A 144,179-nucleotide genomic window follows, 5' to 3' on the forward strand; every position below is an offset into this window, starting at 1 on the left:
AGTCGCCTACACAGAGGAGTCAATAAGAATAAACTCGAACTACTCAGCAGAAACCATGCAGGCAAGAAGGCAATGGGATGACTTATATAAAGCATCGAAGCTTGGAAAAAAATTGCCAGCCAAGAATCATATATCCAGCAAAACTGTCTCTCAAATATGAAGGTGAAATTAGGACATGTCCAGATACACAGAAATTTAAGGAATTCTTAAAAACCCAACCAAAACTACAAGAAATAGTAAAAAGAGTCCTTTGGTTAGGAGATCAATAATATCAGGTAACAACCTGAGACCATAAGAGTGCACAGAGCAACCAGATGTCATCCCAGACAGGGAAATCACAAAAATAAATCAAGATTAAAAAAAATGTTCAAAACAGGGAAACAGGGATGTTATGTAAAAGTAGAAAACATTAAAACAATAAAGAGGGACTAACAATTGTAGCCATGGATCTTTCATATGGAGAGGAAGACAAGGTGATATAAAGAAAAAAAAGTTATTTTTAAACTTAGAAAAACAGGGGTAAATATTAAGGTAACCACAAAGGAGGCTAACAAACTTACTCAACAAAATAAAATACAAGAAAAAAATAGAGACTCAACAGAAACAAAATCAACAACAACAAATATGAGGAAAAGGCAATATATAAAGATGATCTACTCAACACAAAAAATTAAGTGGAAAAAAGAAACTGTCAACAACACACACACAAAAAAAGACATCAAAAGGACAGCACTAAAGTCATACCTATCCATAATTACACTGAATATAAATGGGCTAAATGCACAAATAAAGAGACAGAGAGTAGCAAAATGGATAAAAAAACATGATCTGTGTATGTGCTCCCTACAAGACACACCTTAGATTTAGAGACACAAACAAACTAAAACCTAAAGGATGGAAAAAATTCATCAGGCAAACAACAATCAAAATAGAACAGGAGCAGCAGTATTAATTTCCAAAAAAATAGACTTTAAAGTTAAATCCATCATAAATGACAAAGAAGGACAAAATATAATGATTAAAGGGACAATATACCAAGAGGATATAACCATATTAAATATGCACCCAATGATAGGGTTTCAAAATACATAAAACAAATTCTGACAGCATTGAAAAGTGAGATACACAGCTCCACAATAATAGTAGGAGACTTCAACACACCACTTTCAGTGAAGGACAGGACATCCAGTAAGAAGCTCAATAAAGACACGGAAGATCTAAATGCCACAATCAACCAACTTGATCTTATAGACATATACAGAATACTCCACCCAATAGCAGCCAAGTATACTTTCTTTTCTAGAATAGACCATGTATTAAGTAGTAAAGTAAGCCTTCACAGAATCCAAAACATTGAAATATTACAAAGCATCTTCTCTGACTGTAAGGGCATAAAAGTGGAAATTAATAACAAGAAAAGCAGAGAAAAGAAATTAAACACTTGGAAACTGAACAATATCTTGCTCAAAAACGACTGGGTCATAGAAGACATTAAGGATGGAATAAAGAAATTCACAGAATCCAATGAGAATGAAAATACTTCCTATCAGAACCTTTGGGACAAAGCGAAAGCAGTGCTCTGAGGTCAATTTATGTCAATAAGCACACACATACAAAAAGAAGAAAGGGCCAAAATCAGAGAATTATCCCTACAACTTGAACTAATAGAAAGAGAGCAACAAAAGAAACCCTCAGGCACCAGAAGAAACCAAATGAAAAAAATTAGAGCAGAATTAAATGAAATACACAACAGAAAAACAATTGAAAGAGTTAACAAGACCAAAAGCCAGTTCTTTGAAAAAATTAACAAAATTGATAAACCACTGGCCAAATTGACAAAATAAAAACAGGTGAGGAAGCAAATAACCTGAATAAGAAATGAGATGGGCGATACCACAACAGACCCAACTGAAATTAAAAGAATCATATCAGATTTCTAGGAAAAATTGTACTCTAACAAATTTGAAAACCTAGAAGAAATGGATGAATTCCTAGAAACACACTACCTACCTAAACTAACACAAACAGAGGTAGAACAACTAAATAGACCCATAACAAAAGAAGCGATTGAAAACGCCCAATAAAAAAAAAGCCCTGGTCCGGACGGCTTCACTGCAGAGCTCTACCAAACTTTCAGAGGAGAGTTAACACCACTACTAGTGAGGTATTTCAGAGCATAGAAAAGGACAGAATATTCCCAAACTCATTCCATGAAGCCCGTATATACCTGATGCCAAAACCAGGTAAAGACTCCACAAATAAAGAAAATTACAGACCTACATCCCTCATGAACTTAGATGCAAAAATCCTCAATAAAATTCTAGCCAATAGAATTCAACAACATATCAAAAAAATAATTCACCATGACCAAGTGGGATTCATACTAGGTATGCAGGGATGGTTCAACATTAGAAAAACAGTTAATGTAATCCATCACATAAATAAAACAGAAGAATCACATGATTTTATCAATTGATGCAGCAAAGGCATTTGACAAAGTTCAACACACATGCATGATAAAAGCTTTCAGCAAAATAGGAATAGAAGGGAAATTCCTCTACATAATGAAGGACATTTACACAAAGTCAACAGCCAACATCACCCTAAATGGAGAGAGTCTGAAAGCATTCCTCTTGAGATTGGGAACCAGATGGTGATGCCCTTTACCGTCGCACTTATTCAACATTGTGCTGGAGGTCCTAGCCAAAGCAATATGGCTAGATAAAGAAATAAAGGGCATCCAGATTGGTAAGGAATAAGTAAAAGTATCTCTAATTGCAGATGACATGATATTTTACACAGAAAACCCTAAATAATCCTCAAGAAAACTACTGAAACTAATAGAAGAGTTCAGCAGAGTATCAGGATACAAGATGAACATACAAAAATCAGTTGGATTCCTTTACACCAACAAAAAGAACATCAAGGAGAAAATCTCCAAATCAATACCATTTACAGTAGCCCTCAAGAAGGTAAAATACTTAGGAATAAATCCTACCAGAGGTGGAAAAGACTTATACAAAGAAATCTACAAGATGCTACTTACAGCAAGAAACCAAAACAGACCTACATAAATGGAAAAACATACCTTGCTCTGGGAGAGGAAGACTTAACATTGTAAAAATGTCTATTGTATCAAAAGTGATCTAGAGATACAATGCAATTCTAATTCAAATTCCAATGACATTTTTTAATGAGATGGAGAAACAAATCACCAACTTCATATGGAAGGGAAAAAGGTCCCGGATAAGTAAAGCTATACTGAAAAAGAAGAACAAAGTGGGAGGCCTCACTTTAGCTGATTTTAGAACCTATTATAGAGCCACAGTAGTCAAAACAGCCTGGTACTGGTACAACAACAGATACATAGAGCAATGGAATGGAATTGAGAATGCAGACATAAATCCATCCACATGTGAACAGCTCATATTTGACAAAGGCCCAAAGTCAACCAAATGGGGAAAAGATAGTCTTTTTAACAAATGGTGCTGGCATAACTGGATATCTATCTGCAAAAAAAATGAAACAAGACCCATACCTCACACCATCCACAAAAGTGAACTCAAAGTGGATCAAAGACCTAAATATAAAATCTAAAACCATAAAGATCATGGAAGAAAAAATAGGGAATACCCTATGAGCCCTAATACATGGCGTAAACCATGTACCAAACATTACTAATAATGCAGAAGAGAAACTAGATAACTGGGAGCTTCTAAAAATCAAACACCTATGCTCATCCCAAAACTTCACCAAAAGAGTAAAAAGATTACCCACAGACTGCGAAAAAGTTTTTAGCTATGACATTTCTGGTCAGTATCTGATCTCTAAAATCTACATGATACTGCAAAAACTCAACTACAAAAAGACATATAACCCAATTAAAAAACAGGCAAAGGATATGAACAGGCACTTCACTAAAGAAGACATTCAGGTAACTAACAGATACATGAGGAAATGCCCATGATCATTAGCCATTAACCCCGTGCCCTCGAGTAGATTCCAGGGTTTCCATTAGCCATTAGAGAAATGCAAATCAAAACCACAATGAGGTTCCATCTCTTTGGAACAAAAAAAAAAACCCTAACCTAGTGCCATTGCAAGGGTGGCATTAATCCAAAAAACACAAAATAATAAATGTTGGAGAGGCTGTGGAGAGACTGAAACAGTTATACACTGCTGGTGGGAATGTAAAATGGTACAACCACTTTGGAAATTGATTTGGCACTTCCTTAGAAATCTAGAAGTAGAACTGCCATACATTCCAGCAACCCCACTCCTTGGAATATAGCCTAGAGAATTAAGAGCCTTTACATGAACAGATATATGCACACCCATGTTCACTGCAGCATTGTTTACAATAACAAAAAGATGGAAGCAACTAAGGTGCCCATCAGCAGATGAATGGATGAATTATGGTATACTCACACAATGGAATACTGTGCATTGATAAAGAACAGTGATGAATCCGTGAACATTTCATAACGTGGAGGAATCTAGAAGGCATTATGCCGAGTGAAATTTGTCAGTCGCAAAAGGACAAATATTATATAAGACCACTATTATAATAACTGAAGAAATAGTTTAAACGGAGAAGAAAATATTCTTAAATGGTTACGAGAGGTGGGAGGGAGGGAGAAGGGTACTCACTAATTAGACAGTCGATAAGAATTATTTTAGGTGAAGGGAAAGACAACAAAATACAGGCAAAGTCAGCACAACTGGACTAAACTACAAGCAAAGACGTTCCCTCAATAAACTGAACAAGGCCAGCGTAGCAGGGGCAGGGGCTTCAGGGGACATCTAAGTCAATTGGCATAATAAAATCTACTAAGAAAACATTCTGCATTCCACTTTGGAGAGTGGCTTCTGGGGTCTTAAACACTAGCAAAGGACCATCTAAGATGCATCAGTTGATCTCAACCCACCTGGAGCAAAGAAGAAGGAAGAACATCAAAGACACAAGGTATTTATAAGCCCAGAAGACAGAAAGGACCACATAAACCAGAGAGTACATCAGCCTGAGACCAAAAGAACTAGATGGTGCCCGGCTACAACCGATGACTGCCCTGACAGGGAATACAACAGAGAACCCCTGAGGGAGCAGGAGAGCAGTGGGATGAAGACCTCAAATTCTCATAAAAAGGTGAGACTTAATGGTCTGACCGAGACTAGAAGGATCCCGGAGGTCATGATCCCCAGACCTTCTGTTAGCCCAAGACAGGAACCATTTCCAAAGCCAACTCTTCAGACAGGGATTGGACTGCACTATGGAATAGAAAATGATACTGGTGAACAGTGAGCTTATTGGCTCAAGTAGACACATAAGAGTATGTGGGAAGCTCCCGTCTGGAGGGGAGATGAGAAGGCAAAGAGGGTCAGAAGCTGGCCGAGTAGACACGAAAACAGAGAGTGGAGGGAAGGAGTGTACTGTGTCATTAGGAGGAGAGCAATTAGGAATATATGGCAAGGTGTTTATAAATTTTTGTATGAGAGACTGACTCGAATTGTAAATTTTCACTTAAAGCACAATAAAAATTAAAAGAAAATGAAAAAGCAAGAAGTTATTTGCAATAATATTGCCAACCAAGGGCTCATATAAAATGAATTCTTGTAAATCAATTTAAAAAAAAAAAAAAATGGCAAACTAACAGAAAAAATGGGCAAAGAACCCAAACAGACGCTTTACAGCAAAGGATATCCAAATGGCCAATATTACCAATTCACCCTTCTCCACCAACTGCTCTCTCTTCTTTATAATGTCCTAACACGAGATGAATATTCACAAACTCTAAGCAGTCCAGTTCTGAAAAGTGTCTCTTAATTTTAGCATTTTTTTTCTTGGCCCTAGACTGGTAGATGTCTTACCTATGTATAAAATTTTCCATGTAAAGAAGTCAGAGGCACTAACAAAATAATTTCTTTTTAATTTTCAGCATATTAAATTCACCTCCAAGTGCCAAAAAAACAGATACAGAACAAAACACAAAAAGTTTGTCTTCTTAATTCTTCTAGAATGAAAAGAAAGTAAAGGTTAACACGTCAGTAAATTTCCCTTCCACATTCTCATATTTTCTATCATAGTCTTCAATTAAATAACTTATTGGATCTGAATTTTTGGTTCTGGGGCCCAACACATTTCTGTGGAATCTTCTTAACACAGAATTCCTAAATTAAGTATTCCTGGAAAAAATGCTCCCCCCCACCTTGAAGTGTATATTTTAAGATGAATAAAGTATTTTGATTTTCGAACATTGCAAAGCCAAGTATGTAGAGATTAGTAGGTTCTTAAAAAATTAAAAGTATTTTAAGATGTACTTGGTTAACGGAGTAACTTGGGCTTGCCTCCCAACCTTGGCATTTGGCTCATTCTTCACAAACCACTGCTTTTAAATTATACACTGTTCATAATGGACACGGATATAATGGAAGGTCGGCCACAGCAGACAAAAACAGATTTCCCCAAACAACTTATTAAATCCAAAACATTCTTTTCTGTTTATGACAAACAGAAACTTTGGCTGCATATGACAGTTTTTTCAGTTTTTCCACATACTGATATTGGTTTTAAAAAATAAGAATATTTTAAGGGATAGCTCTAGCAATGGTAATGCAATATAATTTGATTTTGTACAGCATACTTAGAAACTGAATTACAGTGACTCTACTTTAATTTGTGGGGTACCAGAAAGCTATGTGCAACCTTTCAAATTAAACCAATAGACCAAATCCTGCCACAAGATCTTGGCTTCTCTCAGTACAGTGCAAACTCCCCAGCGCATGACCCCTCAGTGGGGCAGCACTGATAATGAGATGTGTCACATTCTAGCAATGGAGTACAATCATAAGAAAACCTACACTATGGTTGAATGATGGTGGTCTGCATCTTTGCCTGTGAATGTTTATGCTTCGTACCCAAAATGGCAGTATGCTATCCCAGAAATGTCACTGAGTGGAGTATAGGGAAAGCTAAGTACAAGAGCTGACACACCCATTAGCTAGCTATGAGACTGTACACATTTCTGTACTTTCTTGCCCCTGTTTTTATCATCTGTAGCAGTTGAGAGTATTATTGATAGAATTGTACGCCATCAAAAATTTGTGTTGGAATCCTAACACAGATATCTGTGAATGTAATTCTATTTTAGAATAGGATTTTCTTTGTTGTGTTAATGACATCAGATTAGTGTTGGGCTGTGTCCTAGACCTAATCACTTCAGAGATACAAAAAGAGCAGAATAGTCTCAGAAGCACAAACACAAACAAGAAGGTAGAAGCCACATGAAGATAGAAGATTGCCAAGGAATGCTGAGTGCGGTGTAGTGAATTATTTCATATGGCCCTTCTAGCCATAGTCTTTGTAATTCCCAACAAAGGATAGGGTAGGACTATGCAAATGAGGTGCTCATGGCCCACCAAAGGAATTGAATAGCTTACTAATAATGTAAATAAGGTACACAACGCCCTTGTATGAGTGGGACCATGCAAATAAAGTGTATGAAACTCTAATGAGTGGATTGGTCAGTTTTGCCATCCAGCTAGGTTTAAAGGGAGACATGGAGAGACAGGAAAGGAGCTCTAGCACTGAAGACAGGGAGAGATTGAGGCACAAGATTCCAGGAACCAGCTCGAGATTGCTGCGGTGGACTTCCCAGCCCACGGAGTGAGAAAGCTGAGTGCTTTGGGGCATGAGCACCTTACTGGTGGAGTAGGGGTGACTCTGGGCACTTTCTGCTGGAGCTGAAAGACCTTTGTAACACTTGCCTGAGCAGGGCAGAGACTGGACTTAGAAGCTGAGAGGCCAAGGGGCCATAAAGAGGTATGCCTCTGGCCATGGCAGAGGAGAGGCTGTCCTGATTGAATTATATCCTGAGTATTTCCAAATCTGAGTTGTAACCTATTATTTCCTTAATAAACCCCATAATGGTGAGTGTTGTCTGTGAGTTCTGTGCGGCTATTGCAACAAATTATTGAGCCTAGCATAGAAGTAGAGTGCCGTGGGAGGGACGGCTGGTGTTAGAATTGGTAATAAAGTTGGAGGTGGAGGCATGTCTGACCTCCACCTCATAGGTATCAGCCTTCGGCTGTTGATCTTAATTCTCCTCCCCCTGCGTGAAGTTAAAGGAGGTCAGACGCCACTGCCACGTCATTTTACACTGGGGCTAGAGAAGCTGGAAGAGGCAAGTTCTTCCCCCTGAGGCATCAGAGAAAGAACCTTCTCCTGTAGCCAGTGCCCTGAATTCAGGCTTCTAACCTCCTAAAACTATGAGAAAATAAATTCATGTTCCTTAAAGCCACCAACTTGATGGTATTTCTGTTGCAGCAGCACTAGATAGATAACTAGGACAGAGGGTAATAGTAGATATTGCCTAAGCTGCCTTCTAATGCTAAAATCCCAATGTTGAAAGTGATCAATAATTTCATGTGTCAATTACTATCTTTTCCTTAGAAGAATAAACTCATCCCTATAATAAAAATAATTTATTATACATTTTCTCTTCAAATGTGTGGTCAAGAATGTGCAGGGTCATGATTTTTATGGTTAAGAGGTTGAGGTTGCCTATATAATAGTAGTAACAAACATTATAAGCTAGGCATTGTGCTTAGCATTTTACCTATATGGACTCATATAGTCTTCAGAACCACCCTATGAAGTAGACACTATGACATCATTCTACGTATAAATAAACAAAAATATAGAGGGGTTAAATAACTTCCCAAGGGACAAAGAGCTGTTCAGTGACAGAGTCTGTATTCAAATTCACTGTGTCCCAGGAGCCTGCTTTTGTACCTACTATTTTTTTTTATACCGATCAGCCTGTTATAATAAAATTTCAAATTAAAAAGTAAACTCATCAAATATATATGTGCTCTATTTTTAGTAACTTGGGACCCTCCCAGTAACCCTGTGCCCACCTCACCCCCAGCCTCGTCTCTCTCCCTTGCTCCTCCACTCAACTGTAAGAGATTCAGCCCTTGGATCATTAAACTCTGGTGGGTATGCATTTGAATAAAGTTCCTGGATTCAGAAGACAGATGAAGATTTCAGGTAGATATATTGAAATAATAAATTTCCAAGAGAACTTAAAACCATGACTGTGGATAAACTTCACCATAAGGATCACACACATAAGAACAGAGGAGGACCAGGGCAGGAAACACCAACCAACAGCAAGTGGGTAAAAGGAGACTGTGGCGATGGTAGTATTCATCACCAGTATCTGTTTTCTCTCGGGCCCCTGGAAGAGGATTAGAGTGAGGCTTGGTCATGTGACGAGCTTTGGCCAATGAAATGTGATAGAAATGAAGTGGCAGAAGCTTGAAGAGACAGTTTGCACTTTGCCGTGTTCGCTTTTCCCTCTATCACTCTGACCATCATGCTTGAGAGAGGCCTCTCTGGTCCCTGGCTTCCAGAATGAGAATGAAGGCAACAGAATAAACACACAGCATAACTGAGAAATAAATCTTTGTTCTCTTAAGCCACTGAGATATTAATACATCGAGGAGAATAAGAAAGGGGGCCCAGAAAGGTAAATGCTGAGCCAGTGGAGTTGTGTCCAAAGTCTGCATTAGAGAGCACAGGGAGAAAAGTCAAGCATGTCAAACGCTAACAGAGAGGGACTTAGAGAAGACAATTGGAAATTCCTTTTGATCTTATCGAGAGCAGGAGCTAAAGCCAGACTGCAGTGGTTGGTGTTGATGTGAATGCAAGGAAATGAAAATAGTAATGTAGACAACTATTTGTAAAAACTTTGAGGGTGAGAAGATTGATCTGGTTATATAGGCACACTGAAGGAGGTTGAGTTGGTAACACTGGGGCAACTTGAGCGTGTACAGAAGGTACAAGTGGCACATGCTTAGGCTTAGGCAAGCCTCCTGTGAGCTGGGAGCTTATCATGACATAAAGTGACTGAGAGTACAAAGGCAGACATTTGTGTGGTGCACAATCATTGTTTCTAATATCCATATGCTTGCTACTGGTATGAAAACAAACAAAAAAACAAACCCACTGCCGTTGGGCTGATTCTGACTCATAGTCACCCTACAGGGCGGAGTAGAATTGCTCCGTAGGGTTTCCAAGGAGCAGCTGGTGTATTAGAACTGCCAACCTTTTGGTTGGCAGGCAAACTGTTAACTGCCATGTCACCAGGGCCCTATGCTACCAGTAGAGGTTACTAAACTTCTTTGAACTTGAGTTTGTTCATGCTGGGTACCCAAACCTCAACCAACACACACACACACTCACATATAAGCATCATATTTCTACAACCCCATTTTCTATTGAAAACATATTGATATATGCTTAATATTTTTCAAAAAAAACTACATATCTTGAAAATAATTTGTTCTTTAATAGAAGGTAATAGACAAGGAAAGAAAAATGCAAATCATATGAGACAAAGGCAACGATCAGTACTGAAAACCCTAAGCACACTCTAATATGCAAAAAAATATGTGAAGGGGATTAAATGGGTTACTTTTGTGAGTTCCCAAATGGAGAACTCAGATGAAACATGATGAAAAGTTTTTCTTCTTATAATAATTAGGCTAACAGTGTCACAAACATTATAGCATTAATCCCCCTAGTAAAATGCCTAAATTTTTTGCATACTTCTTCTATCTCCTAAGATTCTATGTATCTAGTTTTAAATGTATATGAAATTAAAGTAATTCTTGTTTGAGATGATCTTCTCAATTCTTGAAATACGTGGAAACAAAGGTCTTTTTTAAATTTGCCAAATGTGTATGGTACTAGGGAAGAAATTAACTGTGTTTGTCTTAACTATTGAGAACAGAAACTGATTCGTGCAATCTTTTGTTGCAAGGTCCCAAAATTATTGCTAAATTTTGACTTTAATAATAGGCTTCAACATAACTTAAATATTTTATACTCTACATACATCACGCAACCATAAGAATAATTTTAATGGGAAGGGACGTTGGAAACAACGGAGTCCCTTGCATACAAGGAGACTGAGGTCCAGGATGTGTAAATGACCTACTTGAAGGCATACGTCTTAGGAAAAATCTCAGTTATTAGTACTGAATGTGAAATAAATGAAAATAATAGTTCTAATACTACAATCTTTTTATTGGTCAATTATCTCATAAACGAAAAACAAACCTGTTGCCCTCGAGAGGATTCTGACTCACAGTGACCTATAGGACAGTATAAAACTGCCCTATAGGATTTCCAAGGAGCAGCTTCGAACAGCTGACCTTTCAGTTAGCAGGCTGAGCTCTTAATCACTGTGCCACCAGGGCTAATTTGTAACCCAGTTTTAGTTTACAATTACAGCTTTTTCAGTTCTATTCTTGCTTCATGTAGAAAAAGCTCCTGATGCTTAAGTGTGAATTAAGATTCACATTAATGAAGGTGCCTATTTTTTTCTATATTACCTCCTTTCTTCAGGCGCCAGTCTCCTGGATGCCATGGGACCCTGTGTGCATCTGATGCGTTGAAAAGTCTACTCTTGTCTCCCTTAAAATCCAAGAGATCTTTATTGACAGAGGATTATTTCAAGTAAGTAAACAGAGTATGAATTATGGAATACTAACAAAACACACATGAAACTAACCTTATCCACTAGGACACAAAGCAGGCAAAAGACAAACAGAGGGTGGGTGGGGTAGGCAGAAACCATGATAAGCAACTACCAAGCTGCCCGTGATGTTTCACGTCTTCAGACGCCAGCAGGAAATATTTATGTCTATATGCATCCGCCTGTTTACAGTTGCTGCATATAAAATTCAATTAATAAAATAGAATCAACATATTTGATCTGCTACATGCACTTTCAAAGATGGAAGCCTAATTTATGAAGACATAAATTGAAAACTTTTTTGTCTTAAACTTCACAAAGAGTAGCCAGTACAGGAATGGGAGGCCACAACATGGCCTTTGATCTACCAGACCATCCTCTGACAAGAAAAATCTCCAGATAGAAAGCATGGAAGGTGTGCGGGTCCTTTGTTACTCACAGTATTTCACACCGAATGAAACAAAACGCTAAGGCCTGTCCACTGCTCCAGTGTCCCTTGCAGAACTCCAATTAGCTCCGGTGCCCAGTGGCGGCCCAGCTAAAGAGTCTGTCTGTAGGCGCTCACCCATTACACACAGCTGGAAGTTGTATTGCTCTAAAACCACAAGCCACGGCTTTGATGGTTCAGGGGACCTTGGTCTTTTTAAACGTATAAACAACCTTTCTTTTCTAATCTGGGCCATTAGAGGCAAATGCTGTGAAAGCCTGTATTCTGAAATAACCAGGTTTGCTCAGAGTCATGACAGTTTTCAATCTTGCTGCCAGCAAGAGAATAGTGTGAAACTAAAAATAACATGGGTGCGGACTGTGCCTTGGGCACCTCCTGAGGCCTAAAGGGTTTCAGATTAATTTGAAACGGAGCGAAGGTGCATTTTCTCTCTGCTTTGGCCCTTTTGTGGGCATTGTAATCATGGGGAAAATTCATCTGTCTAACGAGCTCTAGGCACAAAAAGGAAAGGCACTGTGTTCAAGACTAAAACACTCATCAGGCAATTCTGTGGCTTTCCTTTTCTAAGTGATGGTAAGCATTGCTCTATTGATTCTTTGCTGTTTCTTACTTAAAAGTTCTTTCCTCTCTGCAAAGGGTTCATTTGCAATCAAGTACTATAATTAAAATAACTAACTAAGTGTGAATCATGTTTGCATGCTTTGGGAGGTGCTAACGTAATTAACGACAGTTTACAAGAATCATATTCTGTGTGACCTGTGACACAGACAGGTAGAGTGAATTAAGTCGTAATTTTCCAACTCATTTTATTGCTTTTGGGGGCAATCGATTGAACTAATAGTTAGATATTCAAAAAAGCCTTTGAGTGTTGTGAAAACACCTGAAGTTGAAGCTATTTCTTAACTCTCCTGTCACTTTGAACGACACCACTTTCTAAGATTTGCATCCACCAGAGTCCTGGCTTGGTGTATGTGGATAAATGAAAAATTTGCCACCCTATGTCCTTCTACCACCACTAGTCTGTTAGTGTGTCCTGCTGTGGTGGCTTGCATGTTACTATGATGTTGGAAGCTATGCCACCAGTATTTAAAATACCAGCAGGGTCAACATAGTAGATAGGTTTCAGCAGAGCTTCCAACCTAAGACTGGGAAGAAAGGCCTGGCAATCTATTTCTGAAAATTAGCCAGTGAAACCCTAGGATCACAGCAGAGTATTGTTTGATATAGTCCTAGAAGATGAAGCTCCTAGGTTAGAAGGAACTCAAAGTACAAAGTGGCTTCAACAATGGGATTGAACATACTGACCATCGTGAAGTTGGTACAGGGCCACACAACGCTTAGTTCTGTTATACATGAGGTCACCATGAGTCAGAGCCTACTTGATGGCCACTGACAACACGTCCTTCTAAAAAACAGAATGAAGCATAAACAAAATCTGACCTTTAGGCTACAAACGGGGAAAGACAAAGAACAAGAGTCTGTAAAAAAAAAAAGAAAGAAAGAAAGAAAACTGCTCCTTTGGGCTAAGTATGAGACTTCAATATCTTCTTCTTACCCATTTTCCAGGAAAAGAGGTAACTACTCAAAGCAGGAGGTAGTAGCCATTAGGTAAGGCCCAGTCCGCACAATTCAAATTGAGGTTTTTTCTGGCGAGATAATGGGCAACTGGTTTTATGATGGTCAGTATTTGTGAAAAGCCTCAGAATACACAACAATATCCATTTAGATTTGCCTTCTACTTCATAGGAAACCCTGGTGGCATAGTGGTTAAGTGCTACGGCTACTAACCAGGAGGTTGGCAGTTCAAATCCAGCAGGTGCTCCTTGGAAACTCTATGGGGCAGTTCTACTCTGTCCCATAGGGTTGTTATGAGTCGGAATCAACTTGACAGCACTGGGTTTGTTTGTTTTTTGTCTACTTCATATGCAATGAGAAAATTTTACATCTAGTGTCTCTCTTTTCTTTTTTTACCGTAGCATTATTTTTTCTTATAGTAACCCCTGCCAGCAGGAAGAATAAATTTTACTATCCTCTTTTGTGACAGAATTGATCATCTATACTCATCCAGTTTAGGCTGATTCTATATTAAGAAAGTATTTAACATTAGCTTATTCATTCCATTATTTCCATTTTTTCTTCCAAAAACTGGGTCAAAGTGTAAAAAACGTCGATAATATTAAAAATTAAAACTGAGAAATTTAAAAATTGTACTAATGCATTTAAGAATAAAGATAATAATTTGATCACATGTTAACATAACATCATATTTTTATGGAAAACAACTGTATTTTTTCAAACCAAAAAAAAAAATCATGAGGAGTGAATTGACATTTTTGCAAATTCCCTTAATGTCTGTCTTAATAGAAGACACCTGAGTTTTCATAACTGCTTCTGTATTCAATCTATTGCTTTATGTTGTTGTTTGAAGTTGTTTTTTGAAGTATGTGAACAAAATCTAGACTCAAATAGACAGGTAGTTGGGAGAAGGGAGAAGAATTTGAATGACTCTTAAAAAAATTTTACGGATATTCATCTTCGACATTGCACCAGAATTTGGCAAGTGGTAGTTTCTTAAATATAAATCGCAAAGTCTGATATGAAACCCGTTTATATGAACTTCTGTCCTCCGTTATATTAAAACCCATTGGTCTGTCTTACATTTTGCAGGGATCTTTTCACTCACGTATGTTTTTTGTAACGTCATGCATTTGTCATTTTCAAAACTTTTGTTTGCTAAGTTGGCACAGATTTTACAAATGTTGACATATTTCACTATTTAATATTGAAAATTATAGTTGTTAATATTGCCACTGACCTCAGCAGAATAGACGTCAAATATTGTGAAGCTGTAGAACTCACAGTGGCAGATACAAATTTCCCAGAATTCTGATTTTCTCTTTAAAGCCCCAGTTTTGGCATTGGCCACAGATACTGTCAGTTGTTTCTATTACATCTTGGAGTAACAGGCCCACTTCATTTTTTTCAAAAAGTGCCTGCCAAATACCCAAGATAAAATGACTATAGTTTGTCTGCCAATCATTCTTTCAAGTAAAATGGAGTTCTATAAGGAAAAAAAGAAAAAGGCCAGTTCAGTTCATAACTCAGTTACGTAAGTGCTCTTCCTGGGAAAGTCCCGCTATTTCTGGTAGACAGCAGGCGTGCTTTATGTGTCGTTTTCATTTGGCCACAGAATATTACAAAGATAAGCCCACAAGGGTTGAGATTGAAATAAGACTTATAATTTTTACTGCTTCATTAAGGACACTCTTAAGTGAAACTAGCCATTTTTCCCTCACTGTAAAAAAACAAACCAAACCCGTTGTCATCAAGTCCATTCCAACTCATAGTGACCCTATAGGACAGAGTAGAACTGCTCTGTAGAGTTTCCGAGGAGCACCTGGTGGATTTGAACTGCCGACCTTTTGGTTAGCAGGTATAGCTCTTAACCACTACAGCACCAAGGTTTCCTTCTTCACTATAGGGTCACTCATACTCATAGCTATGAGTCAGAATCGATGTACTAGTCCATTGATAGATGCCACTGCCCAATTTGATGCCAGGACCAGCAGTTTTACACACACACACACACAAACACCTACCATTCCTTTTGCACTACCATTGCAAATATCAACACAGAGAAAAAGGTAAATTATATTTTTTATATTATTGTGAAGATAGTTTGTACTTTGTGGAATCACTGAAAGGGCTCCACAGACCACACTTTGAGAACCACTGGTCTTCAAAATCAAAAGGTGTTGCATGACATAAGCATAATATACTCAAAAGAATTCAGAGTCATACCGCCTTGCATTTTAGTCCCAGCAGCATTTATATCTAGTTAGGTTATTGGGCATGTTTCTCCAATGCTCTGGGCTTTGTTATTTTGTTTGTAAAATGGGATCACAAATTTAACTGATACTGAAGATAGACACTGGTGGCCTAGTGGTTAAGTGCTACCAAAAGGTCAGCCGTTCTAATCTACCAGAAGCTGCTTGGAAACTGTGGGGCAGTTCTACTCTGTCCTGTAGGGTCGCTATGAGTTGGAATCAACTCTATGGCAACGGCTTTGGTTTTTTTGGTTAGGGGTAGATGAACTAGTGCCCAAGGTCCAAATCCTCTCTATCCCCTATTTTTGTAAATAAAGTTTTATTGGAATACAGCCACATTCATTCACTTTGTATTTTTTAACTTTCTATCTTTTTTTTTTTATCTTACCCTTTGTGACACAAGCAAAATCTTTTTATATGTTTTATTACTAGGATATCCCTAATGCTTAAAATAATGCTGCCATATTGTAGGTAACTACAAAAAATACTGAATGAATTAATAAATGAATGTGAAAAGTATTCATGTTATTAAAAGATTAAATAAATATTAGGTCCTTTATTATTATAACTTTTAGTTGAATGTCTCAGCCGTGGAGAAGTTTCAGTATACATTGGGCAGCTAGGAGCCCAAGAAACACACAAACCAAATTTTAAGTTCTAGTTTGTTTTGAACTAAAAGCGTCTATTATTATGTCACAGAACTTCTAAACCATGTCATCATATAATGGGTTGTCCATGAAAGAAGAGCTTAAGACAAAGGAGCAAAAAACAACCGTGATTTAATTCTATATTTTGGATATCACACCTGTTTTGTTTTCTGCATCTCCTAGTGCTGTGCTGGGCGTTTGAAATGGTTACATTTGTTAGGGTTTCTGAGAGAGTTTCCACAAAGGAAATGGGCATTCTATCCTTTCTTCTCAAAATATCCCAGTGTCATAGCTGAGCTCCCACTGCACACCCTGGATCCATTTACCTCAGACCTCCGAGGGCGACTTGTTGTGTGTGACTTCTCTCTCAACCAGCCATTAAACTTCAATAGATTTTTCCTTCCTTTTCTAATTACATGTTGCAGATTGGATTTCTCTGAAAAATTTTATGCACGTTGGATTCCGTAGGAGCATAGCCATTTGGAAAGTGCCTCTGTCCTCTCTTCTTATGAAGAGAACATATTTTTATAAAGGAGAAGGAGTATTCAAAATTGCACTTGGCATTTGGAACACAGCAAAAGGTAGCTGTGGTGCTGTTTTATTGTACAACAATCATGTAAACTCCAGCTGTCAAGTCCTCTGATCAGTTCTTCAATAGGAAAAAGGGGCTCAGCTAAATCCTGCCACATGCTGATGTACACCCGCCTAATAACTGTGTTTTCCCCTCTTTATGAATTTCATTTACAATTACTCCGGGACTTTCAAGGAATGTCTTGAAAGAAATACGTGACTAGAATTGCTGAGTAATTTTATTTTCTGTTTGCAGTGTTGGGGTGTGGAGAAATCAGCAACCGGTTTTAATTTCTACTGAAGGCAAGTGATGAAACCCTTCTACCGTTCTTGGGGTAGCTTCTTGAGTTGGTCCACTAAGGTCTCTTCTCGCTTTGTCTCCTGGCACCAAAGATCTCTTCGAGACTCACCTTAAGACATGGACAAAGCATAGCAGGCAAATAAATCTAGAAGACTGGGGGTTAGGGAATTAGTGTTTAAGAAATCCTCATTAAGTAAAAAACAAGAACATGGAGCTCAAATACCCGGCTTAAGATCCCATGGTAACTGCTGTATTTTGTTGCAGAGTGAGCACTAGAAGCCAGATCTTAAGAATTCCAGTTCCAGCCCAGTTTCTTAGATCACATGCACATACACAAACACACATACTACAACAAAAAATATCTTTGGCATAGGAATAAGAGGTGAATTTGAAAATCGAGAATTATTGTTGCTGCTTCTGCTGTTGCTATTATAGTTTTTAAAGGTCCTTGAGTGGTACAAACAATTTACACTTCACTACTAACCTAAAGGTCGTCTGTTCCAGCCAGCCCAGTGACGCCACAGAAGAAAGGCCTGGCGATCTGCTTCTGGAAAGATTACAGCCAAGGGAACCCTACGGAGAAGCTCTACTTCATAATCCATGGGTTCGCCATGAGTCAGAATCAACTTGATGGCAACAGACTTGGGTTGTTTTGGTTTATTATAGTCGTTGGTATTATTATCAACGTTATTATTATTTTAAAAAAATGTTTCAAAATAAGAAGAAAGAATCCTCATATCCCAATGACTAAGAGCATCTTAAGAACAAAAACAGTCTTATTTACTTTCGTGTACCCAGTGGACGCCATAACTGACATATCATAGGTGGTCAAGAAATGTGAACAGATGTTGGATCTTTAGCCGCTCAGAAGAAATGGCTAATTCAGTTGACGTAATTAGAATTCAACAGAGGTGTTTGATATTTTTCTTCAGCATATATTTGTATTCAGTGGACCAGGTAATGTTTGGGAGATTTCATTAATTTATAGCCAAACTAAATCAGGATATTTTCTATGGATTTTGTAAGTTCTAACCTTTGGCGCCTGAAAAAGCTGCTGCCTTGTCTCAGATTATGAGTGGTTTTATAATTAATGTAGTTATGTGATTATTTTGCAAATACCCGTCAAGCTAGGCTCAGCAAGAGAGTAAAGCAATCTTTTTATTTATTAAATTTTCTCCTTAAAGGAAACGTAATGATATTCATACATGGGCAAAATTCAGGCAAACATATCTTGTCAATAAATAAATTCATATCAATTAAATATATTACTTGAGGTGGAAATAAATATAGAAATGATATTAAATATATTATTTGGACCCCCGTCCTTTCAAAGAATTCTTCAGACTAAGCACACATTTAAAAACTGGTATGACTTAGTTCCATTTGGCCGAAAACATTAATATGACTCAAGCCTGACTCTGCAAAAATATGCCTTGATATTTTTCATTCAGACTGCATAGTTTGGATATAATATTCTTGTTCCCAAATAAGTTGTATGCGGCATCCAGGTTTATTAACAAAATTGCTGTCTGCAGCTCCTAGAACTTCTGCAGGCCACATAGTGCTACACATAAAAGGTTGTCAAAATAACTAATTGCTGACAGTAGGAACCTCACATTTTGACACTGGGTTTTATGTTTTAAACTTTTTTCAAATAATGCCTCCAGGTGTGTGAAACCATGATGTAAGTTACTCTTCCATGATTCCCGGATGTTGTCAGCATTACACACTTATCATATGTGCCTTTGTTGTTTTTTTTTTTGTTGTTGCATACTTTATTGAGTTCATCACTGCATGAAACGTTATCACCTGATATCAAAGGAGTAGCCTTTGGTAGGTTGCATCAGAGCAAGGAATTCCGCAGAGATGGTTTCGTTATTGGGTCTTGTTTTAAAACGCTGTTGTTGTTGCTAGCTGCCCTCAGGCTGGCCCCCAGCTCATGGTGGCCCCATGCACAGCAGAAAGAAATGCTGCTCAGCCCTGTGCCATCCTCATGATTGATTGTGGGATTAGATGTTGTGATCCATGGGTTTTCATTCACTGTTTGCAGAAGTAGATGGCCAGGTCTTTCTTCCTCACCTGTCTTAGTCTGGAAGCTCTGCTGAAACCGTTCAGCATCGTAGCACCACATGAGCCCCCACTGACAGATGGGTGGTGTCTATGAATGAGCTGCGTTGGCCGGGAATCGAACCAGGGTCTCTCGTCTAAAAGGCCAGAATTTTACTATTGAAACACCAATGCCTCTCTCTCAACATTAGAGCCTCATAATAAGCCTTCCTCAGATTTATTTTGAATATTTTTAATGTAAAAACTATGAACAATAAATGCACAAAAGAAGAGCAAGAACCAAGGCAGCAGCAGTTAACAGCAACAGCAAAGCATTGTCTGGTACTACTCCCATCAATGGAAAAGAAGCAAGCCAGGGATGAGATAAAGGCACGGAATGTATCCAGAGATCTTTCTTTCGAAGCAGAAATATGTTTGAGATGTTTCACACCTGTGACAGTGTGGAGCAAAGAGTGAAAGAAAAAAAGAAAGAGCTGAGAAAGTGGAAAGTGCTCAAATAAGAGCGAATACTCAAAGTGATGTGATGGCCCATGTTGCCTGGGCATTTTAAGTTTTATTTTGTGTTGAGATGAGTTGAAATACCTATTGCCCAAACATTGAGACTGGTTTTGTGCCAGCACCTTTTCTTCTGTTGCTTATTAACATATGTGTAAAAATCCAAGTAAAAATGATTTCTAGTGCAAATTGGATCTGCTGCAGCAAATGAGACAAGTGCAGATGCTGACACTCCACAAATGCTCTCTGCCCCCCAGCTGGTAATCTCGTAATTCATTTCTCATCTCCACGGAGAACCATACCTTGGCCCCCAGGGTCATGCCAGAACTTGAATGATTCTTGTTCTACTAGCTCTCAAGTATTCATGAAGGCAAGGTGTCGACAAATAATTAAGAGCTGATTGAAAATTATTAATAACAATTTACCTATGGCTAATTGGGGGGAAAAAAACTCTCTTCAATTAATATCTTAAATCTGTCATAGCTTTTTGTTTTTAAAACCAAAACTCTAAAAACATGGTTGAAAAAAACCTGACTGGACATTTTACCTATCCACAGCGCAAAATCTGATAGATGACTACGGTGGCGAAACCCAAAAGCTGGGCAATTAGAGAAAAGAAAGAAAGAGTGGGAAAGGCTCTGGGCTTCACATGTATGGAGAGAAAGGCCCGGAACATGCCATGGTGTGAGTAAACCATGCTAAAATTAATCAGACTTTAGAGTGGTTTCTAATGGACAACCCAAATCTCCTTTGCCATAGAAAGTTTTACATCATAGACCAAGAAAAACTAGCAAGAGAAAAAGTGTTCGTGTATGTGTGTCACAGAGACAGAGAAACTAATAAAGATTAAGGGATTTATGTATCTATTATTTGAGATACATGTATATATATAAAAGTAATCCTAGCAAGCAGTGCTTTGATGACTTAAGAACAAGCTTATTAAATATCATATGTTTTTACTTTCCCTTGAAGGCATTTATGTTTCAGGATTAATGATACTTGGAAAATAAATTTGGGTTTTTCCCAGCTCAACATATTTATATACTGCAGAAAAGAAGATTAAACCAATAATTTAACTTGCTTCCTGAAAAAGTTAAAAAGACCTGATTAAAAAAAAGCATTTTTATCTGGATTAAAATTGTCCCAAAATCTTTCTTTCCTTTTAGCATTTATCAGCGGGCATTCTCTAGCACAGGCGAGATCTAAGGGTGTAACTGGCACTGTTCCGTCTTGTAAGGCCTTCCAAATGCTCCTGAAAGGATTATTACAAAACTATTTTAGGCTTTCACAGTTCACTTTGAGAGACCTAAAGAGTTAAACATAGATTTTGGAAATTGGCGTATAACGGAAACTAAAATGAAGCCCTCATAAACCCAAAAAAACCAAACCCACTGCCGTCGAGTCAATTCTGACTCCTTGTGACCCTGTAGGACAGAGTAGACCTGCCCCATGGAGTTTCCAACCAGCGCCTGGAGGATTTGAACTGCCAGCTTCTCGGTTAGCAGCTGTAGCACTTAACCACTAAACCACCAGGGTTTCCAAAGCCCTCATAGAAATTCAAAAAATGAGTGAAATAGTCTCACTAACGAACTGCAATGCCAACTTTGTTACCATGATGGAATAAAAGTTAGTCATCTGCCACATAAAGGTATGCTTCAGCCATACCCTAAACTGACTTTAGAAACAACTGAAGTAGATAAAGTTTATTACAGGCATGCCTCGATTTCCCCATTATTCCTTCTCTCCCAGTTTAGGTCCACCTCCCTAAACACCTAGTGTTCACAAGTGTTGCTGGTTTTTCCCGTCACAGAAGAATGAAAAATGCTACACTAATTTCCCCTAGGATTTTGTTAGTTAAATAAGGTGTTGTTTCACACAGATGATTTCCAGTTTAACAAAGGACTGCAAACAAAAGACGTTTAAAAAAAATGGATTGCTAAAGGTAGAAGTTGAGACACTATAGGAGGTCTTTTTAACCTGGCTCAGGTCCCTTGTGCATATATATGAACCTAGTTAGAGCTACAGCCTGCCCTGGTGGCGCAGTGGTTGAGCACTCAGCTGCTAACCAAAAGGTAGGCAGTTTGAACCCACCAGACGCTCGGAGAGAAAAAGTCTGCTTCCATAAAGATTTACCATTTACAGCCTTGGAAACCCTGTGGAGCATTTCTACGCTGTCCTACTGGGTTGCTGTGAGTTAGAATCGATTCCACAGCAGTGGGTTTGGTTTTTTTTTTTTTTTTTTTGGTTTAGATCTACATACTTAAAACAGAATGTGATGGGAATAAAAATTCTCACTAGTTTGTTTGGTAGACTATCTGGCCCTACTGTGGAAGCACCAGACAGATGAATGGCGAATAAAACACCAAACAGTTTTCAATTCTTAAACAGGCCAAGTTAGGCTGTTTACCACTCCTCTCTCAAGACTCCTATTAGCTGGCTTTTCCATTCTGACACAAATTTCTCATCTATTACATAGCCACTTTGTTTTAATTTCTAGCTGTATTTCTTTCTCTCTCTCTCTCTCTCTCTCTCTCTCGTTCTCTCTCTCTCTCTGTCTCTTTCTTTCTAATTCTGACTTTCTGTTCAAGAAAAATCTAGCTAAAACTTACGTATCCCACAGACTGAGAAAAAATTTACTTCTCTTTTGTATTTGTCACTGAAATTCTACCTTACAAAGGAGAGGAAGTACATAGTGGAAAACTAATCACACTGAGAGCGACGTGGACAAGGAAGGATATTCTTATGTCGATACCAATTAGCAGGTCCCTTTTACAATGTAGTGAGTCTCAGTTGATAGGATTATTATGAACATTTAATTGAATTATACATATAAAACCCTTAGCCTATTTTCAGAAACACAGTAGGCCAATCAACGTTAAATATTACGGTTGTTAAGTTATAGTAAAGAAGATACTAAAAACAATCATCAAATTTGAAACACCAATGATATTACACAGTATGTATCAGGGATCCTCATACTAGGCTTGTAGAGTTGCTGCTTTTGTAAATTAAATTTTATTGGAACACAGCCACACTGATTCACTTGCCTATTGTCTATGGCTGTTCTTGTGCTATAACGGCAGAGTTCAGTGGTTGCAACAGAGACCGGATGGCCCAGAAAAGCCTTAAATAAAATCCTGGCCCCTTACAGGAAAAGTTGGCTGATTCCTGATATCGTTCATCACTAACCGTCAGAGTTAAAAATACCCAAATTGTAACCCATGAACATTTATCATGCCAGAAACTACTCCGCATGTCTTAAGCTCTCGTTTTCTGCTCTTTGTCTATTTTGCATCATTCCAAGTCCTGGGTTAGGCTAATAAATAGCACAACTCCATTGGAGTTATAAGCCAATTAAGAGACAAGGAAAAGTGCAGATATCCAAATATCATTATTAATAGTGATAATGCTGATATTGGAAAAAGTGGATTATATTTATGTGCAAGTAGGTTTCCTAATACTGACCACCAGTATTAGAGGTGCCCATCCAGTCAGGAGTAGCTGGACTAGGACAGACCTCTCAGCAGAGCAGACTGGCCAATTAAATTTAATCATGGTGGAGCAGAGAAGAATATGTCATCTAGGCAGGTAACTCAATTCCCAGAAATGAAGGAGAAGCGGAAGCAGAGAGGAAAGGGCTGAGTTACATATGCCAATTTCCTCTCCAATAAGGGGATGCACTCCAATCCATGGAATAGTGAAAGAGGTGGGACAAGAGGCCAGGAGAGCTACACGAGCTAAATTCCTTCTATATGGAAAGAAACATCTGGAGTTGGGAGAAGTGTTTCCAACAACATAATCCAAATCATTGCAAGACCTTAGCAAAGGGGCCCAAAACATTCAGAATTATGCTTCCAATTTTTTTCAGAAAAAAAGTTACCTCCAGGTATCAATGGGGATGAATACATAAAACTTCTACTACACGAAAATTAGATCTGCTGGAAAATGTGGCCACCCACGTCATTCCTCTGTTCAAAAATATTCTACAATTACAGTTGATTACTAAATACATTTTTAAATTCTAGCCAAATATTGAACACATTCTTATTGCTGACCTATTCTTTACATCCTTAACATCTGATCTCTTTGTTGAACAGTGTAATTGCACTAACTAGGCGGATCCGCATGTTAGTGATATTCACATCTTTTATTATTTCTTTCTAGTTGATTAACATTTCTATTAAGGACAGTGACACAAGAGAGTTTTATTAGTGCTAAGAGGGTATTCTTCCATTCTGGGTTTATTAGGAGTTCTTAAACTAGAAGTGGATACAGATTATTAAAAATTTACATTTTTAAAAATGGGCATACAGTTTTTCCAATGGTGAACCATTCTTCCCTTCTAGAAATAATTCTAATTCTAATTTAATATTTTTATTAATATACTATTGAATTTGATGTTAAATATTTTCTTTAGGAATCTTAGTTGTATGTGAGATTATTTGCTCTGTCAACTGTCAACATTACAGTCATGCTATTTTCATAAAATATATTTATAATCTTTCTGTATTTTTCTGCGTTCTGGTTTATCTTAAATCTTATTGGAAAGTTTGAACCAACAAGAATATATCTCTTTAATGAAGGTGTTCAATCCAGTTATATTTATTGTCATAACTGATATCATGTTTATTTCCAATATTATATAAATGGTATAAATTTTTTTCTTCCTTGCATCATATTGTCTTTGTTTTGTTGATTTGTCCCAAACAATGCAATGAAGCTCTGTTGGCACAGTGGTTAAGAGCTTGGCTGCTAACCAAAAGGTCAGTGGTTAGAATTCACCAGCCGCTCCTTGGAAACCCTATGGGGCAGTTCTACTGTGTCCTATGGGGTCACTCTGAGTTGGAATCAACTCTATGGCAACGGGTTTTTGGTTTTTATGTTATTGATATTAAAATTATAATAAGATGTTTTTCTCAGTTACTTTTGAAGGAAAGAGCAATGTCTATCAACAACTTATTCACCATGAATTGGTAAACATACTTTTGTTTCCTTCTGTCTTCTTTGTTCCCATTTCAGTTACTGTAACATAGGATTGTAAGTTTAGCGTCCTTTGTTGAAATTATAAATATCATTTTGTACTATGGCCCTCCTTTTTAAAAATCATTTATGGCATTTGCTTTGTATTAATATATAGTATTTATCACCATCATTACTTGTTAACTTTATGTCTGAATGATTTCAGTATTTACTACCTTTTGTTTTATTAACAACCTTTTTATTTTCAGCTATAACTTTTCCGTTATTTTTGTTTTACTCATCTCTCAGGTGAAGAGAATTTCTTTAAGTAATTTACTCACTAAGGATTGGTGAGTGTTCTAACTTCTGACTGAATTTAGAACTCTTGGCCCCGGAATGGCTTACTAGAAACTCTGAATCGCCATTGCTCGCTGTCCTCCTGGTGGAAGAGTCTGAGACCAAAGCTGTTCTCACTCTTCTGCAAATAACCTTCTTTGCTCAGACTAAATTTTCACAAGAGTGTTTTCTGTTGATGTTCTTCCGGGCTTCTTCTATTTGTGATAATTTTTTTTATTTGACCTTTAAATACTGTTTCCATTCCTTTTTTTCTAGATTCTTTTTCAAGAGCATTACCTATATGTTTTAACTCCACAGTTTGACTCTCTATCTTCCACATTTTGTTATTTTTCCCATTTATTAGTCTTCTACATACTGGGAGGTTTTCTGAACTCTATTTTCTGAATTGCTGACTTTTTTTTTTTTTTGCAAAGTCCATTCGACTACTAGCTGCTTGCAAGACTTTTTAAAATATGTTGACTCCTGTTTTGCTTACAAATATTATTTCTTTATCACCTTTAGCTCTCTTTTAATTTTTTTTCTAATCCAGTTAGTGTTTACCACCATTTGTTATATTATCAGTTCATTCTTTACTTTTCTAATAGAAACTATGTTTTCTCACATATAAATAAGAATATAAATTACTTCATTTTGGGGAATGAAAATATCAGGGAATTTCTTTTTTTTTTTTTTAAACTATTTCAACAACCTTTTTCTTTTTTATGACCCTAATTCTGCTGTTGCTAGACCCACAGACACTAAACCCTTCAACACTGATACACGGCCATCCCATATGTACCAGAGTAGAACTGTGCTCCATAGGATTTTCAATGGCTGATATTTCATAAATAAATCTCCAGACCTTTCTTCCAAGGTGCCTCTGGATGGACTCAAACCTCCAACCTTTCAGTTAGCAGCTGAATACATTAACTGTTTAAACTACTGACACTAAGAGCCTTCACATAGGGCTTCCTCTGTGAAAGGAATAGCCCACATCTACATTCACCTTTTATCCCTAAAGTGAAAGTGATTGTGAGATCTAGCATCTTTCAAACATTGTGCTGAAAATGCCACCACTCCTACAGACACGTGGTTTCCAGTTTGACCCTGTATTCTTTAATGTCCCTTCAGTGGTACTTGTAGGAGAAAATTTGAAGAGATGCTGGGCTTTCATTAATTTTCTTCTTCAGCTTCCAAGGTTAAGCCCTGTTTTTCCTCACAGTAACACACTGTAAGTTATTTCTCTAAGTTCTTTTATTCAGAAGAGGATGTGCAATGAGGGATATCATTGCTGATGGCAGATGGATCTTGGCTGAAAGCAGAAAATATCAGAGAGATGTCTATCTGTGTTGTACTGACTATGCAAAGGCATTTGACTGTGTGGACCATAACAAATTATAGATAATATTGTGAAGAATGGGAATCCCAGAACCCTTAATTGTGCTTGTGAGGAACCTGTACATAGATCAAGAGGCAGTTGGTCCAACAGAACAAGAGGATACTGCATGGTTTAAAGTCAAGAAAGGTGTGTGTCAGGGCTATATCCCTTCACCATACTTATTCAATCTGTATGCTGACCAAATAATCTGAGAAGCTGGTCTATATGAAGAAGATCGGGGCATTAGGATTGGAGGAAGACTCATTAACGACCTGAGTTATGCAGATGACACAACCTTGCTTGCTGAAAGTGAAGAGGACTTGAAGCATTTACTGAAGAAGATCAAAGACCACAGCCTTTAGTATGAATTACGTCTCAAAGAAAACAAAAATATTCTCATAACCGGACCAACAAGCAACACCACAAAAAATGGAGAAAATATTGAAGTTTTCAAGAATTTCATTTTACCTTTATCAATAACCAATGCCCATGGAAGCAGCAGTCAAGAAATGAAACAAAGTATTGCAATGAGTAAATCTCCTGCAAAAGACCTCTCTAAGGTATTTGAATGCAAAGATGTCACTTTGAGGACTAAGGTGCACTTGACCCAAGCTGCAGTATGGTATTTTCAATGGCCTCATATGCATGAAAAAGATGGAGAATGAATAAGGAAGACAGAGGGAGAATTGATATATTTGAATTATGGTACTGGTGAAGAATATTGAATATATCATGGATTGCCAAAAGAACTAACAGACCCGTCTTGGAAGAAATACAGCCAGAATCCTTCTAAAAAGCAAGGATGGCAAGAATTTATCTCATATACTTTGGATACATTATTATGAGGGTTCAATCTCTGGAGAAGGACATTATGCTTGGTAAAGCAGAGAGTCAACGAAAAAGAAGAAGAACCTCAATGAGAAGAATTGACACAGTGGCTGCAACAAAGGACTCAAACATAGCACAATTATGAGGATGACAGAGGACCAGGCAGTGTTTTGTTCTGTTGTACATAAGGTTGCTGTAAATTGGAACCAACTTGAAGGCACCTAACAACAACAAGTTATTTCTTAAGAAGTAGAATGGAAGATAAACAGGATGTGAATTAAGCATAGTATCCTCAATTCTTCATGAAGAAAGTAGGGCTAGATTGTCTTTCGTCTTTTGATAATTAACATTTTGTCTGCTTTGTTCACCTGGGTTCCTCTCCCAAATAAAAATGGCTTCCTTTAACTTGGGTCAGTTTCATTCTGTCCTGAATGGATTCCAAATATTATCTGAAGGAGATTGTGACTACTTGGCAGCAATTCACCAGCTGAAGCTGTACAGAGTTAGCAAACCCACATAAAACCTTGGGCATTTGATGGCACACACACAAACAGATTTTTTTCCTGTTAGGACTTAGTGTCTTCATGATAGCCCATTTGTGGGTGATGGGTCGTGATGAGTGGTAAAGCTGTAGGTTTTTTACACAGAGATGTCTTACCTCACATTTTTTCCCTTAATAATTTTTTTTTAATCCCAGGAACATCAGTGCCTGCCAGCTTCCCACCATGGATTACCCTGGTGAATCACTTAGATGCCCTCTGCTGTGGAAAGAAGTTAGGGAAGGTACACGAAATTTCTAGACAGGGCCCAGAGAGACAGGGTCACTGACTTGCCACTGGAAAGCAGAAGTTTGTCCTTTACATCAATTTGGGGCTGAGATTTAAACTAACAGCAAATCATGAACCACCAGAAATATTTATTATTCAATGTCAACACATTAAACATTATCTAAAAACCCTCAGATGATGCAAAGGGGCAAGGAAGAGCATAGAAACATGTAAGAACACTACATTCAGTGGCTTCTGAAAACTTCTAGGAGTATCTACCCACCTTCATGCAAGTCTGATATATTTAATCTGACTACTTGGTATTCATGGAGTTGCCACTAGTTTCTTAGTCAGTTTTAAGGGGTCAAAAGAATATGGGATTTGGAGTCGTTTATAAATAGGCTCAAATCAGATGACAGTTTTCTCATCTGTAAAATGAATAAATTAATAAAACCTGAAGAACTTATATGGGTCTATCGGTAATTTATGTTAAGGTCCTTGCACAGTAAGGTGCCGAACTAAAGATGGCCGCTGCTCCTCTTCCTCCCACTTTTCCTGTTTTACTACCTGTACTGCCTGTACTTCCTTTACAAACAATAATGGAAAGGTGGTATTAATAAGAGAGGTTACATTTGAAAAAAAATTTTGACCCTACATATTTAAACCTGCAGCAGAAACTTCAAAGTATGGATTCTTATCTGCAGGGATACCTTTGGTGCTTTTCAGTTAACAAATGGGTCCGGAGTCAGCACTTAGCAGAGTGACAAAATCCAACAGTCCCCTGGGATGACTGCGGCTGAAAGGATTGATGGAAGTGTCTAACTCATGTAATCACTTTGTGTGAGGTCTGTAAACTGAAGTTCTCTTCCCTGAAACTCACCAATTGAACATTCCCTAATGTAGAGAGGCTTGGTTTCATTCCAGTGAAGGAACTGAGAAGTGGTTTCAGTGTCAGGGCTCTGCAGTGAATGTGCAGATCAGTTTGGATTAAATTAAAGGGAAATGGGGTGAACTGGATCTAGTCATTGTTCCAGAAGGCTAAAGGTTTATTCTCTGCTAGAGGTTATCCTAGGTAAAGATCAGTCTGATTTATATTCTGCCTCTTAGTTATCTATCTTATCAGTGGGTGATCCCCCTGCCCCAGGGTTCATGGAATGCAGATGTTGTACATAAACTGATGGAACTATTAGAGAAAAGCCAAAGGGAAAAAGGAGGATGGAGCAAACCAGAATTCCTGTGTAAACCAGTTTTGAAGATCTGTGAGCAATTACACATGGTGATATAGTGGAAAATATGTAAGACTCCCCGTATTTTACTGAAAAGTACATCATTTCATGTTTCTAGTCAGCAAAAATATACTTATTTGTAAATATCCATATGGGTCTAAATCATAGACCTAGTATTATTTGTTTCCATTTATATCCACTTCATTATAAATCAATTTTAATCTCTAACATAAAATTTTTCTATTTTTTAATACTTTTAAAATATTCTGAATTATTTCATGGTGTTTAAAGCATAAATTCCTTAGATTCCTATGTGTGTGTGTGTATACAAATATATATATATTTGGAGCCCTGGTGGCACAGTGATTAAGAGCTCAGGCTGATAAACAAAAAGGTTGGCAGTTGAAATACACCAGCCACTCTTTGGAAACCCTATGGAGCAGCTCTACTGTGTCCCACAGGGTTGCTTGGAGTCGAAATCGACTCGATGGCAATTGTTTTGTTTTGGTTTGGTTTATATATATATATATCACGATCAACTCAATGGCAATGGGTTTTCTGTTTTGGTTTACATATATATAGTGTATACTTTGTGTATATACATATATAGTATGTATTATATATTCCTATATATTTCACACCATCAGGGTGTTCATATATATAGAGAGAGAGAGAGAGAGCCCTTGTGGCGCAGAGGTTAAGACCTAGACTGCTAATCAAAAGGTCAGCAGCTCGAATCCACCAGTTGCTCCTTGGAAGCCCTACAGGGCACTTCTACTCCGTCCTATAGGGTCACCACGAGTCAGAATCGACTTGAAGGCAATGGATTTATGTAGAGAGAGAATTTACAAAATAATTTATATATTTTGGTTTTTTTAAAGGAGGAAAATTTTATGAAATAAGTGGGGCAGGTAGTTATTTTCTCTAACTCACGGAGATAGGCTCACAGAGATCAAGTGAGTTAGCTGCTCAAGTTAGCTTGCACCAGAGGAAGGGGCTACACACAGCTCTTATGACTCCCCATCCAGGAGAATTTTCACTCTATCCTATGCCTTCCAAGAGATTCTAGATAATCCCAAGTAAATTCTATAAACCGATCCAATTAACGTGCACTGAGGATAGCATAGTCATCTATTACATCATTTAACTTTATATGGCCATGTGGCCTCATTCCTAATGAGAAGAGTCCTTAGTGGCCCTGCCTATTTAAAAAAAAAAAAAAAAAAAAAAAAATTAAGGAGGGTGCAAAATTCTCTTCTACAAAAACAGGAACTCTATGTCATGCTTTGTCACATCCTGTGCCTTAAATAAATGAGCCATTGACATAGTCCCAGAATGAATGTGATTAGCTCAGAACCTTGACTGACTCTGCAAAGAATCCGTCAAAATAGGGCCCTTAGTCTGGGACACATGAACCAAGTGGCTTGCCTGTCCCGAAGTCCATAGTGTCACCAGGAGGTCCAGCAAGCCTGTAACTAAAGCTGAACAAAGGTGCACATAGGCCCCACAGTCTTACTGTAGTTCAGCGTTCATCCACTGGGCCATTTACTTAAAACACGCCCCCTTCAGCATGCTTCAAGGTGTGGTGCTCTTGACCTTCAGGGTACACAGAAACCAGAACAAACCTCGCCTGCCATCAAGAATCAAGCTGTGCTTCATTTGGACCTGTTCTTTCACATTCTAAATACCCCCCAGGAAGCTCCCTGACTGTCATTCCACATTCCAACACCTCAGCGCCTTTTGGTTGCATTCCTGGGGGAGGGGCTTGTGCTTCACATGCCACAGTATGATTCACACCAGAGTAGTTTGTTTTCATTATTTGAAGCTAAACAGATTGATATACATTTATGAAACCCATTTGTTTCTTGAAAATTTGGCTCAAGAGGATTTTAATAATCCTTCTGGAGAGTGGCTTAAATAACCAGCCTGAGCATCTGTGCATTGGCAAGGTGAGAAGCAAGGCAGAGAAGCAGAAAGAAGAATGGCAGCACATGGAAGGAGCTTTTTCTGTTTTGGTCTGGGGTCTCGGTACAGCTGCTCAGTGTCACATTTTTAACTGAACAAGTAACCCTCATACTTTTGTGTCAGAAACAGGAATTGCGGTACTCCAGACAGACAGAATGCATTAAAAAGTGGTAATGAGGTTTAATGTCAGATTTGCTAATTTCCCATTGCTTAGTGAGGTAATCAGATGGAGATGTTTTTACAGGCTTCTTCTACAATTTTTCTTTTTTCTACCAAGAACGGGATCTATAAGAAATTTGCACCAGAGTTGGAGGAGGGATAGGGTAGGAAGAAAAATGGCAAATACAAGCAGAAAGTCTTGTAAACCTACTCTGAGATTTTTTAGACCATGGCTTTGACAAATTGAAGCTGGTGAAACAGAAGAACCTGCAGAGTGGAGTAAATATTTTCTTATTAATTGGAAGAAAATATCACTGTACTTAGTATCTAATATGTGTTATGATGATACTTGCTAAGCCTGAATTGGGAACATGGTATGATAAAGAATGTTTTTTTCTAAATTTTGTGATAAGTATTACAATACTCTGAAAAATTAAATCACCTTTAGATATATAGTATACAAATCATCTTTATTTAAAAGATGATGTTACATTAAATTAGGATGCTTCCCAAAAGTTCATCTTGTAGGGTTCTGATATTAATATGAGAAGATTATGAAAGATATGGCGGTGTTGACTTTACAAGACTGCACACTTTAGGTTCTACCAACTATATTAGGCATCTTTCCCATTGCTGAATTCCATATCTGATCTCTTTTCAGTGGTTGAAGAGAAAGAAACAAGGAGGGAAGGATGTGTAGATGGTGGAGGCCTACTAGAATTGTAGAACATACAATGCTTCCTTGTGATAGAAGAGTGAGGCTACTCTAGATCTCCACACACAATACTCTGGACAAACTTAGAAGTCTCCAACTCTCTAGGCCTCTTATGTACGAAAAGATTGACTTTGACCATCCTAAGGTCCTTTTCCACTCCACCCTTCGATGATTTTATAACTTGGCTCACATGGTGGGCATTAGAAATTCAAATTTTTGGCAGCCAAGTTCCACTTGCATCACTAGGGAGATTTGGATCAGAGTCTCTTCCTTGACCCCTAGACAAGTAACCATAAGTGGTAGGTCAGTCATCAAGAAAGTCTTCCCGTCTTTTTTGTCTTCTGAGGGATTTTTATGATTCAGATGAAAGTATACAGAACAAGTAGGCAATGCAAATTATTGTACTGTCAACAAAGAGGATTAATTAGAAAATTTTAGTAGAAAATGAATTTTGCCTAGAAAAATTTTAAATAAGTGACAAGTAGAAATTTAGTAGAAAATTTCATCTACTGTGTTGCTAAAAGATTTTTTATAAGGCTAGACCGAACATTTCTGTTTGTGTTAAAATTAACAAAAATATGTTTTTCTGCAGACAAATGTGCACGGGTCCATCTGTCAGAAAGCAAAATCTGTGTAATATGACATGGTTTCCCTTTTACTTAGCACCAGGAAAGAGAAAGTCAGGCTCACTAAGGAATTGTATTGAATTCAATCATTCTAAGTATCTGGTAGTATCTTTCCTCTCTGATTCCTTTAAATCACTGCCATCTATTTATATTCCTAATTTTCTTGTTTTTCTTTATATTTAATTTCAATTATTTGAAATACATTTGGAAAGATACAAACTCTAAAGTCATAATAGTAATAAACAATAATATAATTAGTTGAACAAATTTTATAATCACAACATCCAGAAAAACTCAAATTTCATACTGGTTAGTATTTTGAATATATAAAAAATGATAGAAATCAATGGAGAAAATACTCTGAAAAAACATAAATCATTATTATATATTTTTCTGCATTTCTCTAAGCCTTAAAGGCCATAAGGTACATACCAAGACAATTTCTAGATTTAGGCCCAAGGCCCAAGGCACTTTGGGTCACATTAGTACTACATTGGACTCACACATGAGTCAGGAGCTCAGAAGGACCTGACAGAAAATTTTAGTTGAGAAAGGAGGACAGAATAAAAATAAACGCAACTCTAGAACAATTCAGCCAAGCGACTTGTTGATGTTGTTAGTTGCCATCAAGTTGATTTCAACTCATGGAGACCCCATGTGTGCAGAGCAGAATTGCTTCATAGGGTTTTCAAGGATGTGATCTTTCGGAAGTAGATCTCCAGGCCTGTCTCCCAAAGCACCTCTGGGTGTGCACAAGCCACCAACCCTTCTGACTAGGAGACAAGCACTTAATCATTTGTCCCACTCAGGGACTCCAGTGACTTGATGGAGATAACAGCAAAGTAAACACTTTGGAGTGTCCCAGACATCTTTTCCCTAGTTCAGAATTTGACGTAATACAGATTCATCTTAACCTGATTTAAGGAGGTCAGACCACCTGGACAACACCTAACAGCAACAGGAAAGTAACAGCAAATGCTTGATATCATATGTTGATCACACAGGCCTGAGAATAACAGAGCTCTATTTTAGTTACTTTTATTTAGTTACTTTTCATATGTAAAATATCTTATGAGTGAATAACAGAATTGAAAGGCCTGATTTAAGAACTACAACTTCCAAGAATCAGAATAACTATTGAAGCCTAGGGAAAACAAAACAAAACAAACATATCAATTGGCCTGCATCTCCATGCCCTGACAACAAGCTATTTACTGAGCAATTTACTGTTCTGACATGAAAAATGAATTTTGCCTAGAAGAATGTTAAATAAGTGACAAGTAGTATGTGGAGTATGTAGAAGTCTCTGAAATTTGTTTCCCTGAAAATAGCATCCATTGCACATAGCCTTTGTTAATTAATTATTCTAAAATTCAATTTGATTATTAATTCTTATAGTCATTCAAACACTTTCAAACATTTTATTAGACATGGTAGGAGAAACAAAGGTGACTAGGACAGAGCCACTGTCCTCTGTGACCTAATCTAATTTGTAGTCACTGTTTCCTGCATTAAATCCAAAATTTTTAACCAGATATGAAGGCTTTCTTTTTTCCTTCCTTCTTTCCTTCATTCCTTCCGCCCTTTCTCTCTCTCCCTCCCTCTGTCCCTCCTTCCCTCTCCTCCTTTTTTCATTTCTTGTTGTTGTGGTTGTTTGTTTTCTCTGTCTAATACATTTTCAGGTTCTTTCATTACTCCTCAAAGTACTCCTTATGTTTCAATAAACCGAACTATTTTTTCCTTCCTCAATACCATCTCTCCATCATGGACTGATCTACACAAACCAACCGTCTCTATGTGCTGAAATTCTACTCATCCTTCACAGTCCAACTCAAATCATGCCTGCCTTGGGTTTTGATATTTGATGAGCAGTATTCAATTATGGCTCCGTCACTTCCAGCCTGTATAACTTTGGAAAGTTAATTAACTTTTCCAGACTCTGTTTTCTCATCTTTGAAATGGAGATAATACCACAGAAGGTTATTTTAAAGGTTAAATGACATAATGCATCTAAATTGCTTAGCACAATGTCTCATGCATAGTAAGTTCTACAAATATTTGCTACCATCATGACATTTTCTCCATAACACCATGTGTCAACTTGGCTGGACTATGATTCTCAGTGGTTTGGCAGTTATGATGTAGTTTGGCAGTCATATGATTTTGTGATCATCTCCATGATGGGATCTGCTGTGAGTAGCCAATTAGTTGAAAGAGAGTTTTCTTGGGTGTATGGCCTGCATCAAATATAAATGGACCCTCTGTCAAGGCTCCTGGGCTTTTCACTCGCTCTGGATCCTGCAGCTGGCTCCTGTTCGTTTGACCTCCTGTTCTTGGGACTTGAGCTAGCAGCTTACCTGCCATCTTGCCTGCTGATCTTGGAATTTGTCGATCTTCACAGCCTATGAGCAAAAGCCCTGCTGTTTGAACTGTGGATCTTGGGTTGGCCAGCCCTTGTGGCTACATGAATCAGGAAGTCTCCAGCCTGACCCATGGACTTTGGACGTTACAGCCTTTACAACCGCAGGAGCCACTTCCTTGATATAAATCTCTCTCTATATATACATTTATATGCTTTACCAGTTTTGCTTCTCTAGAGAACCCAGCCTAAGACACACTCCAAAGAAAATAACAACTTTCTCCACAGAAAATTCTTTTTTAAAGTTATTTCTGCCTTTACTATTTTTTCTATCATATTACGTTCTCTCAATGTATCTTGTATATTGTACAATATGATCAATAAATATTCATTGAGTATTTTAATGCTTTTTCCAGAAATTAGTATTATCATCCTGAGAAAATCTGATGTATGATTTATTATGAACTTGCATGTACTCGTTTCTATCCACCAGAATTGCCTGCTTTTTGCTCCCTCCTATAACCCTTTCATTTTTCAATACCCAGTTCACATTCCACCTCTCTCCCATAAAAACCTTTGCTAGACATAATTTCTCACTCTGTTGTGCATCATTAGTTCTTCACTTGTAAAACATTTTATCACATCTGTTTCACTGTATAATTATTTGGGTATATACTTTTCTTATGCCCTAGCCAACTATAAAAGGAGCCCTGTTGGCACAATATTTAAGTATTCAGCTGCTAACTAAAAGATTGGCAGTTCAAACCCACCCAGCGGTTCTGTGGGAGACAGATTCATAAAGATCACAGTCTAAAAAATCCTATGGGGCAGTTCTACTCTGTCACATGGGGTCACTATGAGTCTACATTGACACTAGGCACCTAACAACAACAACCAAATATAAGGAGCCCTGGGTGGGCCAAACAGTTAAGCACTCATCTATTAACGTAAAGGTTGATGGTTCGAATACACCCAGAGGCACCCCAGAAGAAAGACTTGGCAATCTATTTCCAAAAGATAACAGCCACTGAAAACCCTATGTATGAAGTGCAGCTCAACTCTGAAACACATGGGTTATCATGAGTCAGAATCACCTTGATGCCAACTGATTTTAATAAAACTCTTTAAGGTTGGGAGATACTCCTTAGATTTTAATGCCTTGCATTTCATAGTTTGTCCAAACACTGATTCATTCTTTACTTCATTCATTTGCTCATCCACTCACACAGGCAACAAATGGGTCAGTGCTTACAGCATGTAGGATTAGAAGACAGACACACCAGGATTTCCTTCTCTGCTTTGTCATGGCTTCTCTGACATTGCTTCCTCAACTGTAAATGTTTTTATATATGTGGAATTAAATAGACAAATACAAACATGTTGCAGGAGCACCTAGCTCCGTTATCATAGATGCTTAGTGACTGTCAATTTTCTTCTCCTAGGTTCATCAACAAACAATTTGTTAAAAGAAAGAACCCCCAGGGATGTTTCCCACAAAGTAAACTACCCTTTACTTTGGTGGGCATACTTAATTGCAGTACAATTGCAGAATATATCCCCGAATCAGTACTTAGAACTTTTGAAAAGGTAGTAATTGGAGATGGGGGTAGAGAATGGCAAAACTGATAATCTGATAGAGGGGAAAAAACACAAAAACTAGCAACCCTGTTGAGTACTGTTTTTTTGTGTGTGTGTTGTTGTTGTTGTTTTAAGGAAAAAGCGTGTTTCAAAAAATGTCGATTCCCAGGAAAATAGAATTTCCCTTCCCGTGACCTGAGAGCAAGCTCTATTCGCCACAGATCCCAATGTCAAGCTGCATTTCTGCAAGCTGGATCATTTCTTTGTGGCCTGAGGGAACCCTTAATTTTCCTCTATTCTTTCTGTCTGCTGTGTCAGCAGGGTTGACATGGACCAAATTTATATCAAAACTCAAGCTTTGCTGAGATCCAGAGCCTCCAAAATCAGGCTAGTCTATTAAAGGGAGAACGTAGTGCATATTCGCTCTCTGTTCTTTTCCCTAGAATTAAAATTATTACAAAATATAAGCAAGACTATAGGTAGTCTGACTACTGCCAATACTATTTAGAGAAGATACCAATTTAGTCGAATTTCTACTCATGTTTTAGCAATTGAATATTAACATAGGCAAAACTTCAAAGTCTCATTCTATCTTTAAAGTTGTAAAATTCATGTTCCATTTACAGGTATTTAAGCTACTTTAGAAGAAACAACTTTATATAAAAATAACAGTATATATATATTTCATATTTTTTGTAGAGAAATTTAGAATAAAAAAAATTTAAAGACAAAGTGCCCATGTAATCACACTCAGAAGCTGTAGTTAAAATATATATATAAAACCCAGAAAAAACCCCACTGCCGTTGAGTCATACATGTACATATATATATGTTCATTGTTTCTTCTCACAGGGAAAATCAGATATACAAATCTCAGAATTTGGTTTGCCTTTACCATACTGTAAGGAGCCCTGGTGGTGCAGTGGTTAAAGCATTCCACTGCTAACCAAAATGTCAAAGGTTCAAAACCACCAGCGGCGCCACAGTAGTAGGTTATGGCAGTCTGCTTGCTTCCATACAGATTTACAGTCTTGGAAACCCTTTGGGGTTGCGATGAGTAGGAATTGACTCAACAGTAGTGGGTTTTTTGCTGTTGTTGTTGTTGTTTGGTTTTACCACACTGTACCACTTTGTGGATCTGAAGAGCCTTCACACTTTACAAAGTGCCATTCCTCTGGGAATGTGTTTATTCAGCAACATTTCACTTGTTTGATAATGATTATACAGTAGGCCCCCTTATCAGTGTTAGATACATTCCAAGAGCCCCGATGGATGCCTGAAACTTGGCATAGTACCGAACCCTATACATATTGTGTTTTTTCTTATACATACACACCTGTGATAAAGTTCAACTTATAAAGTAGGCATAGCAAGAGATTAACAACAATTACCAATAATTAAATAGAACAATTACAAAATATACTGTAATTAAGTTATGTGAATGTGATCTTAGCAAACTCAGCATAAGATTTTTTTCCTTTCCTTATTAAGTCGAGAACTTCTTCTACCTTTTCACTTAAAGGAAGCACTTTATGGTTTCTCTTTGGCATAACAGAATTGACAGCATCATTACTCTTGTACTTTGAGGCCATTATTAAGTAAAATAAGAGTTACTTGAACACAAGCACTGTGATACTGAGACTGTCAGTCTGAAAACCGAGATGGCTACTAAGTAGCCAGTAGCTTGGATACACTGGACAAAGGGATGATTCAGGTCCTGGGCTGCATGGAGCAGAATGGCAGAGATTCCATCATGCTGCTCAGAACAGTACACAATTTAAAACTTATGACTTATTTATTCCTGGAATTTTTCATTGATTACAAGTAACTGAAACCTTGGAAAGTGAAACCGTGGGTAAGGGGGGATTACTGTACTACTTGATCACGACTTATCTGTCAGTTTGTCGTATTGTGGTGGCTTGCATGTTCTGTGATGCTGTAAGCTATGCCACTGGTATTTCAAATACCAACATGGTCACCCACGGTGGACAGCTTTCAGCAGAGCTTCCAGACTACGACAGACAAGGAAGAAGGACCTGGTGATCTACTTCTAAAAAAACTGGCCAGTGAAAACCTTATGAATAGCAGTACAGTATTGTCTGATCTAGTGCTGGAAGCTGCACTAAGACATTGGTGAGAAACAAGGCTCTAGGAATTGAAGGAATGCCAGCTGAGATGTTTCAACAAATGGATGGAATGCTGGAAGCCCCCTTTCATCTAAGGCAAGAAATTTGGAAGACAGCTACCTGGGCAACTGACTGGAAGAGAGCCATATCCATGCCCATCCCAAAGAAAGGTGATTCAAAAGAATGCAGAAATTATCAAAAGATCTCACTATTATCACACCCAAGTAAAATTTTGCTGAAGAACATTCAAAAATGGTTGCAGCAGTACATCAACAGGGAACTACCAGAAATTCAAGCCAGATTGAGAAGAGGACATGAAATGAGGAATACCATTGCTGATATCAGATGGATCTTGGTTGAAAGCAGAGAATTCCAGAAAGATGTTTACATGTATTTTGTTGACTATGCAAAGGCATTTAACTGTGTGGATCATAACAAACTATAAAAGCATTAAGAAGAATGGGTATTCCAGAATATTTAATTGTGCTCATGCAGAACCTGTACATAGACCAAGAGGCAGTCGTTGGAACAGAACAGGGTAATGAGTGGTTTAAAATCATGAAAAGTATGTGTCAGGATTGTATCTTTTCACCATTCTTATTCAATCTGTATGCTGAGCAGATAGTCTGAGAAACTGGACTGTATGAAGAAGAATGGGGCATCAGGATTGTGGGGAGACTCATTAATTACTTGTGTATGCAGATGACACAAACTTGCTTGCTGAAAGTGAAAAACTTGAAGTATGGATTGCACCTCAACATAAAGAAAACAAAATCCTCACAACTGGACCAATAAGCAACATCATGATAAATGGGGAAAAGATTGAAGTTGTCAAGGATTTCATTTTATTTGTATTTTATTTGTACAATCAACAATGCCCATGGAAGCAGCAGTCAAGAAATCAAAGCACCTCTTGAAAGCGTTAAAAAGCAAAGATGTCACTGGGAGGACTAAGGACTAAATACCTGGCCCCAACCGTGGTATTTTCAATTGCCCCATATAAATGTGAAAGATGAACAACGACTAAGGAAGAATATCAAACATCGAGGCATACCTTGGAGATTTTGTAGGTTAGTATTGTGGATTGAATTGTGTCCCCCCAAAATTTGTATGTCAATTTGGCTAGGCCATGATTCCCAGTATTACGTGATTGTTCACCATTTTGTCATCTGACGTGATGTTCTCATGTGTTGTAAATTCTACCTCTATGATGTTAATGAGGTGGGATTAGTGACAGTTACGTTAATAAGGCAGGACTCAATCTACAAGATTAGGTTGTGTTTTAAGCCTATCTCTTTTGAGATATAAAAGAGAGAAGCAATATAAAAACAGAGATAAAGGAGAGAGACAGGGAGGTGGGGGACACCTCATTCTACCAAGAAGGAAGAGCCAGGAGAATCAGACGCCCTTTCGACCCAGGGTCTCTGTGCTGAGAAGCTCTTCCACAGGGGAAGATTGATGACAGGGACCTTCCCCCAGAGCCAACAGAGAGAAGAACCTTCCCTTGAAGCTCGCACTTCTGATTTAGGACTTCTGCCCTCCTAGACTGTGAGAAAACATATTTCTCTTTGTTAAAGCCATCCACTCATGGTGTTTTTGTTACAGGAGCACTAGATGACTAAGACAGTTGGATTCCAGACCTCAATAGAGCTAGTCTCATGAATTTTTTGTTTTCTCAGTGCATATAAAAATTATGTTTACACTATATCGTAGTTTATTAAGTGTCCAATAGCATTCTGCCTAAAAAAAAATTATGCATATCTTTATTAAAATATACTTCATTGCGAAAAATGCCAACCATCATCTGAGCCTTCGGCGATTCATAATCTTTTTGCTGGTGGCGGGTCTTGCCTCAGTGTTGATGGCCGCTGACTGGTCAGAGTGGTGGTTCTTGAAGATTCCAATGGCTGTGGTAGTTTCTTAAGACAACAGTGAAGTTTGCCATATTGGTTGACTCTTCCTTCCACAAAAGATTTCTCTGAAGCGTGTGATGCTGTTCAATAGCATTTGACCCACAGTAGAACATTTTTCAAAACTGGAGTCAATTCTCTCAAAGTCTGCTTTATCAACCAAGTTTATGTAATAGTCTACAGATACTACATGTTTTACAAATTGAAGGTTTGTGGCAACCCTGCACAGAGCAAGTGTATCAGTGCCATTAGGTTTTTTCTTTTTTTTAATGTGAGTAACATTCTACTGAATTAATGCACAATTTGTTTATCCATTCTCCTGTTAATATACAATTGAAGTATTTTCAGTTTGGGTCTATTATAAACAATGTTGCTATAAATATTCTGTATAAATCTTTTTGTGAATTTGTACTTTTATTTCCTTAGGGTGACTACTTAGAAGAGAAATTTGATGGGTCATAGTGCAGGTGTATTTTTAACTTTAAAGGAAACAGCAGGATCAATTTCTGTAGTAGCTGTAACATTTTATACAACCGACAGCAACGCATCCTTGCCTATATCTGGTGCTTTCAGCCTTATTTTTTTAATTAATTAATTTATTTTAATTAATTAAAAAATAAATTAATTTATTTATTTTTTCTTATATGTTTTAGCCATTCTAGTAGCTGTGTGATGATATCTTATTATGGTTTTAATTTGATCCCCCTTGTTTACTAATCATGCTGAATATCTTTATGTGCATATAGGGTCACTATGAGTTGGAATCAATGCCATGGCATTGGGTTGGTGGTTTTGTTTTTATTGGACATTCACATTTCTTCTTTTGAGAAGTGACTGCTCCAGTCTTTGCTCATTTTTTATGGAGTTGTTTGGCTTTTGATTATTGGATGTTAGAGTTTTTTATTCTAGATACAAGTGTCTTTCTTTTCTGTCATACATAATTTTTTAGAATACTTTCTCCTTTTAGTTAATTGGTTTGTCTTTTAACACTCTCAAGGGTATTTTTTGACGAGCAGAGATTATTGCAGAGATCTTGTTGCTCTCTTGCTAAATTTATTCTTAAATATTTTATGCTTTCTAATGCCATTTAAATATTGGTTTTTTAATTGCAGCATTATAGTACTTAGAATACAATTAATTTTTGTTTATTGATCCCTTATCCTGACTCTTATCTAAATTTACTTACAAATTCTAGCAGTTATTCTGTAGATTCCTTAGAATTTTCGATGTGAACAATCAGTTATCTTGGAAATAGAGATAGCTTTACTTCTACCTTGTCAACCTGTATATTTTATTTTATTCTTTTCATTACTGCACTGGCTAGAACCTTCATTTCAATATTTAATGCCTATTCCCTATCTTAGAGGGAAAATCACCATTCAGAATGATATTAACAATAGATGTTTTCTTCACTTTTTAATATTGAGGAAGTCCCCCTCTATTCCTAGTTTTCTCATTTAAAAAAAAATCATTTAAGGGTTTTATGTTTTGCTAAATTATTTTTCTGCATTTATTGAACTTATTTCCTTTTTTGTCTATTAATATGATGAATTATGCTGGTTCATTTTCAAATGTTAAACCAAACCTTGTATTTCTGGTTTTATCTACACAGCATTATTATTTTTCCCCAAATGACTCAGTACATTTGTCAAATGCTTAGGCACATCAAATAATCCATTATATTCTTCTTGACTCCCTCCATCCTTCAAGGGAGGTAGCTTTCTAAGCTGATTCCCCTCCTAGCCTAAAATTGTTGTTGGATGCTTCAAGTCTCTTAAATATGTTGAGATTTCTATCTATCTGTCTGCCTATCTCTCTCTGTCTATCTATGTCTTACCATTCAGTGTCTCCAAAATAGAATTTTCCAGGATTCTGTCGAGGGTGTGAAGAGATGATTAAGTCTACAAACAGAGTGAAGAGAGGGGGCTACTTTCCTTAGTTCCTCTGTTTTGAACCCCACACAATGTCTCTGTCATCCAGTTTGTCTGCTGTCATCGTTGTTGTTATCAGCTGCTGTCAATCATTCCACAATTCACGGCAACCCCATACCCATACACAACAGAAATGCTGCCTGATCCTGCACCATCCCTGTGATCAATTGTCGATTGAACTGTCGCAATCAATAGGGTTTTCGATGGCTGATTTCTTTGAAAGTAGATTTCCAGGCCTTTCTTCGAAGTCCATCTTAGTCCGGAAGCTCCTCTGAAACCTGTTCAGCATCACAGCAACACACAATCTATCACCGACAGATGGGTGGACTGCACATGCGGCGCATTGGCTGGGAATCAAACCCAGGTCTCTGGCATGAAAGGTAAGGACTCTATCACAGAGCCACCAGTGCCTCTTTCCATTGCCTCTGGCATCACCAAATCTGGAGCAACTGTCCTTTCTGCAGAGGAAAATCCCAGGATTTCCTGTTGGAGTCAGGGGCTGAGTCCATCCCTTGCCTCGGCAGACAGGACAAAGGAACTACTAAGAGTCAGATTTCAATTAACAGTCCTGTTTAGACCTGCCTTCTGTGGTGCCTGTGGATGCAAAGAACACTCTCAGAGCTTCTGTTAAGTAAACTGATACAACCCGTATTGGTACTGTGACCTTTGAAGACTTATATATTTTTTTTAACCTCTCTGCTTTGCTAAAACACTCATCACTTTTTCAACTCTCTGCCTTTCCATGAATTAGTTAAAATGTTTTGATTGTTGAAATAACTCCATTGTCTTTACAGATCAATGCATTTTTTTTTTTAATTCCTTTGTTGTCATTTTATTTGGGTTTTAAAAGGAAGAGGAGTAAATACACATTGTCAATACTACCAATACAACCAGAATTCTTTGTTTGAGTTTGAACTAACTTAAGGTCTGGCAATAATGTGATGTTGATTTAGTTACCTCTCAAGAGAATGCAATGGGGTAGTTTGCTGTTGTTGTTGTTAACGGCCATTGAGCAGCCCCCAACTCATGGTGACCCCATGCACAGGGAGCCCAAGCACTGCCCCATCCTGCACCATACCGTGATCAGTTGTAGATTGCACCATTGTGATCCACAGGGTTTTCAATGGCTGATTCTCAGAAGTAGATCACCAGCCCTTTCTTTCTAGTCCATCTTAGTCTGGAAACTCCACTGAAACCTATTCAGCCTCAGATGCAAGACTCCCCTGACAGGCGGGTGATTGTTTCTCATGAGGTGCATTGGCCAGGAATTGAAACCGGGTACTTTTCTTGTCTAGATATACGGGTATTGCAGATAGAAAAGATAAACTCAGAATAAAAGGTTTACAAATTGAATATGTTCAAGAATATTATACATATTTTCTTTGCAAAATTCAGAATATAAGAATATGTGTTCTCTTTTCTCGGCTATCTAGACGTTAGCTAGATAGATGATAGATAAAAAGGTGGATAATAGATAGAGAGAGAGAGAGATGGATGGATAGATAGATAGGGACAGAGACAGAGAGAGATAGAGAGAGAGATAGAAGTGTATGTGTGTGTGTGTGTTACTGCTGCTGAGAATTTAAAACTGTGACAGAGCTATTCTTAAAGAACTTGAATAAAAATGCAGTGAGGTGAAGAAACTCTTATTACTGCTGTCAGCTTCTGATTGGTAGATGATAAATATAGCCTAAAAATTAAATAGCTAGGGAACTCATTTCTCTCTACCCGTTGAGCTGAAAATGGTAGACTGGAATAGAATAGAAATAGTAGGTGCCATGGATGGACTTAGAACTATAAAGAGACCCGAGTGGATTGTGCAACAGTTTCATTCCAAACCCAAAACATAGGGAACGCTGGATATATAATTATGTTTGGATTTGGCTCTTTTCTACTTGTGTTATTTTTCTTGGCTTAAGGACTGTTTAAGAGTTAGGATGTCTTTAGCCCTTTATTTACTTATGGTGTTTAGAACTGGCAGAGTTTGTAGACTTAGGGCTATAGAACAAACCCTAGATTAACTGAGTTGTTGAACATCCTTTTGTTAGACATATAAAGGGTTCTACTCAACCCATCAAAGCAGACGTTAGATGCATTCTTTGCTTTAAAGCATGCCGATATCTTTCACTAAGGGAGCACAATTACAGATAAATCCACCGATCCTCTTGTTACAAAAGAAATGTTTACCCCAAGACATTTTGATGTTAATAATATTTAAAGTGCATTTCCAAAAAAGAATCCAATTAAAGTATAGGGTAAAACAGATTGAGAGATAAATAAGTATTTAAGATACATCTCTATAATAACTGGGTCCCTGTCTCAGAATTATATAGACATCATTTTAGATAACTGAAAGTTACCAACAGAGTGCATAGAGAAAATTGAGATACCTCGCTCAGACCAGGTAGTGATATTACACATTGTCTTAGAGCTTGTGGCAAGATATAGCCTAAATTTATGAAACTGATAAATTGATGTATTCATATAACAGACACACTGGTTTGGTTTGAATATAGAAATATATTTTCTATAAATATGTAGAAATATATAGCTATCCTGAACTGCTGGTTTTCTCTCAGATGAAACTAGAACATCTTACAAGCCTATTTTCCAAATAAATACTCCACTGCTCCTTACAGCTCAGGCAGAACCACGTGGCAAGAGAATGGAAAATTTTCTCTCTGGCAAAGCAAGATTATTGGACAAACCAATCTTTAAAATCCTTATAATTCAGGAGCTAAGCTCTTGCAGTTAAAGGAGAAGGTAGCCTTTTCTGAAAAATGCACTTAGACATTCATAAAATCCAGGTTTCCGTGACATTATTGGTTTTGTTATTGATATAGCTGTTTTTTTCAAAATAACATACATAAGTAAAAATAAACAAAAATCTGAAAATTCTAATCCAGTGTTTGTACCTTCTTCCTCAAAATATTTTGCATCATAAATTCTACTAAATTAAAAAAAATAACTTTGGAAAAATGAGAGAAAATATTAGGACCTATTTAAAAATTACTGAGAATAAAATTTTAAAAATTATATTTGAAAGTTGAATGTCACTATGAAGTCAGTGGTGTAGTGGTTAATTGCTACGGCTGCTAACCAAGAGGTCGGCAGTTCAAAACCACCAGGCGCTTCTTGGAAACTCTATGGGGCAATTCTACTCTGTCCTGTAGGGTCGCAATGAGTCAGATCCTGACTCGACAGCAGTGGGTTTGGTTTAGTTTATGAAGTCAATATCTCGCTTACTCCTTTTTGGGAGAACACATGAAAATGTTGTTATTTTATCCAAATTAGTTTAGAAGCCTGCTGATAGAAATTTAAGAACACTGAATTATTATGCTGTATTAAAGCGCCCAAATGTGCCGTGGTGGTGTGAGATAGTTAAACACCCACAGGGCTAACTAATGCATGCCAAAGCATCCTGTCCTAACCTTTAAACAGACTGTTTCATTATCCTGGTTATTTTCACTCATGATTAGACAACTTTAAAGGGATACAAGAAATGGCATTTTATATATATACCTCTTTTCAAACACTGGGAGGCTTTCTGAGTGAGCACAGGGCTGTTCCCAGTTTGTAAACTACAGCAACCTGAACAAGGTCATAAATTGTCCACTTTTAGCCAATGTTCTTTTCAATTTATTTAAATTCTGTTAGTGCAACCATGCTAAGTGAGCAAAAAACTGTGACAGTGATGGCTATGTGAGCCAAGCACAACGTCATTAAAAAATTCTTAAAGATGTTTCAAGTCGCACTTAACGATATTGAATAATTGTTACTGTGTGCAGGACTTCTGGGGACAATGGGAGGAGGCCAGCTATAGGAAGGATAGCAAAATTGATTTGCTCAGGCCTCAGTCATATCTGGGCTTAACTCTCAACTCTACCCCTGACAAACTTCATGAGCTTGCATGTATCTCCTAACCTCTCTAAAACTCAATTTCCTGGAAAATGGGGGGTAAATCTGGAACCTGCTTCCTACAGGGTTCCTTAGAGAGCTAAATGAAATGGTGTAAGTGGAGGCTTAGCCCAAACCTAGCATGTACAGATGTTGGTGTTATTATCATTATGACTATATCGAGTTTTTTTTTTTTTCTTTTTTTACATAAACACAGTATTTACGAAGTCATACGGAAGACGGGAATTAAGCAAGCATCTACCTTCCTCAGGTCCCTTAAATTCTTTTCCCACTTCCTTAGAGATGATTTATGGGGAGAGCATGAGAATAAATTTTTAAGCTTACACAAATAGGGAGATTCCTGGGTTGATAACAAAAGGAAAGAGAGACATAAAGGGATCAGATCAATCCTATTATCCCATTTCAGGAACTGGCACCAGCTACTGCCATCTCCCTGCCTAATTTCCAAAACAAGTCCAGAGAATGGTCCAACAGCCCATCTCCTTTCAGGAACTCCCATCCTCTATCCAAGCATCAATCTTCCTTCCCCAACGAGGCCTACTCCCCAGGATCAAAATGCACTTTTTCTTCTTTCCAAATTAGCCATGCCCAGACTGTTCAGCTAAATCATCTGTAAAGTTTGAATAAAACTTAACCCTTCCCAGGTTTATGCTACTTTTTGTCATTAGTTGCCATCTGGTCAATTCTGACTTATGGTGACCACATGTGTGCAGAGTAGAACTGCTACATAGGGTTTTCAAGGAGCGGCTGGTGGATTCGAACTGCTGACCTTTTAGCTAGCAACCAAGCTCTTAACCACTCTGCCATCAGGGCTCCTTTTATTTATACCCTGAGAGTACTTCTACATTCTTAAGGCACAGCTCAAATTTCACCTTTCTTCTGAAGAATTCCAAAATACCCTAGGCAAAGTTTGTCACTTCTTTCACTGTGTTTCCATAGCCCTGTGTTTTTTATTGTTGACGAAGTACCTATCACCTTATCAGTTAACTCTGCCATTAGACATAGGTCAGGGGCTGTACTATTCTCCCTTGTAGCTTTTGAGGTACCTAGCCAAGGCCTGGAGAACAGCAGGTCTCCAGTAGGCGCTATGTGAGCATATGCTATCAATTACGCTCTTCTAAAATTAATGGGATTGGCTTGTTGCTGTTGTGCGATGTTGAAATGATTCTGACTCATAGTGACACTTTAGGACAGAGTAGAACTGCCTCCAGAGAGTTTCTTAGGCTGTAATCTCTACAGGGAACCATAGTGGTATAGTGGTTAAGAGTTCAACTATTAACCAGAAGGTTGGCAGTTGGCTATGTCTCAGAACTGACTTGATGGCAGTGGGTTTTTGTCTTTGTTTTTAATCTTTACAGGAGCAGATCACCAGATCTTTTTCTCTTGTGGAGGGGATGGTGAGTTGAACCATCGACCTTTTGGTTAGCAGCTGAGCACTTAATCATTGCATCATCAGGACTTCTTGGAATTGTCTTAGGACCTAGCAAAATATTCACCAAGCAGCATATTCTTTTCTCATTATTGCAAGAATGGGTATGAAGGTACCTAAAATCACCTCATTTCTGGGACGGGGAGGGATGCCTTAGGTTTCATCTTGTTGTGGAGATACTGTGGAAAAACAGTGCCATAAAGAGAACAGGACAGAGACTTTGAAATCAGGAAGTCTGGATTCAAGCATAGCCCTCAGCTCCATCTCGCCCAACGGGACCTATGAGCACGTAACTTTCCTTAGTTTCATCACATCTAACAATGGAAAAACAGCACCTACTCTACAGGAACGTTGTGAGCATTAAGGGAAATGATGCTTGAAAAGAGCCTAGTGAAGGCCTGGCAAGTGACGATGCCCGAACAATTGGTGGTAATTGCTGCTACCAAGCCTCCTCCAACTGAACATAAAGAGTTTGGTTGGTGGGGCTAAGGGGAGCTGTGGTGTGAAAGAGCAGGTGGAGTTGAAAATGTACCCCACTAATAAAGGGATGTAATGCATGTTTGCACATAGACACTGATGAAGGACCACCTCTACCCTCAGTCCTCAGCTTCTAATTACCCAAAATGGACGATTTACTAGACAGAGCTGTGTGCTACTGCTCACTCATGTGGGTGAGGCAATACAGATTCCCATGACACACTATCTTTTTTTTTTTTTTTAAGTGATGGATAATCTATTTATGGTATTTTATATTATACTCTGTGAATCTGGAACTAGGAATACATTTTAGTATCATATTTATATTTGAGTAAACATTCTACAACTGTGAAAGTAAAATAAAAAGGATAGGGTCCCTGTGAGCGGGAATCTGTTCAACGGCAGCGAGTTTGGTTTGGTTTTTGGTAGCCCTACAGCTAAGAAGGAGCTCTGTGCTACAGTGATAAAGAGCTGTGGCTACTAGCCAGAAGGTTGGCAGTTCAAATCCACTAGTTGCTCCCTGGAAACCTTATTGGGCAGTTCTACTCTGTCCTATAGGGTCACTACATGGCAATGATTTTTTTTGTTTGTTTACAGCTAAGAAATTGGAGTGTAGATTCACCTTGTCATTATTATGAATACTTCTGAGTCTTATTTTCTACATCAGTGGAGTTAGGAGTATAATGGCTGTTCTATCTGGGGTCATTATGAAAAAAAAAAACCTTTTTAAATTTGAAAATATTAAAAAATATATAAAATGCAGACGGTGGAGGTAATAATGACAATATACAGAGCCAACTATGTTATTTTGGGAATTAAATTCAAAGTTAAATACTTTATTTTACTTAGAAGCTATACTTTAATGGTACCTGAATGGTATGGCCTGTGTATACGTGCGCACATACGTGCCTCTGTGTGTGTGTTTAATGTCCAATAGAGAAATCTTTATTTTATTTTCTGTAATATTTTTATAATTTTTTTAGCTAACTAGCTAAAATTATAAAAATTAGCCATTCTCACAGATTGACTAATATTACAGATTCAACCAACTTCTTATAATCCATGGCAAACAAAACGGATGCTAGAAAATGCTAAAGTTTGTCAATTACATAACCATAAACACAACACACAAAATGGTAGAGATATTTCCTAAAGTCAATCTAGGGCTTTTTCCCCTTTTTTCCCACTCTCAGGCTCAAGAAAATGGTTTTCAGCCTCAGACTCTATGAAAGAAATCCTGCTTCATTCATGATGCGGCTGCTTTAAATAATTGTCGTTTCCTGGAGAACTAACATTTCACCTCTTAGGTTACCTCAGGTTAAAATCCCAGGTTTCTGCCCTGATTTAATCTTGTCAGTGAAGCGTGGCGCTGGTTTGTTTGTTTGTTTTGTTTTGTTTCGGGCCCCAAGCTCCCTTGATAGACAGTTTCCTAGGTAATTTTCTGACTGATTTCCTCAGTCAGCTAGTCGATCAACACGTTTCCCGAGTACCTGTCACAAATGAGGTACTCTTCTAAGTGCTAGGTGCTCAGAGCAGCCCTTCCCAAACATCAGTGGGGAACTTGTGAAAGTGTACGTTCTGATTCAGAGCATCAGAGGTGGGGCCTGAGAGCCTACATTTCCACCATGCTCCTGGAGGACGCTAACATTGTTGATCCATGGACTGCCTAGACTGTTCCATGAACATGAAATAACATGGCCTAAAAGAGGCTCAGTTTCAATTCCGTGTTCATAAGAGAACAGAGCTAACTTTAAAAAGGTCATTTTTCTCAGCTAAAGAGTAAATCTTCTGTTCACATTTAACTAACATGAAGTAATCACTGAAATGCAGGCCGGAGTGAAAAAGCCTGAGAGGAGTTTTCTTTTTGGGCTGCAGAGGACCATTTTTAACAACCTAACAGGTGACAGCAGGCAAAGGACTTCACAAAGAGCAAGGATTTATTTAAATCCTTCTGTTGTGTTCAATTGCATTAAGTTCAACTTTGTCAGCTGCCGAAAACATTTCTAAGATACTTAAAACACTGAAATTGTATTTTCTTCCTAAAAATTGAATAGAACTGTTAAAGGTTGGTGTTTTTGTTTGAATTTTCTGTTGGCAGGCTTGAGAAACTATTTGTATTTTTTGAGCTGCTCTTTCTAAGTGTAAATCCACTTAGCAGAAGTTTCAGGAGTAGGGTTTTCCATCTCCAAGGTGAAGTTTGGCAAACAAAACCCCAGAAAAGATAGCGTGTGATGATTCAATCCACTTCTAATTCATCACCTGAATGTCCATGCCTGGAGAACTGTTGTTGGAAACTTTACAACCCCAAAAAGAATACTGAGTGAGTCAAGGTTGTTTGCTTTTTCCAGGCACTACAAAACTAGGAAACCCCAGTTTATCAAAACTGAGATTTGTGTCACAATGACCGATTTCATTTCAGTTTGATGAATGATGCTTTTTTTCCCCCACCGAACGTTGTGTGTTCTACCTAACTAAAATCCGTTTTTCACCACGCTTAGGTGGGAATGTAAAAACTCAAGGGGACACTATCTGTCCCTGATATTAGAAATAGAACAATACTTCAAAGTTTAGATTTTCTCTAAAGTGAAACAATATCATAAATGTAAGCATGTGTCTTAGATTTTTTTTTTTTTCGGTGTATTTTCACATGACTCTCCCCACTTGGAGCTTATACTATTGCATTTTCATTCAGATTTCCAGTTTATTTACCAAACCCTTGCCTCAAATACTAGCTAAATGTAAAAAAAAAAAAAAAAAAACATGTAATAGCAGCCAATAATTTGGAGTTGTATGTTTAATAATTAAACCTATAGAGAATTGGAAATCCTGGTGGTGTAGTGGTTAAGAGATGTGGCTGCTAACCAAAAGGTTAGCAGATCAAATCTACCATTGCTCCTTGGAAACTCTGTGGGGCAACTCTACCCTGTCCTATAGGGTCGCTACGAGCTGGAATCGACTCCACTGCAACAGGTTTGGTTTTTGTTTTTGTTTTAAAGTAGAAAACTACTAAATCAAAAAAAAGTATGTTTTTTCTTCCTTTAGCTCTGATTTCAGGCATGTGCTTGTCTCTTTAAAGCATGCAGCCTACATTTTCTTATTAATCAAGAAGCACCTTTCTTCAGATAACTCCACTTTCCAAAGTGATAGGAAAAGATTACGCTTCCCCAAATACCAGGATTTCGTGAAGCCCCATAAAATGTAAAGCACAGTCCTGCTTGCCTTTCCCCTGGCAAATGTTTAGCAAAATTGCCTAATGTCTGAGAGCAATTTTAAAATATGCTCAAAAGAAATGATCCACCCGCATTTTTTCTGTATTTATTCTTATGAGGAAAAGTAGCTGAACCTCCTTAGCCAGCCTCTCCAATTTTACTGTGAGAATTCCCTGGTGCTGAGGGTTCATTCAAAGCCAGGAGTATCACTTTACACAGTTTTTCATTGTACTCAAGGGAAGTTTATGGAAATGTTACAGAAATAACCTACAAATGGGAACCTGGCCCTCTGCCAAACTGCATCCCTCTCTCCCTCTCTCTCTCCAATTCTAATATTTTTCCCCCTTTAGCACTTAATGTGTTCTGTATCATATGTAACTTTTACCTAAAACTAATTTAAAAAATACAAAATGTACCAGCTATGCCCTAAACAGTAAGAATAACTTATGTGGTATAACTGTATGCCAGCCACCTTTCTAAATGCTTTACGTATATTAACTCTTTAAATCTTGACAATAACTCGATGTGGTGGGTGCTTTTATATCCTCATTTTGCAGATGAGGAAATTGAAGCCCCAAGTGGTTAAAAGATTTACCCAAGGTCTCCCAGCATATAAATGGAGATCTGATGCTAGGCAGTCTAATACCAGGGTCTAGACTCCTCCTAGTCATTCTATCCTCAGGTGTTGAAATACCTCCCACAGGCTATTCACTACAATTTTTCACTATGTCCCTAGTCAAATGAGTCACAAAAGAACTATTAAAAAAAAAAAAAAAAAGGTGGGGATTATCTTTTTTTACATTTTGCCTTGACTTACATTACCAAAGTCTTGCATTTTAAATTTTTAAGCAATTATGCTACAGTTTTTCTTTAAAAAATGACCAATTTCCTGTGATTTTGATTTACATAATATGACCAAAAGAGCACATACTACAAAATGACTTTTAAAAAAGAAAAACTGTGATGTTTATTTGATTAGCATATTCCTCATTTTATAGTTGTCATTTTTTTTGTTAAAGGTCTGGGTTCCATGGGTTGAAATAAATTCTTAGAGGAAAATAAGGAAATAAAAGAAAGAAAAAGGAATAGGAAGAAAAAAATATTCTCCAAAATTCTGACTCAAGAGGCTGCATAGCATTGAGAATGCCTATATGGTGCATAAAATGGTGTACACACACACTCATTAAATCACGATTGGAAACAGAATTTCTCATGAGATCACTGGGCCCTGCAGGTTTGATAGGAAGCATAAAAACAGGAATATACTCCCAATATGTTTTTTCCCTTATGAGTGTAGTTTAGTTGCACAGAAGATTCATGGCCAAAAATTCTTGAGAAGTACTCCCAGTTCTGACGCTGGCTTGTTCGGTGACCTTGGCAAGCTGCCAGGCCACTGTGATTTCATTTCCCCCTCTACAAAATTAGCAGCATGCTTACCTACATCCCAGATGTTGGGAGGCTTAATTAATGTCAACCTTTGTGTAAAAATGAAAATACTATTTACCCAATAAATGCCAAGTAATCCAGATTTTATACTCCTACTTCTGGCAGGTGCCATAAAATAGAGGAGAGAAAAACAAAACACAAAAAACAATGGAGATAGCAAACATTAATATACTAAAAGAATTGGTCATAGCAGGGATTCTTGAATCTTTCTTTGCTGTTCCGTTTGTTTGTTCAGTTGAGGCAATCTACTCTAGCAGGAGTCATTACCAAAACATGTTTACTGACCCCTCTAGTAGGAATGGCTCTCGACCCACGCTTCACTGAATTTTACGTAAATTGTGCTTGTACTTTACCAATTTAAAGTTGTGTATTAATCCCAGCCTCCCTAAAGCACCATACTAATGAGGATTGGAGTCTCCGAGGGGTGCAAAGGATTAATGAGCTCGGCTACTAACCAAAAGATTGGAGGTTCAAGTCCATCCAGAGGCTCCTTGGAAGAAAGGCCTGGTGAGCTACTTTTTTTTTTTATTTTATTGTGTTTTTGGTAAAAGTTCACACAGAAAATTAGGTCCTCGTTTAACAATTTCTGTACATATTGTTTGAGGGAAAGATCTGGCACTCTACTGCTGTAAAGATCATACAGTCTAGGAAACCCTATGTGGCAGTTCTACTCTGTCACATAGGGTCACTAAGAGTTGAAATCGACTCAATGGCACACAACAACAACAACATATATATGGTTAAGTGACATTGGTTACATTTTTCACAATGTGTCAGCATTCTCATTATTTCCGTTCTGTTTCCGTGAATCTAGCTTCCTTGTCCCCCTTTACCTTCTTAGCTTTGGTCTAGGGTAAATGTTTACCATTTGGTTTCATTTAGATGATTATTTGAAGAAGCCCAGTACTCATGGAGATATTATTTATTATATGAGCCAATCTATCATTTGGCTGACAGGTGACCTCTGGGAGTAGTTTGAGTTCCAAGTTTAAAGGGTATTCCAGGGCAATAGTCTCAGGGGTTCCTCTAATCTCTACAGGTCTAGTAAATCTGGTCTTTTTTTTTCAGTTTTGTTCTACATTTCTTCCCATTCTATTCAGGATCATCTATTATGTCTCTGGCTGGAAGGGTCAGTAGTGGTAGCTGGGCACCATCCAGTTCTTCTGGTCTCAGGGTAGGTGAGGCTATGGTTTGTGAAGACTATTAGAAATGTAGACTAGTTTCTTCTTTGAGTCTATTTTGCTCTGGACAATTAGAGACTGATATTTGTATTTTAGATGGCCACTCACAAGCTTTTAAGACCCCAGACACCACTCACAAACTAGGATGTAGAACAACAACTTTATGGACTATATTGTGCCATTTGACTGAGTTGCCCTACAAGATTATGGTCCTAAGCCTTTAAACCCAGTAAATCAATTCTGTAAGGTGTTTGATTATGTCTAGGAAGTATCCATATGGCTGCATACTATTCCATTGTGTGTATATACCACAATTTGTTTATCCATTCATCTGTTAATGGTTACTTATGTTGTTTCCATCTTTTTGCTATTGTGAATAATGCTACAGTGAACATAGGTGTGCATATGTCTATTTGTGACACTGCTATCAGATGTCTAGGATATATGCTTAGGACTGGAGTCATAGGGTAATTCTATTTCTAGCTTTTTGAGAAAGTGCCATACCATTTTCCATAGTGGTTGAAGCAATTTACAATCCAACCAGCAGTGGAGCAGAGTTTGAATCTCTCCACAATCTCGTCAGCATTTATTGTTTTCTGTTTTTTTTGATCAGTGTCATTTTTGCAGGGGTTAGATGGTATCTCATTGTGGTTTTAATTTGCAACTCTCTACTTGCTAATGATTACGAGATCTTTTCATGTGTTTGTTGGCCACTTGAATATCCCCTTTGGTAAAGTGTCTGTTTATGCTCTTTGTCCCTTTTTTAATTGGATTGTTTGTCTTTTTATTATTGAGTTGTTGAAATTTTCCATCTATTTTAGAGATTAAACCTTTATGAAAGAAGTCATTCCAGAAGACTTTTTTCTGAATCTGTAGGATCTCTTTTTACTTTTTTGATACAGTCTTTTGATGAGCATAAGTATTTAATTTTTAGGAGGCCCCAGTTATGTAATTTGTCTTCTACTGTTTACGTATTTGTAGTTGTGCTTGATAATCTAGTTCTAAAGAAATTAGGTCGCATAGTTTTTTCCTTACATTATCTTCCAGGAACTTTATGGTTTTAGATTTAACATAGTAATTTTGACCCATTTTGAGTTAGTTTTTGTGTATGGTGTGAGGTATGAATCTTGTTTTATTTTTGTACAAGTGGATATCCAATTTTGCCAGCACTATTTGTTAAAGAGACTGTTTCCTCCCCATTGAATGAACAGTGACCCATTGCTGAAAATCAGCTGCCAATAGATAAATGGACTTACTTCTGGATTCTCAATTCTGTTCCATTGATCTATGCTGTCACTGAATCAGTACTATGCTGTTTTGATTACTGTGGCTGTATAGTATGTTTTGGTATCAGGAAGCTTGAGGCCTCCTACTTTGTTTTTATTCTTCAATTTTGCTTTTGCAGCCTCTTTTCTTTCCATATAAAGATGGTGATTACTTTTTCTATTTCAGTGAAGAATGATGTTGGAATTTGAATCAGGACTGCATTATTTCTATGGATTTCTTTGGATAGTACTGACATTTTCACAATGTTAAGTCTTCCAATCTGTGAGCATGGAATTCTCTGTCATTTATGTAGGTCTCTTTTAGTTTGGGGCTGTAGTGTTTTATCATTTTCATCGTATAAGTCTTTTACATCCCTGGTTTGGTGATCTACTTCTGAAAATTTAACTATTGAAAACCCTGTGGAGCCAAGCTCTACTCTGACACATAGGGGGTTGCCATGAATCAAAATCAACTCGATGCCAATGAGTTTACTATGTATAAGGCACTGTGCTAGGTAAGCACCAGGAATATTGGTGAAGAAAACAAAAAAAAATCCCTTGCTATCACAATGCACACTCTAAAATGGAATATAGATATTAAGCAAGTGCTTACAATAAAATGTTAAAGGATCATGACAGGGAAATTTCAGGGAGATCTAACATTTTGTAGAATCCAGAGACTGTTTCTCTAAGGAGGTGACATTTCAGCTGCGATTTGATGGTGGAGAAGAAAGTGGTCTAGGCAAAGACAATAGCATTACAAAAAGCCAGGGAAATGAGAGAGGTCATAAAGCTTGGTTGGCTAGATCTTATATTGAAGTAATATGAGAATGAAGGAACACTTTATCCTAAGGAAATATGGAAGTTATTGAAAGATTTTATGCAGGGATATGAAATGATTAGACGTGTGTTTTTAAAAAATTACCCTAATTGGAGTTTGGAAAATGAACAGGAGGAAAGCACTAGGGACAGATATATAAGTTAGAGGGTCATAAAGATCATTTCATAAGCATTGCTGGCACACTGGATAAGCATAGTGGCAGAGAGAGTGCAGAGAAACAGATTGACCTGACAAATGTTTGGAAACTAAAACTAGCCCATGGAACTTTATTGGGTATATTGGAGAAGGAAGAAATGGAACGGGCTGGTGAAGGGAAGTAGGAGTCAAGGATTACTCTCAAATCCAGAACCTAAGGAATGTGTATGCGAGGATGCAAAGCCTAGATGGCAGAATAGACAGATGCTTCCAGCAAGTCCTCTTACAACAAAGACCTGAAAAAAAACCAAGTGAAACAAGTATATTTATGACAAGCAAGGAGCCCCAAACATCAAAGGCAAGCTTAGAAAATGAACTGAGGGACAGAGGATGGAAGAGACAGTTCAGAAGCAGAGAGAAGTTACTGAACCTGAATCATGGGGAACACTCAGGCATCATACCCAGGAGGTTCAGTGGCAGGCTGGTACTACTGTTCAGTTGCAATTTCCTCAGGGAGAAGCAGCCAGCCACACAGCCTACTCACACCTCCGGAACCAGAGAAGAACAGCACTCTCGGCAAAAGCTAAGTACTTATGTATATTTTACCACGCTCCCCTTCCACCCGCTCCCAAGCCAGCTTCAGAGGTTGATTTCCCTGGAGCTGAGATAGGCCCTGTTGAGAGCCTACAGCCATGCTCCTGGCCTTGGACAAAGAATAAATTTCCAACTGGGAGAAAAGATAATTTGCCAGCTCCACTAAATGGGGGAGCTCAGGACAGAAGAGGCCCCTGTCCAGGCATAAATGGTCTGTGGACGTTGAGTACCCTTCCCCTCTGCATGGAACTGTGTGGGCCTATTTCAGGAGAATAGGCCCTTGTTGGCAGTCTCCAACCATTTCAGCTGTGCAGCAGAGACATGGGTGTTTGATGTTTGACATTGCTTTGCCTATTAAACAAGGTCCTCACCTACCCACGTAAGGGGCCTAAGGACTGTTGGCTCCACTCAGGTAACCCAGCCACCCATGACAAGGGTCCAAGGGTAACTGGCACCTCCCAGTCCTTACAACAAAAAATATTGGGTGCCCATGGTCTGTATGTAGAACCCACCCACCTGTATGCTCTAGGGAAGAGGGACACACTTTCCTCAGAGACACATTGGGGACAATTCTCAGCTCCCTTCATTGTTCAGAGTGTGAACCCCTGCTGCAACCAGATACTGGTACCTACACCAATCACCCCACCCCTCTAAGACTGTAGAACAAAGCCTGTACCACACACTTGATGATCAGCTACCTGGACATGTGAGCTGAATTCATACAAGAAAAGTAAATGGACTCTTAGACTGATATACCTGATAACAGTTCTAGCCATCTGGGGACAGGATGTCAGAGCTCTAAAGGCAAAAATAATCAAGCTAGCTCACTCAAGCAACGCATTTGGGTGTATCGAAGCAAAACAAAGCAAGAAGCTACAATACAGTAAGCAAACATAAAATAAACTAATACAATAACTTATAGATGGCTTAGAGACAACAGTCAATATCAAGTCACATAAAGAAACAGACCAAGATCACCTCAACAAGCTCTCAAAACAAAGAATCAAGGGGTCTTCTAGATGTAAAGTGCCTTCTTGGGATTACCAGATGCAGAATACAAAAGATCAATATACAGGACCCTTCAAGACATCAGGAAGGAAATGAGGCAATATGCAGAACAAGCCAAGGAACACACAGATAAAGCAACTGAAGAAATTAAAAAGATTATTCAGGAACATAATGAAAAATTTAATAAGCTGGAAAAATCCATAGACAGCAATCAGAAATTCAGAAGATTGACAGTAAAATTACAGAAGTAGACAACTCAATAGAAAGTCAGAGAAGCAGAATTGAGCAAGTGGGAGGCAGAATTTCTGAACTTGAATATAAAGCAATTGGCAGTAATATATTTGAAGAAAAATCGACAAAAGAATTTTAAAAAATGAAGAAATCTTAAGAATCATGTGGGACTCTATCAAGAGAAATAACCTGCGAGTGATTGCGGTACCAGAATGGAGAGGGATAACAGAAAATACGGAGAGAATTGTTGAAGGTTTGTTGGCAGAAAACTTCCCTGATATCATGAAAGATGAGAAGATATCTATCCAAGATGCTCATCAAACTCCACAGAAAGTAGATTTTAAAAGAAAGCCACCAAGACATATTATAATCAAACTTGCCAAAACCAAAAATAAAGAGAGAATTTTAAGAGCAGCTAGGGATAAACAAAAAGTCCCCTACAAATGAGAGTCAATAAGAATAACCTTGGGCTACTTGGCAGAACCATGCAGGCAAGAAGGCAATGGGATGACTTACAAATAAAATTGAAGAAAAAAAACTGCCAGCCAAGAATCATATATCCAGCAAAACTGTCTCTCAAATATGAAGGTGAAATTAGGACATTTAAAGATAAACACAACTTTAGGGAATTGGTAAAAACCAAAACAAAACTACAAGAAATACTAAAGGGTGTTCCTTGGTTAGAAAATCAATAATATCAGGTATCAACCTGAGACTAGAACACTGGGCAGAGCAACCAGAAGTCAACCCAGACAGGGAAATCACAAAAATAAATCAAGATAAAAACTAGCTCAAAACTGGGAAACAGTGATGTTATTATGGAAAAGAAGACAACATTAAAACAATAAAAAGGGAATAAGAAATGTAGTCATTGATCTTCCATATGGAGAGGAAGACAAGGTGATACAAAGAAATAAAACTTAGGGTTACATTTAGAAAAAAAAAAGTAAGTAATAAGGTAACCACAAAGGAGACATACCATCCTCCACATCAAAATAAAATACAAGAAGAAAATAGAGACTCAGCAGAAAAAAGTTAACAACAATGAGTATGACGAAAGGACAATATATAAAGATAATCTACTCAGCACGTAAAATTAAGTGGGAAAAGAAACTGTCAGCAACACACAAAAAAAAAGACATCAAAATGATGGCACTAAATTCATACCTATCCATAATTACGCTGAATGTAAATGGACTAAATGCACCAATAAAGAGACAGAGAGTGGCAGAATGGATTAAAAAACACGATTCATCTATATGCTGTGTATGTGAGACACACATTAGACTTAGAGACACAAACAAGCTAAACCTCAAAGAATGGAAAAAATATATCAAGCAAACAATAATCAAAAAAGAGCAGGAGTGGCAATATTAATGTCTGACAAAATAGAATTTAAAGTTAATTTCATCATAAAAGATACAGAAGGACACTATATACCAAGAAGATAGAACCATAATAAATATTTATGTACCCAGTGACAGGGCTGCAAGATACACAAAACAAACTCTATCAGCAGTAAAAACTGAGATAGACAGCTGCACAATCATAGTAGGAGACTTCAACAAACAACTTTTGGTGAACGACAGGACATCCAGAAAGAAGCTCAATAAAGACACAGAAGGTCTAAATGCCACAATCAACCAACTTGAACCATAGACATACACAGAACACTCTATCTAACAACAGCCAAGTATACTTTCTTTTCTAGTGCACATGGAATATTCTCTAGAATAGACCACATATTAGGCTATAAAGCAAGCTTTAGCAGAACTCAAAACATTGAAATATTACAAAGCATCTTCTCTGACTGTAAGGTCATAAAAGTAAAAATCAATAACATAAAAAGCAAGGAAAAGAAATCAAACACCTGGAAACCAAACAATAAATACCCTGCTCAAAAGGCTGGAATATAGAAGACATTAAGGATGGAATAAAGAAATTCAGAGAATCCAATGAGAATGAAAACACTTCCTATCACAACCTTTGGGACACAGCAAAAAACACCGTTCAGAGGTCAATTTATATGAATAAATGCACACATACAAAAAGATGAAAAGGCCCAAATCAAAGAATTGTCCCTACAACTTGAACAAAATAGAAAGAGAGCAACAAAAGAAACCCTCAGGCACCAGAAGAAAACAAATAATAAAAATTACATCTGAACTAAATGAAATAGAAAACAGAAAAATGATTGAAAGAATTAACAAGACCAAAAGCTGATCCTTTGAAAAAATCAACAAAATCGATAAAGCATTGGCCAAAATGACAAAAGAAAAACAGGAGAGAAAGCAAATAACCTGAATAGGAAATGAGACAAGCGATTTTACAACAGACCCAACTGAAATTAAAAGAATCATATCAGATTACTATGAAAAATTGTACTCTAACAATTTTGAAAACCTAGAAGAAATGGATGAATTCCTAGAAATACACTGCCTATCTAAAGGAACACAAATGAGGTAGACCAACTAAACAGACCCATAACAAAAGAAGAAATTGAAAAGGTAATCAAAAAACTCCCAATAAAAAAAGCCCTGGCCCGGATGGCTTCACTGCAGATTTCCACCAAACTTTTAGAGAAGAGTTAACACCACTGCTACTAAAGGTATTTCAGAGCACAGAAATGGACAAAATACTCCCAAACTCATCCTATGAAGTCAGCATTTCCTTGATAACCAAAACCAGCTAAAGACACCACACAAAAAAAGAAAATTACAGACCTATATCCCTTGTGAACTTAGATGCAAAAATCCTCAATAAAATTCTAGCCAATGGAATTCAACAGCATATCAGAACAACACCATGACCAAGTGGGATTCATTCCAGGTATGCAGACGTGGTTCAATATTAGAAAAACAATTAATGTAATCCATCATATAAATAAAACAAAAGAATCGTATGATTTTATCAATTGATGCAGAAAAGGGACTTGACAAAGTCCAATACCCGTTCATGATAAAAACTCTCAGAAAATAAGAATAGAAGGAAAATTCCCCAACATAATAAAGGGCATTTACACAAAGCCAATAGCCAACTTCATCCTAAATGGAGAGAGCCTGAAAGCATTCCTCTTGAGATCAGGGACCAGACGAGGATGCCCTTTATCACCACTTTTATTTGACATTGTGCTGGAGGTTCTTGCCAGAGCCATTAGGCTAGATAAAGAAATAAAGGGTATCCAGATTGGCAAGGAAGAACTACGAACATCTCTATATGAAGATGACATGATCTTATACACAAAACCCTAAGGAATCCTCAAGAAAACTCCAGAAACTAATAGAAGAGTTCAGCAGAATATAGGGATACAAGATAAACACACAAAAATCAGTTGGATCCCTCTACACCAACAAAAAGAACATCGCAGAGGAAACCACAAAATCAATGTCATTTACAGGAGCCTCCGAGAAGATAAAACACTTAGGAATAAATCTTACCAGAGATGTAAAAGACTTATACAAAGAAAACTAGAAACCATTCCTGCAAGAATCCAAAAGAGACCTGCATAAGTAGAAAAGACTTAACACTATAAAAATGTGTATCAAAAGAGCTCTATAGATTCAATGCAATTCTGATCCAAATTCCAACTACATTTTTTAATGAGATGGAGAAACAAATCACCAACTTCATACGGAAGGGAAAGAGGCCCTGGATAAGTAAAGCATTACTGAAAAAGAAGAACAAAATGGGAGGCCTTACTCTACCTGATTTTAGAACCTATTAGGTATGTTTGGTTTTTTATACTGCCACAGTAGTCAAAACTGCCTCGTACTGGTACAAGAGACACACAGACCAATGAAGCAGAATTGAGAATCCTGACATAAATCCACCCATGTATGAGGAATTGGTATTTGGCAAAGGCCCCAAAGCAGTTAAATGTGGAAAAGGCAGTCTTTTTAACAAATGCTGCTGACATAACTAGATATCCATCTGCAAAAAAATTAAACAAGACACATACCTCACACCATGCACAAAAACGAACTCAAAATGGATCAAAGACCTAAATATAAAACCTAAAATGATAAAGATCATGGAAGAAAAAATAGGGCAATGTTAGGGGCCTTAATGCGTGACATGAACAGTATACAAACAGTACTAACAATGCAGAAGAAAGTCTAGATAACTTAGAGCTCCTGAAAATCAACCACTTATGCTCATTCAAAGACTTCGCCAAAACAGTTAAAAGATTACCTACAGACTGGTATAAAGTTTTTAGCTATGACATTTCCAGTCAACATCTGATTTCTAAAATCTACATGATACTGCAAAAACTCACCTACAAAAAGACAAATAACCCAATTAAAAAATGGACAAAATATATGAACAGACCACTAAAGAAGACATTCATGTAGCTAACAGATTCATAAAGAAATGCTCATGATCATTAGCCATTAGAGAAATGCAGATCAAAACTACAATGAGATTCTAGCTCACTCCAGCAAGGCTGGCACTAATCAAAAAAACACAAAATAATAAATGTTGGAGAGGTTGTGGAGAGATTGGTACACTTATACACTGCTGGTGGGAATGTAAAATGGGACAACCACATTGGAAATCGATTTGGCACTTCCTTAAAAAGCTAGAAATAGAACCGCCATATGATCCTGCAATCCCACTCCTTGGAATATATCCTAGAGAAATGAGAGCCTTTACACGAACAGATATATGCACACCCATGTTCATTGCAGCACTGTTTACAATAGCAAAAAGACAGAAACAACCAAGGTGCCCATCAATGGATGAATGGATAAGTTATGGTATATTCACACAATGAAATACTTCACACAATGGAATACTACACATCCATAAAGAACAGTGAGGAATCTGTGAAACATTTCATAATATGGAAGAATCTGGAAAGCATTACTGAGTGAAATTAGTCAGTTACAAAAGGGCAGATTATTGTATAAGACCACTATTATAAGAACTCGAGAAATAGTTTAAACTGAGAAGAAAATATTCTTTTTTGGTTATGAGAGCGGGGAGGGAGGGAGGGTGGGAGAGGGGTATTTATTCACTAATTACATAGTAGTTAAGAACTACATTAGGTGAAGGGAAAGACAACACACAATACAGGGGAGGTCAGCACAACTGGACTAAACCAAAACCAAAGAAGTTTCCTGAATAAACTGAATGCTTTGTAGGTCAGCATAGCAGGGGCAAGGGTTTGGGAACCATGCTTTCAGGGGACATCTAAGTCAATTGGCATAATAAAATCTATTAAGAAAACATTCTGCATCCCACTTTGGAGAGCAGCATCTGGGGTCTTAAATGCTAGCAAGTGCCCATCTAAGATGCATCAATTGGTCTCAACCCACCTGGACCAAATGAGAATGAAGAACACCAAGGACATGAGGAAATTATGACCCCAAGAGACAGAAAGGACCACATAAACCAGAGACTACATCAGCTTGAGACCAGAAGAACTAGATGGTTCCCATCTACAACCAATGACTGCCCTGACAGGGAACGTAACAGAGAACCCCTGAGGGAATGGGAGAGCAGTGGGGTGCAGGTCCCAAATTCTATAAAAAGACCAGACTTAATGGTCTGACTGAGACTAGAAGGACCCTGGTTGTCATGGCCAGCAGGCCCTCTGTTGGCCCAGGACAGGAAACATTCCTGAAGCCAACTCTTCAGATAGGGATTGGACTGGAAAGCAGGATGGAGAGGGATGCTGGTGTGGAGTGAGCTTCTTGGATCAGGTGGACATTTGAGACTATGTTGACATCTCCTGCCTGGAGGGGAGATGAGAGGGTAGAGAGGGTTAGAAGCTTGTGAAATGGACACAAAAGAGAGAATGGAGCAAGGGAGTGGGCTGTCTCTTTAGGGGGAGAGAAATTGGGTGTATGTAGCAAGGTGTATATCAGTTTTCATGTGAGAGACTGACTTGATTTGTAAACTTTCACTTAAAGCACAGTAAAAAAAAAAAAAAAAAAAAAAACCATGTGTAGGGGAAACACTAACTGAACTCTGGAAAAAAAGCAGCTTGAGAGGCAAGATGATAAGCTTAGTTTCAGACCATTTAGTTTGCAAATGCCTGAAAGACATCTTAAGGAAGATACCCCAGAGGCCATTTGACATACAAGAGCTTTCTGGCTGGACATAAAGATTTAAAAGTTTTCAATAGATAGATAGGAAATAAAGCGAAGGGAATAGATGGCATCACACAGGGCAAGTGTGCAGGGTGACAATAACATAAAGTTCAAGAAAAAGATTAAGAAACATCAATATTTAATGAAAGGTAAAGAGGGACTGACACGAGACTGAAGAGGAGAAGACAAAGAAAGAAGAGAAAAACCAGGAGAGTGGCAACCATCAGAAGTTTGAGGGTATGGAGAAAATGGTTCTCACCTAATACTGTGGTGGGAAAGCCCACTGGTGTAATTTCTATCATTGGCAATTTGTCGTCTTCTGTCAGTATTAGGAGTGCGCATATTCTGCAACCCATGTGTCTTCATTTCCTAGTGCTGGCATAACAAAATTACCACAAGCAAGTAGCTTGAAAGAATAGAATTTTGTTTTTTCCCAGTTCAGGAGGTTTGAATTCCAAATTCAGGGCATTGCCTCTGTGGGAAGCCATTCTTTGTTTTTTTTCAGCTTCTCGTGGCTGCCAGCAATCTTTAGAGATCCTGAGTTTGTAGATGCATCTGCCTCTGTTATCACATGCCATCTGCCCCCTGTGTGTGTCTGTCTCTAAGTGTTTCTACTCCCCTTAATAAGACACCACTCAGAAAGGATTGGGTTTAGGACCCACCCTACTCTGACATGACCTTTAACATAGCAAAAGGAAAAAAAAAACTTATTCCCAAACAGGGTCACATTCACAGGCTCAAGTTTTAGGACTTCAATATATAATTTTGGTGGCTACAACTCAATCCATAACACCACGATTTAATTTTTGTGTAGGATAAGGAGCCAAGTGGCACGAAAGTTCAGTGGTTTGAACCTACCCAGTGGCTTCATGGGAAAAAAGACTTGGCACTGAGCTCACAAGGAGATTTCAGCCTTGGAAACCCTATGGGGCAGTTCTACTCCAGGTGGCTATGAGTTAGAATAAACTGGATGGCACACAACAAAAACAACAGTCTATGAATATAGGCACATATACATGACATTAACATTTGTAATAGCATAAGACTGAAACAAAATGTCATACAATAGAGAACTAGTTAGATAAATTATAGTACAACCGTAGTGAAATACTCTGCATTGTTACAAACAGCTTTATACATACAGCCTTCAAATTTTGTTATTTTTAAGTAAAAAAGGCAAGCTACAACACTGCATATATAGTATGTGTCATGGATTGAATTACGTCCCCCCAAAAATGTCTATATCAACTTAGGCTATGATCCCCAGTATTGTGTGGTTGTCCTCCATTTTGTGATTGTAATTTTATGTTAAGAGGATTAGGGTAGGACTGTAACACCACCCTCACTCAGATCACCTCCCTGATCCAACACAAAGGGAGTTTCCCCGGGGTGTGGCCTGCACCACCTTTTATCTCTTAAGAGATAAAAGGAAAGAGAAGCAAGCAGAGAGCTGGGGACCTCATACCACCAAGAAAGCAGCACTGACAGCAGAGTGTGTCCTTTGGACCAGGGTTCCCTGCACCTGAGAAGCTCCTAGACCAGGGGAAGATTGAGGACAAGGACCTTCCTCCAGAGCTGATGGAGCGAGAAAGCTTTCCCCTGGAAATGACGCCTTGAATTTGGACTTTCAATCTACTTTACTGTGAGGAAATAAATTTCTCGTTGTTAAAGTCACCAACTTGTGGTATTTCTGTTATAGCGGTACTAGATGACTAATACAGTATGTTACCATACCTATGACATAGTGTGTGTCTATATATATATGTGTGTGTATTTATATTTATAAATGTGTGTGTCTATATGTTTTTTTATATGTATATATATTGTATATATGTGTGCATATATTTTTTTATGTATTTTGTGCATTAATGATGTACATCTGGCAGTAATGAATGTTGAGGTATGAGATCAGAGTAACTCTGCTTGTGAGGGTTAAGGTTATGTGTCATCTTGGCTGGGCCATGAATCTCAGGGATTTGGCAGTTATGTAATGATGTGGCCATCTTCCATTTTCACACTAACACTGATTTTCTCATATGACCTGATGTTTGAAACCTAACCACGTCAGTAAGTGAGGAGGGGGTCTATTAATTATCTTAAATACATAAAACGTTTTAATTTAAAAGGAGAAAGTGCTTAAAAGTATTAAAGCTTCATAAAACATAGGAAAATAAGAAGCAAAACCTGTTCCATTAGATGTATCAGTGTCACAAGTACCATGAAGAGGGCAGATTTAGTGATGTAATTGGATATAATGAGAAAACAAAGGTTAAGATGTGAATAAAAGTGAGAAAATGAAGACAGAGAGTATAGGCAGCCTTCTCTAGAAGTTGTCTATGCAAGGAAGGTAGAAGAAATGAGGACTAGCTCTTGGATAAAGTGGAATCAATGATGGCCTGCCTCAGATGAGCCCATTTAAACGTTGATAGAAAGGAGCCAATTTTGACAGTAAGTTGCAGATAGAGTAGAGCATGGAGATGATGGTGTAACTGGACCTTGAGGAGGTAGAAGTGGACGAGATTAAGGGCATCGGGAATGATTAGCCTAAGAGAGGAGGAAAGGCAACTTTTCCAAACATAACAAATGGAAAAGAAGAAAAGAATGGGTATGAATGCAGGCAAGTTATAGATTTAGTGATGAGAATTTGAGGAATTAATGTTGAATATATTCTGTAGTCTCTGTGGAGAAGGCCTAGAATGCTTGGGATGGTGGGAAGTTAGCAGTCTAAGGAGTCAAACAATGTTTAAAATTGTAAATGCGATAAATAGGAAACCTTACTGATTTAGGAAATGTATTGCTGGATGATGCTGAAAATCCAGTTGAGGGTTTCCTGTAACAATCTTTCTCTCTTTATTTTTCCTTACCAAAATCCTACTCACACCAGTTCAAGAAGGTTGACTAGGCACATCTGTCTACTTATCTTCCCTCCCAATATCCCACTAAAATGACAGTAATATTTACAAAAGGAAAACATTTTCTAAACATGAGAATGAGAAATGAGATCATAAGTAAACTTGAGGTTTTGATGAATTTCTGATTGAGGAACTATGGATAAACCAGAGAAGAAACGGGAAAGAATAAGCAAGTTAGAGGCTACATTGGAGAGTCTAGGAAGTGCTGGAAAGGTGCTTAATGTGAATAGGAGACTCCCAACACTATTAGGACATTACACAGGGAAACTGATTCTGAAACTATTAACAACTGACACACAGAGAAAAAAGAGATTTATTAAAAAGCTTCTAGAGAGAAAAAGTAATGAATAATTAAAAATAAGTTGGATTATTACCAGATTTCTCACAAGCAACACTACAGTTTACAAGAAAATGGAGAAATGCCTTCAAAATCCTGAGGGCAAGTTTTAAACCCTGAACTCAGTATTCCACGAAAAGATGAAGTACAAAAGAAAAATAAATATATCTGTGGAAGTGCAAAGATTTTAAGTTTGTTTTTACACACAAATTTTTAGGGAAAAAAAACACCTTATCAAATTTTTCAGCAAAATGAGGAAAAGTAAAATATAGTATCCATGAAACAGTAGATTGATTACAATGAAAAGTAATTTCAGACTGGCGGTGATCAGTTAACTGAATATAAATAAAATATTTTCAAAAGGAATTACTTTAGTAAATACTATGATAAAAAGTTTGAATGATTTAGTGGTAGAATGGCGCCATATGCTTCTTTATCTACAAGAAGAATGAAAGGTGATTACAAATACTGGAGAAAACAAAAAAGTTGTCTAAGAAATCATGGCACAAATATTCAGCAAAATAGTAGTTGCATGATTTTGAGAAATTGAAGTTGTAAAAAAATAAATCCACTGGCCTTTGAATAACAGAGTAAATCAGAGCATAAATCATGTTATCATAATCATAATATTCTAACTCCTCTAGAATACTTATAACACTGAGAATTTAATTATAATTAGAGGAGCGAATTAAATATATTATAAATGTTAACAATATAAAAGTAATGATATAGACTGACAGAAGTTGGAGGGGGAAGCAGAAGAGAGATAAAGGAAAGCATACAGCACAGCCGGCCTTGTTTTCCAGAGTGAGCCATCACAAGACACAATCTAAATTTGATGGAGTGACGAAAGTTAGTTTAAAAGTAATATTTAAAATTACAAAAGTTATTAGGAATAGAAATACCAAAAATAATAATATTAACAAAAATTGGGAAGAAGAGTGGGCAAGGGGAGATAGGAAATATTTACCATACAATATTCTTCATCTTTCAGAGCAGAAATAACTGTCCAACCTTTCTATAACTATAAGAATGAAAAAAAAGAAAAAAATTAGCTATCTTTCTTTTCCTCATAGTGATATACCAAAAACTACACACATTTTGTAATAAAACAGACTAGTTTAAACCCTGGATCTGTTACTTATAAGTTATGTGTCCACAAGAAATTTACTTAAGCTTTCTGAACTTCAGCTTTTTTGTTCTATAAAATGGGAATTGATAAGAAAAGTAAATTGTAGGGTGAGGGTAAAGAATAGCATTTTTCACATAGTATGCTTTCAATATTTTGCTGAAGATCATTCAAAAATGGCTGCAGCAGGATATCAACGGGGAACTGCCAGAAATTCAAGCCCGTTTCAGAAGAGGACGTGGAACCAGGGATAGCATTGCTGATGTCAGATGGATCCTGGCTGAAAGCAGAGAATACCAGAAGGAGGTTTACCTGTGTTTTATTGACTATGCAAAGGCATTCAACTGTGTGGATCATAACAAACTATGGATAACACTGCCAAGAATGGGAATTCCTAAACAATTAATTGTGCTCATGAGGAACCTTTACATAGATCAAGAGGCAGGTGTTCGGACAGAACAAGGGGATACTGATTGATTTCAAGTCAGGAAAGGTGTGCGACAGGGTTGTATTCTTTCACCACACCTATTTAATCTGTATGCTGAACAAATAATCTGAGAAGCAGGACTATATGAAGAAGAACGGGGCATCAGGATTGAAGGAAGACTCATTAACCACCTGCGTTATGCAGATGACACAACCTTGCTTGCTGAAAGTGAAGAGGACTTGAAGCACTTACTAATGAAGATCAAAGACCACAGCCTTCAGTATGGATTGCACCTCAACATAATGAAAACTAAAATCCTCACAACTGGACCAATGAGCAACATCATGATAAACGGAGAAAAGATTGAAGTTGTCAAGGATTTCATTTCACTTGGATCCACAATCAACAGCCATGGAAGCAGCAGTCAAGAAATCAAAAGACACGTTGCATTGGGCAAATCTGCTGCAAAGGACCTCTTCAGAGTGTTGAAAAGCAAAGATGTCACCCTGAAGACTAAGGTGCGCCTGACCCAAGCCATGGTATTTTCAATCATATCATATGCATGTGAAAGCTGGACAACGAATAAGGAAGACAGAAGAAGAGTGATGCCTTTGAATTGTGGTGTTGGCAAGAATATTGACTATACCATGGACTGCCAAAAGAACGAACAAATCTGTCCTGGACGAAGTGTGGCCAGAATGCTCCTTAGAGGCAAGGATGGCGAGACTGCGTCTTACATACTTTGGACATGTTGTTAGGAGGGATGAGTCCCTGGAGAAGGACATCATGCTTTGCAAAGTACAGGGTCAGTGGAAAAGAGGAAGACCCTCAACGAGGTGGATTGACACAGTGGCTATAACAATGAGCTCAAGCATAACAACGAATGTGAGGATGGCTCAGGACTGGGCAGTGTTTCATTCTGTTGTACATAGGGTCCCTACGAGTCGGAACTGACTCAACGACAGCTAACAACAACATGCTTTCAATACATAATTATTAGTATTACTATTATTATTGATACAACCTTCTTGAAACGAGAGCTCAGGACTTGATATGGTTGATTACTACTTATTAACCAAGGGTGCATATTAATTATGAAAGCTACAGAATGGGAAGATCTGCTGTGTTTTGTTAACATTTTATGTAACTAAATGCCTGAGTAAAAGGAAGAAGTGGTTTAGTGTCTCAGTGGATGAAGAGGAGCATGGTGGTTCTCAATTTGCAATACCCTTATCGTTGAACAGTTAAGCAATTATTGTCTCTAGATGAAATGTCCCAAAAATGTAAAGAATATTTTACCTGAAGCTAAATAATATCTCAAATTTCCTTTCTTTTTCTTTTTGAACCTATGTTAACTTATTTGTGGGATCATTGGCTATTTCTTGCTAATCTCCTTTAATTGGCTTAGTTTCAAACTGGAAATTATATTTTCTACTTAATAAGTGACGTTCCTTTGATAGAAATAGTTCTTTGATAACATGGAGTCCACAGAGGAAAAATAATTGAAGTGGCCTTTTAGGTCTGTTTCTTCTGTACAACTCCTAAGAGCTTAGGTTTTCTAAACACCCCTGGCCTCTTGATCCACCTTTATAACTCCCTATGGGGAGAGAGTAGGCAACTACATGGCAAGTTTATGAGGAGGACCTGGATACACATAGATTTGCCTCATTTTCTCTGTTTTGTGAACTAAAGGAGGGCACCCCTTCTGCTGTACACCTTGACTGTCACAGGGGCAGACCCTGGTGGGAAGCTTCTGGCCATATTCCATGAAGCCCCATTGCTGGGTAAGTTAAGTGTTTGTAGAGTAGTTGGAAGCACATCTTTATGATGTACAGAAGCCTTATCTTCTAATTTAGCTTTTAATTAATTCAAACTAATTTAAACAAAGCTAACTTAGTTTAAACTCCTTAACTCCATCTCTCCATCTGCCTAACTCTGTTGCCTCTCTATTTATTCATTTTTTTCTCTCTCTCTCAAAAAGGTTTTAACTAAGGAGGGGGGAAAGGACTTTATTCGCTGAACCTCCTGAAATCCCATAGTGCTAGGTGGGAACAACCTCATTCAAGTTAAGATGTCACTGAAGCAACTTGTTAAACAATTACACACCATCTGAAGGAGATAAACAGAAATGTGAAAACTATTATTAAAAATACAGATACTTGGCTACCCTTCAAGGCAACGCTTATAACACATAATTAACACAACTTGATTTCTCTAATAAAATTCTACCGAGAGATAAATTGACTTTTTTTTTTCATTTTTGGCAACCTGTCTTAGTGTCCAAAAAGTAATGAACTCAGCAACAGTGTCCAAAGCTCCATCCTTGCCTTCTCGCTCTGTACTGTGGAATCCAGGTTATAGGGGGATCAATCCATATGTTTCTCATCATCATAAATTTAACAAGAGATTTGTAGCTGCTGTTTTATAATCCTTGCAAAGCTTTCCCATTTTGACCTATGGAACAAAGATTTAGATAAAAACAAATCAAAAACAAGTATAAATGAATTCTTGGTCAAATTTAGGCTACAGAAATATTTTAGGATCAAAATATAGATTAAATTTTAATTTTAATGCCAGTTTAATACTAGTAAAAGTTTATTCTTTTCAATTATGTTAAGTGAGCTAATAAAATATCACTTTTCCTAGATGTCTTCCTAAAGTCTAAGTTATTCTAACAGCTTCTTAATTGAAAGTGCTCTTGATAAATACAAGATGGTTCTGTTTGTGATACAAATGGATTTTGTTCTATGAAAAAGCATTTTTTAAAAGCTTGAGATGCTAGCTAAACCTAGACTGGAACCAGATAATATATTTCTAAAACCAATAGCAGGCTATAAAAAAAATCTAAAAAACAAAAACAAAACAAAAAAAAACTTTTAAAGATTAATTTTGACTACGTATCTTACTGATAACTATGTTGTTGCTGTTGTGTGCCGGCCACTTGATTCCAACTCATAGCAACACTATAGGACAGAGTAGAACAGCACCACAGGGTTCCTTAGGCTGCATCTTTATGGGAGCAGACCACCATGTCTTTTCTCCTGTGGAGCCATGATTTTTCAGTTGGTAACTGAGCTCTTAATGATTGTGCCACAAGGGCTTGTTGCTGATAACAAGGCTTGGGTATTCATATTCCCGACTTGGGGCATCATCAATTATATTTGTTAATTAAAAAAAAATTATATGTAGATAGGATTTAGGTATCTTAATCATTTTTAATATGAAGTAGTTAATCAACAACAAAAAAAGGAATATTAGGATATGTGAAATGATATATAGGCATTTACATATAATTCTTTAACGTTAAGTAGAGTTAATAAAAAATTTATTAACCAATTATGAGTCAATAGCTATATAGAACTACCTTTCTCCTAATAGTTATACAATTATTAATAATTTGCTGTCATTTTTAGTCAGTGCTTATGCACACAAGCAAGATTAGAAGACTTTCTTTAAAAAAAATAAATTTGGAAAAAATATATATCAAGATTAAAGTTAAACAACAATCTGAATATTTTCATTGCAGGAAGGTAGTCTTACTAATTAGGTGACATTAAGATATCACAATATGGAGGCGGGGCCAAGGCGGCAGAGTAGTCAGATGTTTCCTGTGGTTCCTTTTATAACAAACAATGAAAAACACAAGTGAATTGATTATATATGACAATCTAGGAGCCTTGAACATCACAGACAAAGTTGAGGAGTCAGACTGAGTGGCCGGGGGAGGGAGAGACAGTTCAGAAGCAGTGAGGAGTTGCCAGACCTGACCTGGCCAGCACCCTGCAGGCTGGATAGGCCAGTGAGCATGGGCTGAGGGAAGCAGTAGCACTTGAGACTCATTTTCCACATCAGGAGAAACCAATCAGTTGAGAGTCTCCTCAAACCTCTGGAACCAGGAGAAGCAGCTCTGAATCAGCAAAAGGTAAGTACAAGCATCTAACCTACTGTGCTGATCAACAAAACCTTCTCTACTTTGAGAAGTACCTCTATCCCATTTACTTGCTGCCTGCCTGCTCTGCCCTGGGTCCTGGCTCATGATTGCTTCACCCCCTGGGCTGGAAGTAGGACCTGTGTCAAGCCCCAAGCCATTCTCCCAGATTCGTAGAAGGAAAAATTAAAAGATAGGAAAAAAATAACCTGCCAGCTCCCCTAAGCCAAGAACTCAGGGCAGGCATAGGTCCTTTGCCTAGGCACAAGAATACGGGGTCCATGGACTTTAAATGGCTTTCATCCCTGCATAGAACTGTGTGGGCTGATTTCAACAGAGTAGGCCCTCATTTGCACAGTACAACAGTGTATATACCTGAAGCCTATTTTCAACTGCAGCAGCTGTAAGGAGGAGTGGCAGATTTGTGACATTTGACAGTCCCCTGCCCATTAGCAGGGTTCTTACCTAACCAGATCTGGAGCCTGAGGACTGGTGGTTCCATGTACTCCTTCCAGCCACCCTCAACAGGAGTCCCAGAATAAGTAGTGACTACCAATCCTCACAGCCAACAGCATTGGTTGCCCAAAGCCCAACTGCAAAACCCACCCAACTATGCACTCCAGGGAACAGGAACATGCCTTCTGCCCAGAAACTCAGGGGAAGCTCTTAGCTCCCTCTCTTGCTCAGCGCATGACCCCTACTTCAGCCAGATACCTGTGCCTGCTTCAATCACTCCTATATATCTAGGACTGTAGGTGAGAGCCTGTACCACACACTTGGTGATTGACTACCTGGACACCGGAGCTGAATCGACTCAAGAAAAGTAAACAGACTCCTGGGATTTCGTACGTGGTGAAAGGATATGAGAGCTTCAAAGATGCCAATAACCAAAGTAGCTCACATGACCAACCTTTTTGGGCACATCAAAACAAAACAAGAAGCTAGGACACGGTAAGCAAACATAAATAAATAAATACAATAACATAGATGGCTCGGAGACAACAGTCACTATCAAATCACATAAAGAGGTAGACCATGATGGCTTCAGCAAGTGACTAAAGCAGAGAACCAAGAAACCTCTTGGAGGAAGATAACTGCTTGGAATTACCAGAGGTAGACTTCAAAGGATTAGTATACAGAACTCTTCAAAAGATCAGGAAAGATATCAGATAAAATGCAGACCAAGCCAAGGAACACACAGACAACTTAAGAAGGTTATACAAGAGCACAATAACAAATTTACCAGGCTGCAAGAATCCATAGACAGACAGCAAACAGAAATACAAAAGGTTAACAATAAAATTTCAGAATTAGACAGCTCAATAGAGGAATTGAGGCAATGGAAGTCAGAATTCATGAGATTGAAGACAAAGCACTTGACACCAATTTTTTTGAGGAAAAATCAGATAAAACAATTTAAAAAATGAAGAAGCCCTAAGAATTAGGTGGGATGCTATTGAGAGGAATAACCTATGAGTGATTGGAGGGATAACAGAAAATACATAGAGAATTGTTGAAGATTTGTTGGTAGAAAAGTTGAGAAGATATCCATCCAAGAATTTCATCAAACCCCACACAGAAAAGATCCCAAAAGAAAGTCACCAAGACGTATTATAATCAAACCTGCCAAAACCAAAGATAAAGAGAGAATTTTAAGAGTGGCTGGGGATAAACGAAAGCAATCTTCAAAGGAAAGTCAATAATACTAAGCTCTGAACACTCGGCAGAAACCATGCAGGCAAGAAGGCAATGGGATGACATATATAAAGCTTTGAAGGAAAAAAGCTAGGGATTATATATCCACCAAAATTGTCTCTCAAATATGATGGTGAAATTAGGGCATTTCCAGATAAACAGAAGTTCAGGGAATTTGTAAAAACCAAACCAACATTACAAGAAATACTAAAGGAAATCTTCCAGTTGGAAAATCAATAACATCAGATGACAATCCAAGACTAGAACACAAGACAGAACAACCAGATATTAATCCAGATAGAAGTAAAAAAAAATAAATCAAAGCTAACACACTGAAAATAGGGAAATAGAGATATTAATATGTAAAAGATGACATTAAAACAAAAAAGAGGGACTAAATAACGTAGTCATAGAACATTCATATAGAGAGGAAGTCAAGGCGATATCAAGAAATAAAGATTGGTTTGAACATGGAAAAATAGAGATAAATATTAAGGTAACCACAAAGGAAACTAACAATTCTACACATCAAAATAAAAAAGGAGAAAAAAATAAAGACTCAGCAAACACAAAATCAACAACAATGAATAAGATGAAAAGAAAATACATACAGAAAAAGGAGTAAGCACAAAAAATTAAGTGGAACAAAGAAACTGTCAACAACACACAAAAAAGACATCAAAATGACAGCACTAAACTAACACCTATCAATAATTATGCTGAATGAAAATAGACTGCACCAATAAAGAGAGTGGCAGATTGGAGAAAAAACATGATCCATCTACAAGAGACACACTTTGGACTCAAAGACACAAACTAAAACTCAAAGGATGGAAAAAAATGTATCAATCAAACAACAATCAAAAAAAGCAGGAGTGCCAATATTAATCTCTGACAAAACAGACTTTAAAGTAAAATCCACCACAAAGGATAAAGAAGGACAGTATATAACGATTAAAGGGTCAGTATACCAGGAGGACATAACCATAATAAATATTTACGTGCCAAAAAATGGGGCTCCAAAGTACATAAAACAAACTATAATAGCATTGAAAAGAGAGATAGAGAGCTCGACAATAATAGTAGGAAGAACACATCACTTTCTGTGAAGGACAGAACATCCAGAAAGAAACTCAGTAAAGACACAGAAGACCTAAATGCCACAACCAATCAACTTGACCTTATAGACATATACAGAACACTCCACCCAACAGCAGGCAAATATAGTTTCTTTTCTAGTGCACATGTAACATTCTCCAGAATAGACCACATGTTAGGTCACAAAGCAAGACTTAACAGAATCCAAAACACTGAAATATTACAAAGCATCTTTTCTGACCATAAAGCCATAAAAGTAGAAACCAATAACAGAAAAAGCAAGGAAAAATAATCAAATACATGGAAACTGAACAACACCTTGCTTAGAAACTACTGGGTTGTAAAAGAAATGAAGCACTGAATAAGAAATACAGAGAATCAAATGAGAATGAAAACACATCCTACCAGAATCTTTGGGACATAGCAAAAGCAGTGCTCAGAGGTCAATTTATAGCAATAAATGCACACATCCAAAAAGAAGAAATGGCCAAAATCAAAGAATTATCCCTACAACTCAAACAAATAGAAAGAGAACAGCAAAAATGACCCTCAGGTACCGAAACAAAGGAAAAAAATTTTAAAAAAAAGAGCAGAATTGAATGAGAGAATAGAAAAATAATTGAAAGAGTTAACAAGACCAAAAGCTTGTTCTTTGAAAAGATCAACAAAGTTGATAAATTATTGGCCAAATGACAAAAGAAAAACAGGAGAGGAAGCAAATACCCCAAATAAGAAATGAGATGGGCAATATCACAAAAGACATAACTGAAATTAAAAGAACCATAACAGAATAATATGAAAAATTGTACTCTAACAAATTTGAAAAACTAGAGGAAAAGGACAAGTTTCTAGAAACACACTACCTACCTAAACTAACACAAACAGATGTAGAACAACTAAATCTATAACAGAAGAAGAGACTGAAGAGATAATTAAGCTCCCAACAACAACAAAAAGCCCTGGCCCTGATGGCTTCACTGGAGAATCCTACCAAACTTTCAGACAAGAGTTAACACCACTACTACTAAAGATACTTCACAGCATGGAAAAGGATGGAATACTCCCAAAACTTATTCTAAGAAGCCAGCATAACCCTGATAACAAAACCAAGTAAAGACACCACAAAAAAAGAAAATTTCAGACCAATATTCCTCATGAAGATAGACACAAAAATGCTCAAAGAAATTCTAGCAAATAGAATTCAACAACATATCAAAAAAAAGAATTCATCCTGACCAAGTGGGATTCATACCAGGTATGCAGGGATGGTTCAACATTACAAAAACAATCACTGTAATCCACCACATAAACAAAACAAAGGACAAGAACCACAGGATCTTATCAATTGATGCAGAAAAGGCATTTGACAAAGTCCAATAACCATTCATGATAAAAACTCTCAGCAAAATAGGAATAGAAGGAAAATTCCTCAACATAATTAAGGGCATTTATACAAAGACACAGTCAACATCATCCTAAATGGAGAGAGTCTGAAAGCATTCGCCGTGAGAATGGGAACCAGACAAGGATGCCTTTTATCACCACTCTCATTCAACATTGTGTTGGAGGTCCTAGCCAGAGCAATTAGGCAACAAAAGAAACAAAGGGCATCCAAATTGATAAGGAAGAGTAAAAGTATCCCTATTTGCAGATGATATGTTATTGTACACATAAAACCTCAAAGAATCCACGAGAAAACTACGGGAACTAATAGAAGAGTTCAGCTGAGTATCAGGATACAGGATAAACCTACAAAAATCAGTTGGATACCTCTACACCAACAAAGAGGATTTTGAAGAGGAAATTACCAAATCAATACCATTTACAATAGGCCCCAAGAAGATAAAATACTTAGAAATAAATCTAACCAGAGACATAAAAGATCTATATAAAGAAGTCTACAAGACACTACTGCAAAAAAACAAAAGAGACCTGCATAAGTGGAAAAACATACCTTACTCATGGGTAGGAAGATTTAACATTATGAAAATGTCAGTTCTATCCAAAGTGATCTACAGATACCATGTGATCCTGATCCAAATTCTGACATTTTTTAATAAGGTGGAGAAGCAAATCACCAACTTCATATGAAAAGGGAAGAGGCCCCAGATAAGTAAAGCATTACTGAAAAAGAAGAACAAAGTAGGAGGCCTTACTCAACCTGATTTTAGAACCTATTATAATGCCATGGCAGTCAAAACAGCCTGGTACTGGCACAACAGATACATAGACCAACGGAACAGAATTGAGAATCCAGATGTAAAATCATCCACCTATGAACAGCTGATATTTGACAAAGGCCCAAAGTCCATTAACTGGGGAAAAGACCAACCCTTTAACAAATACCGCTGGTATAACTGGATATCCACTTGCCAAAAAATGAAACAAGAACCTTACTTCACACCGTGCAAAAAAACTAACTCAAAGTGGATCAAGGACCTAAATATAAGATCTAAGACGATAAAGATCGTGGAAGAAAAAATACAGACAATGCTAGGAGCCCTAATACATAACATAAACAGGATCTAAAACAATACTAACAATGCACAAACACCAGAAGAGAAACCAGATAACTAGGAGCCCCTAAAAATCAAATATTAACACGTATCAAAAGAGTTCACCAAAAGAGTATAAAGACAACCTACAGACTGGCAAAAAAAATTTGGATATGACATATCTGATCAGAATCTAATCTCTAAAATCTATAAAAAAAAAAAAAGAAGAAGATACTACAAAACTTCAACCACACACACACAAAAAAACAAATAATGCAATTAAAAATTGGGCAAAAGATATGAACAGGCACTTCACCAAAGAATGTGGCTAACAGGCATATGAGGAAATGCCCATGATCATTAGCCATTACAGAAATGCAATTCAAAACTACAGTGAGATGCCATCTCACCTCAACAAGGCTAAAAAACAAGGCTAGCACAAAAAAAAATTAATGCTGGGGAGCTTGTGGAGAGACTGGAACACTTATACACTTCTGGTGGGAATGTAAAATGGTACAACCACTTTGGAAATCGATTTGGCACATACTTAAAAAGCTAGAAATAGAAGTACCATATGATCCAGCGATCCCACGGCTTGTAATATATCCTAGAGAAATAAGAGCACTCATAGGGATAGATATATGCACACCAATGTTCATTTTAGCACTGTCCACAATAGCAAAGAGATGAAAACAACCAAGGTGCCCATCGACAGACGAATGGAAAAACAAATTTTGATATATTCATGCAATGGAATACTACATAACAAAAAAGAATAATGAATCTGTGAAACATCTAATAACATGGATGAATCTGGAAGGCATCATGCTGAGTGAAATTAGTAGCAAAAGGACAAATATTGTATAGATCATTTTTATAAGAACTCAAGAAAAGGTTTAAACACAGAAGAAAACATTCTTTGATGGTTATGAGGGTCGGCAGGGAGGGAGAGAGGAATTCATTAACTAGATAGTAGACAAGATTTGCTGTTGTTGTTGTTAGGTGCCGTTGAGTTGGTTACGACTCATAGCGACCGTATGCACAACAAAACTAAACATTGCCCGGTCCTGAGCCATCCTTACAGTTGTCGTTACGCTTGAGTGCATTGCTGCAGCCACTGTGTCAGTCCACCTCATTGAGGGTGTTCCTCTTTTCCACTGACCCTGTACTCTGCCAAGCATGATGTCCTCCTCCAGGGACTCATCCCTCCTGACAACATGTCCAAAGTATGTAAGACACAGTCTCGCCATCCTTGCCTCTAAGGAGCATTCTGGTTATGCTTCTTCCAGGACAGATTTGTTCTTTCTTTTGGCAGTCCATGGTATATTCAATATTCTTCGCCAACACCACAATTCAAAGGCGTCAATTCTTCTTTGGTCTTCCTTATTCATTGTTCAGCTTTCACATGCATATGATGCAATTGAAAATACCATGGCTTGGGTCAGGCACACCTTAGTCTTCAAGGTGACATCTTTGCTCTTCAACACTGTAAAGAGGTCCTTTGCAGCAGATTTCCCAATGCAATACGTCTTTTGATTTATTGACTGCTGCTTCCATGACTGTTCACTGTGGATCCAAGTGAAATGAAATCCTTGACAACTTCAATCTTTTTTCTGTTTATCATGATGTTGCTCATTGGTCCAGTTGTGAGGATTTTTGTTTTCTTTATGTTGAGGTGTAATCCATACTAAAGGCTGTGGTCTTTGACCTTCATTAGTAAGTGCTTCAATTCCTCCTCACTTTCAGCAAGCAAGGTTGTGTCATCTGCATAACGCAGGTGGTTAATGAGACTTCCTCCAATCCTGATGCCCCGTTCTTCTTCATATAGTCCAGCTTCTCAGATTATTTGCTCAGCATGCAGATTGAATAGGTACGGTGAAAGAATACAACCCTGACGCGCACATTTCCTGACTTTAAACCAATCAGTATCCCCTTGTTTTGTCTGAACAACTGCCTCTTGATATATATAAAGGTTCCTCATGAGCACAACTAAGTGTTCTGGAATTCCCACTCTTCATAATGTTATCCATAATTTGTTAAGATTCACAAAATCAAATGCCTTTGCATAGTCCATAAAACACAGGTCAACATACTTCTGGTATTCTCTGCTTTTAGCCAGGATCCATCTGACATCAGCAATGATATCCCTGGTTCCACATCCTTTTCTGAAACTGGACTGAATTTCTGGCAGTTCTCTGTCGATATACTGCTGCAGCCATTTTTGAATGATCTTCAGCAGAATTTTGCTTGTATGTGATATTACTGATATTGTTCTATAATTTCCACATTTGGTTGAATCACCTTTCTTGTGAATAGGCATAAATATGGATCTCTTCCATTCAGTTGGCCAGGAAGCTGTCTTCCATATTTTTTGTCATAGACGAGTGAGCACCTCCAGTGCTGCATCTATTTGTTGAAACATCTCAATTGATATTCCATCAATTCCTGGAGCCTTGTTTTTGGCCAATGCCTTCAGATCAGCTTGGACTTCTTCCTTCAGTACCATCGATTCATCATCATATGCCACCTCTTGAAATGGCTGAACATCAACTAATTCTTTTTGGTATAATGACTCTGTGTATTCCTTCCATCTTCTTTGGATGCTTTCTGCATTGTTTAATATTTTCCCCCATAGAATCCTTCACTATTGCAACTCAAGGCTTGAATTTTTTCTTCTGTTCTTTCAGCTTGAGAAAGGCTGAGCGTGTCCTTCCCTTTTGGTTTTCCATCTCCAGCTCTTTGTACATGTCATTATAATACTTTACTTTGTCTTCTCAAGACGCCCTTTGAAATATTCTGTTCAGTTCTTTTATTTCATCAATTCTTCCTTTTGCTTTAGCTGCTCAACATTCGAAAGCAAGTTTCAGAGTCTCCTCCAACACGTATCTTGATCTTTTCTTTCTTTCCTGTCTTTTCAATGACCTCTTGCTTTCTTCATTGGTAATGTCCTTGATGTCATTCCACAACTCGTCTGGTCTTCGGTCACTAGTATTCAGAGAGTCAAATCTATTCTTCAGGTGGTCTCTAAATTCAGGTGGGATATACTCAAAGTCATATTTTGGCTCTCATGGACTTGCTCTGATTTTCTTCAGTTTCAGCTTGAACTTCCATATGAGCAATTGATGGTCTGTTCCACAGTCGGCCCCTGGCCTTGTTCTGACTGATGATATTGAGCTTTTCCCTCGTCTCTTTCCACATATGTAGTCAATTTGGTTTCTTTGTGTTCCATCTGGTGAGGTCCATGTGTATAGTCACCATTTATGTTGGTGAAAGAAGGTATTTGCAATGAATAAGTCGTCGTTCTTGCAAAATTCTGTCATTCAATCTCTGGCATTGTTTCTGTCACCGAGGCCATATTTTCCAACTACCAATCCTTCTTCTTTGTTTCCAACTTTCCCGTTCCAATCACCAGTAATTATCAATGCATCTTGATTGCATGTTTGATCAATTTCAGATGGCAGCAGCTGATAAATATCTTCTATTTCTTCATCTTTGGCCCTAGTGGTTGGTGTGTAAATTTGAATAATAGTCATATTAACTGGTCTTCTTTGTATGCATATGGATATTATCCTATCACTGACAGCATTGTACTTCAGGATAGATCTTGAAACGTTCTTTTTGACAATGAATACACCATTCCTCTTCAAGTTGTCATTTCCAGCATAGTAGACAATATGATTGTCTGACTCAAAATGGCCAATACCCGTCCATTTCAGCTCACTAATGCCTAGGATATCAATGTTTATGCGTTCCATTTCATTTTTCACGATTTACAATTTTCCTAGATTCATACTTTGTACATTCCAAGTTCTGATTATTAATGGATGTTTGAAGCTGTTTCTTCTCATTTTGAGTCATGCCACATCAGCAGATGAAGGCCCTGAAAGCTTTACTCCATCCATGTCAATAAGGTCAACTCTACTTTGAGGAGGCAGCTCTTCCCCAGTCATCTTTTGAGTGCCTTCCAACCTGTGGGGGCTCATCTTCCAGCACTACATCAGACAGTGTTCTGCTGCTATTCATAAGGTTTTCACTGGCTAATGTTTTTCAGAAGTAGATTGCCGGGTCCTTCTTCCTAGTCTGTCTTAGTCTGGAAGATCAGCTGAAACCTGTCCTCCATGGGTGACTCTGCTAGTATCTGAATACCGGTGGCATAGCTTCCAGCATCACAGCAACATGCAAGCCCCCAGAGTACGACAAACTGGCAGACATGTGGGGGAGACAAGATTTATCTTAGGTGAATTGAAGGAAAACACATAACACAGGGGAAGTCAGCACAACTGGACTAAATCAACAGCCAAGAAGTTTCCAGAACACAACCAAACCCTTCGAGGGGGGACCATGGTTTCAGGGTACATCTAGGTCAATTGGCATAACAAGGTTTATTACGAAAAACTTCTTCATCCCTCTTTGGTGAGTGGTGTCTGGGGTCTTAAAAGTTAGCAAGTGGCCACATAAGATGCACCAGTAGGTCCCAACCTACCTGGAGCAAAGGAGAACGAAGAACATGAAAGACACAAAGAAAATATTAGCCCAAGAGACAAAAAGGACCACATAAATCAGAGATTCCATAGTCCTGAGTCCAGAAGAACTAGATGGTACCCGACTACCACCAATGACCACCCCAACAAGGAACACAACAGAGTGTCCCTGACGGAGCAGGAGAAAAGTGGGGTGAATAACTCAAATTCATATAAAAAAGACCAGACTTCATGGCCTAACGGAGACTAGAGGAATCCCAGAAGCCATGGACCCCAGAAACAATGTTAACTCAGAATTAAAACCATTCTTGAAGCCAACTACTCTTCAGACAAAGATTAGACTGGAATATAAAACATAAAACGATACTCATGAAGAGTGTGCTTTTTAGTTCAAGTAGATACATGAGACTAAATGGGCAGCTCCTGCCCAGAGGTGAGATGAGAAGGCAAAATGGGACAAGAGCTGATTGAAAGGACACAGGAAATCTGGAGTGAAAATGGGGAGTGTGCTGTCACATTATCAGGAAAGCAACTAGGGTTACAATGTGTGTATAAATTTTGTATGAGAAATTAACTTGAGTTGTAAACTTTCACCTAAAGCACAATAAAAAGATATCAAGTTTTTTTTACTTTAAAATTTATATTTATTATATACAACCAAATTACAGAAAAAAAGAACAAAGAAAGAATTGTACACATTGAAAATGATTAACTAAAATGTATGTTTTTTTCCTTCTGATCCTTATAAATATATAAATTTAGAAATGTTATTGGGATCCTACTGTATATTAAATTATGTACTCTGCTCTTTATATAACATTATATGGCATGCATTTTTTCAACTTTACAGTTTCCATGAATATTTCACTACCAAATAAATATCCACTGCAGAATGTTACAGCATAGAATTATTTAATGATTCTTCTATTTTCTGATACAATTTCACTCGTAATATATACTCTAACAAACATCTTTTTGAGTAAAGCTTCTTCCATTTTTTCAAAATTTTGTCAAGATATTTTTACCAATTGCAGAACACTCAAATAAGTTACAGGAGTCAAACACTTTTGACGTTTTTATTTTGGGCTCTTCATTCTAAATTCTTGGGTTTGCACTTTCCTTGACATTTGGTTCTTGGGAGGACTTGACTGAGTGGCTACTGGGTCAGTCTTTAAGAGGGAATTGGTGCCCATGTGGGTGCAACAAATGAGAGCAGTAGTTAAGCAACTTGTCTGTTAACCAAAAAGTTGGTGGTTCAAACTCGCCAGCCACTCTGTAGGAGGAAGACATGGCAGTCTGCTTCCATATGGAGCTATAGTCTTAGAAACCCTATGGGGTAGTTCTACTCTGTCCTACAGGGTCGTATGAGTCAGAATTGGCTAGAAGACAATGGATTTGGTTTTGGTGGGCACAGCTCCTATATCAGCAGTGAAGTAATTCCCAAGTTCAAAAAAAAAAAAAAGATTGCTGCCCAGTTCAGGTGATTCTGACTCATAGCGACCCTGTAGGTCAGAATAGAACTGCCCCATAGGGTTTCCAAGGAGTGGCTGGTGGATTTGAACTGTCGACCTTTTGGTTAGCAGCAGGGATCTCAACCACTGTACCACCAAGGCTTCTTCCCAAGCACCAGTACTTATAATTTAGAGACTTAAGGTCATTCCATTAGATATATTTTGTTTATATAAAAATCTGCTAAAAAATCATTCATTTGTCCCAGAAGGTCAAAAGAAGAAGAAAAAGAAAGAAAGGAAAAGAATTTTTAAAAATCAACACTTTTAAGTGATTCTACATCACATTAATAACTGAAGTCAGCTAATGGCTCTAATACCAGCAAGTTTGAATTTAGTAGTCTTCTAGGTATTTGAAGATGTTGAAGTTGAAATAGCTTGCCTCTGTTGCTGTTAGGTGCTGTCAATTTGATTTCAACTGATAGCAACCCTATGTACAACAGAACAAATCACTGCCTAGTCCCGCGCCATCCTCACAATCATTTCTATGTTTGAGCCCATTGTTATAGCCACTGTGTCAATCCATCTCATTCAGGATCTTCCTCTTTTTTGTTGACTCTCTACTTTACCAAGCATGATGTCATTCTCCAGGGTCTGGTCCCTCCTGACTACCTGTCAAAGTATGTGAGACGAAGTCTTGTCGTCCTTGCTTCTAATGAGCATTTTGACTGTATTTTTTTTTTTTTCTTCCTAGACAGGTTTGTTCATTCTTTTGGCAGTCCATGGTGTATACAATATTCTTCACCAACACCATAAGTCAAAGGCATCAATTCTTCTTTGCTCTACTTTACTCAGTGTCCAAGTTTGCCTCTAGATAACATCAAAACAACCTATTTAGAAGCCAACATCTACAGCAAATTCTTTGGCAACGTGCAATGAGCCTTATTTAAACTACACTTTGTCAAATTATATTGCACTCAACAATAGATTATTATTTAAAAAGTACATACATGTATTTATAACCATTTTCAAATTAGAAATTTAAAGCTTCCTTTAAGATCGTAAGCCAATTATAACATGTTAAAATTCCTTGTTATGGTTGTTGTCTTATGCTGTCAAGTTGATTCTGACTTATAGTGACCCTTTAGGGCAGAGTAGAACTGCCCCATAGAGTTTCCTAGACTGAAATCTTCGTGGGAGCAGATCAGCAGGTTCTTTCTCCAGTGGAACAGCTGGTGGGTTCCAACAGCCAACCTTTTGTTTAGCAGCTTTGCACTTAATCATTGCTCTACCAGGGCTCTTTAAAATTCCTTAGCTGAAAATTTTTCAGCTTCAGTACTGGGCAAGACTTAAGGGCATTTTAATTATAAAAATCTGACATATTTCTTTAAAAAAATAATTGGTTTCAAGGAGTCCCTAGGTGGTGCAAATGGTTAAGTTCTTGATTACTAACCAGCAGGTCAGTGGGTCAAACTCACCCAGAGGCACCTGGGAAGACAGGCCTGGTGATCTCCTTTCAAAAGGTCACAACCTAGAAAGCCCAATGGAGCACTTCTACTCTGCACACATGGCGTCGCCAAGAGTCGGAATTGACCGGACAGCAACAAGCAACAATAAAGTTGTTAAGACATGGAAGGCAAATTCTTAAAAAAAAGAAAAAAAGATTTCAAATACCTTAGCAGTCAAAAAGGCAACCAAGCATCTAGGATAACATGACGCCATTAGAATAAGTGAAAGCAAATGCAGTTTAAATGGGATAGATGGAAGAGATTTCAGATTCCACACTGTCCATTTTTCTAATGATTATATCCATAAATATATTCAATATGTGATAATGGATTGTAATTTCTTTAAGCAGCTTTTCAATCTGCCTCGGTGTGGTTGCCTTCCAGGGCTTTGCCCAGGCATTTATTAGAGACTGAGTGCAAACTTTTCCCCTCCCACCTCCATGGTACAAGACCTCATTCAGGAAGAGAGAAGGCTCACACAGATGCAATGTCACACACCTAGTTTTTGCTGCACATCAGAAACTGTTTACAATTTACTCAGATTTTACGAAGAAATTGTGCCAGTTTAGAAACTCTCAGGAAGATAAATCATTCAATCTTTGAATTCATAATATACACCCATATAAAAAAACTCTGTGTATATAGCATAAAAATAAAATCAGGGCAATTATTTACTTAAATCTTACGAGTGGAGGACTATGCTACCAGTGTTCTGAGGGGGAAAGAGCCTATTATAAAAAATAAACTCGGAGTTTACACAGAGGAACTTATTTTACTGAGTAAGGGAAAGGGTAAAAGAAAATGAAAATGAGAAGCAAAGAAATTGGATTCAATGAAACAACTAGTAAATTCCAGGTTTAATCCAATTGTTCATCTCCTTAACAGTCGTGTCGGCATCATGTGGACATAGGCTGTATGTCTGTGACAAGCTCACCTTTGGCTGCAAACTTGTTAATTTTATTTTACAAGTAAAAGGAAAAAAAAGGTAGTCTGGTTTTTCAAGGTGCCCAGCTTTCCTGAAAGGCAGACAGACTCACAGTGAATTCCTGGTTATGCAAAACACTACCCAACACACAAGCGTTTCCTTATGCATTTCACAATGCTCAGATGTCAAATAGGAAGAATAATTATAAATCAGCCTCAGCATGAGAGGAATTTCATTGAAAATAATGCATTTTTTCCCTACAAAATTTTGAAGGTCAGTCAGTTATACTACTAATTAGTGTGGTTTTATCAGAAGATCTTAATTATTATCTTCTGATCCTTTTCCTGGCAGGAGTACAAAATCATTTTCAACAAGTGATACTCTATTCTACTTCCAAATAACTTTCATATTCAGACCCTGTGTCCCAACATCATCTTCTTACATCTCCTCAGCGGGGAAAAGGAGGAAAATATGGAGAAAATGCAAAAAGTTAATTCCAACATTTTTGTTGACTGTTGCTGTCAGGCCTTACTTCTGTAATTCGCCTAGCGAGACCTGTACCCTTACAATTACCGTTTTCTCTTTGCCAACACTCAGAGTCAGTACAATATTAAGTACATTCCCAAAAGATTCTTTTAAGGGAATTTCACAACATAAAGGATAATTTGTAAACATTTAACAATTACTAATCCCCCATGTCTGTCACTTTGTCATACTGTGGGGGCTTGTGTGTTGCTGTGATTCTGAAAGCTATGCCACCAGTATTCAAATACCAGCAGGGTCACCCATGGTGGATGGGTTTCAGCTGAGCTTCCAGACTATGACAGACTAGGAAGAGGGACCCAGTGGTCTACTTCTGAAAAGAATTAGCTAGTGAAAATCTTATGAATAGCAGCAGAACATTGATATAGTGCTGGAAGATGAGCCCCTCACATTGGAAGGCACTCAAAATACAACTGGGAAAGAGCTGCCACCTCAAAGTAGGGTCAACCTTAATGACATAGATGCAGTCAAGCTTTTGGGACCTTCCTTTGCTGTTTTGGTACCACTGAAAATGAGAAGAAATAGCTATAAACATCCATTAATAATTGGAACCTGGAATGTATGAAGTCTGAATCTAGAAAAATTGGAAATCACCAAAAATGAAATGGAATGCATAAAGATCTATATCCTGGCATTAGTGAGCTGAAATGGACTGATACTGGTCGTTTTGAATCAGACAATCATATGGCTACTACGCTGGGAATGACAACTTCAAGAGGAATGGCATTGCATTCATAGTCAAAAAGAATATTTCAAGATTTACCCTGAAGTACAACAATGTCAGTGATAGGATAATACCTACACGCTTATGAGGAAAACCAGCTAATAGTATTATTATTCAAATTTACACACCAACCACTAAAGCCAAAGTTGAAAAAATGGAAGATTTTTACCAACTTCTGCAGTCTGAAATTGATTGAATATGCAATCAGAATGTACTGATAATTACTGGTGATTGGAAAGCGAAATTTGGAAACAGAGAAGAAGGATCCACAGTTGGGAAATATGGCCTTGGAGATAGAAACAATGCCAGAGATCTCATGATTGAATTTTGCAAGACCAAACAGATTCTGCATTGCAAATACATTTTTGCACTAACATAAACAGCAATCACACACGTGGACCTCACCAGATGGAATACAAAGGAATCAGGTTGACTACATCTGTGGAAAAAGACAATGGAAAAGTTCAATATTATCAGTCAGAACAAGGCCAGGGTCCAACTGTGGATAAGACCATCAATTACTCATATGCATGTTCAAGTTGAAACTAAAGAAAATTAGAACAAGTCGATGAGAGCCAAAGTACGAACTTGAGTATATCTCACCTGAATTTAGAGGCCATCTTAAGAATAGATTTGACCCGTTGAACACTAATGACCAAAGACCAGACTGGTTGTGGAATGACACCCAGGGACATATCAGAAAAGACTCTGAAACTTTCTCATGAACATTGAGTAGTTAAAGCAAAAGGAGAACATGATGAAGTAAAAGACCTAAACAGAAGATTTCAAATGGATGGCTCAAGAAAAAAAGTAAAGTATTATCATGGCATGTGCAAAGATCTGGAGATAGAAAACCAAAAGGGAAGAACATGCTCAACATTTCTCAAGCTGAAAGTATTGAAGAAAAAATTCAAGCTTCGAGTTGAAATACTGAAGGATTCTAAGAAGAAAATATTAAACGACACAGGAAGCATCAAAAGAAGGTGGAAGGAATACACAGAGTCACTATACCAAAAAGAATTGGTTGACATTCAACTATTTCAGGAGGTAACATATGATCAGGAACCAATGGTATTGAAGGAAGAAGTTCAAGCTGCACTGAAGGCACTGGCGAAAAACAAGGCTTCAGGAACTCACCGAATACCAACTGAAATATTTCAACAAATGGATGCTGCACTTGAAGTGCTCACATGTTTATGCCAAGAAATTTGGAAGACAGCTACCTGGCCAACTAACTGGAAGAGATCCATGTTTATGCCTATTCCCAAGAAAGGAGATCCAACCCAATGCAGAAATTATTGAACAATATCATTAATATCACATGCAAGCAAAATTTTGCTAAAGATCGTTCAAAAACAGCTCAGCAGTATATCCACAGGGAACTGCCAGAAATTCAAGCCAGATTTAGAAGAGAATGTGGAACCAGGGATATCACTGCTGATGTCAGATGGATCTTGGCTGAAAGCAGAGAATACCAGAAAGATGTTTACCTGCATTTTGTTGACTAGGCAAAGGCATTTGACTGTGTGGATCACAACAAATTATGGATAACATTGCTGAGAATGGGAATTCCAGAAAACTTAATTGTGCTCATGAGGGTCCTTTACATAGATCAAGAGGCAGTTGTTTGGAAAGAACAAGGGGATACTGATTGGTTTAAAGTCAAGAAAGGTGTGCGTCAAGGTTGTATCCTTTCACTACACATATTCAATCTGTATGCTAAGCAAACAATCCAAGAAGCTGGACTGTATGAAGAAGAACGGGGCATGAGCATTTGAGGAAGACTCATTAACAACCTGCTTTATGCAGATGGCACAACCTTACTTTCTGAAAGTGAAGGCTTGAAGAGCTTACTGATGAAGATCAAAGACCAGAGCATTCAGCTGGATTATACCTCAACACAAAGGAAAAAAAAAAAAATCCTCAGAACTGGACCAATAAGTAACATCATGACAAACAGAGAAAAGATCGAAGTTGTCAAGAATTTCATTTTACTTGGATCCCCAATCAACACCCATGGAAGCAGCAGTCAAGAAATAAAAAGACAAATTGCAATGGACAAATCTGCTACAAGAGGTCTCTTTAAAGTGTTAAAAAGCAAAAATGTCACCTTGAAGACTAAGGTCCACCTGACCTAAACCATTGTGTTTTCATTCACCTCATATGCATGTGAAAGCTGGACAATGAATAAGGAAGACTGAAGAAGAATTAATGCCTTTGAATTGTGGTGCTGGCGAAGAATATTGAATATACTATGGACTGCCAAAAGAACAAACAAATCTGTCTTGGAAGACGTACAACCGAATGCTCCTTGGATGAAAGGATGACGAGGCTCCATCTCACATACTTTGGACATGTATGTTGTCAGGAGGGATCAGTCCTTGCAGAAGGATATCATGCTTGGAATAGTAGAGGGTCAGCAAAAAATAGGAAGATCGTCATGGAGAGGGACTGACACAGTGGCTGCGACAATGAGCTCAAGAATAGCAACAATTGTTGAGGATGGCTCAGGACTGCATAGTGTTTTGTTCTGTTGTGCATAGGGTCACTATGAGTCAGAATTGACTCAATGACACCTAACAATTAGAACAATAATTACTAATAGATTGTTGGAGCCCTGGTGGCAAGTGGGTAAGAGCTTGACTGCTAACTAAAAGGTTTGCAGTTTGAATCCACCAGCTGCTCCTTGGAAACTCTAGAGGACAGTTCTACTCTGTCCCATAGGGTCACTATGAGTTGAGATCAACTCAACAGCAACAGGTCAATAGGTGATAGATTGTTACTATGATTACCCAAAATTTCTACTTTCCTATGACAGGTCATTTAACCTATTGTATTTTTACTATTGGAACAAAAATATTAAACTATAACATCTTTAACATGAAAGAAAACATTGCAAAATATACCATGGAAATATAGGAGAGTATAATACCATTGATTATTTTTTAGATTAAATTCATTTACAACAGTGTTATTTCTTGAATTACTGTTTATTATTATGTACACTGCCTCATTCCATGAAAGTAATTGAGAGAACATACAAAATTATGTACTGTAGATGAGATTAGATGGAAAAAAGTAATGGAAGGAGAAGGAGAAAGAAGGTGTAGTGGACATTAAGGGATCCCAAGAATCTATAGATTACAAACTCTGTGGTCTCATGGTCTCTTTACAACTTTAAATATTCATTAGGGCCCCAAAGGTCTTCTGTTTATATGGGTTACCAAGCCAGAAAGCCAAGCCCACTGCCATTGAGTCGATTCTGACCCTTACAGTTATAAGTATGTACCAAATGGAAATTGAAATTCAGATTTAAATTTTGTATATACATATATATTTAGAAGAAAAAAATAAACCAATTATACTTTATCCTAAATAACATTTTAAAAATAACTACATTTCTTTAAAATTAACAAAAAAGATAAGCAAAAAAGTGGCATCTTGCGTTTTTGCACTCTCTTTAATGTCTAGCTTAATAGAAAACAGCTGACTTAATCTCATTCTGCGTTTCAATCTGTTGCAATATGTAGTTTTGGTTAGAATGTTGTAAAACTCAGTGTTCCACAGATATGTAGTTGAAACATGAGAAGTGTTTTTTTTTTTTAAATCTTTTTTTAAATTGTGTTTTGAGTGAAAGTTTACAATTCAAGTCAGTGTCTCTTACAAAACTTATACACTCCTTGCTGTGTAATCCTAGTTGCTCTCCCCATAATGAGACAACACACTCCTATTCTTCACCCTGTATTTCCCATGTCTATTCAGTCAGGTTCTGTCCTGCTCTGCCTTCTCACCTCCCCTCCAGACGGGAGTTGCCCACATAGTCTCATGTGTCTATTTGAGCCAAGAAGCTCACTCCTCACCAGTATCAATTTCTGTCTTATAGTCCAGTCCAATACCTGTCTGAAGAGTTGGCTTTGGGAATGGTTCCAGTCTTGGACTAACAGAGGGTCCAGGGGCCATGACCTTTCAGGTCCCACCAGTACATAAAGGGTGTTTTAATAGCCCTTCAGATAATTGTGGCTACTCTTCTTTGATAATACAGCAATATTTGACAAATAGTAGCTTCTTAAATCTTAGCTTCAACGTGTAATCTGAAACCATAGCAATGAATTTTTCATATCAGTGACATTAAAATCCACTGGTCTTGCACTTTGAAAAAATATTTTTTCCCACGCATGACTTGGTAGCACCAGGCATTGGCCCTACGGAAAACATTAGTTCACTGAGATACACCACTCCTCCAAATGTTAACATATTTCATTGTGCACTATAAAAAAAAAAAAAAAACATTAATTAATATCATCATGAATCCCGTCAGAAAAGTCTTGAAGTACCTGAAAGCTGTCAAGATCACGATGGTAGACACAAGTTTTTCAAAATTCTAATTTTCGCTTGAGAGCTTGAATTTTATCACCAGCAACAAATGCTATCAGTCATTTTCCTTGAAGTGACAGACTCATTTTGTTCATTTTTGAGAAAATGTCTGCCAAGTATCCATGTGTGAACAGCCACATTTAGTCAGTCAGACTTTCCATCAAGTAAAAGGTGCTCCAGGACAAAGGTACCAGCTCAGCCAGCAGTTGAAACAGTCACACAAGTGCTTTTCCTGGAGACACCTGTCATGCTTTGAAATGCAGCAGAGGTGCTTGATGTGTGTATCCCATTTTATTGCTCAGAAGGTATTTAACAGTTGAGATTTAATAAAATTTAGGTTTTCTACTGTTTCATCTAGAAAATTATTAAGAGAAGCTGGCTGACTTTTTTTTCTGTACTGAGAGTACAAGACTGTACTCTCCTTGCACTCTCAGTAGGAAATAGACTATTAACACAGGCTGGTGATACCACCCTGATTCAGAGGGCAGTGGTGGATCAGAGGTAGAATTCTCACCTTCTATGTTTTTTTATGTAGGTACCTGAATTGAAATCCCAGTCAATGCACCTCAAGCACGGCCACCACCTGTCTGTCAGTGGAGGCTTGCACGTTGCTATGATCCTGAACAAGTTCAAGGGGGCTTCCAGAATAAGACATACTGCAACTTCTTAAAAATCAGCCAATGAAAACCCTATGGATTACAACAGTCTGTTCACTGTGCATGAGTTTTCCATGAGTAGAGGCTGGCAGCTAACAACAATAACCTTGATTCAGGCACCAGAAGTTTTGCCCACCGTTGCTTTTGTATGTATCATCAGCATAAATAAGTTGTTGTTGTTAATTGCTGTCAAGTCAATTTTGACTCATGTGTGCAGAGTAGAACTGCTCCATAGGGTTTTCAAGGCTGTGATCTTTCAGGGGATGATCACCAGCCCCGTCTTCTGAGGCACTTCTGGGTAAGTTCAAGCCACCATACTTTTGGCTAGTAGTCCAGCGCTTAACTGTTTCCACCACCCAGGAACTTCAGTGCAAAAATACATGGTGGAAAAAGTAAATAGCATCTTAGTAATACCAAGGAAATAGTTTTGACCTTAGGGACCCCTGAAAGGGTCATAGAGACTTCCAGGGTTTCATGGACCAGTCTTTGAGGACTGCTGGTCTAAGGGTTTTTATGCTTCCACCTTTCTCTTTCTCAACATACTGAAGACAAGAAAACTTGGAGAAGAGGGACTTTCCCAGAATAGAACAGGTTTGGGGGCCAAGAAAGTCCCCAGAAGAAATCTGGAAATTGAAAAGTTTGTGTCAAATGTGGTCCAGGAAGGGCCAGTTCTGAGACACAGAAGGGGAGAATGGAAATTTTGAACTGATGGGGATTTCGTTCTAACATCTTTGACTTTCAACCTACATGACAAGCTGTGGTGAAGTTCCCACAGCTAAAGGGAGGTTGAAGTGGGGAAGGGAGCCCTGAGACCTACACAGCCCACTCTTCTTTTGTCCAGATGATCAAATAAGAAAATTCAGGAAAGTATTAGTGTGGGTACTAATTGGGCAATTGTTCCCCTTCTGAGTGCATTTCCAGGCAGGACTTTTAACTGTGACTCTTCAAAATCCATCCTCCGACCTGGGGGTCTGCAAATGTTTTCTGCAAAGAGTCATATAGAAATGTGTCATATTTTGTAAGTCATGCAGTTTCTGTTGCAACTGCTCAACTCTGCCGTTGTGGTGTGTAAGAAGCCATAAACAGTCCATAAATCGGCGGGGCCAACATGGCTGACTAGCCAGAAGCTTCCACTGAACCCTCTTGCAACAAAGACCCAAAAAAACAAGGGAATCAAATACGTATACGACAATCTATGAACACTGGCCATCAAACACAGAACTAAGGAATCGACCTGAGTGACAGGGGAGCAAGAGACCATGCAGAAGCAGCAACTTGTTGCCAAGCTCACACAGCACCTTGACTCTGATTCCTTGGTGCTGTTCTTTGGCTCAAATGCAGTGGGGCTGATGGTAGTTTCCCAAGACAGGGCAAGCACGGGATGAAGCCCTAACCCCCTGAGGCAATCTCACTGGGGACCCAGCCAGCCCACAGAGGCTACACACACCTCTGGAATCTGAGATAAAACAGCACTCTCAACACAAGATAAGTGATTTTGTCTATTTAACCATGGTACTGTCTCCTATATCTCTTATCCCTCCGCTCCCTGCCCTAGCCGGCTTCATTAACATTCAAATTCCTTGGGCCTGAAATAGAAGTGCCCTGCTTTTCCTGACCCATTCTCTTGGCCTGGAAGAAGTAGCAAATTAACAAACAGGGGAAAAAATACTTTCCCAACTCACCTAAACTGGACGATCAGAGCAGAAGCAGCTCCAGTTCAGGCATAAGAGATCCACAGACTTTGGCTTTTACCCCTACATGGAACCAGGTGGCTATTATAATGCAAAGGCAAATCTGTTAGAGGTCTGACTATAATTGTTTCAGCTGAGCCATGGAGAGGCAGGTTTTGGAGGTCTGGTACCGCTCTACCTATTAAACAGAGCCCGCACCTACCCACAGCAGGGACCTGAGGATTGAAGTTCCATCCACACCACGTAGCCACCTGCAAAAGGGGTCTGAGGATAGTGGTGCCTACCAGTCTTTATGGGTATAAGCATTGGGTGCCTAAGGTACAGCTGCAGAGCCCTCCTACCAGGGTGCTCTAGGGAACAGAGACACTCCTTCCTCACTGGCACTTGGGGGAAGGCTATCAGCACCCTGCGCTCCTCAGAGTCTGACCCCCTGCTGTTACCAGAAACTGGTGCATACAACCTCCACCACTACTCCTCTAAGACAGTAGGTAAGAGGCTACACCACACACTAGGTGGCCGACTATCAGAACACCTGAGCTGATTCTATTCAAGAATAGTGAATGGACTCACAGGCTCATATACCTGGTAATAGCTCTAACCATCAGTTAACAGGACATTAGTCCTTCAAAGGCTCCATCAATGACATTAGTGCACTTTAGTAGCCTATTTGGGTATATTGAAACAAAGCAAAAAAAAAAAAAAAAAAAAGATAGGACTTGGTGAGCAAATATAAAATAAATTATTACAATAACTTATAGACGGCTCAGAGACAGCGGTCAATATCAAATCACATAAAGAAGCAGACCATGATTGCTTCTACAAACCCCCAAAACAGAGAATCAAGATCTCTCCCAGATGAAGATATATTCCAGGAATTGCCAGATGTAGAATACAAAAAATTAATATACAGAATGCTTCAAGACATAAGGGACAACATCAGAAATGAAATCAGGCAATGTGTAGAAAAAGCCTAGGAACACACAGATAAAGCAGTTGAAGAAATTAAAAAGACTATTCAAGAACATAATGAAAAATTTAATAAGCTGCAAGAATCCATAGATAGACAGCATTCAGAAATTCAAAAGTTAACAAAATTATAGAATTAGACAACTCAGTGGGAAGTCAGAGGAGAAGAATTGAAGGATTGGAATGCAGAATTGGGGAGATGGAGGATAAGTCACTTGGAACCAAGATATTTGAAGAAAAATCAGATAAAATAATTTTTTAAAAAATGGAGAAACCCTAAGAATCATGTGGGACTCTATCAAGAAGAATAACTTGAGTGTGATTGGAATTTCAGAACAGGGAGGAATAACAGAAAAAAAAAAACACAGAGAGAATTCTTGAGGATTTGTTGGCAGAAAAATTCCCTGACATCATGAAAGATGAAACGATATCTATCCAAGATGTTCATCAAACCCCACACAAGATAGATCCCAAAAGAAAATCACCAAGACATATTATCATCGAACTTATCAAAACGAAAAATAAAGACAAAATTTTAAAACAGCCAGGGATAAACGAAAAGTCACCTACAAAGGAAAAGCAATAAGAATTATTTCAGACTACTCAGCAGAAACTATGGAGGCAAGAAGGCAATGGGATGACATATATAGAGTATTGAAGGAGAAAAATTGCCAGCCAAGAATCATATATCCAACAAAACTCTCTGTCAAATATGAAGGTGAAATTAAGTCATTTGCAGGTAAACACAAGCTTAGAGAATTTGCAAATACCAAACCAAAGCTACAAGAAATACTAAAAGAAATTCTTTGTTTAGAAAATTAATATTAGATATCAACACAACACAATGACACAGAACAGAGCATCCTGATATCAACTCAGATAGGGAAATCACAAAAACAAAATAAGATTAGTGAAAAAAAAACAGGGAATCACTGATGTCATTATGTAAAAGATGAAAATAATAAAGTGGGTACAGGAGGCATAGATCTTCCATATGGAGAGGAAATCAAGGCGATACAGGGAGATTCAAGTTAGGTTTATACTTAGAAAAATAGGGGTAAATATTAAGGTAACCACAAAGAAGACTAACAAACCCATACTTCAAAATAAAAACCAAGATAAACATAAAGACTCAACAAAAACAAATTCAACTACAATGAAAAAGCGGAACACGCAATTTACAAAGAAAAATTTCCAAACCCAAAAAGTAAGTGGAAAAATGAAATTGTCAACAAAACACAAAAAAAGACATCAAAATGACAGCGCTAAAAAAAAAAAAAACTCACACCTATCGAAAATTAACACTGAATGTAAGTGGACTGAATGCACCAATAAAGAGACAGAGAGTTGCAGATTGGAGAAAAAAACATAATCCAGATATATGCTGCCTATAAGAGACACACCTTAGACTTAGAGACACAAACAAATTAAAACTCAAAGGATGGAAAAAAATGTATTAAACAAACAACAAACAAAAACGAGCAGGAGTGGCAATATTAATTTCTCAGAAAATAGACTTTAAAGTTAAATCCACCACAAACGATAAGAAAGGACACTGTATAATAATTAAAGGGGAAATTTACCAGGAAGATATAACCATACTAAACATTTATGCACCCAATAACAGGGCTGCAAGATACATAAAACAAACTATCTCACTGGAAAGTGAGATAGACACCTCCACAATTATAGTAGCAGACTTCAAGCATCACTTTTGGTGAAGGACAGGACATCTAGTAAGAAGTGCAATAAAGACATGGAAGATCTAAATGCCACAATCAACCAACTTGACCTCTTAGACATATGCAGAACAACCCACACAACAGCTGGAAAGTATACTTTATTTTCTAGTGCACACGGAACATTGCCTAGAATAGACCACAAATTAGGTCATAAAGTAAGCCTTTGCTGGATCCAAAACATCAAAATATTACAAAGCATCTTCTCAGACCATAAGGCTATAAAAGTAGAAATCAACTACAGAAAAAACAGGGAAAAGAAATCAAACACTTGGAAACTGAACAACACCCTGCTCAAAAAAGACGGGGTTAAAGAAGGCATTAAGGAGGGAATAAAGAAATTCACAGAATCCAATGAGAATGAAAACCCTTCCTATTAGAACGTTTGAGAGACAGTGAAAGCAGTGCTTAGAGGTCAGGTTATACCAATAAAGGCACACATACAAAAAGAAGAAAGGGCCAAAATCAAAGAACTGTCCCGAAAACTTGAACAAATAGGAAGAGAGCAACAAAAGAAAACCTCAGACACCAGAAGAAAACAAAAAATAAAAATTAGAGCAGAATTAGATGAAATAGAGAACAGAAAAACAAATGAAAAAGTTAACAAGAACAAAAGCTGGTTGTTTGAAAAAAATAACAGAACTAATAAACCATTGGCCAGACTGACAAAAGAAAAACAGGAGAGAAAACAAATAACCCGAATAAGAAATGAGATGTGTGATATCACAACAGACTCAACTGAAATTAAAAGAATCATATAAGATTGCTATGAAAAATTGTACTCAAACGAATTTGAAAACCTAGAAGAAATTGATAAATTCCTAGAAACACACTACCTACCTAAACTAACAAAAACAGAGGTAGCAAAACTAAATAGACCCATTAAAAAAGAGAGATTGAAAAGATAATCAAAAACTCCCAACAAGGAACCGGCCAAGATGGCGGACTAGGTAGACGCTACCTCGGATCCCTCTTGCAACAAAGACTCGGAAAAACAAGTGAATCGATCACGTACATAACAATCTACGAACCCTGAACAACAAACACAGATTTAGAGATGGAAAACGAACAAATATGGGGAAGCAGCGATTGTTTTCAGAGCCTGGAGCCAGCGTCCCAGTCAGGTAACCTTTGGCGCCCGATTTAGGGCAGAGCCCAGGGGAGCTGACGGCGCAAACAAGGGGCCCAGCCTTACCCCCCTGAACTCACCCCGGGAGGGGGCCCAGCCGGTTCAAGCAGGCGGCATGGCGACGCAGCCGGTGGGAGAAGTCCCCGGGAGGCAGTGAATGGTCTTGGAGAGGGGAGAGCAGCATCCCAGCTGGGGAATCGTGCCGCCGGGATTTTGACTGGGTGCTGTCACGGAACAAGCACGGAGAGCTGCTCCACTCCCCTGAACGAACCCCAGGAGAGGGCCCAGCCGATTCACGGGGGCGGCGTGGCAACGCGGCTGGCGAGACGGCAAGTCCCCGGGAGGCAGCGACTGAATTTGGAGCCGGGAGTAAAGCATCCCAGCAGGGGAACCTTGACGCTAGGATTTGGACTGGTAGTGGGTGGCTTCAGAGGGCCAGACTCCCGGGGGCAATCTCCACACAGCCAGCACACATAGGCGACACGCCCCGTGGGAATCTCAGATATAATAGTCATTCCAAGCAAGACAAGCAACTCTGGCTATATTCTGAGGTGCTACTCTCCTATCTCTCTGATCCCTCCCCCACCCTCCCCAGGCAGCTTCATTAACATTGGAATTGCCTGAGCCAGAGGGAGAACAGCTCTGGCTCCGCAGCAGCTTTGCTTCCCCCCTTTTTTTTTTTCTTTTTAATTTTTTCTTTTGGTCTTTTCCTAACCCACTATTTCGGACTGAGAGAAGGAACAAACAAAAACAAAAAAAAACCCAGGGACTAAAAATCCACCCCTAATTGGACTAAAAACACAGAACCAGCTACAGCCAAGCATATATGACCCAAATCTCAGACTTTCATCCTTACAGGGAACAAGGTAGCGGTTATAATCCAAAGGCAATTCTGATAGGGATCTGACTGCATTTTTTTTTTTAGCAGATTTTCTGGAAAAACTAGTTTCCCAGTGATGGCTCGGAGACAGCAGTCCATATCAAAAGACATAAAGAAGCAGACCATGACAGCTTCTACAACCCCCCAAACAAAACAATCAAAATCTTTCCCAAATGAAGATACAATCCTGGAATTATCAGATACAGAATATAAAAAACTAATTTACAGAATGCTTCAAGACATCAGGGATGACCTCAGAAATGAAATAAGGCAAACTGCAGAAAAAGCCAAGGAACACACTGATAAAACTGTTGAAGAACTCAAAAAGATTATTCAAGAACATAGTGGAAAAATTAATAAGTTGCAAGAATCCATAGAGAGACAGCATGTAGAAATCCAAAAGATTAACAATAAAATTACAGAATTAGACAACGCAATAGGAAGTCGGAGGAGCAGACTCGAGCAATTAGAATGCAGACTGGGACATCTGGAGGACCAGGGAATTAACACCAACATAGCTGAAAAAAAATCAGATAAAAGAATTAAAAAAAATGAAGAAACCCTAAGAATCATGTGGGACTCTATCAAGAAGGATAACTTGCGGGTGATTGGAGTCCCAGAACAGGGAGGGAGGACAGAAAACACAGAGAAAATAGTTGAAGAACTCCTGACACAAAACTTCCCTGACATCATGAAAGACGAAAGGATATCTATCCAAGATGCTCATCGAACCCCATTTAAGATTGATCCAAAAAGAAAAACACCAAGACATATTATCATCAAACTCGTCAAAACCAAAGATAAAGAGAAAATTTTCAAAGCAGCCGGGGAGAAAAGAAAGGTTTCCTTCAAGGGAGAATCAATAAGAATAAGTTCAGACTACTCAGCAGAAACCATGTAGGCAAGAAGGGAATGGGACGACATACACAGAGCACTGAAGGAGAAAAACTGCCAGCCAAGGATCATATATCCAGCAAAACTCTCTCTGAAATATGAAGGCGAAATTAAGATGTTTACAGATAAACACAAGTTTAGAGAATTTGCAAAAACCAAACCAAAGCTACAAGAAATACTAAAGGATATTGTTTGGTCAGAAAACCAATAATATCAGATACCAGCACAACACAAGGTCACAAAACAGAACATCCTGATATCAACTCAAATAGGGAAATCACAAAAACAAATTAAGAGTAATTAAAAAAAAATACTCATAACAGGGAATCATTGAAGTCAATATGTAAAAGATCACAATAATCAAAAAGAGGGACTAAATACAGGAGGCATAGAACTGCCATATGGAAAGTGATACAAGGCGATATACAATGATACAAATTAGGTTTTTACTTAGAAAAATAGGGGTAAATAATAACGTAACCACAAAGAGGTATAACAACTCCATAACTCAAGATAAAAGCCAAGAAAAACGTAACGACTCAACAAACATAAAGTCAAACACTACGAAAATGAGGATCTCACAATTTACTAAGAAAAACGTCTCAGCACAAAAAAGTATGTGGAAAAATGAAATTGTCAACAACATACATAAAAAGGCATCAAAATGACAACACTAAACTCTTATTTATCTATAATTACGCTGAATGTAAATGGACTAAATGCACCAATAAAGAGACAGAGAGTCTCGGACTGGATAAAGAAACACGATCCATCTATATGCTGCCTAAAAGAGACACACCTTAGACTTAGAGACACAAACAAACTAAAACTCAAAGGATGGAAAAAAATATATCAAGCAAACAATAAGCAAAATAGAAGAGGAGTAGCAATATTAATTTCTGACAAAATAGACTTTAGACTTAAATCCACCACAAAGGATAAAGAAGGACACTATATAATGATAAAAGGGACAATTGATCAGGAAGACATAACCATATTAAATATTTATGCACCCAATGACAGGGCTACAAGATACATAAATCAAATTTTAACAGAATTGAAAAGTGAGATAGACACCTCCACAATTATAGTAGGAGACTTCAACACACCACTTTTGGAGAAGGACAGGACATCCAGTAAGAAGCTCAATAGAGACACGGAAGACCTAATTACAACAATCAACCAACTTGACCTCATTGACTTATACAGAACTCTCGACCCAACTGCTGCAAAGTATACTTTTTTTTCTAGTGCACATGGAACATTCTCTAGAATAGGCCACATATTAGGTCATAAAACAAACCTTTCAGAATCCAAAACATCGAAATATTACAAAGCATCTTCTCAGACCACAGGGCAATAAAATTAGAAATCAATAACAGAAAAACTAGGGAAAAGAAATCAAATACTTGGAAAATGAACAACACCCTCCTGAAAAAAGACTGGGTTATAGAAGACATCAAGGAGGGAATAAGGAAATTCATAGAATGCAACGAGATTGAAAATACTTCCTATCAAAACCTCTGGGATACAGCAAAAGCTGTGCTCAGAGGCCAATTTATATCGATAAATGCACACATACAAAAAGAAGAAAGGGCCAAAATCAGAGAACTGTCCCTACAACTTGAACAAATAGAAAGCGAGCAACAAAAGAATCCATCAGGCACCAGAAGAAAACAAATAATAAAAATTAGAGCTGAACTAAATGAATTAGAGAACAGAAAAACAATTGAAAGAATTAACAAAGCCAAAAGCTGGTTCTTGGAAAAAATTAACAAAATTGATAAACCATTGGCTAGACTGACTAAAGAAATACAGGAAAGGAAACAAATAACCGTAATAAGAAAAGAGAAGGACCACATCACAACAGAACCAACTGAAATTAAAAGAATCATTTCAGATTATTATGAAAAATTGTACTCTAACAAATTTGCAAACCTAGAAGAAATGGATGAATTCCTGGAAAAACACTACCTACCTAAACTAACACATTCAGAAGTAGAACAACTAAATAGACCCATAACAAAAAAAGAGATTGAAACGGTAATCAAAAAACTCCCAACAAAAAGAAAGCCCTGGCCCGGACGGCTTCACTGCAGAGTTCTACAAAACTTTCAGAGAAGAGTTAACCCCACTACTACTGAAGGTATTTCAAAGCATAGAAAATGACAGAATACTACCCAACTCAGTCTATGAAGCCACCATCTCCCTGATACCAAAACCAGGTAAAGACATTACAAAAAAAGAAAATTACAGACCTATATCCCTCATGAACATAGATGCAAAAATCCTCAACAAAATTCTAGCCAATAGAATTCAACAACATATCAAAAAAATAATTCACCACGACCAAGTGGGATTTATACCAGGTATGCAAGGCTTTTTTTTTTTTTTATGCAAGGCTGGTTTAATATCAGAAAAACCATTAATGTAATCCATCACATAAATAAAACAAAAGACAAAAACCACATGATCTTATCAATTGATGCAGAAAAGGCATTTGACAAAGTCCAACACCAATTTATGATAAAAACTCTCACCAAAATAGGAATTGAAGGAAAATTCCTCAACATAATAAAGGGCATCTATGCAAAGCCAACAGCCAATATCACTCTAAATGGAGAGAACCTGAAAGCATTTCCCTTGAGAACGGGAACCAGACAAGGATGCCCTTTATCACCGCTCTTATTCATCATCGTGCTAGAAGTCCTAGCCAGGGCAATTAGGCTAGACAAAGAAATAAAAGGTATCCGGATTGGCAAGGAAGAAGTAAAGTTATCTCTATTTGCAGATGACATGATCTTATACACAGAAAACCCTAAGGAATCCTCCAGAAAACTACTGAAATTAATAGAAGAGTTTGGCAGAGACTCAGGTTATAAAATAAACATACAAAAATCACCTGGATTCCTCTACATCAACAAAAAGAACACCGAAGAGGAAATAACCAAATCAATACCATTCACAGTACCCCCAAGAAGATAAAATACTTAGGAATAAATCTTACCAAGGATGTAAAAGACCTATTCAAAGAAAACTACAAAGCTCTACTACAAGAAAGTCAAAAGGACATACTTAAGTAGAAAAACATACCTTGCTCATGGATAGGAAGACTTAACATAGTAAAAATGTCTGTTCTACCAAAAGCCGTCTATACATATAAGGCACTTCTGATCCAAATTCCAATGTCATTTTTTAAGGTGATAGAGAAACAAATCACCAATTTCATATGGAAGGGAAAGAAGCCTCGGATAAGCAAAGCACTACTGAAAAAGAAGAAGAAAGTGGGAGGCCTCACTCTACCTGATTTCAGAAGCTATTATACAGCCACAGTAGTCAAAACAGCCTGGTACTGGTACAGAAACAGGCACATAGACCAATGGAACAGAATTGAGAACCCAGATATAAATCCATCCACATATGAGCAGCTGATATTTGACAAAGGACCAGTGTCAGTTAAAGGCAAAAAGATAGTCTTTTTAACAAATGGTGCTGGCATACCTGGATATCCCTTTGCAAAAAAATGAAACAGGACCCATACCTCACACCATGCACAAAAACTAACTCCAAGTGGATCAAAGACCTAAACATAAAGACTAAAACGGTAAAGATCATGGAAGAAAAAATAGGGACAACCCTAGGAGTCCTAATACAAGGCATAAACAGAATACAAAACATTACCAAAAATGATGAAGAGAAACCCGATAACTGGGAGCTCCTAAAAATCAAACACCTATCCTCTTCTAAAGACTTCACCAAAAGAGTAAAAAGTCCACCTACAGACTGGGAAAGAATTTTCAGCTATGACATCTCCCACCAGCGCCTGATCTCTAAAATCTACATGATTCTGTCAAAACTCAACCACAAAAAGACAAACAACCCAATCAAGAAATGGGCAAAGGTTATGAACTCACACTTCACTAAAGAAGATATTCAGGCAGCTAACAGATACATGAGAAAATGCTCTCGATCATTAACCATTAGAGAAATGCAAATTAAAACTACGATGAGATTCGATCTCACTCCAACAAGGCTGGCATTAATCCAAAAAACACAAAATAATAAAAGTTGGAGAGGCTGAGGAGAGATTGGAACTCTTATACACTGCTGGTGGGAATGTAAAATGGTACAACCACTTTGGAAATCTATCTGGCCTTATCTTAAACAGTTAGAAATAGAACTACCATACAACCCAGAAATCCCACTCCTCGGAATATACCCTAGAGAAATAAGAGCCTTTACACTAACAGATATATGCACACCCATGTTTCTTGCAGCTCTGTTTACAATAGTAAAAAGCTGGAAGCAACCAAGGTGTCCATCAACGGATGAATGAGTAAATAAATTGTGGTATATTCACACAATGGAATACTACGCATCGATAAAGAGCAGTGAGGAATCTGTGAAACATTTCATAACATGGAGGAACCTGGAAGGCATTATGCTGAGCGAAATTAGTCAGAGGCAAAAGGACAAATATTGTAGAAGACCACTATTATAAGATCTTGAGAAATAGTAGAAACTGAGAAGAACACATACTTTTGTGGTTACGAGGGGGAGAGGGAGGGAGGGAGGGAGAGGGTTTTTTATTGATTAATTAGTAGATAAGAACTGCTTTAGGTGAAGGGAAGGACAACACTCAATACATGGAAGGTCAGCTCAATTGGACTGGACCAAAAGCAAAGAAGTTTCTGGGATAAAATGAATGCTTCAAAGGTCAGCGGAGCAAGGGCGGGGGTTTGGGGACCATGGTTTAAGGGGACTTCTAAGTCAATTGGCAAAATCTATTATGAAAACATTCTGCATCCCACTTTGAAATGTGGCGTCTGGGGTCTTAAATGCTAACAAGCGGCCATCTAAGATGCATCAATTGGTCTCAACCCACCTGGAGCAAAGGAGAATGAAGAACACCAAGGTCACATGACAGCTAAGAGCCCAAGAGACAGAAAGGGCCACATGAACCAGAGACCTACATCATCCTGAGACCAGAAGAACTAGTTGGTGCCCGGCCACAATCGATGACTGCCGTGACAGGGAGCACAACAGAGAACCCCTGAGGAAGCAGGAGATCAGTGAGATGCAGACCCCAAATTCTCATAAAAAGACCATACTTAATGGTCTGACTGAGACTAGAGGAATCCCAGCGGCCATGGTCCCCAGACCTTCTGTTGGCACAGGACAGGAACCATCTCCAAAGACAACTCATCAGACATGAAAGGGACTGGACAGTGGGTGGGAGAGAGATGCTGATGAAAAGTGAGCTAATTTGGTGAACACTTGAGATTGTGTTGGCATCTCCTATCTGGAGGCGGGATGGGAGGATAGAGAGAGTGGGAAGCTGGCAAAATTGTCACGAAAGGAGAGACTGGAAGGGCTGACTCATTAGGGGGAGGGCAAGTGGGAGTACGGAGTAAGATGTATGTAAACTTATATGTGACAGACTGACTTGATTTGTAAACGTTCACTTGAAGCTCAATAAAAGTTAATAAAAAAAAAAAACCCCCAACAAAAAAAAGCCCTGGCCCGGACGACTTCACCACAGAGTTCTACCAGACTTTCAGAGAAGAGGTAACACCACTACTGCTACAGACATTTCAGAGCGTAGAAAAGGACAGAATATTCCCAAACTCATTCTATGAAGCCATCAAATCTTTGATACCAAAACCAGCTAAAAACACCACAAAAAAAATAAAATTACAGGCCTATATCCCTCATGAACTTAGATGCGAAAATCCTCAACAAAATTCTAGCCAATTGAATTCAACAACATATCAAAAAAATAATTCACCATGACCAAGGGGGATTCATAGCAGGTACACAGGGATGGTTCAACATCAGAAAAATAATTAAAGTAATCCACCATATAAATAAAAAAAAAAGACAAGAACCACATGATTTTATCAATTGATGCAGAAAAGGCTTTTGACAATGTTCAACACCCACTCATGATAAAAAAAAAACTCTCAGCAAAATAGGAATAGAAGGAAATTCCCTCAGCATAATAAAGGGCATTTATACAAAGCCAACAGCCAACATCACCCTAAATGGAGAGAGCCTGAAAGCATTCCCATTGAGATCGGGAACCAGACAAGGATGCCCTTTATCACCACTCTTATTCAACATTATGCTGGAGGTCCTAGCCAGAAAAATTAGGCTAGATAAAGAAATAAACGTCATCCAGATTGCCAACGAAAAAGTAAAATTATCTCTACTTGCAGATAACATGATCTTATACACAGAAAACCCTAAAGAATCCTCGAGAAAACTACTGAAACTAATAGAAGAGTTCAGCAGAGGATCAGGATACAAGATAAACACATGAAAATCAGTTGGATTCCTCTACACCAACAAAAAGAACATTGAAGAAGAATCAATCAATACCACTTACAGTAGCCCCCAAGAAGATAAAACACTTAGGAATAAATCTTACCAGAGATATAAAAGACCTAAACAAGGAAAACTACAAAACACTCCTGCAAGAAACCAAAAGAGACCTACATAAGTGGAAAAACATTCCTTGCTCATGAATAGGAAGACTTAACATTGTAAAAATAATCTATCAAAAGCCATCTGTAGATACAATACAATTCCCATCCAAATTCCAACGATATTTTTTAATGAGATGGAGAAACAAATCACCAACTTCATATGGGAGGGAAAGAGGACATGGATAAGTAAAACATTACTGAAAAAGAAGAACAAAGTGGGAGGCCTCACTCTACCTGATTTTAGAACCTCTTATACCCCCACAGTAGTCAAAACAGCCTGGTACTGGTACAACAACAGATACATAGACCAATAGAACAGAATTCAGAATCCAGACATAAATCCATCCGCATATGAGCAGTTGATATTTGACAAAGGCCCCAAAACAGTTAAATGGGGAAGAGACAGTCTTTTTTAACAAATGGTGCTAGCATAACTGGATATCCATCTGCAAAAAGAGTGAAACAAGACCCATACCTCACTCTGTGCACAAAAACTAACTCAAAATGGATCAAAGACCTAAACATAAAATCTTAAATGATAAAGATCACGGAAGAAAAAATAGGAACAACACTAGAAGCCCTACAACCTAGGAGCCCTAATACATGGCATAAACAGTATACAAAACATTACTAACAATGCAGAAGAGGAAGCAGATAACTGGGAGCTCCTAAAAATCAAACACCTATGCTCATCCAAAGACTTCACCAAAAGAGTAAAAAGACTACCTACAGACTGGGAAAAAGTTTTTAGCTATGACATTTCCGATCAGCATCCGATCTCTAAAATCTACGTGATTCTGCTAAAACTCAACTACAGAAAGACAAATAACCCAATTAAAAAATGGGCAAAGGATATGAATGGGCACTTCACTAAAGAAGACATTCAGGCTGCTAACAGATACAAGAAGAATTGCTCACGATCATTAGCCATCAGAGAAATGCAAATCAAAACTATAATGAGATTCCATCTCACTCCAACAAGGCTGGCATTAACCCAAAAAAACACATAATAATAAATGTTGGAGAAGTTGTGGAGAGACTGGAACACTTATACACTGCTGGTGGGAATGTAAAATGGTACGACCACTTTGGAAACCGATTTGATGTGTCTTCAAAAAACTGGAAATAAAACTATCATATGATCCAGCAATCCCACTCCTTGGAATATATCCTAGGGAAATAAGAGCCTTTACAGGAACAGATACACGCACACCTATGTTCTTTGCAGCACTGTTTACAATAGCAAAAAGTTGGAAGCAACCAAAGTGCCCATCAAAGGATGAAAGGATAAATAAATCATGGTATATTCACACAATGGAATAGTACGCATCAATAAAGAACAACATGGAGAAATCTGGAAGACATTATGGTGAGTGAAATTAGTTGCAAAAGGACAAATATTGTATAAGACCACTATTATAAGAACTGGAGAAATAGTTTAAATAGAGAATAAAATATTCTCTGATGGTTATGAGACGGGGGAGAGAGGGAGGGAAAGGGGTATTCACTAATTAGTAGGTGAAAACTACTTTGGTGATGGGAAAGACAATACACAATACAGGAGAGGTCAACACAACTGGACTAAACCAAAAGAAACAAAGTTTCCTGAATAAACTGAATGCTTCAAAGGCCAGCATAGCAGATGTGGGGTTTGAGGAACATGGTTTTACTGGACATCTAAGTCAATTGGCATAATAATATATATTAAGAAAACACTCTGCATCCCACTTTGGAGAGTGGCGTCTGGGATCTTAAAGGCTAGCGAGAGGTCATCTAAGATGCATCAATTGGTCTCAACCCACCTGGAGCAAGAAAGAATGAAGAACACCAAAGACACAAGGTAATTATGAGCCTAGGAGACAGGAAGAGCCATATAAACCAGAGGCTACATCACCCTGATACCAGAAGAACTAGATGGTACCTGGCTACAACTGATGAGTGCCCGGACAGGAAAAAAAACAGAGAACCCCTGAGGGAGCAGGAGAGCAGCAGAATGCAGACCCCAAATTCTCCTAAAAAGACCAGACTTAATGGTCAGACTGGGACTAGAAGGACTCTGGAGGCCATGGTCACCAGACCTTCTGCTAGCCCAAGACAGTAACCATTCCCAAAGCCAACTCTTCAGACAGGGACTGGAGTGGAATAGGGGATGGAAAATGATACTGATGTAGAAGGAGCTTCTTGGATCAAGTAGACACGTGAGACTATGTTGGCATCTCCCATCTGGACAGTAGATGAGGGGGCAGAGGGGGCCACAAGGTACCCAAATGGACACAAGGAGAGAGAGTGAAGGGAAGAACTGTGCTGTCTCATTAGAGGGAGAGCAATTAGGAGTGTATAGCAAGGTATATGTAAATTTTTGTATGAGAAACTGACCTGATTTGTAAACTTTCACTTAAAGCCAATAAAAATTAATTTAAAAAAAAGTATGTAAATCTTTTTAAAGGCCTCTTTTTCCAATCTAGGGATGTTTCCTCAAGGACCAATCAATTAAGAACAATAGCACCCCTATCTTCCAGTTTTCTGGGAGTAAAAGAACCTAACTTCAGGTGGCTCTTGGTTCAAAGTTGCAAATCTACCCCTCTCATAAAGATATGATATATATATATATATATTTTTTTTACTTAGGGGCAGTTAGCTAACACAGATGACTATCCCAAATTACCAGAAGAATTTGAGTGAACTATGTATGACAAATGGGAGTGTCAAATCATTTATCTTGAGAACTTGTATGAAATTGGTTGCATCTACTTTAAAAAAATAAAAGGATAAAAATGTCAAAAAAAAAAAAAAAGTCCATAAATCAACGAGGGTGGATAATAGCATGTATCATGAAATGTTATTCTTCTTTTGTTTTTTTCCAAAGATTTGAAAATTCAAAAAACCATCTTTTAAATTCAAACAAGTCGTGGGCCAAGTGGACCATAATTTCCAGACCCCCTATTCAAACTCAAAAGAATGACTCTAGTGGCAAAAATCTGAAGTAACATGAGGGATAAAAAAAAAAAAAAAAAGGATAATTTGGATAAATGAAGACCTTTCAATATCCCTATTGATTTGTAATAGCCCGTTTTGGCTGGTTTTATCCTGAGTCCTAGTCATGCAACATTGTTTGTACAAAATTGCTAATAAAAATCACCAAGTCCTGTGATTAAGAAGAGGTTAATAAACATAAAATATATAACATAACATAATATAAACAAGACAGTTGAATATTTTATTAAATTCTGTCTGTTCTCGTATACAAAGCACTGGAATCCCAGTGTATTCCACAAAATGATATTTGCACCTTGAAAGAAAAGCAAACAAGCAAACATCCTCCACCATATGGCCCTGGCCAGAATCAACAACACTAAAAGCTGAACCATGAGTTTCTCTAAGCAACTCAGTCCTGAAAGATCTAACCTATTAAACAACGCAGACGTGAAACCTCAGACGAAGGAACTGGACCTGCTTTATCCCAGGAATGCCCTCGTTGCCCTCCTTGCTTCTTCAGAGTCTAGAGGCTCTTGAAGCCCCAGTTCAATTTTATCTTCTCTATAAAGCCTGCCCTTGTCTAAATCATCTCTCATATCTGAATTCCTAGCCATTCAGTTTGGTACCATTTATATGGCAATCCTATACTGATTTATTGGGCCTTTTCCGGTGTTTTCTTAAAGTGTTTTTTAACTCTTGAGTGGTTAACTCTAAAGTCCTTGAGAATCATGATCTTCTTCCGGTTTCTTGTATTTTCTAGGCCCCTGAGCACAACGCCTCATTCATAGTCAGAGCAACTCAGTGAGGACTTGGTTTGAATCAAATGCAAGTCAAAGGATACATTTATTTTTTTGGCCCATTATTCTTCACGACTTCTCCAGTCTCCATTTCATTTCTTCTCCACTCTCCTATGAAAAAAAGTCTCTCAATTTATATTCCCCTTTTGATTTTTTAATCTACTCGGGAAAAAAATAGTTTACTTCTACCAAGGAATTTGCAAACCAACGTTGTTCAGTTTGTTTATTCAACACGTTGATAACCCTTGACTGAAAGCTCTCCAGCATTCCGTTGAAATTAATTTGGTGTTCCAGGAGTCAAATCCAGTAAAACCACGTAACAGTGTGTTTCCCTGTAAAAATTCTGCTTTACTCATAAATAACAGTATTAACGTTTCACAAACTTCTCTATTATCCGATTCGATCTTATAACTGTGTAAAGAAAGGAATGGTTCATTGACCTAACACATGGAGAATGAAGTCACTGGGGTTAAACAATTTAACTAAAGCCACACAGATAGTTATGGTACAGCCACAACCTACATTCCTGACAAAAACTGTTACTACTCTTGCCTAGTTAGGACTCCTTTCATTTATTTTTTTTCAAATTTTATTAACTACATTGAGGCATCATTTTGATGTGTCCAGAGGTTTTCAGTAACACAGAGCTGGGTTTTTAACATAAACCAGGTTATTTAAAAAAAGGTTATTTAGGTACCTGATATTCAAAAAAAGGTGTCCTGGTTGCACAGTGGTTAAGCACTTAGCTGCTAACTGAAGGGTCAGTGGTTCGAACCCAAAGCCGCTCTGTGGGAGAAAGATGTGGCAGTCTGCTTCTGGAAAGATTACAGCCTTGGAAAGCCTATGGGACAGTTCTACTCTGTCCTCTAGGGTCGCTATGAGTCAGAATCCAGCTTGACTGCAACAGGTTTGGTTTGGGATTTGATCTTCAAAAAGCTTCTGGAGTTGTAGTGTCTTCATCTGTAAAATGGGTATAGAATTAGAATATGGGTGTGAAAATAACATATAAAAGATGGTGGTAGGAAGTATACATTGCTACACCAGTTTTGAGAAACAAATTGGCAGTATCCACGAAAGTGTTAAGTGCAGCTATCCTTTGACCCATCAACTGCACTTTAAGGATTTGACTCTGTGTAAATACTAACAAAAGTATTTCATGGTATGTGAACACGAATGGTTACTGTAGTATAGTTTAAAGTAGTAAATATCCATCAGTATGAAAATTTCTGAATAAAATATATTTTCATAAAATGAAGCACTATGTTGTCATTAAATATAACGAGATAGGACATATACATTGATGTGCAAAATATCTAAGAATTATTATTTAATGTTGAACAATCAAGGTGTAGTGTAGGATATGCAGTGTGATCTCACTTGAAAATATGGGAAATACATGATCTGTAAAGGTTTATAAAAAAAAAAAAACATTTTCCCCAAAGATGTACCCCAAGCTGTTAAATGAGGTAATCTTTAGTGAAAAGATTGGGGGATCAAAGAAGGAGGCTTCTACTTTCATTTGGTTTCTCTGTTATACTGTGTGCCTAATGAGTATCTACTACACGGGGTATTATGAACACTTAATTTGAACATTTTATAAAGTCTCGCTGTTTGGCAAGTAGCTTATGCTCAGTACATTCCAATTTCCTTTTCTTTATCTCCTTGTCTAATCACAGAATCCATACAGTGCCCTTCAAGATTTTCTTTCAGAGAATTTGTATTCAATATTAGAAAATGAATGAAATATGATGACTCACCATCCTATCTCTATGGCTATCCTGTGTATTTAATCTGTTCACTACCTGCACACACAATTTATTGTTTTATTTTCTAGATTGCTTTGAGATGACAAAAAAGAAAATTATCGTGTATTTAATTTTTTTTTTGCTTTAAAGCATTTTCCACTTTAAAGTGGAGTATAGCGTTAGACACAGCCATTTTAAAAATAGCCCTACTTATTCTGTTGCTCTGTCCTAATTATTTATTTGGGTAAAAACACAAAACTGTGTGATGCCAACTAAGCCTGCTAATGAGAAAATAGCATCTCCTCTTACTTACTAATACCTAGGGAATCCAAAATAAGAATGGCCTTACCGAGTCCACGGGGAAGATTAGAGAAATAAGAAAGAAAAGAAAGGGAAGAAAAAGGAAAGAAAGAAAAAGGAAGAGGAAAGACCTCTCTCTTCCTGGGAGGCCAGCATGACAGCCCAGAAGAGAAGCCAGAAATGTGTCAGAGAGGGTATGAGCCATCCCGTTTGCGTTAACTCTTGCTATATTTGAACAATTACTTTTCCACTGTAGAAGATATTTTCACGGATAAAAATGAATATTTAATTATTTAGTCTGGGCTGGGTTAGCTGTCAAGAATCGTGATATAAATTTCCTAATCTCACTGCATTTCTATGGCAACCATTAAAAGCCCAAATATTGGTTAGCATTAAGTTATTCCAAAGTGCTGAGAAGAGATTTAGACTGCAAATACTGACCATGCAGCCATGTGTCTGCTGCCAACTATGCCTTATGGCAACAAGGGAGCCCATTGTTAGGGCAGACTGGATTCCTCAGGAGCAGGTCTGCAGAATGCTTTCCCGGAATGTAGGTATACAAATCCTAGTAAATACATGAGGCTTTAATCAAACACGAAAACTCCTCTGGGAGCTGGAAAGTCCAACTAAACCTGTGCTTAAGGCATGTTCAGTGTGAGGGAAAAATTTTAAAAGCAGGATGTTTAAATTCTTTTATAAAATGACACATCCTGAAATGGTAATATAGGTATTTGCTTGCATGCTGTTAGAGCTGAAGAAAGAAAAAAAAAAAACTACAGAGAAGATCTCTAATGTAATCCTTTCATTTAACGACGAACAGGCAAGGTGCTTGGCTGGCTTGCCTAAATTCATACAGCAAGTTAATACCATATCCAAGAACTTGGTTCCTATCACTCCCAAGGGAGGTATATGAAATGAAAGAAAGTTTCTCCGTTAGAAAATATATTTACCTTCAACTATTGGTCATAAACGTGGTCATAGAACACTTACAATTATCAGGCCTAGAACCAATCCTGAATCTTATTTGTGCCAACTTGACTCCCTTCTCACCAACCATTCTTTAGAACCAAAACACTAATTTGAATTCACTTTTTCTGTCCTTCATGAATTTAACACACTCTGTGGAGTAGGAACAACTTCAAAATTCTAGAATCTCATGATCTAGTGGGCATATTTGTGAACCATGAAAACAATAACTGTTAGAGGTATGTATAGAGTGCTATTTGGACATGGTGGAAGACTGGAGTCACCGTGAAAACTTCCTGGGAGGTAAATATTAATGCACTTTGAAAAGCAATTAGAAGTAGCAATGTAGGCTAGGGAGAAGGACATCAAAGTAAAGGGAACAGCATATGCAAAGACCCAGAGACATGAAAGTTTCCATGAAAACTTATATTACAAGTTGCAAAAGAGTCATCTTAGATGAGGAAGCTAGAGGAGCAGGTGAAGAATATGTATAGCCTTGGTTGCCACGGAGAGTTTCTACTTGATCTCAAGGTGGACCATGAGGTTTTGAAACAATTATTCTGAAACTGTGTGAAAGATGAGATAAAGCAAGAACAAGGGTGTCTGTCAAAGATCACTGAAGTAATGTGAGGCATTATCAAGAGTTGATCTAAGGCTAAGGAGAGAAGTTGATAGTTTTGAGAAAGGTATTGTTGTTAGGTGCCATAAAGTCAGTTCTGACTCACAGCGACCCTGTGTACAACAGGAAAAAAACACTGCCTGGCCCTGTGCCATCCTCACAATCATTGCTATGTTCAAGTTCATTGTTGCAGCCACTGTATCAATCCATCTTGTTGAGGGTCTTCCTCTTTTTTCACTGACCGTCTACCTTACCAAGTATAACGTCCTTCTTCAGGTGCTGGTCCCTCCTGACAGCATGTCTAAAGTACACAAGATGAAGTATCACCATCCTCACTTCTAAGGAGCATTCTAGCTGTACTTCTTCCAAGACAGACTCATTCATTCTTCTGGCAGCCCATAGTATATTCAATATTCTTTGCCAACACCACAATTCAAAGACATCAGTTCTTCTTCGGCATTCCTTATAAATTGTCCAGCTTTCACATGCGTATGAGGCTATTGAAAATACCATGGCTTGGGTCAGGTGCGCCTTGGTCCTCAAAGCAACATCTTTCTTTTTAATACTTTAAAGAGGTCTTAGCAGCAGATTTGTCCAATGCAATACACCCTTTGATTTCTTGACTTGCTCCCATGGGCATTGATTGTGGATTCAAGTAAAATGAAATCCTTGACAACTTCAATCTTTTCTCTGTTTATCATGATGTTACTCATTGGTCCAGTTGTGAGGATTTTTGCTTTCTTTATGTTGAGGTGCAATCCATACTGCAGGCTAGAGTCTTTGATCTTTGTCAGTAAGCACTTCAAGTCCTCTTCACTTTCAGCAAGCTAGGTTGCGTCGTCTGCATATCACAAGTTGTTCCGGAGTCTTCCTCCAATCCTGATGCCACATTCTTCTTCATAGTCCAGGTTCTTGCATTATTTGCTTGGCATACCTATTGAATAAGTGTGGCAAAAGAATACAACCCTGACGCTCACCTTTCCTGACTTTAAACCACCCAGTATCCACTTGTTCTGTTCGATCTATGTACAAGTTCCTCATAAGCACAATTAAATGTTTGGGAATTCCCAGTCTTTGCAATGTTAGTCATGATTTGTTATGATCCACACAGTCGAATGCCTTTTTGTAGTTAATAAAACACAGGTAAGTATCTTTCTGGTAGTCTTTGCTTTCAACCAAGATCCAACATCAGCAGTGATATCCCTCAGTATAGGTATAACCCGTAACCCGTGGCAGTATAGGTATAGGAGAGAGAAAAAAGTGTGAGTGGCAATCAAGTTTTCCTGATGTAAGCAACACATTTGTAATGTGGGATATTTGTATAGTATCAGTGGATAAAAAACACTTTCTGATTTTCCTCCCGATTCTACTTGGGTTATAGAACTGAGAGTTGTTTTGCCATGGTCATTTTCTCAGGCCAGCTACCCTCAGCCTGTGATATTTACTCAGAGTTTGGTAAACCTTAGTTTATGCTGCTTGTATAGTTTTGCATATTTTAACACCTTTCTGAGTTTTTTTGAATGTCAGGAGACAGGAAGTTATTTGTTGTTATCCAATTGCCATTTAATTTAAAATTCATCAGTTAGCCTTTTCTTATCCTTTTTACCTACCTGCTAAACTAGATTTTAAGTTTCTATTTTATTTGACAAAATCGTATATCAACTAATCTCTAGCATAGCACTTTAGATAATATAGGATATTAATTTATTTTTATTAATTGTGGGATGTTGTTTGGGACATGGTAATCCACGGAAGTTTTTTTTTTTTTTTAAATCTCTGTACCAGGAAAATAGCTACATGTTGTTATCTAAAGTGCAAAAGTCATGTTGTCCCTGGTAAGTTGTCTCTTGGCATCAGCCATCCATCGGTGATTTTGGCCCATTTTATCACTGCCAAGCTTTGAGGTAGGCATTTGCCTGTCATTACCTTCTTGCTAATTTACCCTCATTCCCTTCACCCAAGTTTATTTATATTTTAAAAAATCTTTCCTGCATTTATGATTTTTCTCTAACACTTTTTAGAAGCAGTGAGGGTGTAAATCAAAAAATAAACTCCGCATACTGTAACGTTTAATAAACACCCATGGTTGGTGATCATAGAATGTGCAGACAAATCCAAATGAGAGAGGTTATCCACTGCATGGTCTGTTAGAGGAAGTACTTCCTCCCATTCTGCGTCCTAAAAATAATGAGATACCAGTATTGGAGTTTCTCCCAAGGAAATTTCATGGACTGAATGAAATAACTGAATTAGCTGAGTTTGCTGAGGTTATCCAGGCTCCACTAATGAGTAATTCAGTTGCACTCCTCTTTAAAAATCCAAACCTGGCTTGGTTTAATGGGGTTCCAAGTGTTATCAGAGGGCTTCCCTCTTGAGTTCATATGAAAATAAAGTTTACCCTCTGCTAAGTCCAAGTATAAATAACTAATCCCTGGGCTGCTTCAAGGGCTGTTTGAACCACTAGACACAAAGAAGAAAACAATATTGCACCTTCCAGAATATGAAAAGAATTTTAAAGATGAGTGTATTTGGCCACTGAGCTAAAGAATCCTGGCCTAAGAGCCTTTTCAGAATCACTCAAGCTCTAACTTTAATATAAAACAATTATCTGGAGTTTTTCTCCACCTCTTCTTGCCTCCCTGCTTTCCTCCTTAAAACAGATCCCTCCAGTGAATGGTATGGTACACCTCCAAGATATCTCTTCCAGGAGCAAGGCATACATTTCCCCAGCTATTTGGAATGTTAGGCTGATAGCTTTCAGCTGAACCCCTCTTCAGAAATTGACCGCAGCCAAAAACATCTCACAGGCAGCAATATAGGCCAGGAGAAATGGGATGATATGCTCAAAGTGTTGAAAGTAGCTATCGACATAGAATTCTGCAGCCTGCTAAATGGTTATTCAAAGGTGAGGCAAACCAAAGAATTTCAAAGGGAAGACTGAGATAATTTGCACTTAATAGATTCTCTCTGAAAGAAGGGAACCTGGTAGCTCAATGGTTAAGCACTCTACAGCTAACTGAAGGGTTAGAGGTTCAAACCCACCAACCACTCCAAAGGAAGAAGATGTCTGCTTCCTTAAAGATTCAAAAAACCAAAAACCAAACCCATTCTAGAGTCAATTTCAACTCATAGCGACCCTATAGGACAGAGTAGAACTGTCCCACAGTTTTTCCAAGGCTGTAGATCTTTATGGATGGAGACTGCCACATCTTCTTCCCATGGATTGGCTGGGGGTTTGAACTGTTAACCTTCTGGTTAGCAGCAGAGTGCTTTAACCAATGTGCCACCAGGGCTCTTCTGTAAAGATTACAGCCTTGAAAACCCTGTGGGGCAGTACTACTCTGTCCTACAGGATCGCTATCATTCGGAATCAACTCGGTGGCCACAGGTTTGGTTTTTGGGTTTTCTCTGTATTAGGAAAAAGGAAATTGAACCAGAAAAAGGAGTGCAATACAAGAAGAACTAGAGAATGTTAAACAGATTAGAGAATCTGTACCATACAATAATAATCTTACTAATTACAATGTAATGAAAAACAGTGGAAATAAAGTGCTGAACAACAATATCACATAAAATAACACCAGGTGATCAGACACAAATTATTCAAAGGTCCTTTGGTTAATTGGAGCCCTGGTGGTGCAGTGGTTAAGAGCTCGGTTGCTAACCAAAAGGTCGGCAGTTGGAATCCACCAACTGCACCTTTAAAACCCTAAGGGGGAAGTTCTACCTGTCCTTTAGGGTCACTATGAGTCTGAATTGACTCAATGGTAATTTTTGGGGGGTGGGGGCAGGTTTTGTCAATTAGAAGGTGGAAAGAGACAGGGATTAACTTTAGACAATAATAAGTCATGTACATATGCTAAAAATATAAAGATAGCCACTAAAAATATTTGTCATGGTTTGAACTATGTCCCCCCAAAAATATGTGTATCAATTTGGTTAGGCCAAGATTCCTAATATTTTGTGATTGTCCTCCATTTTGTGATTGTAATTTTATGTTAAAGGGATTAGGGTGGAATTGTAACACCCTTACCAGGTCACATCCCTGATTAACGTAAAGGGAGTTTTCCTGGGGTGTGGCCTGCACAGCTTTTTATCTCTCAAGAGATAAAAGGAAAGGGAAGCAAGCAGAGAGTTGGGGACCTCATACCACCAAGAAAGCAGCACCAGGAGCAGAGTGCATCCTTTGGAACTGGGGTCCCTGTGCCTGAGAAGCTCCTTGACCAGGGGAAGATTGAGGACAAGGAATCTTCCTCCAGAGCCAACAGAGAGAAAGTTGTCCCCTGGAGCTGACACCCTGAGTTTGGATTTATAGCCTACTGGACTGTAAGAGAATAAATTTCTTTGTTAAAGCCATCCAATTGTGGTATTTCTGTTACAGCAGCCTTAGATGATTAAGACAATATTGAATGTATAACTTCCAAGCTAATAAAGGGAAATAAAGTTCAAAAGAAAAACTTGATCAATCTATCAGAAAGCATAAAAGAAGAAAGTGTAGATAGAATAAATGTTAGGGCTACTGAATCTCTTACCAGGGATAGCCCACCCATGAATGGCAATACCTTGCCCAAGTGTACATCCTCTCTCTGGTGACAACTCACATACAGGAACCGGTCAAAGCAGAGATACAAGTGCCCAGCTCACTTGCCTCAAGATAAGACAGATCTCAAGAGCCATATTAGCTCCAGATCTCCCTGCAGAATGAGCTGAGGCTTTTACTGAGACTGGACTGCAATTCAATTCCTCTCTTTGCCTGATTCTGTCACTTTCATTCCCTTACAGGTGTTGATGGAAAGAACACTCCCCAGTGAATCACCTGGAATCAAGCTTCTGGAGTCTTTGAGTAGTGCAAATGGTTAACAGACTTGATTGCTAACCAAAAAGTTAGAGGTTCACATCAACCCAGGGATGCCTCGAAAAAAAAGCCTGGTGAACTACGTTTGAAAAATCAGCCATTGAAAACCCTACGAAGAAAACTCCCACTCTCACACACATGTGGCCTCCATGAGTTGGAACTGACACCATGGCAACTAGTTGGTTGGTTATGTAGGTCTCTAGATTCTTTTACCCAGTAACCCGGCCTAAGACAATTAGCGCATACATGCTAGGCATGTGAATTAAAAGATGAGCAGGAGAAGAAGACAGGTGTACCAAAGGAGCTAACTTAGCAAACTAGACAGACTGTAGATTCTGGAGTAAGGCCTGCCGCTTACTAATTGTGTGACCTTGGATAAACTCCTGACCCCCAATTCCTTCATCTGTGTTGGTCAAAGAGGAAGCGTTCAGTAGCGTTAGATGATATTCAACATTACGTGAAGTATAATACTTAGATTGTTAAGAAAAATAAAAGATAAAACCAGACTGGCTTTGGTTTGCCTAAGAGAAGACTTCAAGAAGAAGTGACATTGAAGTTTAAACTTGAAAGATGAATAAGACAGTATCAAACAGGAAAGAGCTGAAATATTTTGCCAAATGCGGAAAGAGCATGAGGTAAATTCTGAATGCATAGTAAACTGCAAATAATCTGCTTGTGTTGGAGTATATAGATAAAGGGGGCAGGAAATGGGGCTGGAAACGTTGGAGCTAGCCTATGGATTTTCGATTTTCTTCTGTAGTAAGTAAAGCCTTTTATAAATAAGTGTATCATAAGCAAATTTGTATTTTAAACAGGTAACACTCTAACCACAGTGTCATGGATATATTGAGAAACTAAGGAGAATCCCTGGGAGGCACAAATGGTCAAATGCTGAACTATTAGCCAAAAGATTAGTGGTTTAAATCCACCCAGAGGTGCCTTGGAGGACAGGTCACAGCCTATTAAACTGTATGGAGCAGTTCTACTCTGCACACATGCGGTCACCATGAGCTGGAATCAACTCAACGGCAACAACAACAAAGGAGAATCTAGAAGTCAGAAGACGTGTGTACAGCCTACTGTATCGGTCCAGACAAAAGAGGGAAACAAGCTGAGTAAGGGCAGTTGCAGAATAAATGGAGACTAAGTGACAGATTTTAGAAACACTAGAAGGCAAAAGAAAACGATTTAGAATGCGTATGTGAAAAGAAAAGAAGAAAGATGAGACAAAGCTGGTCTCTGAGTTTTCTAGTCTAAGTGAGGGGTTGAGAAATGGGAGAGACGAGTTTTATTTTGAGGCTGATCATCTTGAGATATTAGGTCAGCAAAGAATTATGTTAGAGGACTAGAGTGAATGAGGCTAAATAAAACTTCAAACAGAACAATTAACAGTGGTGTCATTGTGCATGGGAAAACAGTCCATCTGTCAGTGAGTCTGCAAAATAATTTTCTACCTGGTTAGTTTAGCATATGGAAAATGTGCGTTTCTTTTCCCATGGAAAAAGAACACTTACACAGTGAATACAAAAAGAGTCATAGTGCTCCATTCTGAATACCTGCGTGTGGGTTTTCAATGGACAATTCAGACGATTTTTCAGGCACTGCTCACCAATAATTTATAATATGCACAAATAGTCTCCTCAATTAGATTTATATCCGTGCATTTAAATTAAGATCCACTTAGTCTGATGCCTCAGAGTCTAGCTGAAAAAATGCCAGAAGTTTGGCTTTTAAGTTTTCCGTCTTCGGGGGGATTAATTCATCCACCAGAAGCACAATAATTCCATATGTCCAAGTTTGGATGTATTTGCTACTTCTGAAAGAAACAATGATGACACTATGCCGACTTTCAAAATGAATCAAATAGAAGGAAAAGCATAATTCAAAGCCAAATTGGGATTCATTTGCACATATTTGGGACTTAAAAGATTTTTGTCATCATTTGACTGGAGCCCTGTTGGAAACAATTTATGAGTCATTTCTAGACAGTCCTTTTCAGGATGCACAGCTTTGAATTGCACCAAAGCCCTGTTTTGCTTTCCCTGATCATGTAGCAGACTGTCTGCCTTTCTATAATTGTGCCTCTGAAGCCCCTGTCAGCAGGACAATTGCAAAGCCATCTTTAAACCTGGTTAAAACGTGTAGCCAAGGTGAAATTTAGCACTTGAGCTCTCAACTCAAGAGGTTTGATTGTAAAAGAAGGTAGACTGGAACAAAATTAGAAAATTTCAAGTGGATGTAAAATCATTTGTTCTTAAAATGGCTGCCTGTGAGAAATTGTACCTCCAAAATTTTTACTTAACCCATTAAATCATTGCCATCGAGTCAATTCCAACGCATAGTGACCTTGTAGGACAGAGTAGAACTACCTATAGGGTTTCCAAGGAGTGGTTGGTGGATTTGAACTGCTGATCTTTTGGTTAGCAGCCATAGCTCTTATTAGTACTCTTAAATATCAGGTAGGTTCAGTGGCAAGTTCATAGAAACTTGTATAAATATTTCATGATTAAAAATGAGTTTTACTGTCAGGTTGAATTTATTTCTATTTTCCACTTATTCAACAAAAGACCTCTCTCTTGAAAGGTTGTGTCATACAATCTGTGCTGATGTTTCTCTAAGTTATCAGCAAGCATTCCCTGAGTTCCTAGGGTTGCTGAAATGTTCTTGGTAAATGAAAGTAAAGTATTTTTATAACAAGTGTACAAATACTTATTATGTTTCAAAAAAAACAGACTGTGACACACAAGGAATAAAAAAAAACTATGCTGCAAGGACGAAGCTACATAGAATTATGCGCATCCATCTTTATATACCTGGCCCAAACTTAGCCTCATGAGCAATTATGTCCAACAGCAAGTTTTATTTTTAATAATTCTAAATTTCCATTGTAAGCTTCTTTAGAAAGCTTCCTTTCCTCTATATTTTTCTGATTTCCAAAGTCCGGAATGAATAGCATCATTCCAATTCATTGGCGGAGGTTTAAACATGTCCCCCACATTCTTTAACATCCCTTCTCCTGGTGGGTGGGGTCAGAGTCTTCTCCTAGAATCTGGGCTCTGATTGCCTAACTAACGTAATACCAGTGGATACAATGCTATGCCAATTGTGATAAACTACTCATGACAGCTCTCTCTAAAGGGAGCAAAATTAGTGTAACTCTACTTTTCTCTCTGTTTCTTAATTCAGGCTAATTCAAAAGAAACAACTTTATCCTGTGAGCCCTCTCTTATATTTGGGATTGAGCTGCCCAGGGAAAGCACAAATTCTGTTCAGCTTCTCCAGGGACAGCCACTTTGCCCACCACAATGCAACCTTTCTCACTAGTAAAGGAGATATTATGTCCCTTACAGTTTTCTGGTATTTTATTTCTCAACTTTTCAGAACATGGGCAAGGAAAAAATGTATACTTTACTGAGGACCCTGTGGAAACTCCAATAGCTACCTATAGGTCCTCACTGAAAGGGTATATGAAGAATAAATATCAAGAAGGGAAAAAAGACACCAAAAGGAAAATCTTGGATTCTAGAAGGAATTATGAATAAATTAAATGATTAAAAATGGGGTAAGAATAAAAAATATTTACTGTATAAACTAAGTACGATTAAGTTTAACTAATTAGGTTTAAAAAATCTCCATAAAGTCTGGATAACAACAGCATGTAAGCTTAGAAAGGGGTTGGTGACTGAAATTAGTACATGGTAAGGTCCTTGTATTGTTCAAATGTAGAATGAAGATTTAGATTAATTTTAAAGTTTATTAAGTATGCATACTATTTCGATAACAAGGACAAAAAAAAAAAAAAATTTAAGTATATCTCCTAAACAGAAGTGGAAAAATAGAAAGAGAAAAAAAAACAAATTCAAACAAAGACAAGAAAAGAGAGAAAATAAGCATAGAAAAAGGGACAAACAAAATTACAAAATGTACAGATATATATTGAATTCTGTAAATATAATAAAACATGATTCAACTATGAAAATACAATTAAACTAGAAATCAATAACAAAAAGATATCTGATAAATCTAATGATATGAAAACTAAAAAATATTTTACAGCAAGTGAAAATGAAAAACAATACATCAAAATTTGTGGAATGCAGATAAAGCAGTGCATAGATGAAATTTATAACATAAAATGATTATATTAGGAAAAAAGGTCTCAAATCAATAACACAAGCTTTAATTCTAGGAAACTAGAAAAATAAGAGCAAAATGAAGCCAAAGCAAATAGAAGAAAAAAAATAATACAGATAAGAGTAGAAAAGAATGAAATAGAAAAGAAACTAATAAGGCAAAAAAAAAAAAAAAAGGTGAAACCAAAACCAAAAGCTGGGTGTTTGAAAAGACCAATAAAATTGATAAACTTCTAGCCAGACCATTCAAGAAAAATGGAGAGAAGATACAAATTATCAATATCAAAATGAAAGAGAAAATCACCACAGATGCCACAGACATTAAAAGAATAATAAGGAACTGTTAAGAACAACTGTATGCCCAGAAATTCAATAACTTAAACAAATTCTTTCAAAGACATAAACTACCAAAATTCACTCCAGAAGAAGATAACCTGAAGAGAACTATGCCTATTACAAAATTCAGTTTGTAATTAAAACCCATCCCACTAAGAAAACTCCAGGCTAGATGGTGTGACAGGTGAATTGTAGAAAACATTCAAGGAAGAAATAATATAAATTTTATGCAGTCACTTCTAGAAATCAGATGATAAGGTAACACTTTCCACTTCATTTTATGAAGCCTGCACTGCACTAATACCAAAATTCACCAAAGATACTGTATGGGGGAAAAAAAAAATCAGATAAATATTCCTCATGAATATAGATACAAAAATCTTCAATAAAACATTAGCAAATAAAATCCAGCAACGTATAACAAGACTTATATATTATGACTAATTAGGGTTTATCTCAGGAATAAAGGGCTGGTATAACATTTGAAAACCAGTGTAATTTGATGTTATCAGAGTAGAAAAGGAAAACAGAAATCATCACTATATGGAGAAAAACCATTTGAAAAAATTCAGCATCCCTTTATAACAAACACATTCCACAAACTAGGAATTGAAGGGAACACATTAACATGATATGGGAATTTTAAAAAATGAACAACAAAAAAAACTACAGCTAACATCATAAAATTAAGAATAAGGCAAAGATATCAATTCTCGCGTTCTTATTCACCATGATACTGGAAGTCCTAGCAAGTGTAATAAAGCCAGAAAAACAAATAACAGGCACATAGAATTCAATGAAAAGAAATAAAACTTTCTCTATTCACAGAGGATATTATTGTTTACGATTTCATTTATACAAAATGTCCAGAAAATCTATGGACATGTTGTTAGGTGCCACTGAATCAGCTCCAACTCATAACGACCCTATGCACAACAGGATCCTGCTCCATTCTCACAATTGTTGTTATGCTTGAGCCCATTGTTGCAGCCACTGTGTCAATCCATCTCCATGAGGGTCTTCCTCTTTTTCAGGGACCCTCTACTTTACCAAGCATGACATCCTTCTTCAGGGACTGATCCCTCCTGATAACATGTCCAAAGTATGTGAGATGTAGTCTCACCATTCTTGTCTAAGGAGCATTCTGGTTGTAATTCTTCCAAGATAGATTTGTTCATTTTTTGGCAGTCCATGGTATATTTAATATTCTTCACCAACACCACAATTCAAAGGTGTCAAATCTTCTTCAGTCTGCTTCATTCATTGTCCAGCTTTCACATGCATATGAGGTGATTGAAAACACCATGGCTTGGGTCAGGCGCACCATAGTCTTCAAGGTAACATCTTTGCTTTTCTACACTTTCTAGACATATAAAGAGAATTATTGGTTGGCTTGGGCTGGGAGTGATAATGGGGGCTGAGTACAAACGGACATGAGGGATTTCATTGGGATGATGAAAAAGTCCTAAAACTGCATTGTAATGATGGTTACACAACCATGCAAATTAACTACAAATCATTGAATCGTACTTATTATAGATGAATTTTATGAGATGTAAATTATACTTGAATAAAGCTATTAAGCAAAGGCATGTGTCTGTATTGATCATAACAAATTATGAATAATATTGCAGAGAATGGGAATTCCAGAACACTTAATTGTACACATTGGGAACCTGTACTTAGGCCAAGAAGCAGTCATTCAAACAGAACAAGGGGATGCTATGGTTAAAAGTTAAGAAAGGTGTGTGTCAGGGTTGTATCATTTCACCACACTTAATCAATCTGTATGCTGAACAAATAATCCAAGAACTGGACTATATGAAGAAGAATGGGGCATCAGGATTGGAGGAAGATTCACTAACAACCTGCGATATGCAGATAACACAACCTTGCAAGTGGGCATGAGGGATTTTATTGGGGTGATGAAAATGTGCTAAAACTGAATTGTGGTGATGGTTACACAGCATGCAAATTTACTACAAATCATTGAATTGTACTTGAAGAGGACTTGAAGCACGTACTGATGAAGATTAAAGATCATAGCCTTCAGTAGGAATTACGCCTCAACATAAAGAAAAAAAAAATTCTCGCAAATGAATCAATAAGCAACATCATGATAAATGAGAAAATATTGGAGTTGAAGTTGTAAAGGATTTCATTTTACTTGGATCCACAATCAATGTCCATGGGAGCAGCAGTCAAGAAATCAAAGAACGCACTGCATTAGGCAAATCTCCTGCAAAAGACTTCTTTAAAATGTTAAAAAGGAATGATGTCACTTTAGGGACTACTTTGCACCTGACCAAAGCCATGATGTTTTCACTCTTCTCAGGTGCTGGACAATGATCATCGGAATCAAGAATGGTGAGACTTCATCTCACATACTTTGGACATATTATCAGGAGGGACCAGTCCCTGGAGAAGAACATCATGCATGATAAAGTAGAGGGTCAGGGAAAAAGAGGAAGACCCTCAACAAGATGGATTGATACCATGACTGCAAAAATGGGCTCAAGCATAGCCACAATTCTGAAGATGGTGAAGGACTGGGGCAGTGTTTTGTTCTGTTGTACACAGGGTCACTATGAGTCGGAATCGACTTGACAGCACCTAACAACAACAAAAACTGTTAAAACAAAACAAAACAAATCTCAAAAAAAATCTACAAGAAAATACAAGATAAATTATAGAATTTCTATAAAAATCAACTATATTATTAGGCATTAGCAGTAAATAATTGGATTAAAAAATAAAAAATTAATGAACATATTGTATTATCTGCAATAGCATCAACATATGAAATAATTAAATACAAATCTAAGAAAATATGTGTAGGAAGTGTATGCTAACGAAACAATGATGAAAGAAATCAAAATGACCAAAATAGAGACATATACTATATTCATGAATAGGAAGACTCAAATTTAAGATATCAATTCTTCAAAATTGAGCTATAGATTCAGCACCATTCCAATAAAAATTCCAGCAAAAGTTTTCTTTGAACCAAAAAATAGCTTATTTCAATTAGTAAAGTACACCTGCTTTGAGCATTGTGTTCTTTTAAAGAATTATCTATGTAATATCAAATTGACAACAGCATCTCAAAATGTAGGATAGGAAGCTTAGGCAGCAGTGAGTTTCAGATAATGGTGGTGGAATAAAATGGAAAAAGATAGCAAGGATGGTAGTACAACTTGTAGAATGTAACCAGTGTTAGTGAAATGTACATGTAGAAATTGTTGAAATGGTGTATCTTTGGCTGTGTATATTTTCACACACACACACACAAAATTCCATCCAAATTTCTTATAGAAATCAAGGAACCCATTCTCAAATTTATTTGAACAGAAAAATAACTAGAATAATCAAAGCAATCTTGAAAAGAACAAAGTTAGAGGACTCATTTAACCTGATTCCAAGGCTCACCATAAGCTACAGTATTTAAGATAATGCTCTTTGGTAAAAGGAAAGGCGCATATATCAATAAAACTGAATAGACAGTTCAGAGAAGTACTCGCACAAATATGGTCAATTAATTTTCGATGAAGGTGCAAATGAAATTTAATGAAGAAAGTATAGTCTTTTTAACAAATGGTGATGAAACAATCAGGCAAACATACACAATAAATAAGTAAATGAAGTATGACCTACTTTATTTATTTAGATAAGTGTAAATTGTTCCACATGGGTGTACATTCAAAATCAATATCATCTTTCCCCCGTCCTGATGTGTAGATTCAACCTAATACAAATGCCAACCTGAGATGGCTCATATACCTAAATATAAAATATGGAATTATAAAACTTTTAGTGGAAAACATAGAAGCTAATTTTTGTGACATTGGATTAAGCAAAGAGTTCTTAGATTCAACTAGAAAGCATAGTCAATAAAAGAAATAATAAATTTTACTCCATCAAAATTATCTTTTTTTTAACTCTGCAAAAGACATTAAAACCTGTTTACTATCATAACAGCATACAAGCTTCCACTGAGTGATGAGTGGTGGATGTGCTTGAGGTACACTGGCAGGTAATCAAACCCAGGTCTCCTGCATGGAAGAGGAAAATTCTACCGCTGAAACACCAATGTCTTCACATATAACACACTATATAATAAAATAGAACAAACACTCATATCCTTCATGAAATATAATTTCTAAGTAACTATATGAGAATTAAAGTGAGGATTACTAGTGTCGTGGATTGAATTGTGTCCCAAAAAAATGTGTGTCAACTTGGTTGGGCCATGATTCCTAGTATTGTGTGGTTGTCCTCCATTTTGTGATTTTAATTTTCCTAAATTTTGTAAATCTTAATCTCTGCTTGTGGTAGATGAGGCAAGATTAGATTATGTTACAGAGGATTAGGGTGGGATCACATACCTGATCCAATGTACAGGCAGTTTCTCTGGATTGTGGCCTGTACCACTTTTACCTTACAAGAAATAAAAAGGAAGCAAGCAGAGAGTAGTGACCTCACATTACCAAGAAAGCAGTGCCCGTCCTTTGGACCTGGGGTTTCTGCACAAAGAAGCTCCTACTCCAGGGGAAGACTAATGAGAAGGACCTTCTCCCAGAGACAACGGAGACAGAAAGCCTTCCCCTGGAGCTGACGCCCTGAATTTGGACTTCTAGCCTACTAAATCAAAAAACAAACCCATTGTCGTTGAATCGATTCTAACTGATAGCAACCCTATAGACTGTAAGAATATAGATTTCTCTTTGTTAAAGTCATCCATTTGTGGTATTTCTGTCATAGCAGCACTAGATGACTAAGACAAGTAGTTCATTGATTAAGCAAATATTTATTGAACATCTACTAGGTTTAAGGAATGGTTCTAGGCACTGGGGATTCAGCATTCTAGGTTGGCAAGTCAGTAAACAATAAATAAGTAGTATGTCAGGTTGTAGTAAGTGCTATGAAAAAATGAGGCAAAAAAGAGAGCGTATCGGGGATAGTACATAAATGTATGTTTTGAAGACAGTCAAATAAACAATGATTAATTTAGAAGAAAGTGTGAATGATAAGGGAAAAACTAATCCAATATATAAATATTAGTTTTTGTGGATTTATTTGTAACCAGTCGCTTTACTATATGCTTATTTTTTCTAGCAGCTTTTCTCTTTGTTTTCTTGGAAGAATATCACATCACCAGCAAATAATGTATGCCACAAACTAATGTGTAGCAGGTCAAGGTGAGACAAAAATTAGGAACTTTAGGAGTTATTACCAAGAACCCTTCATTCTGTGGTGTCTGGGGTCTTAAATGCTAGCAAGTGGCCATCTAAGATTCATCAATTGGTCTCAACCTGCCTGGAGCAAAGGAGAATGAAGAACACCAAAGACACAAGGTAATTGTGAGGACAAGAGACAGAAAGGGTCACATAAACCAGAGACTACATCAGCCTGAGACCAGAAGAACTAGATGGTGTCCAGCTATAACCGATGACTGCCCTGACAGGGAGCACAACAGAGAATCCCTGATGGAGCAGGAGAATAGCGGGATGCAGACCTCAAGTTCTCATAAAAAGGCCAGACTTAATGGTCTGACTGAAACTAGAAGGACCCCAGAGGTCATGGTCCCCAGACCTTCCATTAGCCCAGGACTGGAACCAGGGATTGGACTGGACTATAAGACAGAAAATGATACTGGTGAGGAGTGAACTTCTTGGCTCAAGTAGACACATAAGACTATGTGGGCAGCTCCTGTCTGGAGGTGAGATGAGAAGGCAGTGGGGGCAGGAGCTGGCTGAATGGACACGGGGAATACAGGGTAGAGAGGAGGAGTATGATGTCTCATTAGGGGGAGAGCAACTAGGAGTACATAAACTAAAACCAAACCCAGTGCCGTCAAGTCAATTCCGACTCATAGCAACTCTATAGGCCAGAGTAGAACTGCCCCATAGAGTTTCCAAGGAGCGCCTGGTGGGTTCAAACTGCCTACTCTTTGGTTAGCAGCCATAGCACTTAACCACTATGCCACCAGGGTTTCCAGCAAGGTGTATATAAGTTTTTGGATGAAAGACTGACTTGAATTGTAAACTTTCACTTAAAGCACAATAAAATAAATAAATAAATAAACAGTTATATGTATTAAAAGAAAAAGAATCCCTCATTTTAAAAGCATTTATTGGTGGTTATTTTATGCCAGTCCCAATGACAAGCACATAAAATGAACAGCAAAAATAGCAACCCCAAACTCAAGAAACATACACTTAAAAAGTAGAGTAAGATATTAATTAAGTAATCATAACCAAATATAAAAATGTTATGGAGAAGTACAATTGGCAGTGATAGCATATGGTTGCAAGAATATCTAGTTAGAAAAGTCAAGGAAGCTTTTCCTGTGGAAGAGACACTGGAACTGAGGTCTGATGAAAGAGTAAAAAGGTGAAGAAGGTATGGGTAGACAAGCAAGGGCAGAGCAAGAACAAGGGACTTAAAGAAATCCCTGTGCACCTAGGGGATGAAGTTCATGGTTAGGCTGGAGATGGTGATCGGTGGATTCCACACCACTCAGCATGAGATCTATGAGCATGAAGACCTTGTCTAGTTTTTTAGCACTGTTTTCCCAGCCCATAGAACAGGGTCTGGCACAGAGAGATACCCTTTAAATACCTATCAAACAAATGAAGGGCCATGCAGAGCTTTGTACATTTTGTTAATGAAAAAAAATTTTTTCCCATTTTTTTCTATTAACAGTCGGAAGCAATTGAGGGGTTTAAGGCAAAGAGACGACATGATCAGGTTTTCTTTTCTTAAAGATTACTCCGGTGCAGTACTGAGAACAAATTGAGGAGGGGCCTGATTGCAGAGATCCTGACCCTTTCGGTGAATATAACCCGAGTACAGGCAAAAGGTGTGACAATGGCACCATGACGGTGGTATAGAGAAGTGGACAGATGGCAAAGATATTTGGAGGTAAAGCTGGCAGAATTCAGTGATGAATTTGTCCTATCCGTCTATGATAAAACCAAGTAATCGACAGAGTAATGACCTTTCCTCAGAGTCAAATATAGCCAGTACCTTAGAACACCCAAGAGAAAGCCAAGATCGATTTACCGCCAGCCCAAAGAAGGAAAACAAAATAAAGACTCAAGGTAGCGTGAAACGGTATTTTAAAGAAGGATGCTTGACAGTCCTGCAAGTCTTGCTAAGAGAGAATTCCTTCTAGTCTATATAATGAATGTCACATTGAGCAAGGACCTCACATGTAGATAGCTACTTACTCACCAAAATTTATGCCACCGTCCCGTGAAATAGTTTCTTCCCTTCCCCCACACCCAAGTAACCAGGAGATGTGAATTACTTCACATGGGTGAACATTCAAAATCAATAGCATTTTTCCACTTTCCTGATTTGTAGACCCAACCTAATACAGCAGATGCCCCTTCAAGAGTAAAAGGACATTTGCTGCCTCAAACTAAGTGACAAGATTAGCACTCCAAACTCTGGAAAACCCAGAGTCCTCCACTTAAAACACCAGATAATACAATCTGATTCATTGATGAACAAAACGGAAATACTAAAGAAAAGGATGCAAAACCCCGATTTTCATTTTTTGTTCCCAACACAGTAAAACACATAAGCTCTGGTCTTACCTAATAAATTTCACCTAGGGGCTGACAACGTATCCCACTGTGTTAACAAATAAATAGCAGACACAGTCCACAGACTGTCAAATCTCTGCTGCAGAATAAACAGGGCCATGCTTGTACTCAACAAAGCAAAATAGTGCCCAAGGAATGAGCCAGACAGAGGCAAATGCAAGGACAAATCTGCAAAAAGCCTTAGGAAGTAGAAGTTCAAAGTTATTATTTTCCTGGGGTTGGGTATCTTGGGGATTATTTATAAGTCTAGGTTTTTTAGCTTAAATCAGCTTTCAGTAAAAGTAACATTTAAAAAATCAGAAAACAGATTTGTTGTCCTATACTGGAGGGGTACTGTTTAAGAGCTCGGCTGCTAACCAAAGTGTCAGCAGTTTGAAACCACCAGCCGCTCCTTGGAAACCCTGTGGGGGTGTTCTCTGTCCTGTAGGGTTGCTATGAGTTGGAACTGACTTGACAGCAACAGTTTAGGTTTTGTTTTTTCATTTTGTCCTGTACTTAGATCAAATTATTACTTACCTGAGAAAATGTGATTGTGATTTTCTTCATGCACGCATGATTGTTTCACTTATGTGTCTTCATTATAATTTTATAATTATAATTTTTCGCTATCCCCAATGTTAGGTTTTAATTCTTGAGAACTAAAACCCTATTTCCTACCTTCTTAGTTTTTTTCTGTTTATTCTACAAATAATTAAAGATTATATATATTATAATTCCATGGTAATGCTTGGTCTAATTGCTTTATTTCCTTCAGAAAAAGTAATAACTAGTCTATATTTAGAAAATAGGACAGAAAGCCATGAAAAAAAAAAAAACCCATAGAGTAAAACCTAAATCATTCACACTTATTAAGGGAAAGACCAGTTTGAGTGAGTAGAAAATATGAATTATAGAATTTTTTCAAAAATACATAGTATTAATTCTTTCAATTATATGCTGTACTTTAAGTTAGGCAAGAAAACTTTGCCAACCTAGTATTTTTGGAATATTTTACAAAACACAAGAGTGTTTTGTATCATATTAGCAGTTCCATGTACTTGGAAACCTCTCTCTTTATAAATAATATTAACCACCATCATTACCTCACCCTGTCTCATTTCTGTTGCTGGAAATATTTTGCCCACCACTCTTTGTATATAGTAAACAAGGCAAATTATTTTGCGAGTTAATGTTACTTTTTTTTGGTTGTTTCACCATTTGTAAAAGAGACAATCGGGAGAAAAGCAAAAAGCAAAGATGGGAAATTTCAGATACGGGGAAGATCTCATAGATCAGGGGTTAGCAAACTTTTTTCTGTACAAAGCCAAATAGAAAATAAACTTGCCTTTGAGCCTTTGTTGCAACTCTTCAATTTTTTCAGAAATGAAAGGACATGGCTGAGTTCCAACGAAACTTTATTTATGGACACTGAAATCTGAATTTCAAGTAATTTTCATATGCTATTGAATATTATTATTTTGACTTTTTCAACCATTTAAAAATATAAAAACCATTCTTAGCTCTCAGTCCATACAAAAACATAAGGTGGGCTGTATTTGGCCTACAGGGGGGAGTGTGCCGACTCCTGGCGTAGAGCATAGACATCAATCTTCTCTTATGTATATAAAATCCATCACATTAGAAATGAAAAAACAACAAAGAAAAGGACTGAAAAAAAATACCATGGATGGTACCTGATGAACATGCAAATCAGAATGGTTGAATTTTGTTTTTGCTAGCATTTTCACACTCAAGATTTTGGTTCCTTTTTATATGAAGATGATGTCAGCAGTTGCAAGCTTGCTGAGCTATTTTGATTGCCTAAGAAACATCCATAAGCAGAATTTTTCCAATATACTTAATGTTTTAAAAAGGAAAAATAATTGTCTATCTTATTCTTCTTCCTGTAAAACTCAAGCGAAACTCACTTTGAAGGAAAAAACAATTAGCTTGTTTTCACTGTACTCTTCTCTGCAGCCATGACTTACAACTTAAGTCATGGTTGCCAGAACAAATTGGAAACTAGCACACCTCCACACTAGTAGGAGATGCTGAGGGATTTCCAATAGCAGTGGCAGACACTTCCCTAGTCTACATGTTAGATTCTGCTTTATAGGAACAGCACATATAGAACCTCCCAAATAGAAGCTTCCAGAATTTAGAATTATTCATGAAAGTAATTTCATAGATATAATTGGTTTGCAGTATATGCCATAGGGTTATATAAGCTACAGTGTAAATTTGTCCTGGGTGGTTATTTACTTGATATCCTCCTATCTCCAACACATACATTGTAATGACGAAGAATATAGGATTCTTGGACCTTAAGTGAACTACCAAAGATTATCAAACTAATGAGTGTCCATTAATGGAAAGAGACTGGATGTTAAATGAGATACATAAGTAGTTTCACTCACTAAAATATTGCTGGTATGTTACATTAGAGACTGCAATGCAACATTGAACATGTCATAGTCTGATGTCCACAATACAGGGAAAAGAAAAGGTAGCAATATTTGAGCAGTTCAGAATACTTTGATTTAAAAAAAATGAGTGAAAAAATAAGGAGCTACTTGCCATAGGCATTTAGGTACATTACAAAAAAAAAAAAATTTTTTTTAATCATTGATGAGTATTAATAACATAATATGTCTTTAGATAAAGACAAAATTTATCTTACACATTCATTTTTAAAACCATCTAATGAAATTATTAACAATGAAGTGTTCCGACTTAATGTTCTATGTTCCCAGGATATTTGAGAGTCTCAGAGGAAATATTGGCTATAGAATGAGACAGACCTGGATTCAATTCTTAAACAACTTTTTTATTATTATTATTTTCTATTACTTATAGGGATTTTAAATTTTTCTTTTTAGTTTCTTTTCAGCATATTCTACTCCTAGCAATGGATACAGTGTCCATGAAGGCCAATACTGCTCCTCAAAATACAGAGAGCTCTCAAAACTGAGCACTAAAATAAATAATTCAATTAGAAATGGGCAAAATATATAAGAGCATTTCATCAATGAGGGGTATACATACAGATGGAAGGTAGCAAATGAAAAGATGTTCAACTTTATTACCCACAACTGTTGTTTTGGCGTTTATCCCAGAGAAATGAAAGCTTATATTGACAGAAAAACATGAATATTCATGGTAGGATTATTCATAATAGTAAAAAACTGGAAACAATGCACTTTTTCATTTAGTGAATGGTTAAACTGTGGAAGTCCATACCGTAGAATACTACTTACCAACGAAAAGGAACAAACGTTACAGAACACCAACTTGGATGAATTTCCAAGGAGTTATGCTGAGTGAAAAAAATAAATTCTAAAAGGTTACATACGATCTGATTGTATTTAAATAAGAATGTTGAAATGACAGCATGTAGAAATAGAGAAGATATTAGATTAGTGATTGCAAGGTTTAAGGTCAGAGGCAAGGGCTGTGGTGGTGGAGGGAAGTAGGTGTGGTTAGGAGAGGGCAACATTGCCTTAAACTATTCCGTATCTTGGCTGCTGTGGTGGATACACAAAACTACCCATGTGATACAAGAGCACAGAACTAAATATACACACACAAATGAGGATGAGTAAAACTGGGGAAATCTGAACAAGATCAAAAAGTTGTATTAATGCCAATATCCTGGTTGTGATATTTTACTAGAGTTTTTGGGGGAAGCTGGATAAAGGATACATAGTATCTCTGTGTATTATTTCTTACAACTGCATGGCAATTTACAATTATTTGAAAAAGGAAAAAAGTCACCTTTGAAAAAAATAATCATGAGAAAAATTTTGGATTAGTTTACAATTCCTGTAGTTTTTATATCATTTTAATTTTGAGATACATATACATTTTGGGATAATATAATGCTTTCAGGACTGAGGATTCTCTGAAGGTCCTAGTATAGCTCTAAACTGTCCAGGCAGTTTTCAGGGGAAAACACACACACACACACAAAATCCCTCGACTCAGGATTTACAGTCCAGAGTAGATGATGCAGCATGCTGGACTCCTGCCAGTTAAACCCATGGATCCCACTCAGGCACAGGTTCCATTGACTTTGTTCTAAGGTGTCTCAGATATTAAGCCATTCTTTTTATTTTTTGTCATGGGGATCTCTTTCCTTAACTTCCTTCCTTCCCTTGCTCTCAAAAATTCTCTAGAATACCATGAAGATTCTCAACTTTGCTCTTACCCTCCCTTTTCCAAAACAAACCTCGTGACTCCCTTTTTAATGGTACCCCAGTCCCAGATATTTTCCACTATCAATCATACAATTGAAACATATTTCAAAAAGATTGCTTATGTGTTCTTCAGTCCTCAAACCCAGGCTCTAGAATGTCACACCATCGACAAGAATAGAATTTGAAACAAGCACTTCCATGAAGTTAGTATCCCAACTTGGTTACCTGAAGCTGAAGCCTTCAACATTCACCCCATCTTCCCCTTCCTGCTTTCGTCAGGAGACCATCAATAAACACCTAAATAAATAAAAACATAATTTCAAATGATGATTGGTTATTTAAAGGGGAAAGAAAGGAAGGACGGCTGGAAGGAAGGGAGGGAGGGAGGAAGGGAGGGAGGGAGGGAGGGAGGAAGGAAGAGAGAGAGAAAGAAAAAGAAAGGAAGGAAGGAAGAAAAAGAAAGAAAGGGAGAAAAAGGAAGGAAGAAAAGAAAGAAGGAAGGAAAGAAAGAGACAGAAAGAAAGAGAGAGAGAGAAAGAGAGACAGAAAGAGAGAGAGAAAGACAACAACAAAATGATGATATACAGAGTATAAGGGTGGATCATGCAGTCCTGTGTACGACATTTAATATTTGAACTGAGACCTGAAAGTTAAGGAGCCAATAGCAAGAAAATAAGGAAGTAGCAAAGGGGAAGAAAAGGGAGTGTCCCAGCAGAGAATACAGTGCATACGAGGGCACCCAGAACCACAAGCAAGGAAAAGGGTGAGACAGGTGAGGCTCCTGGGATGCAGAATTGAAGGGGGCACTCATTCCCAGGGCTGGGCCTGCACTAGAACAACCCTGAGAATGATCACGTGCTTAAACTTTGCTCACTTGGCACCTCAGTCCTCAGGAGCACTGGCTCTCTGGTGCTTCAAGTGCAGGGTCGGCCCCTGAATATGGGCACCTCCTTATCTTTGACCCAAGTGCTTTGGTTGCCACACCCTAGTCCCAGTCATGGGGAGGAACAAGCTTGTGGTTTTGAGGAACAGAAAAAAAGGCAGTGTGCCTAGAGAATAATAAATTTTTGCTGAAGGATTGGCAGAAGCCAGATGGCTTTTGGGCTTGTAGACCTGAGAAAGGAGTTGGTATTTTATTTTAGATGTGATGTGAAGTCACTGGAGGGATCCGAGCAGGGGAAGGGCATGATCTAGTTGACATTTAAAAATTGTCCCACGAGCTGCTGTACTTGAGTGAGAAAGTGTGGAAACACAGAGAGGAGTGAGAAGGCTATTGCTGTGGTTGAGATCTAAGATGATGAAGATGAAGGACTTGGAGAGGTGTGGTAGCAGTGGAAATGAAGAAAAGTGTATAGATTTAAAAAAAATCTGGACTACCAGGAGAGCTGCCACTTGGTTAAAATGGGTGTTGCTGCAGCAAAGGTTGCAGACGAGTGTGGGGGAGACTGAGACTGTGAACTGCATTTCTACCACATGACTGGCGGCTCAACCGCAGATCAATGGGTAGTGCAGAAATTCCCTGAAGCTGGGCAGACTGACGGAAGAGGACTTGTCCTTGCATCTGAGTTTCCTGCAGACATCTCCATGTGCCAGGAGGAAAAATTTTTTCTGGAAGAGAAATGAATGTATCAGCCTATGTTGTAAGGTTGTATGTGTCTTCAACTTTGTTGGGTATTGAATTGCACCAAACTTAATCTCTCAGAAGCGGTGCCTGTTAACATCCTAAAGGAAGAATTCTGAAGGATGCACAGGGTGCTAAAACTTAGCCGGGTCATGCTTACTATCACTGAGCCTAGCTAACCCACTGCTCCACGCCTTCTGTGGTTCAAGAAGCACTTTGCCAAACAGACGTAAAACTCTCTTTAATGGCTAAGTCTTATCTGGACAGTATCCTACACAAAATATGTCAGTATCTGCTCATCACCTGTAGTAAGCAGCGTGGACTCCGGGACATGTTATGTCTATAAGCCTTTACACACTCTGCTCCCTCTGCGGGACTGTGTTCTCCCTTTTGTCCTCGCCTCAGCCTCTAAGACACAGCGCAAGGGCTGCTTCCTCTTGGGAGCCCTTCCTGCTGCTGAGTTAGTTCCCGCATAGCGTCCTCCACTAGCTTCACTCATTGCACAAACCGCGCTGTGGTCATTCTCTTCCTCCACAGTTGACTGCGGATGGCTGGCACACAGGGACGGTCTCTCATCTAGCACAGAGAGTGGCACATTGCAGGCATTTGATAAATATTTGCTAAAGGCTTACATGAATGACCAAAAGGGTGATCTATTTAGTCAGGAAATCCCGAGGAGGATCATGGGAAACTAAACACAGACTAGCCTCGAATTCGTTAATCCTCCCTGGCTGGTAGTGGAACAACTGCTTTGTCAATCCATTCCTACCTACAGCTATAGCCAGGAAAGCTAACTTTGCAGATTAAAAAACTAAAACCCACTGCAGGCGAGTCGATTCCGGCTCATAGGACCCTGTAGGGCAGAGTAGAACGGTCCCACAGAATTAACTGTGCGCATTACATGTGTTTAATCAATAATTATTTTTAAAACTACTTTTAACTGTTATCTCTTTGACACAAATTTGAAAACGTACAAAATGATGGTAGGTGTGTCCATGGGATGAAGTAAGGCTGCTTCCAAGTTAATGGGATGAAGTAATGCTGCTTCCAAGTTACTCAAGCTTAATACAAGGTGGAAGGAGACGACCCGTGGGACCTGTCCAAAGCAGGGCAAAGGGATCAGATGTTCTCTGCTTAAAAATATTGCATCTCGTTCCCCTAAGTCTGGAAGAAGACCTTATTGTTTAACAAGTCCCTCTTCCAGCTATGTTTTCCCAAGACCATTCTCTGTAAGGAGCAGAGGTAATTTTTTTTTTTTTTTTTAAAGCAAAGCCTATTCTAAATCCTCCTAGAAATCCTTTCTGGTATTGTCCACTAACTGGGGTTAATGCTTTGCACCAGGGTACTGATTTTGATTCTAACTTTCACTGGAAATGAGGTTAGACACTGTAAACTGTGCACTTTCGTCATCTATGGAGCAGAGCTCAATTATGTTTTAATGACTGCTGTGCACGGAGGTAACATTCCCATTTCCCTTCTCTGGGGAAGTAAATGCCATAAGATTTTTAGGACCCAGCTATCTTACAATGGGTTTGCTTCCTCTCATTATCCTTATCCTGTCACCGTATTTTCACTTTACTACTCCGTCTTCTAATACTGTGTGCCAAAGTAAATAAGTATTACTTCAGGATATCCAACAACTTTGTTTAATAACCATACAGCCACCAAGTTAGAGCACCGCCACTTACTAGACAGAGCCACTTTTTCTTTCTTTCATTTCCTTAAGGTCTTTGGCAGTTCAGAATGGAAAGTCAAAGCTCTTTACCCAAAAGACATTTAGTAATTCTAAACTCCCCTTTCAGATGGTCTCCTGTGAGAAATGGAAGGGAGGTAGGAGGTGGGGCGGGGCTTTGACTCCAGCTGTTAGAAGCAATCTTGGCTTAGAGGAAAGTCTCTAATCCAGCCACAGCACGCTGGAAAAGTTGGAGCCGTCAGTATCAGAGAAACAATCCTGCAGGAGGCCAAACTCCCAACTGCCCAGGGTTTTCGTGAACAATTCTCATCGTTGTTTCTCGGTTTAGGGGGTTCCCTGCAGCAGGGACTGGGATTTATGCACCAGAATGTAATGTCAGCAACAGCTGAGGTGCCTCTTCCAGTTACCTCTCTCCCTCCCTGGCCACGCTTAGCCCCTCGCCTTCTGCCTCATACTCCAAAACTGAGAAGCCACTAGAAACCCCTGCTATGCAAGCGTTATTATTTGGATTCAAACCAAACCAAACCCATTGCCATGGAGTCCATTAGGACTTGTGGTGACCCCATGTATTACAGAGTAAAACTGCTCCATAGAGTCTTCTTGGCTGTAATCTTTACGAAAGCAGGTTGTCAGGTCTTTCTTCCATAGTGCTGCTGGGTGCGTTTGAACCATCGACCTTTCCATTAGCAGCTGAGCTCAAACTGTTTGTGCCACCCAGGGACCTTATTTAGATCCAGGTGGTTTTCTTTTCACTTTTTTTTTCTGTTATGCGTATGAATACTCTTTCTAAAAGGCAAATTTAGATTTTCAACCACTGTGACTACATTTGACTACAATTCCAGGCAATCCCCATTATAAACCACACAGGTCTGAGGGGAGGTGGCAGGGGGTAGTTGTTGATTGCTTTTTCTTGAAGCGTAAACCCATTTCTGGTTTCTTCTGTGCCCGGCATTGCCCAGCTGGTGAAGGGCAGCTCTGCCCAGCATTGCGGATTACATATTAACTTCTAGTATACCAGCCGTGCTATTTTTTATCACACAATAGAGTGTGTTTGGGGACGCCAGTCTACGTTTCTGCATTCTGCTTCTTCTTTCAACTGCTGTCGCTCTCACATCTGCGATAACTAGCAACGCAATTGAGAGGCTCTGGGGCAAAACACACCAAGCAGAGGAAGCGCCTTTCTGATTGAGAGCCAAAAGGCCCAAGTGTCTTTCAGTAGAGACGCACCTCTTTGGCCAAATATCACCACATCACAAAACAGGTGTAAAATTCATCTCCTCCCTCAAGGGTTCAACGAAAGAGCCAAACTTCCAGAACTTGGCTGCTTTTCACCCAGCCCGGCTCATATAGACTGACTGTGCTCAGATAGACCATCGCTAAATGGACACTGTTTCCCGTTTGTCTGCTCTCCTCACTACCCTGGCACAGGAGAGAGCACTCGTTCTCCTGGAGAGAGCAAAGGAAACAAAAACAAAACAAAAAAAGAAAGAAGGAAAGGATGGCTCTTCCCCTGGTAGACTCTGCTGCAGTCAAATTGCTACCCACCTTGGGGACTTAAGGCAGATGAGAGCAGACAAATAGCTTTTATTGGACACCAATTATTTATTCCTGTATCAGGCCTTTGTTCTGTGCTAGGCAGTGGGCTTCATGGCCTGTTTCAGCAACTTAACATGATTATTTTCTTTAATCCTCAGAATAGCCCTGCGTTCTTGTCTCACAGTAAACAGGACTCCACACCAAAACCAAACGCATTGCTGTCAAGTCGATTCCAATTCACAGGGACCCTACCGGACAGAGTAGAACTGTCCCACAGGGTTTCCAAGGAGCAGCTGGTAGATTCAAACTGCCAACCTTTTGGTTAGCAGCCAAGCTCCTAACCACTGGGCCACCAGGGCTCCAAGCAGGATTACAGCCTCCCTTTTTATAGTGGAGGAAGCTGCAGCTTTTCTAGGCCAGTATGCGGCCAGACTGGGACAGAAGTAGAATTTGAAGCCCGGTGTGTTTTGACTTCAGAGACTGTGCAGTTTCTAGTTCATCGTGATGCTCTCTTATAGCACCAGATGAAATGATGTGAATAATTAAGTTTTTTATTTCACTCAACTGAAATGCCTGTTAAATATGAAAATCATAATGGTAACATTATCCAAGAAAAGCTTACTCTTAGGGCCGTGGGAAGTCATGTGCTCAGTAACTGCTCTTTGGTGTTGATGCAAAAGTTAAAAAAAAAAGAAAGAAAGAATTAATAATGGCTTATACAGCTCTCCTCTGCTCAGAGCCAGCACAGCTTTCAGCAGTCTGGGTACACCCACAATAAACCAGGAAGGACCCAGGACACATACCCCTCACATATAACAGTATAGTCTCATTACCGAAGGAAAATCACATCAATATCTTGAATGTTTTAGATACTAAAACAGGAGTATTTCTAAATCTTGGTGTACTTAATTATGAGGTCTTGATATAATTTTAAAATCTTTAACTGAAGAAGACATAAAACATTCATTTAATTTACCGTGCATGTAATGAGAATCTCCTTCATACTGGGGACTATGGTTGCCCCTGGAAATACTGAGAATAAATACATCCTTCCTGCTCCTCGTTGCTATGAGTCAGAATCGACTCGATGGCACTGAGTTTGGTTTTTTTTTTTTTTGGTCCTGCTCCTGAGGGAATTAGAGTTTACAAAAGGTTCAGCAACAAATTTCTTTTTAATGGTCTTTAATCAATGTGTTCCAATTTGGTGCCAGTTTGTCACAAGCATTGTGACAGTCTGCAAATCAAGGTGGCCCGGTGGAAAGAATGTCAGTGTCAGGCAAATTAGGTTGGAACCATGATCTCAATCCTATTAGCATTCGAAAAATGGCAATCATTCTAATCCCTAACCTTAGTCTCTTATGTCTCTGGATTGTGGTTTCCTTACCTATACAATTGAGAGGTTTCACTGATAGGAAAGGTCTCTTGTAACTCTGGTATCTATAATTCTCTGAATCTGTAATTTGGAAACTAAGGCTCATCTGGAACAGATAACCGGGGACGGTGTCACAACCAGTCACTATATGAGGGAAAGAAAAGAGAGTTAAGACTAATTCTTCTACCAAATAGAATTCACTTCTTCCTTTCTGCCCATCGTAACTCCACATGGCTGTTAACCAGACTTCAATTTGACAGTTTTAAAATTCTACCTCATTTCTTGCACACCCTAAGCTCAAGTAGCTAACGAGCAGAAAAAATGACCAGAAGATAGGAAAGAGGATAAAAAGCCAAGTGCTCAGATGATAACAAAGACTGTCACAGCTGAGAACTGACTGCCAATTGTTGACCCTCTCAGGGAGCTTCTTAAATAAATACACATGGCTTCATTTTTTTTAACAAGGTATATTTTTCCGGACTCTCCCCCCCAGAAGAGGAAAAAATATATATATAATATAATTATTTTATTAAAATAGTGTCAGGGATTCAAAATCAGAAGAAAGAAACATGAAGCATAAAGAAAAATCTGAGCATTTTCTAAAAAGACAAGAGATAGTAAGACAAAGGATTGGAACCCTTTAAGTAGCAAGGACTCCCTGGCAATCTGCTGCTCTCTGTGACAGACCCAGATACCACTCCAAGGTGGCTCCCGCTGGTGGAACTCAGCAGTGCCTTTTGGTGTGTTTTTGGCAGTGGAACCTCTCACGGGCACTTGGGGCAGGTCTCAGCAACTGTCTGGTCACCCAGGGCTCTCCTATGCAGTGACACCTGCTGGCAGCAGTGACCAGGTCTCCAGGCAACTGCGAGCAACGTTTCTTCACTCTGTCATTTGGTCAGCCACCTTCTGAAATTGTGATTCTGCGCAGTTCCATTCTCCCAGCATCTCCACGACTTCTAGAGGGTGGCTCTTTCGAAAAATCTAGAACTTTAGAAGCTAGAGAAAAGCTAGAGAGATCTACTTGTTCTTATATCCCACCTATACTGCTCCCCCAAAAGATACACACACATACACATACACGCACATGTGTACACACACACTCACATGCTGTATACGTGAGGAAACCAAAGCTCAGAGACATAAAACACCTTGTCTCGGAGCACACTACTGAACAAGAAGCACCCAGGCCCTAGGTGTTCATACTGAAATGTGTATCCCTTGACAAGAGTATTTAAAGGAGCTCTTGAGGTACAGTCTCACACCTCTAAGGAGTGGTTCTAGGGAAGACGTATGGTACTGCACAACGTCACACTCCTTGCTTCCACTGTTCACTTTTATTTTTCTAGAAAAATACGCAAAAACCTCACACTTGCCACAGGAATACTTTCAAGGAGATATAGTGACCATCTGATCACCTCATAATGTTCAGGGCAAAGGAATAGTATGTTATGTCATTACTACTTTTTATAACTTTACACAAGTCATATAAATATTTTCAAGTTCTAGGCTTAAACTAAGTACTGTACATAGGAACCCTGGTGGCAGAGTGGTTAAGAGCTCAGCTGCTAACCAAAAGGCTGGCAGTTTGAATCCACCAGCTGCTTCCTTGGAAACCCTGTGGGCAGTTCTATTCTGTCCTTTAGGGTCCCTATGAGACAGAATCGACTTGACCACAGTGGGTTTTTGTTTTTTGTTTGTTAATGAAAATAATTTGTAAACAGCAAAGCATGTTGAGAATAGAGGATTAGGCACAGGCCCCACTTTTCCTTTTCATGTATGGCCCCCTCCCTAGAAGCAACAAAAGGCAGATGTGGAAATCTGGTTCAAGGTACAGGTATTCTACCATCATCAAACTATGCAAATTAACCTCTAAAAGGGACCTGAAATTAAAAAAAAAAAATTCTGTTTGGTGTGTTTGTTTTATTACTGCAGTTTGCTAAACACTCTAACAACCATTTGAATTTGTATGGTTCTTCATAGTTCACAAAGGGCTTCTTCTTTAATGAGTTGCAATCACAGAGTTCTTAAATAATGAATCTGTGCTTGAACCCAGGTCTTCTAATGCTTATTCTAGTGTTCTTACCAGTTCACTGCTATCTAAAAGTTGTATTGAGCCTGAAACAGACTATGGAAGTAAGACGGGTGTCCATGTGAATTTAGGGCCATGATGTTTTTTGGTAAAATGAACCAAACAGAATATTAAAGGTGGGAGGAAACAAGCCAACACCTCATTTCACACACAAGCTTGGAAGCTGAAAGGGAGAGTGACTTTCTCAAGTTCACAAAAAAGCTGATGTCACATGGCTGGCTGGAACTCAGACGCAGATGTAATGTCTAAACCTGCTGCAGCCAAGTTGCAGCCCTGAAGGAAGCCAGCCTCTTGGA

Source organism: Loxodonta africana, chromosome 4 (assembly GCF_030014295.1).
Source record: "Loxodonta africana isolate mLoxAfr1 chromosome 4, mLoxAfr1.hap2, whole genome shotgun sequence".
Taxonomy (NCBI): domain Eukaryota; kingdom Metazoa; phylum Chordata; class Mammalia; order Proboscidea; family Elephantidae; genus Loxodonta; species Loxodonta africana.